The following is a 116,286-nucleotide window of genomic DNA, read 5'->3' as shown; positions in this document are numbered from 1 at the left end:
GCCTTGGGGAAATAGGCAAATCACAAAGGTCATTACCTAATATTTCCCATTAGTTTTACATTCTGCTCTGAATAGTCTCTCTAACCATGTAGGGTGTGAGTTGCAGAAGAAAGGATAGAGGAAAGATAATGTCATGGGAAAATAATTTCTCTACTCAATATTTACACTAAGCATTCAGCAATAGGATGTGGGGATATTCAGGGTGAAACAAATTGAGACTAGCATGCTCTGTCATAGGAGCCAGTGCTGCTTTAGATAATTTAATCTACTCATACATTTATACTACGAATTCAGCAATAGTCACATTCCATGAGGCTGACGCTGTCATCTGTTTCCTCTTTCAGGCCTTCCAGTTAAAATGCCAGTTGAGGTCATCTGTATCCCCCATCACTGTACTTGGGTTCAATATCTGGTTCCAGCTCTTGACTCTACATTTTCTTGATACTGGAAGGCAGTAGTGATGGCTCAAGTAACTGAGCTCTTTCCACTCACATGGCAGACCTAGATGTAGTTTCTGGCTCCAGCTTCAACCTGGTCCAGCCCTGGACACTGCAGGCATTTGAGGGAGTGAACCAGCAGGTAGGAGTGTTGTCTACGTATGAGCATACTTATGCACTGGTTTCCCACTGAAAAAATTTTAAATGGAGTTCCACTGATGATAAGCCCTGAGTGAATGCACAGGAAAAATAAATCCTATTTTGTCAACACTAAGAACACAAGACATTTAATAAAGATCAAGGAGGGGGAACACCTGCAAGCAGGGCAAAAAAAAATTTTTTTTTAATGAAAAAGCACAGAAAAAGATGCGCAGTTTCACCAGCCACGAGGGAAATGTGAATTAAAACAACAGTGAGATCCTACTGCACATTGAGTAGAATTAGTTACAAAGATGGACTGTTCCCAGCATTGACAATGTGTTTTTAAAACTTCATGGGGGCCTGGCATGGTAGCTCGCCTTGCACACACCAGGATCCCATATGGCCACCGGTTCTAATCCCAGTGGTCTCACTTCCCAGCCAGCTCCCTGCTTGCGTCCTGGGAAAGCGGTCAAAGATGGCCCAAAGTCTTGGGGCTCTGCACCCGTGTGGGAGACCTGGAAGAGGCTCCGGGCTCCTGGCTTTGGATTGGCTCAGCTCTGGTCATTGTGGCCACTTGGGAGTGAATCAACAGATGGGAAATCTTCCTCTCTGATTTTTCTCCCTCTGTATATCTGACTTTCCAATAAATAAATAAATCTTTTAAAAATTCATGAGAAAATGAAATAAATAAGTAATAAACTGGGGATAGGCATTTAGCTTAGCACTTAAAATGTCAGTGAAGATGCCCATGCCCCATACTGGTTCGAGTTCTGAGTCCAGGTCCTGATTACAGCTTCTTGCTAACATGAACACAGGAGGCAACAGATGGTAGCTCAAGGCCAGTTTCCCATAAAGATGTCAGTTTAGGTCCTGGTTGCTTCACTTCTGATCCAGCTCCCTGCTTGTATCCTGGAAAAGCAGCAGAAGGTGGCTCAAGTGTTTTTTGCCCCTGCATTCACAAGGGAGACCCGGAACAAGCCCCTGACTCCTGGCTCAGATTGGTTTAGCTCCAGCCATTGTGGTCATCTGGGGAGTGAAGCAGAAGATGGAAGATGTCTCTCTCCCTTGCTTGCTTATTCTGTCGCTATCTCTCCTTCTCTCTCTTTAATTCTGACTTCCAGGTAAAATAAATCTTTTTTTAAAATTATCTTGATGCAAACAAATATGAAATCCATGTATTTTTCATGAATTTCTGGACCCCCTCATATACTTAAAAGAAATGAAAATATATTCATATATAACATGTGTTGAATATTCACTGTAGCTTTATTTCTAAGTCAAAAATAAGAAACAAACCAAATATATAGCAAAAAGTTAACAGAAAAATAACTGTGTGGGCCCGGCGCGGTGGCGCAAGTGGTTAAAGGTCCTCGCCTTGCACGCCCGGGATCCCATATGGGCGCCGGTTCTAATCCCGGCAGCCCCGCTTCCCTTCCAGCTCCCTGCCTGTGGCCTGGGGAAGCAGTCGAGGACGGCCCAAAGCTTTGGGACCCTGCACCCGCGTGGGAGACCCAGAAGAGGCTCCTGGCTTCGGATCGGCATAGTATCGGCCCGTTGCGCTCACTTGGGGAGTGAATCATCGGACGGAAGATCTTCCTTTCTGTCTCTCCTCTTTGTATATCCGCCTTTCCAATGAAAAAATAATAAAAATAAATCTTTAAAAAAAAATAAAAAAAAAGAAAAATAACTGTGTATATTCATGTTAGTCAGCAATAAAAAGAAGTGTATGTGTGCTAACTATTTTTTATAAACTTACTCACCATTATGCTAAACACTTAATGTTTCATCAGCATTCATCTAAATTTATGGACATGCCACAACCAGAAAGAGGATGGGATGACGTCCAAATTACTTAATCTCTATTCAAGAGTGATTAGGAAAAGCTCATGCATGGATTTCATGGTTTGTTTGTTTGTTTGTCTTATAGTTTCTGTTTGTAGCTTTTTTTTTTTACTGCATCAGCAATTTTGTTGATGCTGTGAATGGATATGATTAAAAGAAAAACTGTAATGTCAAGTAAAAAATGTGAAAGGCCCCATAAGAGCTTGGCATTCCATCCCAAGACTGAGGTTTTGGCTCTATTGTTTGTAATTATCTGCATCAAAGTTTCCGCATGTTGCTCTCCTTAGCTGGGACCTTAGTTTCCACTCTTTGACCAGCAGCTCAGAGTAGAGGTGTACTCTGTCTCCTCAGTTCTTTAGGGTTGTCCCCTGAACTGTGAAGGCTGACCAGAATACCTTCCAGGTAGTAGTCAATTCCTGAAGCTACCCAAAAGCTTGCAAGCAGAGGTGGCTGTTATATCACCTTCAAAGTTTCCTTTGCTCAGTGATTTTGCATCTGGCTAACAGTTCTGATCTATAATAGTAACAACTTTTTAAACCTTCATTATGTGCTAGAAACTATTGGAAGGTGTTTACATGAACTTTTTAATGCAACCCTTGTGTGAACCCTATGTACTATTTTCAAATAGACATTTTGCTGTTAAGAAACAGAAGCTAGGGGCTAGTGTTGTGGCACAATAGCTTAAGCCATCACTCATGATGTCAGTATCTCATATTTGAGTGCTCAGCTTGAGCCCCAGCTTCTGCACTTCTAGTTCCCCTTCCTGCTAATGTGCCTGGGAAGGTGGTCCAAGTATTTGGCTCCCTGCCATCTGCCTGGGAGACTAGCCTTCCCATCTCATTAAGTAACTCCACTGTTTATCCAGTCACTCAGGACAGAACATAGAAGTCATCTTCACTTGTCTTTCCTCCTAAGGACACCCACATAATTTATCATGTCCAATTGCCAAGTTTACAATTAAAACATATCCCCAAATCTGACCCCTTTCCACCATTTGCCATCCTATCAGTCTGACCTAAACCACCTTTATTCCCTGAGTGATTTATTCAGCAGCTTCTACTGCTTCCCTCGGCAATCCATTCTTCACAAAGCAACTGAAGTGAATCCAAAAGTTTTAAATCTGATGAAGTCATTTCTTTGCCTAAAATCCAATGTGTGCCCCCTTGTATTCAGAACAAAACCCAGTTCTTTCCTTACTCCTCTAATATTTCCAACCCCTTCCGCACCAACCCCTAGTTTTTCAAGAACAGAGACACTGGCCACTTTCAGTTCCTTGGGCATGTGTTTAGTCATGCATTTTCTCTGCATAAATACATTGAACTGTGGTTATTCAAAGCTGTTACATTTTCATTATAGCATTTTCATTGTCTGAAACTGCCATTTATTGTTTACTATCTTTCTCACACTAGGATGAAAGCTTGAAAATAGTAGGATTCTTGTGTGCTTTCCATACCTAGCAGTAAACAAGTACTTACTATGCTGCAATAAATATGAACCTATTGAACAAACAAATGACTGGGTTGCTCTATTGTATCTGGAAGCAACAAGTCAATTCCCTATAATTCACTGTAACAAACTTCTGGAATTAATAGTCCACCAGCACTATTTCCCCTTTCTGCCACCCTACCCCATTTTGTTCGTGTAATGACTTCTCTCCCCAACTTGTTCTGTAACTGCTGCCTTGGAGTTCACTAGGGTGCTTTCATGACCAAATCCAACCACCTTTTCTGATATCTAGCCTCTGTGTTCTTGACACTATTTACCACTTCCCTTTTCTGTCAGATTCTCTCTTCTTCTTTGGCTGCTGAGACTCATCTTTTATAGACCATATCCATCTGCTCTCTTGCCCACTCCTCCAGCCTGATCTCCACCATAGGTCTTCCTCAAAGTTGTGTCCTTTTTGAAGCCCACGTTTTCTGTCAGCAAACACTTCTCCTAGAAATTCAGTTCAGGAGTCTGAACACATTTTTGTGTCCTCACACACTCTCCTTACATTCAAACTTATGTTCCAAACCCCCTTCCCATCCATTGGTTCACTTTCAGATGCCCAAAGAACCAATTCTGAAGCTGGGAGCTGGGAACTCCAGGCCTCCCGTGTGCTTGGCAGGACAGAAGTTCTTGAATCATTATCTATTGCCACCCATGACGTATATTAGCAGGAAGCTGTACTAGAAAATGGGGCCAGGACTCAAACCCATCAGCCTTCTGTACATACAAGCATCCTAAGTGTGGTCCAAACCATGTGCCAGACACATGCCTGACTGCACATTAACTTAATATCTTTTGTCTAACCCACTGCAAGCAAGCCAGTGTGTTTCCAATCATGCATGGTTTGTAGAAATTATTGATAAAGTATTATTTTATGTATTTCACACACTTTGATTTATACTAACCATTTTCAGGTAGCTACCTATGGCTACACAGTGGACACTAGGCACTGACTGAGAAAAGAGCACCATAGAATCTCCACTAGCAAGGAAATACTCAACTCAGAGCTGATCACATGACCACATCCAACTCCACAGGGCTGGGGAGTGTAATTCTGCCACATGCTCAAAATACAGAACTTGGAATATGTAGTAAACAGCTTTCAGGACCACCACATTTGCCTTCATGAATGATGTTTCCCTGTGCTAACAATAGCTATGGTTGCTGCTGTGTCTAGGAAGCAATCAGAAAACTTTGTTCCCTATCACAAGCACATTCAAATGAGTTCTTTAGAACTAGACCTTGCACCTGGAATGATGGCTCAGTATCTAAATCCTCGCCTTGCACATGCCGGGATCCTATATGGGATCCACTTCCTTTCTAGCTCCACTTCCTCTCTAGCTCCCTGTTTGTGATCTGGGAAAGCAGTAGAGGATGGTCCAAAGTCTTGGAAACCTGCATCCATGTGGGAGACCAAAAAAATTTCCTGGCTCCTGGCTTTGGATCAGCTCAGCTTTTGCCTGTTGTGGCCATTTGGAGAGTAAATCAGTGGATGGAAGATCTTGCTGTCTCTCTCTGTAAATTTGCCTTTCCAATAAAAATAAATAAATCTTTAGAATTAGACCTTATTCCACTCAAGCATGGACTCCTAAGTAGACTCCATTATATTTTTCAGCTTCTCTTGGGTAATAGAAAGTCCTCCAGTCACTTCAAGTCACAAAACCATCTCAGTTCATCACATCATGGGACTAGTGCCATGGCATTGTAGACCAAGCCTCTGCCTGTGGCACCAGCAGTACCATATGGGCTCCAGTTCAAGTCCCAGTGGCTCGATTCACCTCCCCTCTAATGACCTTGGAAGGCAGCAGAGGAGAACCCAAGTGCTTGGGTCCTCACGCTCAAGTGGGAGACCCAGAAAAAGCTCCTGGCTCCTGGCTCTGGACTGGCCCATTTCTGGTCTTTGCAGCCATTTAAGGAGTGAATCAGCAGATGGAAGAACTGTCTCTCTCTTTCTCTCTCTCTCTCTCCTTCTCTTTCTGTAACTTTGCATATCAAATAAAATTGAATAAACGTTTAAAAATATATGGCATCACCCAATTCTCTGAAGCTCATTTAGGTTGGAAATTTTGTCTTTAAGGAATCAAGACTGTGAGGTTTGAGAAACTGGCTATGGGCCTAGTGACTAAGGTTTTATTTCCCTTCCCTGTGCCTATATCATTGCTTCCTTCAGTGCTTCCATAAATGAACTAGTATGGGGACAGAGGGGTGGCAAAGGGCAGGGAAAGTTCCACCTACTTCATGCCAATCTAAACTAAATCTAAATTATCTAAACATTGGTTTGCTTTCTGTTTGTGGATGTTCAAAGACACCACTTGCCATTTCCAATCCAGGTATACTAAGACACTCTTTTCATGATGCCAATCACATGTTCTTCTTCTTTTTTTTTTTTTTAAGATTTATTTATGTTTATTGGAAAGGAGGATATACAGAGAGGAGAGACAGAGAGAAAGATCTTCCATCCCATGATTCACTCCCCAAGAGAGCCGCAACGGCCGGGGCTGCGCCAATCCGAAGCCGGGAACCAGGAACCTCTTCCGGGTCTCCCATGCAGGTGCAGGGTTCCAAAGCTTTGGGCCGTCCTCGACTGCTTTCCCAGGCCACAAGCAGGGAGCTGGATGGGGAAGTGGAGCTGCCGGGATTAGAACCAGCATCCATATGGGATCCTGGCGCGTTCAAGGTGAGGACTTTAGCTGCTAGGCCACGCCGCCGGGCCCCCAATCACATGTTCTTAAACTCACTACTCCATTTCCTCTTTTAGTTTGTGGGAGTCCATTGGTTATTACCTTTGTTGAGCTCATACACCTGCTAATCAGATAATTCTCTTTGCTAGGGTTTTTAATGATGCATTTATTTCATTTGAAATGCAGAGTGACAAAATAGAATTTTTTTCAGCCTCTTTTTCCTCAAATACCCGCACAGCCAAGACTGGGTCAGACTGAAGCCAGAAGTCAGAAATCTCCCACAGGAATGCCAGAGACCCAAGTACTTGGGCCATTTGGTGCTACTTTCCCAGGAGTTAGATTGGGAATGGAGTAGCCTGGACAATTAACTCTCCAGTATGGGATGTAAACATTACAACTGGCCACTTAACCCACTGCACCACGATGCCCACCCCTTTAGCAGGGGTTTTGAAACCTCTCCTGAGCCTTTTCTTTATTATGGCCAGCTCTGAGAATTACTCATGCAGGCATCGCCCTGATAGTGCAGGACATCTGATTGCAGGAGCATAGAGTGATCTCACTTCAGCCAATTCACCTGCCTCTGCGTCTAGGACCTCTACCAGCCATAGGCTATGGGTTAGGCTATGGGTTAGGCTATTTTCAGGTATAGGCTGCGTTCTTAGCTACACAGATGCTAGAGGACTAAAGGGAAGAGTCGTCTGGAAGCTCTCATGATGAGTTTGGGGGAAGAGAAGCACCTTCACACCACTCCAGTGGAGTGAAAGAGAAAGTTTCATTACACTACAATTGTCTTCTCCATAAAAACAGTCTCCCAAATTTCCTAGTTATTCAACCTTTGTAGATAGTGCAAAACCAGCTTTTGGCCACCTCCTTACAAGTCCCACATTGCTTGGATGAGGGAGTGCTTGTTATCTATTATGGTTTGGTTTTGATCGTTTTGAGAGATTCAACTATATTGGAACCAAAAACAATCTGATTTTTTTTTTTTGTTTTAGATAATTTGATTTTAACACCTGGTTAAACTGCAGCATGTTCAATTCCAATGCTAATTTTGATTTTTTATTGCACTATCTTGTTTAATTAATGGTCCAGGATAGGTGTATTTATTTATTGACACCAATACATATGTTATGGATGCATGCACAAGGCTCATACAGTTTAATTAGGAACTTAAGAGGCAGACTTGATATTTCACCTGTTTACTAAAAAGGATAAGATATTAAGATATCCTATTGGAGTAGGGGTAGAACAATCCAAAATCATTCAAAAATTATTTGACTTCAGCAAATTGGTTTTCTGTTAGAGGAAGTACAGGTACTAATCTTAAAAGAGGAAGCAAGTGGTGCTTTCATCTGAATGTGAGCTCACTGGCTAACTCACCATCTGTGTCATTCCTGCCTTGCTTGAGAAACTTATTCAGCTCGTGGACTTGCACACGTCAGAGAATCTGTTTCCTCTGAGCTGTCATTCAGGGAAACATCTCTAACTGTAAGCAATCTTTGGCTAAGTAAAAAAACTAACTGACTGTAAGTCTAAGATAACAGGAACTTTTTTCTACATTGCACTTTTTAAAAATAGTATTGTCATAATATTTATATGGCAATCTGGCAAGAGAGAGAGTAAGAAGAAATAGAATTATCTCCCATTTGTTGGTTTATTCCCCAAATGGCCACAACAGCCTGGTGTGGATAGAATGAAGGTAAGAGCTGGGGACTCCATCCAGCTCTCTAGGGCTTCATCGTCTGTCAGTTACTGGAAGACAGCTTCAGGGATGCCTGACCTCACATTTTTCTCTATCCCTTTTCTTCATTTGCATTTGTCTCTGAATTTTTTGCCTTGTCCTCAGAGCCAGCAAAGTTGCAAATGTCTCCTTGTTTGACTTTGTGTGTTTCAGTCTCCTCTTGAAATAAAATCCACGGTATCTGTGCATATGGAGTGCACATGTGAGGGCGTGTTTATCTCTTCACTCAATCTGGACACCAGGACGATGGCTACAAATGTTAATTGGTTGAGTGCTTTGTGTACTTTCTCTTTCAAAACCTGGGGGTTTTATAAAGCCTAGATTTCTAAAATTGGTAAAAGGGTAGTTCATACGCAAGTCTCAATATAAAATATATTTTATTAGAAAGCTATCAAAGGCATATAACATTTTGAATGGAAGAATGGTTGAAATACTACATAGGTATTATGATTGTGTGATTCTTTGATCAATTAGTGTATGAACAGAAACTTATATAGCATGCATTTTTAGATTCAATCAAAATTAAGTCAAACTCCAGGAACAGCTATCACTGGAGAGTATTTAGAGAATAGGAAAAAAATAAGAAAGTGAGTATACCTGAGCTTTCATGAGATTATTCTTAGGTATCCATTTATCCCTTATTAAATAAAAGGAGGAGGGTGTTTGCAAAGCATTTGCCTTACAGATTCAAGAAATACATAGATTTAAATAAAAATCGATGTTTTTACTCTTGGAAGTTGAATACATGTTATATCTAGTTACATTAAAGTACTCTGGTCAGTTATTTTCATTCATTAATTAGTATTAATTTTAAAAATGTCTGTGGAGAAACCACAAGGTACCAGGCATTATGTTAGCCACTGATCTGACAGTTTGTGCTCTGGCTAACAGGATCAACTATAACGTGGTCCTACTTAGAAAATGGGAATAGGGCCTGGTGCAGTAGCCTAGTGGTTTAAGTCCTTGCCTTGTATGCACCAGGATCCCTTATGAGCACTGGTTTGTATCCTGACTGCTCCACTTTCCCTCCAGCTCCCTGCTTGTGGCCTGTGAGGTCAGGAGAGGGCAGCCCAAAGTCTTGGGATCCTGTACCCACATGGGAGACCCGGAGGAAGCTCCTGGCTCCTGGCTTCACATCAGTTCTGTTCCAGGCATTGTGGCCACTTGGGGAGTGAACCAGTGGGCAGAAAATCCTTCTCTCTGTATATCTTATTTTCCAATAAAAATAAATGAATCTAAAAAAAAAAAAAAAGAAAGAAAAGAAAACAGGAATACAGTAGCAAGGATCCAATGGCCACTGAGAGGTGCTCTTTTAGTTATGGTAGTCCAGATAAGGTGACACTGGAAAAGACACATGAAAGAAGAGAGGAAACACGTTGGCATCTGGATGTGAGGGGAACATTCCAGACAGAGAAGAGCAAGTGCCAAGGCTCAGTCAGGAGAGCTCAGTTGAGCCTCAAGAACACCAGGGCAACAAAAGCATGTGTGGGAGTTGGGAAGACAAAAAGGAAGACAAAAAATTCTCCTTAAGGAATTTCAGTTGATTTTCTTATTTTTCTCTTTATGTCACTTCCTGGTTTTGCCTCTGGATGATGAAGTGATTCAAGGCCCAATCTTTAGATTACTTTTAATCTACTAAATCTTATGTTACAAACAGTCTTGATCTTTCTAATATAAACCAAACCGAATAATTGTGCTTCTGTGATGATCTCTGTTAAAGCTAGGCTTGTTACAAAGCTTAAAATCAAAGACAAAGTAGTTTTCAAAGAAATAACACACACAGGTGTTTATTACAAAGGAATCAGGAATACTCTGTCCCTTTTTTTTTTTTTTAGAAAAGGAAAATGCCATAGTTGCATTGCTGCTGACACAATATGGCCCTATTGCTAATAATTCCTAGACAGTTCTAAGCTTTGTTTAATAACTTAGGCGCACAATGACAGCAGGAATTGACGTAGTTCTGCAAAAACTTGGAGAAGTCTTTAAAATGTTTATTTATTTATTTTTTAACCCACAACATTTTATACTATTAAAAATCCCTGCCTTAGATAATCTGCAAGATTGGATTAAAGACTTGGTCATTTGATTGAAATTTAATTCCAAGTACTTTCAATATATCCCTGCAGGGGCATTCCTATGTAGTTACATAAATACTTTATATAATCAACTTAGTGAAATTGTGTCTTGAGAAAATTCGACTGGCAAATAGTAAGCTGACCCACTTTGCTGCAATGACGACAGTTTCCAAAAGCAGAAATCACAACCTGAGGCATAACTGTGAGGCTAAGTTCTAAATTGTTAAAGTTCTATGATTTCAAGTTTTAAGAAAAAGAGCAAAGACAATATCTATATTTTTTTTCTTTGCTATATTACTTCATATTGACAGTGGGAAAAAACTGCTACAGATGGGAGTTACTAAAGTGAAGATGTTGAATAGGCTCCTAAGAAAGAAACTGATTTTGGGAGAGCAGATTTTTATAAATGTTGGTTAAGTAGTTAGAATGATAAATCATTACGTAACAAATTATATCTGTATTTGGGATTACCTATGTATGTGACCAGTGTTTTCATTGCGAGTAGAAGTAATCTATCTTTAGCTTAAGGCATTCAAGGCTAAATTCTGCTGCGTACTGTAACAAGAAATACCAGACTCTAGGAGTTGATTCCTATGCAGTAACTCCATGCCAACATGGTGTGATTTGGCACAGAGAGAAATGAGCATGACCAGGAATACAGTAGCTCTAATTTAGACTCTACATACTTCTTCATATTGAATGTTGGGAGTTTTCCATTGTGTCTTCCATTGGTGGAAGCAGAGAGGCCAACAGTAATTAATGGCGGGGGACTGACTGGGTATGAATTCCCGTGGATTAGAACATATCTAGGTGAATACTTCAGCAATAACTATGGGAATGACTGGCATGATAGCTCCCTTCACCCCTTGACAGCATCCTAGCGAAACTGCATGTGTATCAGGTAAGTCAGCCATGATTTATTGCAATGGGGGAAAGTGGAGGAAGAACGACATTTTTTGCCCCAATCTTCACTCCTTCTATAGACGAGCTTTGTATTTAGAGACCATGGGGTTTAGAACATACTAACTCTACAAAGCAGCACTTCTTTCTGTATTTCAAATATGCTATCTGACTGCTTAGGTAGAAAGCTTAGCACCAGGGGAGGGAGTTGTCATTTTTTAATTTCTGGCATAATCCAGTTAGCATTTACTTTTGCAGAAAACCCTGAGCATATTGGAAAATAGTATCCAACGGTCCCTGTTTGTGGTGTAGATCTTGTTTTAGACGCATAAATCTTACCCACTCCCAGGTTAGGAGTTAAATAAAAAACAAACCAGCAAAAGATTTTCAACAATACTATAGACAAAACAGAACAGACTAGGATAATTGAGTAGAAATTTAAGTTAAAAATATAAAATCACAAACAAAATGAGAAAGATAAGAATAATCCATAAAATAAATAAATTTAGCTAAAAATTTAAAAGCAAAAAGACTAAAAGAGATGTTACTAAACAGTTAAATACATATCAAGGTTAAAAGCCAGGGCTCTAAACTCTAAAAAGAAGGCCAAAAAGAATAAAATATACACTGTAAAGTCAAGAATAGACAGAGTGATAAGTGAAAGCTCTAGATATCCCAATAGAAGGGTAAAATCAGGACAAAACTAAAACAAGCTAAATGATAAACAGGGAGAACAAAAATAGGTGAAAAGAGACAAGAAGATGCATATAAAATCGAAATATTACAACTTCGCTGAAATTTAACTCTAAAACCCGAATTATAGAATGAAGATATGGGAAAATAAGGTCGCAGGCAAGATTGACAAGCCACAGAGCTACTAAGAGACCTCTGTGCTGACATAACTCACAGGGCTAGCGTTTCCCCAGGGCAGAGGTGGCCTGAGCTGTGGGAGCAGTCCTCTCTCAAGGGCAGTGCCTGCTTCTTCAACGTCAGTAGCAGACCTGTGGGTCAACAGCAAGCAACAGCCTGCAGCTTCACTGCTAACTAGAATTGGCAATGACCCTGTGGCCCTATCTCCTTTCCTGCTGTTCCCTGCACAAAACTGTGTAACACAGAAAATGTCAGAGGGGCACCATTTCTTGAGTGCAAATGTTTTGCCATGCCTTCTGAAAACTTTGAGGCTAAGAAAGATATACTATATGCCGAGACTGGCAGGGAAGATAGCCCAGGCCCTCAGAAGCCAAGTCAAGGCAAAATGACAAAACTACCCTCCTGCCTGGAACTCTGAATAGTCAAAACAATCAAAGAGCAAGGATGAAGACTCATACTTTCCTGTTTCGGTCACCAATGAAGACAGTAGGTTACTGGGTTGACCAGTGACACATGGATGAGTGGAATAGAACTCAGGGCCCGGAAATGAACACTATGTCTACTGGCTTGATTTTCTTGAAATAATATTTTTGCTTATTTTCACTTTATCTGAAAGACAAAAGTATGCACATGTGATTAGAGAGAGAGAAAAAAAGAGAAACAAATTAGAGATAGGGATCTTCCAAGCTTGCAGCAGGCCAAAGTCAGGAGCCCAAATCTCAATCCAGGACTTCCTCATGGGTTATGGGCATCCAAGACTTCAGCCATCATCTGTTGCCTGCAGGGGTGCTATTAGCAGAAAACAACTGGAATGGTATAGCCTGGACTTGCACCCGATATACCTATAAAGGATACAGTGCCTTAATTGATGCACCAAATGCTGGCCAAGGTCAATTAATTTTCTCTAAGAGTACCAAAACCATTCAATGTGGGAAAGAATGGTTTTCTCATCAAGTGGTGCTGGAGAGTTAGATGTGGAAAAAAGAAAAATCTGTAATACCATATTCAAAGCTCAAATGTCCAGAGAAAGCAAATCAGAAGTAGTAGTCGACACAGCAGAAGAGTGGGGCATGTGAGGATGGGTGTGGCTACTGATTTCATAACAGTTCTATGAGGTAGATACTTTTGTAACCTTCAGAATCCTGACATCTGAGAATTTCCAAATAGCAGAAGTATCTGGAATGAGAACTGCCATTCCAACTCTAGTGTTTTTTCTGGGTTTCAACAGAAATGTGGCTCCCTCTGCTGGCAATTGACTGGAATTTAGTTCTCTAGCCGAATGTGGCCAGAGACCTTTCAGAGCTAGTTCTGGACTGGGGTCTGTCTCCCCCCACAGGATTTCTGGCCTTGCTCAAGTCTCTTTACTTCCAGCAGCCTCCATTTTGATATCTTTAAAATAATATTGCTAAAAACCACCCTTCAAGACTGGTGAGAAAATGGCTACATAAAATGTAGTTAATCAATGAGAGGAATTATTGTCTTTGTTTTCAGGAAGGCAGTCAGCCAGTTCATCAAGTTTTTCCAGGTTGTAAAACACCATTTCAACACTGTTGGTTTTCTGGATCTAAGAAGACATATATGTACTTTAACAACCTAAAGAGTTGTTGTTATGGTGAGAGTAATAATGCAGTATTTGTTGATAAAAATTCTCAAATACCAATTGTGTAACTTAAATCACAGATTCCAAAAAGTCTCCTTATGAAATCCAGAACTCATCCCTAAAATTTATGAGGTATCAGATAAAACAGAAGCTAATGGACATTATCTTAACCTGACTTTACATTTCATATTAATATATTTACATACATGTGTATGAAATGAGTTAAGTAGAAAAAAGGGGTAGAGGGCTCTATCTATGTATATATCTGTTTATCTATAGATAGAAAGATAGAGACTATATTACAATGGATAAATACCAGAAACATTCACATTAACACAAGTAACAAGGCAAAGATGTTCACTAGCTGTATTACTATTTAATGTTATATTAGAGGTCTTGGAGTGTATACTCATTCAAGGGAAAAAAATAGAGGCATAAGAATTGGTAAATAAGTAAAACTCTATTTGCAACTGATAGGACAATACATCTGAATGATCCAACACAATCGCTGGTGTCAGTAATATGGACAAAAGAATTCAGTATATTAGTAGGCTGCAAAATTTTTATACAGAAATCACATGTAGGTTTGGTTATGTTTGTGTATAAATGATAGCTACTAGGAAAATAAAAGAACAGACAATTTCTCTTGCAATAGCAACAAGAAAAGATTAAATACTTAAAAAACATTTAAGAAGAAATGAGTAAAAATCTGATGAGAAAATTTTAAATATTCCTGAAAGGCAAATGAAAATATTTCTTGGTATTGGACAGGGAAACCTGACATCATAATGATATGTCATATTTTCAAAGGTTTATTTATTTTTATTGGAAAGGCAGATTTACAAAGAGAAAAAAGAGAAATAGAAAGAAAGATCTCCCATCTGCTGGTTCATTTCTAAAACGGCCATAATGGCCAGAACTAAGCTGATCAGAAGCTTAGAGCCAGGAGCTTCTTCCAGGTCTTCCAGGCAGTTCAGGATCTCAGGGCTTTGGGCCTTCCTACACTGCTTTCCCAGGCCACAAGCAAGGAGCTGGACAGGAAACTGAGTAGCTGGGACACAAGGCAGCACCCATATGGGGTCATGGCACTTGCAGGGGAAGGATTAGCTAATTGAGCCATTACACTGGGTCCTAAATTACCTTTAATTTACCATTACCCGGGTAAAATTACAGGCATTTTTCCTGGGACTACCCTGTGGTTCCAAAGTCCACATGGAAAAAAAAAATATATATATATACACACACAGGTATAGGAAAATTAAGGGGGAAAAGGGATCAAGGAAGAGAGATAATATGTACCATGCAAATAAGTACTAAGTAGAACACTTTCATGAATAGATGGATAGAATGGATACACAATTTAAAGTTCAGGAAGAAAACCCAAGGGGGTACAATATATCTTAAAATAAGGTGACACTGCAAATCTCTGGGTAAAGACAGACTTACTAGCAAATGATCTCAAGTTACCTAAAAAGCTGTTGGAACAAGATAATTTTGCATCCTGGACACACATCACATTTCAGGAAAAAAGCTCCAGTGGAAAAAATGAGTCATTACATGTTCTAGAAGAAAACATACATCAATTTGCTGATAATCTTGCTGTAAGGAATGTCTTTTAAACTATACTAATCAGCCAGATGGAGCAGCAGAGATCAATAATGTTGACATTAATAGAAATTCCAGAAAAAGTCACGACAAACAGAATCCAAAGACAAACAACAAACTGAGAGAAGTATAATTACAATCTATATTACAGAGTTAGCTTTCCTAATTTATAAATAAATCAAAAACTGAGAAAAATGAGGATTCATATATGCAGAAAAATACAAATGTCCATAACCATATAAATTTTATTTATGACAAGAGAAATGTAAATTCAATTTACAAAGAGGACGTTCTTTTGACTTTACTGGGTATTTCAAAAAGTTAATAATCATTAGAAAAACACACTTGATTGTTAAACTGGCACACATTCAGAAGCTTGAAAATATACTTTTCTGTGTTTGGCTCAGGGAAATGTGAATCTGAGTATTAAATGACAACATCATTGAATGTTAAAGTTAAAAGTTAAACTTTTAAAATGTTAAAAGTTAAATTTCTTGGTTTTCAAATACTTTGGCTCAATGCAGTGTGTGTGTGTGTGTGTGTGTGTGTATGCTTTTAAAAATATAGTTTACCCTGGTGATTATTTTTTCCCCAGTGATTATTAAAGAATGATTTCCTCCTGGGGTACATTGGCAATCTCTGCAAATGTGTTTGCTGTTACAGCTTGAGAAATGGGATGCTCTGGGCACTTAATAGATGGAGGGTAAGATTGCTGCTGAAATTATTTAAGAGATGGGACATTTTCTCAAACAAAGAATTATCCAGCAGTAAATGTCATTAGTGCAAAGATGCAGAAAGTAAATATTGATAGAAGTAAAGCAAACGTGGTTAAACTTAACGGCTTGGTAACCTAGGTGATTATGCCATTATATTGTTCTTCGAACTTCTTGGTAAGTTTGAACATTTTCAAAATAAAACTTTTAGGATAAAAGCAAATTGTAAAAATGTATGTATATATCTGGAGTTGAGGAGAGAAAAAAGAAGTTGAACTGATACAACTAAAGACCACACATGGGAAAATAGTGGTAAATAATGGTAAAAACATCCCTTCTGCACACTACTCCTACATCCGGGAGAGAGAGAGCGGCTTCTATCTGTTGTTGGTCTGCTTTTCAAATGACTGCAGTGGCCAGGGCTGGACCAGGCTGAAGCAGGAAGCAGGGAATGCACCCAGATTGCCTCCTAGGGTAGAAGGAACCCAGTTACTGAGGCTGTCATTGTCTCCCAGGGTGGCAGGAGGTTGGAATCCAGGTACTCTCCCATGTGAGATATGGATGTCTTAACCATTATGCTAAATGCCTGCAATTCTCTCCCCTTTTATAACTAACAGATGAGAGGATTAAAGACAAATAACTGTATCCAATTTATTAGAATCAGCAAACAGCCACAGCATGAAGTTGAAATTTTCAAATGTTATCTTTGAAAGCTTCTATTATAAGTTCATCCGTTTCTTATGAGGCTTCCATTGGGTGTTGATCATACTGTATAATTTCACCATATTAAAACTAAATTAGAGTGAAAAAAAAAAAACTTAGGAAACCAGTACCTGGTTTCTTCTCAGCAGGGCTCAGAAGACCTATACTAAAAAATAAGCCTCAGAAAAGCTACTACAGTTTTGTTTGTTTGTTTGTTTTTTGGAGTGGATCTTTGGCTTAGTGGTTAAGACACCAGCCAAGATGCTCACTCTCCATTTTGGAATGCCTAGATTCATTAACTAGCTCCACTCCTGACGTTTACTTTCTGCTAATGCAGACTCTGGTGAGACAGTAGGTGTTGACTCAGACTTCCTGCCACTCACACGGGAGACCTAGGTGGAGTTCCCTGCTCTTTTCTTCAGTCTAGTCCTCATAGTGCAGGCATCTGGAGAGTGAGACAATGGATGGTGATGTGGATGCCTGGCAGACACTCCAGAAGAGGCATAAAGCAGAGGACACTATGTCCATGAAAGGCTGTACATAAGCCTGGAGTCATGCAAAGACCTGACTGGAGTCTGATACTTTGTTTTCCCTTGGAATGTTGCCTAATACCTTTCTTCTCACAGGAGAGCTGCTTATTTACTCTTTTTTTGGAACTGTTATGGGCTATTCTGACCTTGTGGAGACTTGACTAATCTGTGCTTTTGTAAAAGTACAAAGGTTCTCACTATCCTTGTTTCAGTGCATCATCTTGTGAGATGATAGCTGCCCAGCCATAATAATAAAAATTCAGTTCTGCATGACCTCTCATGTTCTCCGTTAATTCATCTCTAACAGGATGGTTTCTTCTCACCTTTCAAGAAAAATCAATTCAATTTTCTTTTCTGACAAGCTAAGGTTTAGGATAATACAGTCCAGTTGGTGTGGTTTGCAAAACTCCAGTTTCATCTTATTGTATTGTCCATCCTTCCCTGTGATTGGGCAAAGACTAGAAGGCACTAGAAAATGCAAAATAAATTTTATTTAAAATAATGGGCTTTGTTTAGAGTAGAATTGAGCATAAAAATGTATGTCTTGTTTTACCTTTAGTCTCATTCTTTGATGTTCTTTATAGTTCTTACTCTTTGATTTCCAGCATTATTTCATTTTTCTAAAGATTTTATTTATTTATTTAAAAGGCTAAGTTACGGGGGCGGAGAGAGAAGACAGAAGAGAGAATCTTCCAATCTCTTGTTCTCCTCCAATGGCTGCAAGTATTAGGGCTGGGTCAAATGTAGAAGTCAGGAACTCTATCTGGGTCCCCACATAGGTGGCAGGGGTCAGGATACTTGGGTCATCTTTTGCTGCTTTCCCAGGAATATTAGCAGGCAGCTCATTTTCAGCATTATTTTATTGTGTAGAACAATAGAGTGCACTGATATTTTTATTATATTGTCCGCTGTTGTTTGTTTTTTACTTTCCAGGAATTCTTTTCTCTGCAACTGTATACCAGTGCCAGTTCTGTGGTGAGAGTAGATATGGCTAAGAACAAAGGAGTCAGAATTCAGCTTTGCATGTCCTGTTGTTGATTTTGCTTTGTGGCTTTTCATTTAAGGGGACATACAGTAACTATGTAATGGAGATTATCACATCCAGATGTGAGGCTAGAATGCAGTATGCGTCTCTACTGCATATCAAAGATGGATTCCCAATGAAACTGTTTATTATATTTTGACAATAGGATGCTGGATTCTCTGCTTTTTCCATGTCCACAATGATGGACTTATGACTGTTTATGCAGAACTATATTATTTTAACAATATAGGAGAACTCAGTGGTGGGGGGCAGGACTTGGGGAGGGGACTAGGAAACTCCCAGAGCCTATGGAACTGTATCATAAAATAATAAGAAAAAATGGAAAAAATGGCATATGGTACCCCGTAAATACACACAATTTATTATTTGTCAGTTAAAAAAATGAAGAAAGTTTAAAAGTACTATGGACTTTAATGTTAATGCACGAATATTCTTTATTCATTTTAACAAATGTATTACAGTAATAGAAGATGTTTGTAACAGGAGTACCTAGGTATGAAATATTATGGAACCCTCAGGAAAGTTTCTTAATTTTTGTAAACTCATTCTTAAAAGTGTATTAAAAATACAAATCAACTTTTAAAAAGACTTAAAAGCATAGAAGAAAACAGAAATCCTGACAGGCTTTCAGTGCAAAGATAGTCATGAGAAAAGGGTTCTTCTTGATTCTAAACGATTCATTTCAAATAATTCAGGACAGAGCCCAACCTAGTGATTAGTCCTTGCCTTGCATGCGCCAGGATCCCATATGGGTGAGGTTTGCATCCTGGTTGCTCTACTTCCCATCCAGCTCCTGCTTGAAGCCTGGGAAAGCAGTGGAGGAAGGCCCAAAACCCTGGGACCCTGCACCCACGTAGCAGACCAGGAAGAAACTCCAGGTTTTGGACCAGGCTCAGCTCCAGCTGTTGTGGTCACCTGGCAAGTGAACCAACAGATGGAAGATCTTCCTCTCTGTCTCTCCTCCTCTCTGTATATCTGATTTTCCAACAAAAATAAATAAACCTTAAAAAAATCAGGACAGTGTCTATTAAATGAACCAAAAACCAAGAAGGAAAAGACTAGACTGACTACTATTCCCAATTAGAAGGTGACTGGAGTTTGCCAGGTTGTAGGAAAATAATGGGAACTCTTTGTGTTATTATCCCATATTTTTTTTAAAGATTTATTTATTTTTATTACAAAGTCAGATATACAGAGAGGAGGAGAGATAGAGAAGCAGATCTTCTGTCCAATGATTCACTCCCCAAGTATGTGCAACAGCCAATGCTATGCTGATCCGAAGCCAGGATCCAGGAACTTCTTTCGGGTCTCCCACATGGGTGCAGGGTCCCAAAGCTTTGGGCCGTCCTCGACTGCTTTCCCAGGCCACAAGCAGGGAGCCAGATGGGAAGTGGAGCTGCTGGGATTAGAACCGGTGCCCAAATGGGATCCTGGCATGTTCAAGGTGAGGACTTTAGCTGCTAGGCCACGCCGCCGGGTCCATCCAATCCCATATATATTTTTAATATGTTCAAAACTCTTCCATAATAAAATGTTTAAAAAGGGATTTAGAGAAGAGAAAAAGAGAGTTACATGAGGCATCTCTGCAGGTCCTGCCCTACCTTTCTCTAGCATTGAAAGCCCCAGATATGTTTGTGGATTTCAAGGCAGAACAGACTGCCATTCTACATTTTCCCTAGAACCTGGGTTCTAGAAGAAAGTCCCTTAACAGCCTGTGTCTACCACAGTGGGGTGGAATTGAGACATGCTGGATGATGTCTCAGTAGAGCAGGCCCCAGAAGAGTCTGGGTTTCCATACATGATCACCGCTCATTAGTTTGCATTTTCTGTTCCTCAAGGAAAGTGGAGTTGAGATTGGGGTGAGACACACTGTAAAAATCAGTCTTGTCCACCGATGGTACTCACCATATTCTTTCTTCACTCAGGTTCAGTGCATGACTAGGTCTTTTAAGCTGGGGTTACCAGGTAAGATCTGAATCTGTTAAATTTGAATTTCAGATAAAAGGAGTAATTTTTTTTTAGTATGTCTTGTGCAAAAGTTGGGACCTGTTCATAACAAAGTAAAGTTCCTGTGTGAAACTCCTGCATTTTACTTCTTATTCTGTCACCACTATGTGGAATTCCTCCTTCTTTTTCCCTTCTTCCCTCTTTTGCTGGCATCCAGGGGAAGCAATCACAGCTTGGCAGCACGTGTAAGCATGCCATCTTCTACTCCTGGTGTCTCTCTCCAGATAACTCTTTCCATTGGTGGGAGTGGCTTCTTCTCTTTCTGCACCATTTGCCACTGTGATTTGCAGTCTGTTCTCAGCACAGTTGGGGCTGTCGCCTGCCTGGGTCAGATCCCACCAGCAGTGAGGCTGAGGCAATCTCTGGCTTCTGTCTTGGGATTCCCTGCCTTCCTTCTCTGCTGCTTCCATGGCCTTTCCAAGACACATGAGAACTTTCCCAGATCTTTCAGTGACCCAATAAACTTGAAGGCCATCTTTTCTTCTTTACCTCTTCTGGAAATCTGATGTGGATATACCAGACATTAGCGTCAGTCTCATAATCTCTAAATCCTCTTAAATTCATTTATTCACCATGTGTTTCCCTAAGCATTTTTCAATTGCTCAGTTGCTTAGTCCACACATGCTTTTTTTGGAAGTGTTCCATTCTGCTATTAAATATACACACTGGTTTTTTTTTTTTTTATTGTTGCTTACATTGTATTATGTAGTACAGTTTTATAGGCGCTGGGGATTCCCCCCACCCCTCCCATACCCCTTCCCCCATGGTGGATTCCTCCACCTTGTTGCATAACCATAGTTCAAGTTCAGTTGAGATTCATTGCTTGCAAACACATGCCTAGCATAAAGTTCAGCGTCTTATTGTCCAGATAAGTCCAGTGGCCTCTTGGGGAGACGTTCTATGGTCTGAAGATAGGTCTAACAGAGTAAAGATCCGGTCAGTTAAAAGCCCCAACAAGGCCTCAGTATCAATATACAACATTATGGAATTAATTGACATAGTATTGGGTAAACAATATGTTAAAAATAATGCAAGTTCCCTTCTTCGAAACATCTGGGTTGAGACAGTATCAATGACAGGTTCAAAAAATAACAAACAACCAAACAAAAAATTACAGGTTAAATCAAGGCAAACATGTGGTATCTAATCTTTTGGGATTCGCTCATTTCCCTTAGCATTATAGTTTCCAGTTGTGCCCATTTAGCCACAAAGAACTGCATTTTGTTTTTTTTAATAGCTGAGTAGTATTCCTAGCAATAAGGGAAATCCAAATTAAAACATCGATGAGGTACCACCTAACACCAGTAAGATTGGCCCACATAAACAAGAACACCAACGACGCTTGCTGGCGAGGATGCGGGGAAAAGGGAACCCTACTCCACTGCTGGTGGAGCTGCAAATTGGTACAGCCTTTATGGAAATCAGTCTGGAGAACACTCAAACAACTCAAAATCTGCATACCATATGACCCAGCAATAGCACTCCTAGGAATATATCCAAAACACCTGTTTTACGACAAACCAACATGCATCCCTATGTTCATTGCAGCACAATCAGTAATTGCAAAAACATGGAAGCAACCAAAATGCCCATCAGCAGAAGATTGGATAAGAAAGCTTTGGTTCATCTACACACTGTTTTAAATTCTGTTATATTTTAAAATCCTGAAATTTCTATTGAGTTCTTCATTCTCTAATTTTCTGATAGAAGTCCTTATTTTTATTTGCATTATTGCTCCTTTCATTTTCCTGAAAACATGAATCATAACTATTTTTAAATCCCTATGATTCTGTTCCTATTATCTGTTCTTCTTCTAATGATTTCCAATTACTTAGTTCTATTTTTTAGCATGTCAAATAATATTTTACTGAATGGAGACATTGGATATGAGAACCTGGGAGGAGTCACCCCGTTCTCAGCAAGCAGGAAGCTTTGCATGCCTACATGAAAGCAGGGATTTAGTTGAATTGAGGCTGGAGCTCTTTACTTGGAACCTGTCAGGGGTTCCAACTTGGGAACATCAAGTTCTTTCTTTCTGCTGGGCCCCCAACTCTAATTGAAGAACAGGACTGCACAGAAATTCCTCTTCTTGTCTCTAACTTAGCTCCACAGTCTCCAGTTCTGCAGTTTCAGAGTTTGGCAAACATGTGGAGGAAACTAGCCACGTGTTAGATGATCTCTATAAAGTACTTAGCATAGAGCTGGCCAAGAAATGGACTGCTGAAGAAAGGAATCTTGGATCTATGGAGAAATGTCCTAAAAGGGGAGAGATTTAGTGATTACCACTCCAATTAGTTGTCCCATCTCCTATAGATCAGATATCATGTGCCTTTATGTGATGCAGTATTACTTCACATATGTAGCATAATTGCTAAATAGGTTGTAGTTTAATCAAGTCATGAAAAGAAAATCAGGAATACCAATTACACAATATTCTGTTGTATAAATTAACTCCAATCCTTAAACACTTGCCAATATCTTGAAAAACAAAACTAAAGGCAGAATGATTTTGGCTGAAAGACACTGGGGACATAAAAATCAGATGCAAATGTAAAGCTTGTTTGCAGCCTGAACTTTAAGCAAATCTGTAAGAGACACTTTGGGAGCCAAAGAATTACAATATGATTGTAAATTAGATATTATGGAATTAATATAACAAGGTTTAGATGTGATGACTTAGGTCTGATGCGTGCAGCAGGCTAGGCAAGCATTGGTGATGCAGCATTAGAGATGAAGGCATCCCATACTCTAGTGCCAGCTGGAATCCTGGCTGTTCTGCTTTTGACCCGAATTCCTGCTAATGTGACTAAGAAGGCAGTGGCCCATGTATTTGGGACCCCACTGCCTATGTGGGAGACACAGAGTTCCTGGCTCTTGGCTTTAGCCTGGCATGGACTTGGCTGTTGCAAGTTTTTGAGAAGTGAATTAAGAGGATGAAAAATCTGTTCCTGTCTTTATGTTGCTCTTTCACACTGACAGATAAATCAATTTTAAACAAAAAGTTTTGGCAAATTTCACACAGGAATGTGCACTTAATGTCATGAGATATACACACTGAAGTATTTAGGTATAAAGTGTCATCATGTTTGCAACTTATTTCCAAATGCCTCAACATGCATGCATGCATAAATATTGATATATCTTGGTTGGTGGTATATATAATTGTGGCATTTTTACTTTTCTACGAGTTTGAAGTTTTTCTTTTTCTTTTTTTTTTTTTTAAGATTTATTTAGTTTTATTGGAAAGGCAGATTTATAGAGAGAAGGAGAGACAGAGAGAAAGATCTTCCATCAGCTGGCTCACTCCCCAAGTGGCTGCAATGGCTGGAGTTGAGTTGATCCAAAGCCGATCTGAAGCCAGGAGTCGAGAGCTTCTTTGGGTCTCCGATGCCCCAAAGCTTTGGGGTGTTCTTCACTGTTTTCCCAGGTCACAAGCAGGGAGCTGAAAGAGACGTGGAGCAGCCAGGACACAAACTAGTGCCCATATGGGATCCCGCCAGATACAAGGCGAGGATTCAGCCACTGGGTTACCTGCCAAGCTCTGGTTTGAAGCTTTTTCAGAACAAAAACTTGGAGGAACATTCTTGGCTCTTCCCTATGAACAGTTTATTCCAAGTTTTAAAATACATTCAGTAAACATATTGAGTAACTACTATGTTTCACATAGTCTTACAGGTTTTGAAATGTGGTGATGAACTTAACTGGTCAGCTCATTTTCTTTGTTTTCTGAATCATAAAGTGGAGGTACAGTGAGAACAAGATGCCTGGCACAGGACAGGCACTCAGTGACTGTTGGCTATTATAATTAATCTGCTATGTTCACTTCATCCATGTTTTAATTTTTCAACTCTTAAATATAAACATGTGATCTTCCACCCTGTGTATTCTTCCCAATACTTGAAGTTCTCTAGTATTTTTGCTTAGTAATATTTCTTATTTTACATAGTGGGTGTACTCAGCATGTTATTTTTATCTAAGAGTAAGTGTACTTCCTACATCTATTCTGCCCGCCCACTCATATTCACACATGCTAATGGTCTGGTCTGATAAACACATGGATCATTTGAGGTCCACATCATGCAATTCAATACTAAGTTCTGAAGTTTTCCTTTCAGTGTAAGCTGTAGTCAGTTTATAACATATTGTAAAGTTGTTTGAATGTATTAGTACTAAAAATTCTAAAATTTATTCACATAACTTTTTGCACAAGTATTGCTTAAAATTAACTAGGGTTACCCAGTAAGTTAAAATAACCAATGATATTTTGGGGTTGTTTGTTTCGAAGAGTTTATTAAAAAGACATTATAATTTTAGTTTCCAATTTTCCTGTTACAGCTTTAGAGAAGACTAGAACTAAGATCAAGATCAATACCACATATGTTTTTAAGGACTGTACATTACATTTGAGCAAATTTTGTCCAATAACAATATAGTAAATTATTCTTATTATACATTCATGGTAGGGTTAAAATAAATAATTGCATAAATAATTTAACAGATGTTTATGAAACATCTACTACGTACTAAGTTTGGGAACACAAAAATCAATAAAAAACAGTCCCCACATTAAGAAGTTCATGGTTTAAAGAGGTAGAGAAACAAATAAGATAGACAATTTAATACAGGACGACGGCTTTGCAGGGGAATGCTCAAAGTACTACAGAAACCTTACCAGGGTCACTTAATCCAGATTATTAAGGATGGTTTCCAGGCCATAATGAAGAAGTTTTATAAAATATTTTGAAAGAAAGGAATTAGTGGTGGATAAGAACAGCACAGGGATATCAAACATGCTATGGAAAGGCAGGGAAGTGAGATACTTTTCATGTTCACACAACTACAAATAGTTTGGTGTGGCAGAGCTGAAAGTTTCAATGAGGGACAGCTATGAGAGGAAAGGCTAGAGATACAGGACGAACTGCATCATTAAATGCCTCACAGGCTTTGCTAGGGATAAGCTTTCTACCTAACTGCAATGAGGAGTTTAGGTCAGGGGTTGATGGTTGATAGTTATTGTAAAAATCCAAACTTCAAATAAAAATCAGAATTATGTAATGAAGTAGAGAAAAAGAGAAGAGTCTTACTACTTAGACATGTGAATAATAAAATCAGCAAGAATTGACTCTATAGAGAATGACAGGGAAAAGGAATAAACAGTGACTGTCTTGGGGTAGTGGCAAATCTAGAGTCTGTAGGAAGAACCGGCTCTGTGAGATGATGAGTCCTGATCCAAGAGTTTGTGATTTAGTTAGACAGACTGTGGCATATGTGTTTAGGAAGATCTGATCTTGAGACACAGATGGGATGTCATCAGCACCAGCAATGGTGACTGACACGGGAGGAGTAGCTGGGATCACCCAGGATGTCCAAAACATATAGAGGACCATGGCCTGAACCTTGAGGATCATCAACTTTAAAGATCAGAAGAGGAAAAGTGAGAAGGAACGGAGAAGACTGGTTACACTAGGAAAGGAAAAATCCAAGAGACTATAATCCCTAAGAGACTATAAACCTAAGAGGAACGTTTCAAGAAGTGAATGCTTATGTGCAATACGTTAGCAACTAAAATATAGCCAATGAATGTAGTAATTCTCTTGTTACTTGGATAACAAGTTTAAATCACATGAGTGAGGCAGAATTACAGTGGCTTAAGAAGTGAATGAGTGATGAGGCAAGGAACCCTTTCTATGTGGACATATAATTATCAGCTATAAGGATAAAAACTAAGATACTAATGTAAGTTATGGATAATAAACACTTGAAATATAGGAAAAGGAAATCACAAATGCTGGGCTTGTAATAAAAATGCCAAAACTGAATTTTAGTTTGGGTGAGCAGACCTGGAAACTCTGCAAGAAAGATCTTGACTACAAGTAGGCCTCTCCCTGCAACTATAAAATTCTTCTGTTGACTCCATATTTTCTTACTAGGTTCTGCTTTCTCTATGTGATGGAAAACAGTTTTATCACCAAAGAGGAGAAGGCTTCTCTCTTGTAGTTCATGGAGGAGGCTGGTTTAGGTCATATTCTCGGCCCTGAACCAAACACAGAAATCGGGGGATACTGTAAATAACCAGCCTGAGGAACACTGAGCAAGGCGGTTCCCCTTGGCTAGGGTGATCTCCATTAACACAAGAGATTGTACAAAGATAAGCCACATCCACTACAAATAGTAGCTACGAACACCGTAAGTACTTATACACTATTGTACAGATGCTATTCAGTAGAATGCTTTCTAGCTTTAATGTTCTTTATGCTTTGAAAATTTTTACAGTGCTTTCTTACCATCACTTATTTAAACAAATTATCAATATACCTTCTTTTCCAGGTACACCTTGTCAACATGCACAGAAGGAAGAATGCTATTGGACCTAAAAATTACACTCTGGTTAGCAGAAGGGACTAAGAACATGACGCAGAAAGAGATGGGCCAGCCATCTTTAACACCTGAATGGTAATCATAGAGAAGGCCAGGACAAGTTCAGTTGTAGAGGGCAGAACCAAGCAACCGTTACAGAAAGGTTATATTCAGTTCAATGAGGAGGAATTTCTAAAGAGCAGAGCAATCCTAGAATTATACAGGCCTCTTTGGTGTTGTGATGAAGATTCCATCACTGTAAATTCTGCATTTGAGCTGGCTGGATGGTTGGTGTTCCTACAGAGGAAACTACTGAATAGCCCTGGAGACTGGGCTGCCTGATTTTCAAGGCTTCTTCCAACTCTACACAGACAACAGTAGAAGATAATCACCCACTTGTCCCCAAAGGGAATCTGTACATAGTGGAGCATCTCCATGATATTTGTCTAATTGACAAATACTGAGTTCATCCCAATTTGTTTTTTTTTCCTATGGAGCAAATTATAAGAAGAAAACCCCAACTAATTAAAACACTTTAGACACTTTTTACTATGATGCTGACCAGAGATTTAGAGTGATAAAGCTACTGTAGTGAGACCTATATAATTTGATTTTAAAAGAAACAATTTTTTCTGCACACCTAAACTTTAAAAAAACAAGTATTTTGATGTTTCTTTAAAATATTATTTTTCTTTCCTTTCACTATGGAAGCTAAGGAGCTTGGTCCTTTTGTCTTGGTATCCAGGAGCAGTACACTAGATGGTGCTGTAAGGCTGTTGGGAGGTTTCGCCATCATCAAACAGGATGGCACTTCTGACGCCATTATTCTGAAAACTTTCCATATATTTTCAGCCCCATGAAAGCAATCCCCAGTTTGTAGGAAAGTAATAGGACAAGCTTTATGCCTAAAGATTTAATTTTAAACTAAATCACAGGTTTAACAAATTTTAGGACATGTTCACTATTTGACAATTTGATCTGAAGTCCACTGAAATGAAAATTTTAAAGTTATTGAAATAAATTTACTAGTCATGGAAATATGTTCATTTTATTTAGCTGGTTTGCCTAGGAGGCTGGTTATTTCTACCACTTAATGAATCTTAAAGTCAGTTTTCTTCAAGTGATTTCCCGAGCTTTCAAAATATCGTTAAGTTGAAAATACAAGTCAAATTCTATCATTGAGAGTCCTGTGACTGCATCCAGAAACAAATCCATCAGTATTTCTTGTAAAAATAACACTGCATGATTTCCACATTACAATAAAATCAGAAAATATTTTTACTTTAGTGCAAAAGAAAATAAAATTTTACTATTATACTATTTTCACTTTTAAATATTAAAAGGTGACAGAAAATAAGCAGATTTAGGCAAACCTCACACAACAAGCTCAGAGTCATTTTAAACTCTCCAAATTGGGAGATCTGTTTCTGATTTTTTTTCTGCTTATCTTTCCAGTTCTGCTTCTAGAATCTCCCCCCATGTATCTGCATCCATGGGGTACATGATTTTCTCTGGTAGGCTAACTGGAGAACATATGTTGCTGTATCTGCCACTTAGCCATTCATGTTTCACTTTACTCTTCTGGTAATTCCTTAGTAGTATTACCTGCAAGAGGTAAACCATCATTAAAAAAGAATGTAGTAGTGGTCAGTACTGAATTTGTTTGGAACTAGAGAAGCTGATGGAAAGAGCTGGGAAGACAACATTTACACTGATGTACACATATATTAATAAATGTACGTGAGTATGTACAGGTAAACAGATTGAGCCAGATTTACCGCAAGTTTTAGATAAGACAGAGTAAAACAAAGTAGCCACTTTTTCTTCAGTAGCAGAGGCGAAATCCTGAATTCAGGATTTAAAAGAATACAAAAAGATGGATGGGAGAATAGATGGAGAATATGGTTCACAGAAGAACAGTAGCTCAACTTTAACCCATTTCCAAGTCAACATACTCAGCATACTATTTTGCATACACAATTCTACTTCCTCCAAACAAGTGAGGACTGAAATCTGCTCCCACAGCGTGTTAAAAACACTACACACTGCAAGGATTAAACTTACCCTCCAGGAATAGCCACTTTCTAGGTCGTCATCTATTTCTCTTTGGCACACAGCTCTTACAGTCAAGCAGTGGGATTTCCATAAGGAATCATTCTTTCTTATCACATAATTCCAGCTCTTGCACGTCATGGAAGCCCTGCACAAACTCCGAATGTCTAGCTGACTGAAGATTTTAAGTGTGACTTCCAGAGGCAGCAGTTTGACAAAGTTATTTTTGACTCTCATTTCTTTCCTGTTCAGCATTCACAAAGTTAACGTCTATATCAGAAGCGCTGGAGTTATTGTTTTTAGAATTTTTCTTCATATCTTGATGCTTCAGTTTTCCTCATATGCAACCTAAAAGGTAAAGTTTAAATATACTCAATCTCTTTAGACCAGACTATAAATCTTGTTGAGTCAGAAGCTTTTTGGTTGTGATTTAAAGAACTCTGATGTTTTTGACTTGAGTAGAAGGGAGTCAACACTTCTCTCCTGTATGTTCTTGCAAAGATAAGAGATGACATTTATGAAACAGCTAATCTTACATTTGAATTGCACATGGGAGGCACTCATCACAAGGTTATTTTTTTAAATAAATGTTTCAAAATTTCTGTTTCGCTCCCAAAGATTGTTATTTAGTGGCCAGCACCATGGCACAATATGCCAAACTTCTGTCTTTTGAGCTAGTATTCCTTATATGCACTGGTTCCTGTGCTGGCTGCTCCACTTTTGATCCAGCTCCCTGCTAATGACCTGAGAGTAGTAGAGGATGGCCCAAAGCCATGTCTCTGCACCTCCATGGGAGATCAGTAGGGAGCTCCTGGCTCCTGGCTTCCATCCAGCTCAGCTCTAGCCTTTGGGTCTATTTGGTGAGTGAACCAGTGGATGCAAGATCTCTCTCTCTGTCTTCTTCTCTCTATAACTCTGTCTTTGAAGTAGAAATAAATCTTTGATAAAATTATCTAGAACAAGGAAATGATTCTTCCCCATGTTGGACCACAATCACTGAGTTTAGTGCTGATAATCGCTAATGTGAGAACATACTGAAGTATTTATTGCAAATACTTTAGAAAAATTCCTGAGTCCTTGTTGGTTGTGGAAACTGATATTGTGGTATACAGTTCTTCAGTTGCGATTTGTGACTTAGCCATAAATCAGTGGGACTTATATCTCATGTACAGGTAGTCACATTTGATACAAATACTATGTGAAATGGACAAAAGGATGGCATCTGGCTTATAATAATCCTAAGTTTCAAATATTCAATCCTGTTACAAGGTAGATATTTCAGAAATGACTCTTTTAAGTTATCCCACAGATATTAATTAAATAGATCTAAGAGTCCCTGAAGCCATCAAGCAACAGCAAGGAACAATCACAGATAATGTCTGTAATTCAGTCACTGAGAGCATGTGATAATTAAAGTCCCTGGGCTGTAGCACCTGTTGGTTTATGAGAGCTATAGGGCTAAGGCACAACTGACCAAGCTAGACACCAGTATGTGTGCTGGCTGGTGTAGGTGACAGACTGAAACTGATCCTGTGCTGGTCATCCCAACTAGACTGCTGAACACAGGGAATACGACAGCCAGCTCATCTACGCCAGCAAGGAATGCCAATTGCCACATCAGAGGATGGAAAGCAGAACCGGTTGCACCACTCTCCTGGCCAAGCTTTGCAGCATGTTCCTGGGTGTGTTCATGCACCAAGGTGGACTTTGTCAACCAGAAGACCTTGGAAAGATTTTCACAGTTCTGGAGCAATGAAACCAACAACATCTCAGGATTGTGGAAACCATTCAAGTAACACTCTCAGAACACTCTGCCCCACACTGGGGGCCACTATGATGTCATCAAAGGACTGTTTCCCATCCCTGGGTGTTGATGTAGTTTGACTCCCCCTCCTCTTCTGTAGACACAGGAGGGAAAAAAGACTGAAATTGTGTCCTACTCACCTTCCTCCACATCTGACCCTGCCCACCCTAATTGCAGGACCACTTGAGCATGCACAATATTAAAAGTAAACCTTAAAAAAAGAAAACCAATTTAGGTCCAGCACCTCTCCTGAGGTATTTCTGACAAGTTAGCCTGTGTGTACTTACATTCACTTCACTACATTTGGCACTTCCTTTTCTGATAGGAGGTGGTGACACAGGAAGAGGAGTTTGAAATACAGCTAAACACGCCTTTTAACTCAACTAGACGTGCTGTGTAATATCTGTCTCAGGGCTTGCCAAGATCATGGTGGTGCTCATTCATTAGGTTGTTTACAACCCAGATTATAGTCGTGGTGGTTAAAAGTGAGTGTCTCTTCCACCGAACACATCCTCTCCAGAGATTGGGGAAGAAAGCAAACTAGTTAAAAACACAGATTTTTTTTTTTTTTAAATAAAGCACTAAACAGGAGCAAGTTTTGGCCACCACACACTTTACTTCTTTCCATCATCAACACAAACCAAAACCAAACCTCCATATTCTAGTGTAGAATCTTGTTTTAGGGGATTGTTTCTGTGCATTTGAATGCTTGCCACTTCCCCAGGGCTCACTGGGGAATTTTCAGTCAGCGGGGGCTGTCTTCGGAAGGTCCCTGAAATCTTTTCTAACTTCACTCACCCATCGACCTTTGCTGAATGACCTCTGCAATTAGGTGAGCGCTAGCCCCCCTCTCTAAAGGAGCCAGGCAGCGCATTCGCAGAGGTGGGCAGCCTCTCAGTTCCCACTGGTTCTTGGGGGACGCCACCCCGTCTGGGTTCCTCAGCTCCGGGGTGACGACCCCACGTCCCATTGGAGCCATCCTTCTCTTGTGTCTGACACCTCTGCTACAGACCCCCAAAACCGGCGCTGGCAAGGAACGACAGTCCGAAGGCTCACCACGGTTCCAGGCCGCGGAAGATAAGCCTGCGCTGGCGCCCAGGCCGCGCCCCCGAACGCGCCGACACCAACGCCGTGAGGAACGGAAGACCCTCCTACCTACTGGTCCGCGGTGGTTGCTCCTCCCGCGGCTTATATCCTTCGGAATTCGAAACCATTCCCACCGTCCTCCAGATCCCGCCCCTCAAGGGCCGCCTGGCTGACTGGATTCGCACAGGCGCAGAGAGGCGCCCGCATTGCCTTTTGGGATTGTAGTTTCTCTAGGGTGTCTCATCTTAGAACAAAGTGGGGAGGAAGGCGCTAGGGACTACAATGCCCAGGATGCTCCGGGCCCCGTGGGTGGTGAAAAGGGAAGGGGCGTACAAACCCGGGCTTTTAAACTACACTATTGAAGGCGCGGTGGGGGAATTCCTGAGTGCGTCACGACACAGGTGGAGGGGCGGGACTCCGGAAGCCGGTCCGGGGCAGCTGCCCGGTGGACACCGATCCCCGGGGATCCCAGTCTTAGCTCCTCTTCACCTCCGTGTTTTGCCGAGGCCTGGACATTCCTCGCGCGTGGAGGCGGAAGCGGCTGCTGGGCCGTCCTCTGGCGAAGGGGCCTGGCCCTGCTCCGCCATGTCCGGGGGCTTCGAGCTGCAGCCGCGGGATGGCGGACCCCGGGTGGCTCTGGCGCCCGGGGAGACGGTGATCGGTCGCGGGCCGCTATTGGGAGTAAGTGTGGGAGGGGGCTCGGCGAACCAGAGAGCCGTGGGAAGGCCCTCATGGCTGCCGAGGCCCTGCTTCTGGTCCTGGCCGAATTCCCTACCACGTTGATCCTTCCTGTCTGCGCTTCAGACGTTTGGGACAACACTTTTATCTCAGTCACGTTTTATCACCCACAACCATTTGTTAATGTTTTTGAAAAGCACCTATTGTAATATCATGATTATCATCTTATCCAGGGATTGGCAAATTTGGGAGTGACCGTGGGTTGACAGAGGGCAATGCCGCCTCTGTTCCGATGGGCCATGAACTGCGAACAGTTCTTAAAGTTTGAGATGTAAAAATTCAAACAAAAGCCTATATTCGCCTTTCAGGAAGAGTAGTCGCGCCGTGGGTTGGGAATATTGCGGCTTGGGCTGCAAAGCGTGAAGTATTTTACAGTAGCATCTTGCTCTTTCCAGATGAAACAAGCCAAACAACCCTGATCTTTTCTCGGCTGATTTCTAGGCTCTGGTCTCTTTGGCAGAGCTTAGGGGACCTTTTTGGATAAGCTTTGTTTTCCAGTCATGTCAATAGCTAACCATTAAATAGTGTGTATAGGGTTTCAGTTATTAAAGAGATCATACACACCAGCTTCCTTCAAAATTCTCTGCTCTTGTTGTTCACATGGGAAAAGTGCTCCTCAGATCATTAAAGGTCTTCTATCAGTTTTTGGACCTCCCAGCAGTCCCAAGCCAGATATGCTTGGAGGGATGGGAGTTAGAAAATTTGCATGTTGTGTCCTGGAAGGCTGTAGGTGTCTTCCTAAGTATATGCGTACACATTCAGCATTTCTAACATTCAGCAGAGATGCACGTGGGCCCCTTCTCTCCAGGTGCCTTCCCTTGGTCTGGTCCAAGCATCTGTTTCAGCTGATTCCAGGGAATAACTATTCCTGTTCCTCATTACCTGGCAGTGCCCGGTGGGTCCATTGGGGCTTACCTAGGACCCTTTTGGGAGCAGGAAAAGGAGTAATAGTTTAAGGGTGCCTTTTAGAAGTTGGTCTTGACCTGGGGGAGCAGGTGTGAAAGTTGAAGTCCACATGCTGTTTTGCTCTTTGGTTTTGGGCCAGTGCTTATTTAAACGTGTATCATCCTGTTACTTTTCTCCATAGTTTATTAGCTGGTAAAAAAAAAAAATATGAAGGAACTTTCTGGCAGGTTTTTTCTTTTAAAATTTGTAAGTTAGAAAGCTTCATAGAATATAGGCATCATCCAGCAGCCTGATGTTGGGGAATTAATGATCCCTTCAAGTCCTGTGGGCCTGGTTAAAGGGTAATGGATTTTAGGCCTGTGCTGGCAACATGTGCTGATCCTTGCATTATTTGTAGCTTGTTCTTTGTGTTAAAGGCTTGCTAATGTGACATGCGCCTGGATGTTTTCTGATTTTAAAAGTAAAAATGTAAGTTGTTTTTCCTTTTGAAATCAGCATTCAATAATCAGATTCTATTGCGAAGTTTGGCTGATGTTAGAGGTAGTTATGAATGATATAAAAGAAAAATGTGAAGAACAAATCACCTTGTAGGTTTTTTTTTGTATTTAAAGTGTTTGGAGCTGACAGGTGTGTTTGATTCTCTTCTGCCCATGTTAAAATGCGTGGTGAGGGCTGCACTTTAAACAACAGCTTTATAATGTGATAGCATGAAGACTTGCTACTAAGTGGGGTAAACCTGAGAGGAAGTTAGTTGCAAATTTCTGTATGTTTGAAATGATTAATATTAATAAGGATAAAATGTTTTATTTGAGAGGCATAACTACAGAAAGACACAAACACATTCTCTCTCTTTTTTTCTAATTAGTCCCCAAATGCCTACAACAGCCACAGCTGGCCCTCATGGGTCATAGGGTACCAATTACTTGTGCCATCCCCAGCTGGATCCCAGGGTTTGCGTTGGCAAGAAGCTGGAAACAGGAAGTTGAGCTGAAATGAACACAGGCATAGAGGCATTTTAAACAGTAGGTTAAATGCCTTTTCCGGTAAGATGATTGACGTACTCTATAACTTCATTGTCCAAGTTTTCCTGGAACAAGCTTGATTGCCACACAACATAAAGTTTTACAATTTCATTGTGTAAAAACCTTGATAGTTAAAATGGTTAAAGTGGTTTGACTGGGGTTGGTGTTGTGGCACAGCAAGTAAAGCTGCTGCCTGCAATGCTGAAATTCCATACAGGTACTAGTTAATGTCTCACCTTTTCAACTTCTGATTCAGGTCCCTGCTAATGGTGTGGGAAAGTAGTGGAACATGGCCCAAGTGTTTAGGTTTCTGCCACCCATGTGGGAGACCCAGAAAATGCTCCCTGGATATTGGAGCCATTTAGGGAATGAACCAGCAGAGGAAGATCTCTCTCTCTCTCTCCTTTTCTGTCCGTAATGCTGACAAATAAATAAGTAAGTAAGTAAGTAAATAAATAAATCTTTTAAAGAAATCCAGTTTGATAATGCAAATGTCTTTGTCTTCATAGTGGCAGGAAAATAGCAGAGAAGCCTGTCATTTATAGGGCCTTCAAATTGAAACAGTAAAGAAACAGTGATATCAACTTCAACATTCAAGAAGCAATTTTCATAATGAATTGTTAACACTGTTCCTATTTGGATGAATAAGTTCCTAAGTTCAGAAAGTGGTGTGCCTGCATCCCATATCAGAGTGCCTAGAGTTTCTGTTTCATGGTTTTGTCCTGGCTCAACTCCTGCCTTTATCAGTATCGGGGGAGGAATTGAGCAGATGGAAGATCTCTCTTGTCCTGTGTCTGCCTTTCAGCTAAATAAAAAGGACATACTTGATTCATACATGGTATAGTTGGTTGAGAGAGTGTAGGGAAATAGATGAATGAGAAGTCCTTGCTCTCAAATTACGGTAGGCGTGAGAGACTATATATAAGCATGTAAATGAATAGGTTATAACCTGAAATGAGGACTGGATTAGGTAGCACTTCAAGTGAAGTGGGAGAAAGGAAGGAAACCCAGGACAGTCATAAATAACAACAACTGTACCTCAGGGGTAGCGAGACCACGAAAAGGGGCTCTGGATTATTTCCTGCTGTTTACCCCATTCTCATCTGGTAGCAGGGTCATATGTATGCCTGAATTTTTAGATCTTGATTTTTATAAGTTTATATTTACTTAACAGTTTGGTTATAATGCCATAAGCCCAGCAGAATGACATTTTGTGATACAGAAGATTATCAGAAGGAGCTCACAATTAGAGTGAGGGATCAGGGTAGGCTTCATGAACTTGGTATCACTGAGCTGGACTTCGAAGTGTTAGACACTAAGATTTGATAAGTGGAAAGTAGGGAGGGAAGATTAGGTTACATGAGTGATAATTTATAACTATGAGGTTTGAAATTGTATGGCATCTTGGTCAGCTGGGTAAGTGCTGGCTAGACCTGTGGGATAATCACATTATATAATTTAAGTTTACAAATATTGCTTTTAAAAATATTTTTAAAATAAGCTTGCTTCTATTGAGCATTTGTAGGTTTACAACAAAACCAAGTGGCAAGTACAGAGAATTCTCCAGTTTTTCCTTTTCCGAGATGTTCTATATTTGTAATAATACAATACATAGCCTTTTCAGGTTTCACTTAGATATTTACATGTGAGAGTCTACCATGTCTTTACATGGTTCCATAGCTTCTTTATTTGTTTTAAGATTTGTTTTGATTGGAAAGGCAGATTTACAGAGAGAAGATACAAAGAGAAAGATTTCCATGCACTGGTTCACTCCTCAAGTGTCTACGATGGCCCGGGTCTAACCAGTCTAAAGCAAGAGCCAGGAACTTCTTCTAGGTCTCCTATGTGGGTGCAGGGCACCAAGTTCTTGGGGAATCCTCTACTGCTTTCCCAGGCCACAAGCATGAAGCTGAATGGAAAGTGGAGCAGCCAGAACATCTGGAACCCATTTGGGATGCTGGCACTTATAGGTGGAGGATTAACCAGTTGACCCATCACATTGGTCCCAAGCTTATTTGTAAGACCGACAGAGATCTCCTATCTACTGGTTTAGTTGTCTAATGCCTATAACAGCCAAGTCTGGACCAGGCCAAAGTCAGGAGGCAAGAATTCAATCCATGTTTCCCATGTGGATAATAGAGACCCAGGAGCTATTGAACTATCATCTGCTGCCTGCCAAGAGTGTACTTTATCAGAAAGGGGTAATTACAGAGCCAGGCTTGGCCCCAGGTCCTCTAGCATGGGATGCAGGCATTCCTAGTAATATCTGAACCACTACACCAAACACTTACTGCGATACCTCATTTATTTTTACCTGAATAATATTTCCTTGTCTGGATGTCCCATATTTTGTTCAGTCTCCTACTCAAGGACATGTTGATTGTTACAAATTTTGAAATCATGGATGCTGCTGCTATAAATATCCATGTGCAGGTCTGTGTGTGTATGTAGCTGTGATTTTTTTAAGTCCTTTGAGTAAATAGTGAGGGGCACAACTGCTAGATCATGTGGATCATATGGAAGGTTTAATAAGGAACTGCCAAGCTATTCCTAACTAACCGTGCTAGGTGGCATTCCCAGCCACAGTGAATCAGAGTTCCTGTTGTTCCAAATTCTTGCCAGCATTTAGTGCTGTCACTGCTTTGGATTGTGACTATTCTGATAGGTATGCAATGAATTACTTTCATAAAATACATGGCAGTACTTCAGAAATTCATGTAAAGATGTAACTAAAAGGTCTTGTGCATTTTCTGTGAACTTTTCTTTTTATTTATTTTATTTTTATTTGAAATGCAGAGTGGAAGGAGAATGAGAGAGAGAAATCTTCCAACTGCTGGTTCACTTCCCAAATGGCTGCTGTGTCTGGAGCTGAGTCAATCCAAAGTCAGGAGCCTGGAATTTCTTCCAGGTCTCCCATTTGGGTGCAGGGGCCCAAGGACTTGAATCATTTTCTGTAACTTTCCCAGCCCATAAATAGAAAGTAGAATTAGAAGTGGAACAGCCAGGTTTAGAACCAGTGACCATATGGGATACTAGCACAACAAACGGAGGCCTAGCCTACTATGCCATATTGCAGGTCCCATCTATGAACTTTTCAGAGAACTGTGTGTGTGTATACATGTGTGTACAGGTATGTACAGCCCTGTTCACTGTCCAGCAGTGAGGGACTTTATGGCCAGAGCCAATCATCACACACAAGGACTACTGACTGATGGTGAATAGCCAAAGTTTATTAACAGCATCATATTCACCCAGCATATTCAAGGCAAGGATTTAGCCACTAGGCCATCCTGCTGAGTCCTATGTGCATTGATCTTGTATCCTGCTACTTTGCTAAACTCTCTCTGAGTTCCAATTGCCTCTTTCTTGAGTCCTTTGGTACTCCAGTGTAGAGAATCATGTCATCTGCAAACAGGGATATTTTAATGCTTCATTCCCAGTCTCAATTCCCTTAATTTCTTTTTCTTGCCTAAAATCCCAAGTAAGGACTTCCAATGTTACGTTGAATAGCAATGGTGAAAGTGGATATCCTTGGCTAGTTCCAGATCTTAATGGGAACACTTCCAGTTTTTCCCCATTCAGTATGATACTGGCATTGGGTTTTTCATATATTATATTGATTGAGTTGTAGAATGTTCCTTCCATGCCTGCCTTGTTTAGGCACTTTTTAGCATGAAGTGGTGTTGGATTTTATTGAATGCCTTCTCTGCTTCTATTGAGACGATCATATATTTTTTATCCTTCATTTTGTTGATGTGACATATCAGATTTATTGAACTGTGAATTTTAAACAATCCCTGTATACCAGGGATAAACTCTACCTTGTCCAGGGGAGATATCTGTTGGATTCTGTTGGCTAGTATTTTATTGAGAATTTGGCATCTATGTTCATCAGGGATATGGTCTATAGTTCTCTTTCTCTGTTGTGTCTCCATCTGGTTTTGGCATTAAGCTGATGTTGGCTTCATAGAAAATGTCTGGAAGGATTGCCTCTTATTTTATTATTTTGAGTAGTTTTGTGGAGGGTTGGAATAAGTTTTTTCTTGAAAAATTTGTTAGAATTCAGTAGTAAAAAGTAGTAAAGAAAACTCTAGGACTTTTCTTTATTGGGAACAATTTAATTACTGATTCAGTCTCAGTCCTTGTTATAGGTTTATTTAGGTTCCCCCCTCTCTGTTTGGGTTTTTAATTACCTCATGATTCAGTTTTGGTAAATTGTATGTATTGAGAATTCTATCCATTTCTTCTAGGTCTTCTGGTTTGTTGGCTTATGGTTGCCCTAGACTTTCTGATTTTAGAACCTCTGGTTTTGTAGCATACTATATATTTCCTATATTTGAAGTCTTTCTTAAAAGGTACATATTTTTTAGGTACACCTCTGGCTCCCACTTTGTGAATTTCACTGGTAAGAGTCCCCACTATAAGTATGTCCTGAATGAAAACCATTCTGTAAGATTTGGGATCTGTTAGGTCCTAAACTTCCATCCATCTCAGTTGTCCTTGTCATTTCTTCTTTCATGACAGTGGGCAGGTGTCTTACTCCCTGACTTATTTAATTATCCTAAACAAGGACAGTCATTTCACTATTTAGTTTTTATTGAATGATTTGTGTCATGTGTAGCTCAATGGTTTCAGAATTGTTGCTAAGGCATTTGTTTGCTTAGTTACTTTGTTTTTAAAGTGGTGGCTGTGTTTGAAATTTTATTTTTTTCTCTGTAGATAACAGATAAGAGAGTCTCCAGAAGACATGCCATTGTTGAAGTGGTAGGTGGTCAGCTTCGAATCAAGCCGGTAAGTATGTGTTAATGATTTATTTTAGCTTTCTGTTGTTTTCCTTTTCAGTTACTGATGAGGCATTTATTTTCTCATATAGCTTAAAAATAGAGAATTACTATCAGAATATGGCTTCTTATTTTTGAATGAAGCTGAAGTCAACTATCTTAACATTGAAAAAACAATTTTTACAATTGTATTTTTATTGCTTTAAATTTGGAAAGAGAGAGAATGAATTTCCATCTGCTGGTTTGCTCCCCAAATACTTGCATTGATTAGGGCAGGATTAGTGTTGGAGCCAAGAGGTAGGAACTCAATTCAAGTCTTCCACGTGGGTGACATGATCCCAGTTACCTGACTGTCACCCCCTACCCTGCCCTCCGTCCACTGTAGTAACTTGAAGTGCAGGAATCCTAACTGCTAGAATAAACACTAATTCCCTGAATTAACTTTTTAAAAGAATTATGTCTCAGTTTCAGTCTGCTTTGTCTTAAAAGAGTGTTAATACCTGCAGTCAGCACTCCCTGGGCACTATTTTTTTCACCACCAGTTGTTAATCTCTGGATCTTTCCTAACTCTCTTAGCCATCTTAGATAGGACTTTTTGGATTATAAGTTTCTCAACTATAGGAACTCTGACCAGTTTTTGCATCAGCAGGACTTAACCTGCCACAGAGTAGATGCTTCACTAAATATTTATTGAATTCATGAGCAAACACTGTGGTGAAAGTTTTATGTAGCATCTCTAGTGGGGAGAGCCATATGGATTTTTATGAATGTATGTTACTTTTCCAGTAGCTAGTTTCTGTCACTTTTTAATGAATCCTGATGTTCCAAAATGAAAAAAAAAGTTTGTTGTTGTAACTGGAACATGTTAAGGGGAAGAACATATGGATCTTTAAATTCCTGCCCTCCCTTTCTGATAGAACATATTATTGGTTTGCCTTTACTTTTTCCTCAATAGCAAACATGCATTTGGTTCCTTAAGTGAAAGACTCACTCCCCTGTTCTTGTCCATTGTTGTTACTCTATCTAAAATAACTAAGAAGAACTTCTTTGAAAAAGGATAGGTTTGTTTCAGCTTACGGTTTGAGGTTCCAGGATCATGAGGCCATGCACTGGCTGCTGGAGGAGGCTGGTCATGGTGAGCGTGGTGATAATGTTCACAAGGTGAGCCACAAAAGGGAAAGAAAACCGAACTTGAATTCAAGTACTCGAAACCTTTTGGGTGAATCACCCTTCCAGGGCATGCTCCTCCAAAGACTTGAAGTCTTCCCACAGGCCCGACCCTCAGATGCCATCATAAGATCTAGTTTCCACCTTTAAACAGGAAGGTATTAGAGTTTAAGTCGCTGCATGAGTTTTCAGAGACAGTTATCCATAACACTCCCCTATTGTTCATGCTCATGAGAGGAAGCGCTTGCAATGAATATTTACTATTTTGATATGTAGATCATTTGAATCGTTTTAGATAATTGTATTTCTAGTTGACTTTTGTTAATACGAAAGCATACAATATTAGCTCCTGCAGGTTGGTTAATAGACTCTTCTGGAATTGTATTATTAATATTCAAATCCTACTGATAGCTGAATGCAGATGTAGCAGAAAACACATCAATAAACTAAAAGTACTTTTAATCCTTTCTTAGAGACAAATTGTTGATTAGCATCTGTAACTCCTGTTGTTTTTGTAGCTTTATTTTTGTTCCAATTGATATATAAAATTTTTTGGTAACAGTAGTTATAAATAATGAAATAAGTATCATTAAGAACTCACTACATTTATTTGTGAGCAAGTTAATCAACTGAATTGTGTACAATTGAATAAAAATCTGATTTGCTTATACTATTTAGTTATAACAAAATTTATGAGGCATCAAATTTTTAGATATAAAAAATGGGTCCTTGCTTTGAATGCGCTGGGATCCCATGTGGGTGCTGGTTCTAATTCGGGCAGCCCTGCTTCCCATCCAGTTCCCTGCTTGTGGCCTGGGAAAGCAGTTGAGGACGGCCCAAAGCCTTGGGACTCTATACCCACTTGGGAGACCTGGAAGAGGCTTCTGGCTCCTGGCTTTGGATCGGCACAGCATCGGCCATTGTGGTCACTTGGGGAGTGAATCGTGGGATGGAAGATCTTCCTCTCTTTCCTCCTCCTCTCTCTCTCTCTCTCTCTCTCTCTCTCTCTCTGTCTCTTTCTCTCTCTTTCTCTTTCTCTGTATATATGTATATGTGTGTGTGTATAAAATAATAAATTGTTAAGAAATCATTTTGTTTACTAATGCCCAAATGTTTTAACCTGATTTATTTATTTTTTCCTCAGTGTTAGTTGAGGACATTTCTATTTTGACAACTAGTATGTTTTCCAAACTGGCTTAATAAAGGTGCTTACTTGGAGTTGTGTCTATATTTTGATAAAAAGTGTTTAGATATATTTTACATTTTTGTAGCCAATCAAATGAGTACTTACAATATAAGGTAAGTATACCTAAGTAACTTTATCTAGTATCTAATGGATTTAATGTCTATGTGGGATTTTAGCAATGTTCAGTTAAAGAAGGTGGCTCCTATTTTTCTTTTTAAAGATTCTATTTATTTGAAAAGCAGAGTGAGGAAAGAAGAATAGAAGTGGGGAGGGAGGAAAAGAGGAGAGGAAGGAAAAAGAAAAAGAGAGAATCTTCTATCCTCTGGTTCACTCCTTAAATTTTGCCGTGACTGGGGCCAGACTGGGCCAAGACAAAGCCAGGAGCCAGGAACTCTATCCTGGTCTCCTATAGGGTGTTGGACACTCAGGTACTTGGGGGGGAGCTAAAGCTGCTTTCCCAGGCACTTTTAGCAGAAAGCTGGATCAGAAGCAGAGGGTCTAGGGGCAGGCCATAGCATAAGCCCCTGTGAAGCTCCTCTTTGAAAACATTCTTCATTTACCTTTACTGGGTGTTTAATTAGATTATGCTCAGATTATGAAACAACTGTTGATGACATTTACAAATATTTAGCACCAAACTGCAGAAGATATACTTCAGAAACTAGAACAAATTTTCATGTAACATTGTAGATATAAAGTATTTTTTAAGGTGTTTTTATGCTTTTCTTAGTACTTAAAAAAGTCTTATTCTTTCCAAAAAAAAAAAAAAAAGGGAAAAACAGAGAGAGAAATCTCCTATCCACTTGTTTATTCCCTAACTAGCTGCAGTGCCTGGGGCTGAGAGGGGCAGAATCCGGGAGCCAGGAACTCCCTGTCTCCCATGTGGGTGCAGGGACCTAAGCACTTAGACCATTTTTTGCTGCTTTTCCAGGAGAATTAGCAGGGAGGTAGACTGGAAAGGGAACAACGAGTACTCTTATATGGGATGGTGGTGTCACAAGTGGTAGCTTCACTCACTATGCCACAACCACATAGACTATTAAGGCCATCTGAAGAAAATCTAATCTTCCAGACTCAGTAAGTTGTAGAATGGATTTAGAACCTAGGTTCTTTGAATCCTGTGCACTATTTTTTTTTTGTTATTGTGTATTATGTTTTCCATGTTAGGATTCTTTTCCACTAGGTATTTTCTTTGTTAAAAATGTTTTCTTAAAGTTTAACTGATCATTTATTTTAGCAAGAATTTTCAGTGTCTTCAGTTGAGTAAAATTTTAGAACTGAAAGCAATCTTAGATTCAGATTTATGCCTAGAAATTTGAATCAGAGCTAGAATTGCTTGTCACTAGACAATAACTTTTTATTAAGAAATAGTACTGGGACAATTTGGGAAAAGATAGCAAAAACAAAAACAAAATACATCATTAGCCTGTTCATACCCAACAGTCAAGTTCAGTCAAGTAGTTGTGAAAGTACAAACTACAAAACTTCTAAAAGATAATATAGGAAGAAACCCTGTATTTTATGACTTGAGAATAGGGATGGAATTTTAAACAAGATATCAAAAGCAGAAGCTATAGAAGAAAAACTATAAAAATCGAATTACAGTAAGAATGTTTGCTTACAAAATATACTAATAAAAAAGATTTTTAAAACTTCATTTTTTTTAATTTAAGATTTATTTATTTTTATTGTTAAGTCAGATATACAGAGAGGAGGAGAGACAGAGAGGAAGATCTTCTATCTGCTGATTCACTCTCTAAGTGGCCACAATGGTCAGAGCTGAGCTGATCCAAAGCTGGGAGGCAGGAGCCTCTTCAGGGTCTCTCACGTGGGTGCAGGGTCCCAAGACTTTGGGCCATCCTTGACTGCTTTTCCAGGCCACAAGCAGGCAGCTGGATGGGAAGTGGGGCCGCTGGGACACAAACTGGTGCTGAATTGGGATCCTGGCACCTGTAAGGCAAGGATTTTAGCTGCTAGGCTACCATGCCAGGCCCAGATTCATCCATTTTTATTGAAAAGGCAAATTTGCAGGGATGAGACACAGAGAAAGATCTGTGTGCTGGTTCACTCCCCAATGGCAGCAACGGCCAGAACTGAGCTGATCCAAAGCCAGGAGACAGAAACCCCTGCAAAGTCTCCCACATGGGTGCAAGGCCCCAAGGCTTTGGGCCATCCTTTATTGCTCTCCCAAGCCATAAGCAGGGAACTGGATGGGAAGTGGAGCAGGCGGGACATAAACCGGCACCGTATGTGATCCCGGCACGTGAAAGGTGAGGATCTAGCCTCTGAGCCATCCTACTCAGCCCAGGAAATTTTGAAAATTAAAAAATTAAAAAGTTTAAGTTAAAAATGTAGTTGTAAAATTAATGATATGCACAACATAAATGTGCATTCAATTAATAAAAAGAGAAATAATGTTAGAAAAATGGACTAAAGACTTGAGTTGCATTTCAGAGGTAGAAACCTGATTGATTGGTAACCATGAAAAGATGCTCAACCTTATTAAGCAGAGAAATGCACATGAAACTCCAGTGAGATAACATTACACATCCAACAGATTGTCAGAAATGTAAAAGCTAAGCAATTTCAAGTTACATTGAGGCTGTACAATGGGTGAGATAGTTATAAATTGTGGGTGGAAGCTTAGATGGCACAGCAACTTTGGAAAGCATTTTGAAGTTATTTTTTAAAGGTTAATATGTGTGAGGGTGGCAGTATGACGCCACAGGTTAAACTTCCACCTGCAGTGCTGGCAATTGGAGAGCTGGTTGAAATGTCAGCTGCAAAGCTCCTTTCTAATGCACCTGGAAGAGCAATAGATAATGGCTCAAGTTCTTTGGCTCCTGCTACTCCATGTGGGAGACCAATTAAAGTTCTAGGTTCCTGACTCTGGCCTGGCCTGGTCACTAGCAAATTGCAGCATTATGAGGAATGAAAAGTAGATAGAAGAGCTCTGTCTTTCCCTCTCCATCACTCTGCTTTCAGATAAATAAAATACATCTAAAAAAAAGGAAAGGAAAGGAAAAAGAAAATTAGAAGGATGAAGATATGTGTTTTCTTCAGGCTAGACTTCATCCTGCATCACGAGATGTATACAAGGACCTTCATGGGGGCTTGCAATGTGCAGCAGGTATAAACTGCTTTTTATAAAACCAGCATCCCATACTGAAGTTCCTGTTAATGGGCCTTGGAAAGTGGAAGATAGTGGCCCAAATACTTGCAGCCCTTTAATCATGAGGGAGACTAGGATGGAGATTTACACATTAGTGGCTCTCAATTAAAAAGAAATAAGTATTTTTAAAAATTTATTGATTAGAACACGAAGTTACACACACACACACACACACACACACACACACACACACACACACACACAACGTACACTGGTTCACTTCCCAGATCACCATGACAACTAGGAAACTATGGCCAGGCCAAAGCCAGGAGCTTCTTCTGAGTCTCCCATATGGGATGTGAGGACTATCTTCTGCTGGTTTCCCATGTATATTAGCAAGGAGCTAGATTGAAAAGAGGACATCCATGACACAAAGTGGCAGCAGTATGGAATGCTGGTGTTGCAGGTAATGGCTGATGTGTTATGTCACAATGCTGACCTCAAGTTCATTTTATTTTAATGTATGTTAAGTGTAATTTTTTTCTGTGGGACCAGCATTGTGGTGTAGTGGATAATGCCATTGCCTGAGATGCTAACAGCCTAGGTGGGCACTGTTTTGAGTTCTGATTTGGCTCCCTGCTAGGAAAGCAGTGGAAAATCACCCAAGTCTTGGTCCCCTGCAACCCTGTGAGAGACCCAGAGAGCCCAGCTCTGGCCGTTGTGGGTCATTTGGAAAGTGAATCATTGGATGGAAGATTTCTCTCTCTGTCCCTTCTCCTTTCTTTATAAACTCTGCCTTTCAAATAAGTAAATAAATATTAAAAAAATTTTTTTTGTTCCCTAATTAGTCATAAATCTTTCATTTACTTAAGCAACTTACATACATATAGCTGTAATAAAATGTTGCGAGAATTTTAGTTAAAAAATTCTAAAATTATGTGAATTAATGTAGCAAGTGTTTTATATTCATGATCCCTTTTTTGTGCTCTATACCTTGATGTATATTTACATGTTTATATTTACATATTTAAGTTTTGTTTTGCCTTTCTTTAACTTGTAAATCTAACCCTACCACCAAGTAAAAAAAATAGATTTCATTTTGACAATGATAGCTGAGTATAGGGCAATGGCTATTTGTATCTTGGATGAATTTTTCTCTTTTTATACTTTAAAAAATATTCTAGGACCCGGTGTGGTAGCCTAGTGGCTAAAATTCTCACCTTGCAGATGCCAGGTCCCATATGGGCACCAGTTCTAATCCCGGCAGGCCTGCTTCCCACCTAGCTCCCTGCTTGTGGCCTGGAAAAGCAGTCGAGGATGACCCAAAAGCCTTGGGACCCTGCACCTGCACGGGAGACTCCAAGGGGGCTCCAGGTTCCTGGCTTTGGATAGGCACAGCTACAGCCATTGTGATTACTTGGACAGTGAGTCAATTGATGGAAGATCTTCCTATCTGTCTCTCCTGTCTGTGCATCTGATTTTCTAATAAAATCTTAAAAGTATATATTCTAGCTTTCTAGTGGTTCTTGGAAATATTATGTAAAGAGATAATGTTGGTTCATAAGGAGATGATGTTCCTAACTTTTTAAAAAATGTGTCATTTAAATTTAATCTACAGTTTGAGATCAGCAGGGAGAAAATACTTTATAAAGACAAAATGATAATATTTTCTGTACATTACTGTATCACCAGTTGTAACTTCGGTCCTCAAGGTGGATTCATGACTGTCAGTAATTCATTTCATTATAATAAAATGTCATTCATTTGGATTTGGATGAACTATATATAAACCATTTTGGTAGTGAGCCTCAAAATAAGTCTTTAGGCAATTGTGCTTTTTTTTTTTTCACAAAATTCCTGAGTTGGGGTTGTTTTTCTGTCCCATGAAATTATAAGTGTACTTGTAAAATATCTGTAAACATTATAACAGCCTATTCTCAACTCATTTGAATGCTTTCCATATAAAAAGAAAATGGAAAAACTCCCCTCTTGGGGAGTATACATCAATCTGTCATATTTAGTGATAAGTCCAAGAGAAAGCTACAGAAAATTGTGTTTTAGTTCAATTTCATGAAGTATCCATTATAGTGGATCTTAAGTTGTAGAATAATCTACTTAACATTTGCATTTACACTCTCATTGATAGGTTAAAAGGCATATACCAACACCAAGTCTCTCCATTAAGTAACTTCTGTCTTCTATTCACTTTGATTTTGGGATTGACAATATTTTGTCTCCTCTGTCTGCTTTTAGAATTAAATGCAAAGGATAGTGTCTGGAATAGCAGATTAAGACCTACACCCTTGTCCTCAAGAAGTTAAATTAGTTATTCATTATGGAATTAAGGATAATTTTTTTTTTCTTCTTAGAATGGTGTATGTCTAATCCCAGCTTGATAATTACTCTGCTATACTGGAGAGTGCTGATGTCTTTAGAAAGTTTCATTTAAACTGAGGCAATAGAAGAAGGGCAGAAAAGGAAGTTACTCTATACTTGAAAAATCAGAGGTGTGCTTTAGTATAGTTTTGTTATACATTAGCAGTTACTTATTTTGAAAAGCCATAATGACAAAAGAATGCTTGACCCTCAAAAATACCCAACTTGAACCTTTTAAAAAAGATTATTTATTTGAAAGGCAGAATTGCCAAGAGAGAAGGAGAGACAGATGAGAGAGATCTTCCATTCATTGATACACTCCTCCAAATGCCAGTAAGAGAGGTCAGGAGCCAGGAGCTTCTTCTTGATCTCCTGTCTCAGTACAGGGGCCCAAGGATTTGGAACTTCCACATTCTTAGCAGGAAGCTGGGTAGGAAATCAGGCAGTTGAGACTCAAACAGGTAGGCACTACAGGCAGTAGTTTTAAACACCATGTCACAGTACTTGCTTCTGAATTTGCTCTCTCTCTCTTTTGAAGATCTGTTTATTTTTATTTGAATGGCAGAATCACAGAGAGAAGGAGAGACACACAGAGAGATCTTCCATCCACGGCTTCACTTCCCAAATGGCTGCAATGGCTAGAGCTGAGCCAATCCTAAGCCAAGAGCCAAGAGTTTCTTATAGGTCTCCCAAATAGATGCAATAGGGACCCAAGGACTTGTGCAATCCTTCTCTGCTTTCCCAGGCCATAAGCAGAGAGCTGGATCAGAAGTGAAGCAGTCAGGACGTGAACCAGTGTCCATATGGGATGCTGATACTGCAGGTGGAGGATCAGCTTATTATGCCCTGGCATGCCCCAAACTTGTTTGTGAAATGAAAGTTTTAAAGTGCAGTGTAACAGGTCTGCCTCCACCTGTTAGGAACTGTATTATCTCTGATAACAGGAAGATGGTCAATTGGTCAGTAGCAAACAATTCAGAATAGTGGATATTTTAAGGTTTTTTGACTTTAATATGGATGATGATGTATGTGATAGAAGTTTCATTCAAATAAGAAAATTCCAGGAAGCAAGAACTTAATCCACGTCCCTCACCTGAGTGGCAGTGAAGCATATGAACCATTACCCTACCTCCCAGAAACTCTGTTAACAAGAAGCTGGAGTTAGAATCCTGACACATATATTGAACCCAGAGCTTTGACAAAGGATTTGCATGTTCTATCTTCTAGGTCAAATAGTTCTCTTTGCTTTCTAATTTTTTAATTGTGTTAAGAAATTATTAGGATAAAATGAGTGATGGAAGCTAGCTAGTCTTTTTTTGGAAGATGTGTGCATTTTGGATATAAATGTTGGGGGTCTTTGTTTTCCACATTGAAAATTATCTTTCATGTTCCTCTTTCTAATGTTGTCCTCATTCTTAAGCAAGACAGAGGAAATCTTTTAACCAGTTGGTTGATAACTTTGTTCTTGACTCATGGGGAATTATAAGGAGGAATTTTCTTATTTTGTATTTAAATAATGATTGTGGTACATATGGGTGCCAGATTTATTAAAATTTTTAGTGTATATAGCTATAGATTGTTTTGATACCAAAGTTCTGAACTAGTCCTCATTTAGTTGTATTCTTGTCGTAATTTGCAATTATACCATCACTGTTTCTTTCTTCTTTTTAGATACACACAAACCCCTGTTTTTATCAGTCTTCTAAAAGAAGTGAGCTCTTACCTATGAAGAACAATCTGTGGCACTGGTTGAATCCTGGGGATACTTTTTCTCTTTTGGTTGACAAGTATGTTTTCCGTGTTTTTTCTACAAAGTCTGAAACAGAATTGGAATGTACTTTGAGGTAAGATTGCCTGATGAAATGAGAGTAATGATACGGGTAATCTAATTGCTCACTTATCACAAATGTTTCAGTAGAAATCATTGCTAGAACTAAATTGTATTGGACATATGGTAGCTCTGCAATTTGTGTGTTTGTGCAAATATGGGTTTCTAGAGGGCAGTTGACTTTAGAAATTTACTGTGTCTCAGTAGTGATTGCCGCTTCATAGTTAGTATCTTTTATGTTGTATCCTGAATGTATTTTCCTTCTTTTTAAAAAGATTTATTTTTATTGGAAAGTCAGATATACAGAGAGAATTACAGACAGAGAGGAAGAACTTCCATGTGCTGATTCACTCCTCAGGTGGCAACAATGGCCAGAGCTGAGCCGACCGAGCCTCTTCCAGTTCTCCCACGCAGGTGCAGGGTAACAAGGATGAATGGGAAGTGGGGCCACCGGGTTTAGAACTGGCGCCCATATGGGATTCTTGTGTGCATAAGGCAAGGACTTTTGCTGCTAAGCTAATGCGCCGGGCCCATGCATTTTCTTCTAATAGAAATGAAGATACTTCATTTAAAGTTGAGTGTGCTTTCTTCTTTGTAAGTTTTATAAAATTATTAACCCCTGACTTAGGCTAGATCTAACTCTTCTTTATTGTATGAAGTAACAGTAAATGTAGAATAGAGAAACTAAGGAACTAGGATAAACCTTATTTGTTATAAAGTTTAAATTCATACATTACTTTTTTGAAACAGGCATTGAAAGATTACATGGCATTGTGACAGCGTCTAACTGCTAGAATATGTTAAACTGGGCCTGTAACAGCAGATGGACAAAACAGTATCTGTAAACATCTTAAAGTATTTTGAAATTAAACAGTATATTTGTAAGAAAGCACATGGGTAAGTTAATCTGAAAAGAAATAGAAAAAAAAAAAATAGAGCACCTGGTGCAGTAGCCTATTGGCTAAAGTTCTCAGCCTGAATGCACTGGGATCCCATATGGGCACCGGTTCTAATCCCTGTGTCGTATTTCCCATCGAACTCCTTGCTTGTGGCTTGGGAAAGCAGTTGAGGACAGCCCAAAGCCTTGAGACCCTGCACCCATGGGGGAGGCCCAGAAGAGGCTTCTGGCTCCTGGCTTCGCATTGGTGCAGCTCCAGCCATTGCAGCTGCTTGGGGAGTGAATCATTGGATGAAAGATCTTTCTCTCTTTCCTCCTCTCTATATCTGACTCAATAAAAATATAATAAATCTTTAAAAAGAAAAACAAATAGAAAACAGAGAAAGAAAGCATCAGAAAGGCATAATTTGAGTTCTTCAAAAAGACAGTAAAACTGGCAAAATCTTACTAAGGTACTTAGGCAAAAAAAAAAAAAAAAAATAAATAAATAAAATAAAAACAAAAATCTGAATGTCCAAAATAGAAGGGAAGGCTATCATTACTAATACTATAGACCTTAAAGGAATGATAGAAAAGTATTACTGAACACTTTCTATCATGAATTTGACAGTTCAAGAATGGGAAGCCTTTTGTCTGCCAAGGGCCATTTGGATATTTATAATATTTGGGAGCCATACCAAGTTACCACCTTAAAATTAATGCACTACAGATTTATTGAATTTCAAATCTTGCCTGTGGTTGCCTTGGCAGGGCCAGATCAGATGATTTTATGGGCTTATCACAGCCCGCAGCCGCATGTTCCCCACCTCTGAGTAGGTACATTTTCTGAAGCAAAGATAGGAAGAGATAGATCAGTGCAGATAAGATGGTATGTAGGATGCCTTTGTGAGTGCCTGGATTTGAGTTCAGGTTCAAGTCTGGACTGCTTCCCATTCTAACTTCCTGTGAAAGCACACCCTGGGAGGCAGAGATGACAGCTTAAGAACCCGAGTCCCTCACACTCAGGTTAAACAGCTGGTTTGAGTTCTAGGCTCTTAGGATTGGACTGACCATGTCTCAGCCTTGTGGACATTTGGTGAGTGAACCAGCAGGTAGAAAGGCTGTCTGTCTCTGCATCTGCCTCTCAAATAATGAAATTTAGAGATGAATCAGAAATATGAGAAATCCTACATCTGTTTAAAACCTTGAGAGGTCGGGCCCAGCACAGTGGCCAAGCAGCTAAAGTCCTTACCTTGAACACGCTGAGATCCCAATTGGGTGCCGGTTCTAATCCCAGCAGCCCCACTCTCCATCCAGCTCCCTGGGCTGGGAAAGCAGTTGAGGATGGCCCAAAGCCTTGGGACCCTGTACCCACTGGGGAGATCTGGAAGAAGCTTCTGGCTCCTGGCTTCAAACTGGCACAGTACTGGCCATTGTGGCCAGTTGGGGAGTGAATCAGCAGAAGGAAGATCTTCCTCTCTGTCTCTCCTCCTCTCTGTATATCTGACTTGGCAATAAAAATAAATAAATCTTTAAAAAAAATTGGAGACGTGGGTATTTGTCCTGTAGTTATCACACCAGTTGAGATGCATTCATTCCCACGTTGGAATGCCTGGATTCAATCCCTGCCGTGGCTCCTGATTCCAGCTTCCTGACAATGCAGGTCTGGGAGGTGCTGAGGGCTCTGGTGATTGATGACTCACACTCGGTTCCTGGCTTTAGCTCCACGCAGAAGCACTGTAAGCATTTGTAGGGGTAAACCAAGGGATGGGGCACTTTCCCTTTCTCCCTCTGAAATATTTTAAAGCTTTAATATATAATTTATGAATTTTTCTCCAAGAAAGTGCACTAGTGAATTCTGTTAAACTGTCAAGGAATAAGCAATGTCAATATTATGTTTTCCTTAACAAAATAGAAAATGATATACTTCCCAACTCATTTTATTAGCTTCCACAATCACAATAACAAAATCTGCTGAGACTATATAAGAAAAAAATAATACACTGGAGATAAATATTTATCATAGCAAAACACTTACAAATCAAATCCAGCATTATGTAAAAAGCATCTTATATAATATTAGTGGGTAGGCCTTGTCCAGGGAATCTGATTGATTTATTGAATTATTGCATAAGAGCCGAACATAGCAAATAGCTATCTTGTTCAGCATCTTATGCACTAGGATAATCACCTATGCCATTATGTAGAAACTTAAAAAAAAAATTGACTTGAAAGCTCAAGGGAGGAGCCAGAGATTTTCTTCCATTCCCTGGTTCACTCCCCAAATAGCCACAACGGCTGGCTGTGCAAAGGCTGATGTAAATGAACCAGGAGCTTCATCCCATCTGGGTGGCCAGGACCCTCTTCTGCTTTCCAGGAGCATTATCCAGGCATCGGATTTGAAGCAGAGCAGCTGAGACTCAGACTAGAGCTTATCTGGGTTGCTGGATTCATAGGTGGCAGTGCCCACTGTGCCACAATGCTGGCCTCTTAAGACATTTTAGTCCTCGTGGCAGTCTGTAAGAGTTGTTAATGTCCTTGTGTTAGGGCCCGGCGCGATAGAGTAGCGGTTGAAGTCCTCACCTTGAATGCTCCGGGATCCCATATGGGCACCAGTTCTAATCCCGGCAGCTCCACTTCCCATCCAGCTTCCTACCTGTGGCCTGGGAAAGCAGTCGAGGACGGCCCAAGACTTTGGGACCCTGCACCTGCATGGGAGACCCAGAGGAGGCTCCTGGCTTTGGATTGGCTCAGCTCCAGCCATTGTGACCACTTGGGGAGTGAACCTTTGGACAGAAGATCTTCTCCCTGTCTCTCCTCTCTGTGTATCTGCCTTTCCAAAAATATATAAAAAATATCCTTGTGTTAGGGCCTGGTGCAATAGCCTAGTGGTTAAATCCTTACCTTGCAGCCACCAGGATCCCATTTGGATCCCAGTTCCTGTCCAGGCTGCTCCACTCCTCATCCAGCTCCCTGTTTGTAGCCTGAGAAAGCAGTAGAGGATAGCTCAAAGCCTTGGGACCCTGTGCTTGCATGGGAAACTTGGCAGATGCTCCTGGCTCCTGGCTTGAGATTGGCTCAACTCCGGCGGTTGTGGCCCCTGGGGGAGTGAACCAGCAAGAGGAAGGTTTTTCCCTCTGTAAATTTGTCTTCCCAATAAAAAAAAATCCTTGTGTTAAAGATGAAGAAATTTAAGATGCAGAAGGTTTTGAGGTTTGTCAAGGTCATATAGCAAATATGACAGAGGTAGGCTCCAAATCGAAATCAGTTTTTTCTACATCTGATGCTTTTACCAACTGACCCCTGATGGATGAGAGCATTTGCTAGAGTATGCATTTTAGTTATTAAAACACTTGAAAAATGGGTCCAGTGCAATGGCTCAGTGGCTAAAGTCCTTGCCTTGCATGTGCCAGGATCCTATATGGTCACCGGTTTGTGTCCCAGCTGCTCCACTTCCCATCCAGCTCCCTGCTTGTGGCCTGGGAAAGCAGTAGAAGATAGCCCAAAGCCTTGTGACCCTGCACCCACATGGGAGTCCTAGAAGAAGCTCCTGGTTCTTGGCCTTGGATTGGCTCACCTCCAGCTGTTGCTACCACTTGAGGAGTGAATCAGCAGATGGAAGATTTTTCTCTGTCTCCTCATCTCTGTAAACCTAAGTTGCTAATAAACATAAGTAAATCTTTTAAAAAAAATCTTGAAAATGGCTCACTAGATTTGGTATATTTCTGTAATGTGTTCAAGAAAATGAACTCAAGATAGCTGCAGGTTAAAATTGGATAAATCATACTATGTTGAGAAAGCACAAACATTAGAAATGTATAAAACCTGTACTGTTTCTGTGAGACTATAGGGGAATACATATGTGCAAAAATATAAAATGTGTGTTAATGTAATAGTCATTTGATTCAGGCTGGTGTTTAGGGAAGGAATACAAGGGAGGGAACAGGACTGAAGGAAGCTGGACACGAGATTTGCTTTTCAAAGAAATGCTGGCCAACCATGTTGCAGTTGTGAAATTTAAGTGATTCAAAAACAAATTTCTATCTTATAGAAACAGCCAAATGCTTGATGAAGATGATATACCACAGGAAACACCAGAATCTCCTGTGGTTAATTCACCTGATAAGACACCGGGTGCCTCACAGCTAGAAAGAAACACAGAAATGTCCAGGGCTCAGACCACTGCTACAGCAAGTGTGGTGAGAAATCTAAGATCTCCTCTATTCGTAACATGTTTTTCAAGTGATTTCCAGGAGAAATCACCTTAGGAAGTGACTTGTAGGTGCCTTTTTAGTCTTTTGCAGCTGATTGTGGAGACTTCGGTGATCGGCAGCTAAACCCTGCCCAGAGGAAAAGAATCCTCCCGGCTTGGATGTTAGCAGATCATTTAAGTGATGAAAACTCTTCAGTATCTGTTATCAGTGAAGGTAGGTTTGTGCCTGCCAAGGCTGACTTGCAGGGAAACATTAAGCAGAATTTCAAAGTTGTTTCAGAATGAATGCTCATTCGGTGGTGATTGTGTCTAGCTTATCCTAAAAATTTTTTTTGATATGTACGTGAAATCTAATTTAAAATCCAAGTTATTTTCTACTACTTGTCAAGAAGCATCAAGCTAATTACTTCCTTTCGTTTGACAAGTGCTACTGCCTGAAGTCCTAGCCTTAGCATACAAATACAGATTTTCAAATGAATCTATTGGTGTTAAGTCTAAGATAAAAAGCTGGCACAGTTGGAGTGTTTAAAATCAGTGTAATTAAAAACAAGTCCAGACATTTGATACTATAATGGCTGGACGATTCAACGATGTGATCTTGTATTGGCACGCACTGTTTTGGTCTATATCACAGTGATTTATACCTTTCTTCCTGGGTCTTTCTGTTGCTTCAAGGTTTTAAAAATTATCTTATTTAAGCAACATAATTTAAGGGAAGGGGAATTTGTGAGGTTTGCCAAGGAGGATCTGTAAATCCAGGTTGCTTCTTTCCTGTTCTGGATACCTGACCTCTTTTCCTTTGCTTTCCCCTATATGCTCCAGAGCTCTTGGTGTCTGCTCTCTGTGCACACCTGGCTTTGGTTTGGTACCATCCTTAAACATTCATAGGTCAGCATTCTCAGGTCTTCATTTTAGAGAGGTTCCTGTGTTTGAAGGAGGGGTTATCAGGAAGATAAGACTTATCAAATTGCAAACTTTAGTCAAATACAGATCAGTAGTTTACTGTCTTGTCACTTCTGCAATATGATGTTACTAATATTTTGTTTAAATTTATTTTTAGTTTAAACAATTATGCATAGTTATTGGTTATCATGTATTGTTTTGACCTATGTATATGTTGTAGGATTCAGTTATGCTGGTTAACATATCAATTTCTTTTCCAACTTACTTTTTGTGATGTGAATGTTAATATGTAATATTAGCAATGTATAATGTATACTAACAATTTTGAAATGTGCAATGTGTTATTACCTCTCACTAAAATTACTCATCTAGTCTCATGGAAACATTGTGCATTTTGATCAATGACTTCCTTTTCTCCAACCCTCCTCATCTGTTTTTGGTAGTCTGTCTGTGAAGTCAGCTGTTTTAGATTCCATTTATAAGTGAGATTGTATAGTGGCTTGTTTCACTTTCCATGTTCCTTGGTTCCATCCATGTTGTTGCAGATGGTCACATTGCTGTGTTGTAGATTTATTTTTAAATTTAAATTTTTGGTTTTCTGGTAGTTAGAAATATTATTGGCTTTTGTATATTGATGTTATATTTTGTGGCTGTTAAAATTATGTATAAGTTCTGATACCATTAAGTTTGATATTACAGGTTTTTCATAGATTCCTCTTTTATTTCTGATTTGCTTAGAGCTTTTTTCCTTGATGAATATTAAGTATTAAATGCTTTCCTACATCTAATAAGAGGATAGTATGGTTTTACTTCTCTATTTTGTTCATATGGTTGTTTGGCTTGTATCAGTTCATTTTGAGTGTTGAATCAACTTTGTGTTACTAGATAAACTCATTTGACTACGATGCTGCTGTAAATTGGTTTGTTTGATTTTTTGAGTTCTTTTCTTCTATATTCTGGGTGATATTGACTTGTATTTTTCTTATAAATTTTCCTGTTTGATTTTGATATTAGATTTATGATGGCTTGGCCATATAGGAAAAAAAAAAAAGAAAAAGAAAAAAATGTATTGGCAATTATTACTGAAGAGAGTCTATTTTCTGAAAGTTTGTATTAGGTCATGTTGCTATTAGAATATGCTATTTATTAGGTGGCTAAACATTTATTTCCCCCGCAGTTTTGTAGACTAGATGTTTGAGTTCAGAATGGCAGCACAGCAGCATTCCTGTGAGGAAAGCTTTCCTGGCTTGTAAATGGTTACCTTCTCCATATCTCATGTGACAGAGACCCTGAGCTCTGGTCCTGTGATCCCTTTAAAAAATAATTATTTGAAAGAATTAGAAAGGAGGGAATGGAGAGTTCTTAAATCTGCTCGCTCACTCCCCAGCTGGCTACAGTGACGAGGGCTGTGGCAGGCTGAAGTCAGGAACCATGAGCTTTTTCCAGATCTTTCACATGGGTAGCAGGAACCCAGGCATTTAGAATATCTTTTATTGCTTTCCCAGGCCATTATCAGGAAACTAGATTGGAATTGGAGCAGCTGAGACATGAACTGGCACCCGTGGGAAACTAGTATCACAGAGAGTGGCTTTAGCCACTAAGTCACAACGCTGGCCCTTGTCATCTACTTTTACAAGCATGAATATATTCATGTCCACTGTCATGACCTAACCATTCTTAAAGGTTCTGCCTCCTTACACCAGTCACACCAGGGCTCAGGGACGATTTCAACATTGACTATTGAGGGGACACATGGATTCCATAGCAGATTTTATGACAGATGAGTGTAAGAGTATTTCTTTTTCAGAAGTTTGGTAGAATTTCTCAGTAAAACTATCTGGACCTGAAATTTTCTTGCAAAGTTTCTTTTCCCTTGTTTTTAGACTTCAATTATTTGACCATTATGTGACTAGTTATGGTATAATTTATATTTATTTTTCTTAGAATTTAACTCCTCGACTGCTATTAGACAAATGTCAGGCATTTTTGCTGTTTTTATTTTTTGTCCCATGTTTTTCTTGTTTACTCCCTGTCCCTTTTCTTTCTGGATTTCAAATTACAGATATGTTGCTTGAATCTGTCCCAGTAAGCTGCTGGGTATTTCAATTTTTCTTTAATTTTTATTTTGTTTTTCATGTTGTATAGTTTTTACTAATATATCTTCAAGTATTCTGATTGTTTTTCCTGCTATGTCTAATTTGTTATTAAGCCGATTTGGCACATTTTTTCATGTTAGCTATATTTTTGGTCCTAGAATTTCTGTTTGATTCTGTTACAATAGTTTTTGACCTTCTGATAAGATTTCCCATTTGTTCGGTTATATGTTTATTTTCCTATAAATTCTTGGTCATATTTATAATATATCCAATGAATCTATGTATGTGGTATAATTTTTGAATCCTCTCCTGGTTAGTTCCTGTTGTCTGCTTGTTTTTTTCATATGGATCACGTTTTCCTGTGTATCACTTATCTAGTGATTTTCTATTAGATAGCAGGTGTTCTGAATGATTTATTCTAGAGGTTTTTGAAGAAATATATTTGTTCTGATGGGTCACTGACTTTGACGTAGATCAGTTCTAATCTCAGTTGCCTCTGGTGTGGGCAGAAGCTGTGGTCTCTGGTCAGCTCTTTCCATTTCTAGTTTGTGCTTCATTTTCCTGTGGTTTCCCTCCATTCACGTTGTAATTTAGTAGTCATTTGAAGGACATTTTGTATTTTTTAAGGTGTTGGTTATTGCTCCTTCTGGGATCCCTTTGTTCTGGGATTTTATCTTTAAGTTTCTGTCTGTTCTAACTTGTTCAAACTTTATCATCTGACCTTTTAAGCCAGTAATGTTGCACCTAACTCCTTGGAATGGGCGGGTAGAGGGGGACATCGCTCAGGAAAAAAGGCAAAAGTTCACAAACCCAGGAGATTGTAGTTAACTTTCAAGATTAGATTTCTCTAGCTGTCATTGTGCTCTCTCCAGTGCCTTCAGTTGGGTTTTTAAAAAAATATTTTTTCTTCACTTTGTAATGGCTTCATTTGGGATTCATAGCTATTTAGCCATTTTATCCTGTAAAATGTTTTCTGTAAAACTGCTTTCTGTAAATTGACAGAACAAATGGGTGCTTATCCTAATCGGAAGCTAGTACTCTTCATGCTTCATATGCAGAAATCATCTAGCTTTTTAAATTAAATACATTATATGCAGAATATAAATCTGTGCTAGTTTGGATCATAGTGAGATCAGAATATTCATACAGGATAAGCCAGGTAAGCATGTGGATGGCTGGGCTCAGGCATTTGGAACATCAGCTGCTGCTTCTCAGGGTTCATCAGCAGGAACAGCCAGTATACTAATGTGGGATACAGTCATCCAAAGTAGCAGCTTAACTGATGTACCACAATGCTCTCAACTACTGTGTCTTACATATATATTATTTCATGTACATGATACCTATGATAAAGTTTAATTTATAATTTAGGTAGTTTAAAGGAATAACAACAATAGTAATAGCATAATTGTAAGTTTACTGTAATGAAAGTTATGCAAATGTGATCTCCCTCCAAGTATCTTTTATACTTTAATCTTTTGATTTAAAGGAAGCACTTCAGGACATCTTCTTGGCATTTATGAAATGCCAAATACTGTGATGCTTACTACAGTTAATATGGCTCATAATTGACTAAAAGACTAATGGTTAGATAGTGGTCTTAGGTGGGAACACTGCACAAAGGGATAACTTAGATCTTGGGCAAGGTAGAACATTCTGTAATACTCCCAGAATGGTATGAAATTTAAAGCTTTGTGAATATTTTATTTCTGGAATTTTCCACAGTTAATTTTGGGTGATCAAACCACAGGTGACTGAAACCACAGAAAACAAAACTATGGATAAAGGAGAATTGTTCTACATTATTTTTATTTTTATTTATTTATTTATTTTTAAAAAGATTTATTTATTTATTGGAAAGTCAGATATACAGAAAGGAGGAGAGACAGAGAGGAAGATCTTCCATCAGATGATTCACTCCCCAAGTGAGCTCAACGGCCGATGCTATGCCAATCCGAAGCCAGGATCCAGGACCTTCTTCCGGGTCGCCCACATGGGTGCAGGGTCCCAAAGCTTTGGGCCATCCTCCACTGCTTTCCCAGCCCACAGGCAGGGAGCCAGATGGAAAGTGGAGCTGCCGGGATTAGAACCGGCGCCAATATGGGATCCCGGGGCATGCAAGACGGGGACTTTAGCCGCTAGGCCACACCGCCAGGCCCTCTACATTATTTTTATATTGCTTTCTTTGATACTCTGGTTTGATTGGATAGTATTCCAATGCCATTGCTTTCCTGAATTTAAAGAAGGAATGTTATTTCAGACCACTGGAATATATTTTAAAATAGGGCTAAGCAAAGGACTGGCATCAGCATCCAGTAGATTAAGCTGCCGTTTGCAATGCTAGCATCCCATGCAAAGAGCCAATTTGGGTTCACTGCTCTGCTTCCAATCCAGCTCCCTGCTGATATGTCTGGGAAGGCAGCAGATGTTGACCCAAGTACTTGAACCCTTGCCATCTATATGGGAGATCAAGTTGGAATTCCTGCTGCTTGCCTTTGTCTGGTCCAGGGCTGGCTGTTGTGGACATTTTGGGAACAAACCAATATATTGAAGATTTATTGCTCTCCCTCTCTCTGCCTTTCAAATAAGTAAATCTTAGAATAAGGCTAAGAAGATTTCAACCCATGGACTATGTTGGGCCCACTGCTTATTTTTGTAAATAAAGTTTTATTAGGTTACAACCATGGTCATCTGTGCACTTATTGCCAATATCTACTTTCATTTTAGAGGTATTGTGTGGTCTCAGAGCTTAAGCCATTTTCTCTCTGCTTTTTATAGACATAACTAGCCCCTAATGTAAAAGATTAGAATAGTGACCAAAGATTGCTTATACATACCTGTGTACAGGCTCTTCATGGTATATTTGGACAAATTACATTTATGCTCAAAATTCACTTAGAGGTATTTATCTAGTGCCAGATTTATGCCGGGCGTACTTGCAGGCACGACAGTGAATAATGCATATACAGCCTCTACCTTCTGAGAGCTAGCCTTCTAATACATAGGAGGACAATTAATCATGACTTGTTTCTTTTTAAGTATTTTGTTTTTCTTATTATATGATTGATGAATTTGTTAATAAAACATGATATTAGTTTATGTCTCAAACTGTGTTGAATTTGGCTATTGTGTATTGCACAATATCCATGATCATTGAAGCATTTTTCTCCATCCACAAAATCTATGGAGACATTTTCTCTTTTGTATTATCTTGGGTTTATATTTGCCTTTAAATTAAAGTTAATTCCTCACTGTAAATGTTAGGGCCTCAGTATTCAGAAAGTTCATTTGATAACTATAGATACAAGGATTTTCTATTGGAGAAATTCAGTGCTAAGATCTAACACACATCTGACATTATCAAATAGTCTGCTAGATAGTTTATACATATATCTTCAGTTACTTCTTCTGTGAACTCTGAGTTACTGTAATTCACATTTTCTGTATGATGAAAATACTGCTTAGAGAGATGAATTGCAATGATTAAGGAATAGATTCTGCATTGGTGTCTCAGCCTCGCAGGCTCCAGGCCTGAAACTATTGGCCATTGCGTTGCTTAATTTTTTTGAGGTTTGCAAATAAGTGGTTCTAAGATGGAATTATTGTAAGTTGAACTTTAATTATACTTGCTTGTTTATTATTTTTTTTTCTTTTTTGGGGTAAAGTGTTGACATTTGAAGATGCAGAAGCTAACTTTTGTATTTTTCTTTGTGTATGTGTATGTGTGTCTGTGTTTAAGGTAACAGTGTGATTCAGGAAAATGGAAAAGATAGAATTTGTGAAAATAAAACCCAGGTAAACATAACACAGCAAGGAAGAAAAAGGTCGACTTCATCAGGAAATTCAGAAACAATATTAGCAGAGCAAGACACAGGAAAAAAGTGCAAAACTGCTGATCAAGAAGAGGCTGTCATTTCATCCAAGGTAATTTAAAAATATTCATTTTTTAGTTCTCTTCTTTGTCAGGTGGACTAGATGGGAATTAATTATATGCTGTATACAGCAAGAAGAAACAAATTGCTTTTTATTATTGAGTTTATGACAACAAAAATTAGTCCAATTTTTGGTTTACTAAGACTCATCTTTAATATGGTATTTTCATTGTAGAATATAAAGCTATTGCACTTCAAATTCTTCAGACAAGAAAAAAGGACAGGGACTACTTACCTCTGGTCAAAACTTGGCCCCTCCATTCTGAAAAACCTGGCTGCCTTTATTCTTTTGGTTATTCAGAAACTGCTTATAACTACATCTTTCCTGCTAAGTATGAGGAAAAGAAATAATGATGGGATAGTTCTTGATATTCTGTTGCAGGGTCAATTCTGGGAAAATTAACTGTATTTATAGATCTTATCTCTGCCCTTTTGGATTTTGCTAACTCACTAGAACAATTTGACTAAATTATGCATTGTTAGTGAATGCTCTAAGAAAATGAGACCTACTTATTGCATGCTTTTGCAAAAAGAGAGACTGCAGTGATTCCAGGACAGAAAGTTCAAACATTCCTCCTTTCTGATGAGAACTAGCTTGGGAAGACAGTTGTCTTGATCTTTGTAGACCAGTGACTGATTCTCTCCATCCCTATCTTTTTGTTGCAAGTTGAAGCAAAGGAATAGGATTGGTTTTAGAACAGTATGGACGGGAATGAAGGAAATGTCAGTAGCCATCCTAGAGGCCGTTCATTTTTATAAACTGCTCTCACTCCTGTTTCCTTTCCCAGGGAGAGGACCCAGCCTATCACTGGAGCATCACTCCCAGCTGGAGTGGTGGGATATAATCAATACAGACTTAATTGTCACTTTAGGATTTGTGTTGAATAAATGAAAGCCAAGTGTCTTCTGGTTCATGTGTATTGGCCGTAAAACTCTAAACTAAACTTCTCCTTTTATATAAACTTTGAGCTCTTATGAGTCTGTTGTGTGGATTCTGACCATATCAACTGACTTGGCCTTTTTTCTTCCAAGAGGAGAAATTATTGTGTTCAGAACATTTGTTTCAGTGTGTTTATTCCAGCACATGACATTTTAAATCACCAGAAAGACTTTAAGAAATATGTTCTTAATAGGAAGATTGTAGCGGGGAGCAGTAAATATATCCAAGATCTTCAACATATTTATGAGGTTTTGATGGCATCAAGGGAATGCCAAAGCTTACATCTCAGGAATGTCTCAGCTCTCCTTGGCCCATTGCTTTTCCTTTTCTTAAATGTTCTGGAGATGTTTCTCCAGGAGAGAGATAAGGCTCAAGTTTTCATATACAGGACTTTCTGGTAAAGCCGGGCCAGAGAGAATGACTGAGACAGAAGACTGAAGTAAGATCTTCTAAACTCACCCTTTGACCTGGTCCAATTTCAGTTTTAATACTGGTGAATAGCTAATCCTGAAGGGATAGCCACCCGTGCAGAGCAGATGGAAGGAAAACATGAGACAAAGACTGGAAACTGGGCCCAATTTTCTAGTGTCATGGTAGGAGCTTGCCAGTGACACAGGACTTAGTAGCTCCCCACCCCCAGACTTGCAGGAGAGAGTTAGATTAATTTACTTAGCAATAATCAATTGTATTTCTTAGGGAAGAGCAAGGACAGTTGAGAGAAGAGACAGAAGTCACCTACTGCTTACTAGTCCTGTTCCTGAGATTCTGCTTCATTTGCTCTGTGAGGCCTAGGCATCAGTTGGGATCTCAGATAAACTGCAGTTTTGTTTTTTTTTTTAGATTTATTTTATTTTTTTCATTGGAAAGGCAGATATACAGAGAGGAGAGACAGAGAGGAAGATCTTCCATCTGATGATTCACTCCCCAAGTGAGCCGCAACGGCCGATGCTATGCCAATCCGAAGCCAGGAGCCTCTTCAGGGTCTCCCACGCGGGTGCAGGGTCCCAAAGCTTTGAGCTGTCCTCAACTGCTTTCCCGGGCCACAAGCAGGGAGCTGGATGGGAAACGGAGCTGCAAGGGTTAGAACTGGCACCCATATGGGATCCCGGGCATGCAAGGCGAGGACCTTAACCGCTGCACTACCGCGCCGGGCCCAAACTGCAGTTTTAATATGCCGTCAAAGTGGAGGACTAGTGATGTGCCATCAATTAACACCTCAGAGTAAAATGAGTCCCAAGGTTATGTTCCATGGAAGCTTGAACCTCAGACTCTGTATGTCTTTTCATTTTGGTTATAATGGATTTTCCCACCATAGATATTTGACTATGATTAAGCATTTCATGACTCCTGTAGCTTCCTTTTTTTATATTTTTAAAATTTTGTTTATTTTTATTTGAAAGGCAGATTTACAGAGGGAAGGAGAGACAGAGCAAAAGATCTCCCATTTGTGGGTTCATTCTCCAAATGGTAGCAATAGCTGGACCTGAGCCCATCCAAAGCCAGGAGTCTCTTTTAGGTCTCCTGCATGGGTTAAGGTCTCAAGGCTCTGGGCCATCCCTTCCTGTTTTCACAGGCCATATGCAGGACTCAATGGGAAGTGGAACGGTTGTCATATCAACTAGCATCCGTATAGGATCCTGGTGCATGCAAGCATAAGATTATAGTCAGTTGAGACATTGCGCCAGCCCCCTAACTTCTCTTTATGAAGACAATTGTAAAACATTTTTTATTAATTCTTGTATGCCTTTGGTAATTTCTTCCAGTTTTTCAATAGTCTATTTTGCAGTAATAATGAGAGTGTTTTAATTTATAAAATTTAATGAAAACAGCTGTTATTTATATTAGTCTACTTTCTGTTGTGTATGAAAATGCCTGAAGCTAAGTAGGGACTTTGAAAGAAAAGATTTACTTAACTCACAGTTTTAGAGGTCTAAAACTATAGTGCAATCTGCTGGCTTTATGGAGGGCCTCATATCACAGCATGGCAGATGGCATAATGGTGAGAAGACATGCAAAAAGGAGAAATCACAGAGCAATGCAGCAATCCAAAGATCTGGAAAAGGCCACTTGCTACCTTTATAACAACCTATTCTTGCGGGATCCCATAAAAGGGCACTTATGCTTTCTGAGTGGAGCACTCCCAATGACCTAATCACCTTTCACTAGGTCCCACCTGTTAATGATCCTACCACTTCCCAACATGGCCACAGTTGGATCAAGCTTCTAGCACATAAAGCAGTGCGGGCACAAACTCAAGCCCTATCAAAATTTCAGTACTGTGGTTTGAATGTTTTTGTTCCTTCCAAAAACCCGTGTTGTAATTTGAACTGCAATGCAACAGGTGTTGGAAGGTGGAGCCTCATGGAGGTGTGTGGATGTGAAAGCTCCACCCTCCTGAAAGGATAGATGCTGATACAAAAACGTTTTAACAGGAGTGCTTTCTTTCATTGTTCTGCCACGTGAGAAGACACACCAGTAATTTGATCTCGGATTTCCCACACCCCAAAACTATGAAGGAATAATTTTCTGTTCCTTATAAATTAAAACAGCACAACTTGAACTAAGGCAGTGGTATTTCTTCTATATTATCGATTAGAAAACTGTTATAAATGACTGAATTAGTCTAACTGAAACACCTTAAGCAAAATGCAATTAGGAATATATCAGATGTCTATTGCCGTGAGGCAAACAACAACAGTGATTTTATTATGTAAGTGCGTGAGTTGGCTGGACTCAGTAGAGCCTGCTGTTCTATGCCATGGTTTTGCTGTCAAATTGCATTCAGCTGGGTCTTGACAGAGGCTGGGGCTTCAGAGATGTCTTTACTTACACGAATCGTGCTGTGAAGGAGTTGGTGGGATGACTAGGGGCTTTTACTTAAAATTAAGTGACACAAACTGAGTATTTTTATTGGACAGCTGGATTACAAGAGGGTCAAAGTAGAAACTGCCAGATCTGTTAAGGCCTAGGGCTAGAACTGTAGTTTTGTTTTGGCTGCCCTTCTTATGGGATCCTGCCAGAATAGGTTGTTATAAAGGTAGCAACTGGCCTTTTCCAGATCTTTGGATTGCTGCATGGCTCTGTGATTTCTCCTTTTTGCATGTCTTCACCGTTATGCCATCTGCCACGCTGTGATACGAGGCCCTCCCCAAAGTCAGAGAAACTTACCAGGCTTAGGTAGTTGGAATACCAGGTATAAGAGCAAAAAAATAAACAAAGGGACACAATCCTTGATGCTGCAAATTACTGTTTATAGATTGCTTGATGCGAACTGTGCCCACATCATGAGTTGGTTGTGTAGCTAGCATTGTGGAACAGCTTGTTAGTGTGAGGAACCTGAGATATTTTTTGCTGTGGAGATAATCCTGGGAACTCTCTGGAGGAGACCAACACATAAAACTGCGAATTGAAGATTATGGTTTTATGTGAAGAAATACAAAATTCTGAGTGAAGGCAGTGACTTTTGAGGATGATAAGATGATGCTAGATTAAAAGAAGTAAACTCCAGGACTTGTTGCTCAGGTCTGAGAAGAGTTAGGGGAAGAAACTGAAACCCAAATTTCTCGTTAAAATGAATGGGCAAATTCTCTTGACAGAAACTTATACTAGAGAATACAGAGGCAGGATTTGGTGCTTGGAGTTTTGGTGCACAGAATATTGAGGAGGAAACGTCTGACTAGTAGCTGAATATATGAGTTTGAAGTTCAGGAAGAAGTGGGAGCCCAGAGAAGTCATTGGCATGTGAGTGCTAATGGAACTAATGCAGGACTTCCAGTGCAGCACAGGCGTTCTTGCCAAGGGCATCTGGGAAGCAACCACAGATCAACGCTTGTATTAGGGTGAAGTTCTTTATCCTGTCTTTTGTTAGTACATTAAAAGTTGAAATGATTGTAGGGGAGGAAAGGCCTTGCTGTACAAGCTAATGGCCTATTTTAATAGCCTGCTAGTACACATTAGCCCCCTCCAAGCACACCTGAGGTCTCTGTTGTGCATGTTACACGGGAGGGCATCTGGTCCCTCTATGAATCTTCAGCCCTCCACACTTAGTCTTTTACAGTGTCATATAATCTAAGAAATAAGAAATGTGGGATGTTTAGGGAAAATAGGGCTCTTTGTATTTCTCCTGCTTCTTCCAATTACAGAGTACCTCCTTTCTTGTCCTATTCTCCCACTTTTAATTATATTTTGCATTTGTTTCCAGATAGGGACTTGTTGTAGTTCATGAACTTTGTAATTGGCAGAGTACAGATTTGTGTCTCAGCATACTTAGAAATAACTACACTTAATAGGTTTTGGGGTTATTTATAAAGAATTAAAACCGTGCGTGTTGGAGTTTTGAGTTCCAGAGGTCTGTTGTATCTCAATATTTCAAGGAGTTCAATAAAGAACATTATGAATTTAGCTTTTTGCCTCTTAAAATGTATTTCAGAACCATTATTCATAGTGTTGATATTTGATAAGGATTCTCTTCTATTTTAGAATGAATTAACATGTTAAATATATTCCATGTGAACATGTTAACATTTGTAAAGGAAATATTTGTTTATATTTCATAGAAGTAGAGGGAATTGAAATATGCCATAGATTTAATTTATTATATTTTTGTTGCTTTCAGTTTTCACTTTATATAGCAAAATAATGCATGCTTATTTTGCAAGAATATTCACAAGCATGTCCAGGAAAGAATAAGACAAATTTATCTCATTGTTTAATCCTACTGTCTGATTAACATTTTGGTTCATATCTTTCTAAACATTTTGATTTTAATTTATACAAGTATATGCACATACAGATACAAAACGAGTTTTTTTTTTTTTTTGCAACACTGGCATCATGGGTGTCTATTTCATCGTTGTTTAGTTCAAATCATCTGTAGATCTTACTATTTCAATGTCTATGTAATGTTTCAGAGTAAGAATCAATTGTAATTTTTTTAACCACTAGTTATATTTCTTTCTTTCTTTAGTTCTTCCTTTAGAAAGAGGGATGTGGTATGTGGACGTGTGCCAGCCAGGGGTCAACTCTGAGATAACCAAGTGACTACTTTCCTCATAGATTTCTGTTACTCCTCAGAACAATGACCAGGCCTACCTTTCTTTTGCAAATCATTAGTCAGCTTGGATATAACTTTAAAGTTAAGTATATGTTTCTTTAAAAAGAAGAAATAAAGATATTAAGCCATGTAATTAGTTCTAAGCAAGCCACTCTAATGGTATCTGATTGAGAAATTTGAGCTATTAGACATGAAGTAATATGAAAACTAGCCTGTTCCAGATGGCAGCAAGCATGTGTGAGTCCTTTGCTGTGAGGGTGGACATTTGTGTGTAACTGCCCTGTTGTCATCACATAGCAGATGATGGCCAGGAGGAAGGGAGTTACCTGAGCAGTGCTTCCATTCCACAGAAGGTGTAAGTCATCGAAAGTTCATTTCTAACCAGTCTAGGCTTACTCTTCGTGATGGTTATAATGGACTAAACAGGCCATGCAGTGATAAAGCAAATATTTAATTGGTTCAAAACACCTTTAAGTTGGTTAAAGTAAAGCTTTTGTTTAGGATCATTTCAAAGAGTAGTTTTTCGTGTGTGTGACTTAATAATGTCATAACTTCATGCAGGTATTTCTGTGAGCATAGAACAATTTCATCATTCAGCCAGGAAAATCACTACTTAGAAGGTAGAAACAAAGTATCAAAGCAACTTATGGAAAGTATAAGAATAGTGCTTATGAAGAGCATGATGCAAAGTAAAACAGTGACATATAAGAAATGTCTTGGGAAGATTATCCTAAAATTAAATGTTTTCTCACATTTTACTTGTACCTCTGTAACTATATTTCAGTGAACTTTTGTCATGATTTTGAAAGTTTATTGCAAATGTAAATTTATTTTCTGATTGCAAATTGTTTGAAAGTTATTAAGCTAGAGATGTAGAACATACTAGCATTTTTAGTAACTTTAAAATCTGAATCTTAAAGTCTTTCATATTATGTTTATGTTGTTGTTTGGTGCTTTTATGCTTAAGTGTTTTTATTTCTTTTGGAAGGCAGCTATGCTCACCAATGTGCCACCAACCCCACCTTTTATTTCTTTTGAAAATGTCTCATTTATTTCTGATCTTTATGATTTGCCTTATAGGAAAAACTGCAGTCACTTGCTGCAATCAGTTTAAGCAGGACAGAGATGTATAACAAGAAGACTGCTACACAGAGAGATGAAATCCTAACAGAGGAGTTTGGTGAGGTCTCCGAACAGAAATTTGTCACTAAAGAAACACCAAGTAGAGAAGATCAGGCAACAGGTGGTTCTGAGAGCTGCCTTAGTACCCAGGACAATGAGTCTGAAGGACCCCATCCTGAATCTAGCTCTGATCCCCTCAGTCCTGAACTTTTACGTGCAAACACACCCGATTCAGTTCCACAAGGTTCTAAGGAAAACGGAATCAAGAGGACATCCTGCATGTATGGGGCAAACTGCTACAGGTAAAATAATTACGGATGACAAACAGTTTCATTATTTGAGCAGTATGTATTAAAAGCCTGATAAGACCCATTGGCCTTGAAGTTAGAGGCTTTATCAAGTTTTTACTGGTTTGCATTTTCTCAGTATACATTCTAGCCAATCATGTCAGAAGCTTTTAAAATACTGTGGAGTGTTTTATATGTAGACATGCTGACTAATGCAAGGCTCTGAGTAGCGGGGAATCTGGACTTGAAAGTCACTCAGACTTAAGTACCTGCTCATTAGATATCAGAGATCGTTGCATACACAGTGGTATACAACATAACCACTAAAGTAGTTTTAAAATGTGTTTAGGCATCTTATTCTACTTGCATATTTTTCTTTATATTTTTTCAATCACCATAGTCCCTCTAAAATAGCAATGTATGTATTTCTTGTGTTCCTTAGTTTCTCACATACGTCACTTCAATACATTGTACTGTTTTCTTTAATTGTTAAAATTTACTTATTTCATTATTTTATGGTATAGTTCCATAGGCTTTGGGGTTTCCCTTCTCCCCTCTCCCCCACTAATTTCCCCTCTATTATTACAATAATATAATCCTTCATAAGCAGTCAAATGTCCATCGTTATCCTATTTAAGTGTACCCTGACATTGGAGGTATGGACAGTGGCATAGAGTTCCGCATTGTCAAGATCTGTTTGGCAGTTTCATTGGAAGTCCATCTTTGATTTGGAAGTAGCGATGAATACTACAGTGTATCTTCACATCTTGATAAGATGGTCTCTGTTACACAGTTATTATACATCTCTTTAAATGAAAATCCATTAGACAAAATCAACAACAGGGAGAAAGGAAATTAACAGCAACATGAAGTTAAGTAACATACTACTGAATGACCAATCTAATTTCATATGTTGTGAATTCCTATTATATTATATTATATATAACACATACTGTAGTTTAATCATTAAATTATTATTTAAATTTAATTATTTAAATAATTAAATTAATTATTATTATAGTTTGATTAGGGATTTTTTTTTTACTTTGTTTATTCAAAAGGCAGAGTCAGAGAAAGAAAGAGTGAGAGAGGGAGATGTTCCGTCTGTGGGCCCATTCCTGTGGGCTCAATGGCTGGACCTGGGCTGGTCTGAAGACAGGTTCAGGTGCCAGGAACTTCTTCCAGGTCTCCTACATGGGTGCAGGGGCCCATGCACTTGGGCCATTCTCTGCTTTTTAGTCAAGCACATTATCAGGGAGCTGGATCGGAAATAGAGCAGTTGGGACTTGAACTAGCACCTATATAGGATGTCAGCATCTGCAGGTGGTACTTTATCCATTATACCATAGCATCATTCTTACCACTTAATTTAGACTATAGTTCATCTATAATGTTGTAGACTACAAGTATATAAATCTTCTATTGCTTTTGATTTTCAAAAGATTCTGTTTAGTATTTGTATCAATTCACTAAACCTGCCATAACAAACTGTCACAGACTGGGTTGGATGGCTTCTACAAAGGAAGCTTCTTTTTCATAGAGTTCTTGTGGCTGAAGTCTTGATCAGAGGTGGGGAATGTCCAGTCCCCAGGCCACATTAAGACCTGTAAAATCATTTGGTCTGGCTTTGCCAACGCAGCTGCAGATGGGATTAAAAATTTAGTACATCCATAGTAGTCTTTTAAGTTGATAATGTTGTATGGCCCATGAATGATGTTATAAGTATCCAAATGCCCCCTAACAGAAAAGATTCCCCACTCCTGTTTTAGATCAAGGCATCAGCAAGTTTAATTTTCCCTGCTTGCCTTACAGGTGACTACTCTCAATTTGTTCTTACTTGGTCTTTTTTGTGTGCTCACACTTCTCTGATATCCCTTCTTCCTGTGAAAATGACATATTATCAACCTTATTAATATAAGGTTATATAATTAAAAGCTCTATGTCCAAATCCACTCATCTTGCAGGTTTGTGCTCAAACTTAAGGTGGGGCACAATTCAGTTCATAATGGAGGTTAAAAGTCATAGAGATCATTTCAAAAGAGAAAATAATTTAATAAAATTCAACAATCAGAATGGGCACTACAGCACAATGAATTAGGCTGACACTTACATTGCTGGCATTCCATGTGAGAGTGCTAGTTCAAGTTCTGGCTACTCTGTTTCTGATCCAATTCTCTGTTAGTGTGCCCTGGAATGTAGTGGATGAAGACCCAAGTACTTGAGCCCCTACCACCCGCATTGTAGAACTGGGTGGAGTTTATGAATTTTGATTTCTGCCTTTCAAATAAATGCATCTTTAAAAAAGCTCAACACATTCCTGAAATAAAATTCTTTACCATAAAGGAATATAGAAGACTTCTTCAGGTTTTAATGTCTACAAAAACTGACAGGCTTCATTGTTTCTTTAAATATTTGTTTATCTTTTAGAAAGAAAGAGAAGTGTTCCATCTGTTCATCATTGCGACAGCTGGGACTAAGCCAGGAACTAGGAACTCCACCCAGGGCTCTCATGTGGGTGCAGTGGTCTAAGGACCAGGGTCATCTTACATTCCTTTCTCAGGTGCATTAGCTTGGAGCTAGATTGGAAGTGGAGCAAACACAACATAATTGGTGCCCATATGGAATGCTGGCTTCACAGGTGACTGTTTAAACCTCTCATGCTACAATGCTGGCCACCTGACATCATTCATAAGGGTAAGAGATTGAAGTTTTTCTATGACATTGGAAACTAAACAGTTTATCCTTTTAAACGTTCTTCTAAACATTGCTGCTCCCATTCAACAGTATATTAGAAATCGTTGTTAATACAAAAGACAAAATGAAATAGCTAATATGAATTGAAAAGAAAGAAATAAAGCTAAAATTATTTATGTACAACAGTCTGAGTAATTGAAAATTCAAACTATTTTTAAAATGAACTCTTTGCATTTTATAGTAAGTATATTCATAATGAACATCCATGCTCATCCAGGAGTTTAAACTTTGAAGTCATAAATTAATGGAACTTAGAGATTGAAAGCTTAATTTAACTATGATTCCAGTTATGGAATGTTTAAGAAATGAGGAACCCTTGTGCACCATTTGTGGGAATGCAAAATGCAGCCACTATTGAGAACAGTATGAAAGTTCCAAAAAAATTTAAAAATAGAATCATCATATTATGCCTCATCTCTGCCTCCAAAATAATTGAAGTCAGGATTTCAAAAAACATTAGCTGAACCTCAGTCTTCATGCAGAAAATATTTACAGTGGCCAAGAGGTGATAAAAGTCCAGATGTCTATCAGGGAAGGAATGGGTAAACAAAATGTAGTGCATCCACAGAAGGAAATTCTGACATATGCTCCATTGTGGATGAATGTTGAATACATTATGTTCAATGAAATAAACCAAGCACAAAAGGACACATGCTTAACTGTATGATTCCATTTGTATGAAGTTTTTAGGATATTCAAATCCATAGAAATCCATAGAAACAGAAATTATGATGGGGGAAGGGCAGACAGGAATGAGGTATTAATGGGTATAGAGTTATATGGTTAGAAAGGTTAAGATAGCACATTTTATGTTATATGGTTTATTTTGTTTGGCATACATTTCATAGTTTGACACAATGCCCCGATTCTGGCTTTTGCATTCACCAATAGGAATTCCAACCCAGCTGGGGCATCCCCTTAGCTCCCCAGCCAGGCCTATTCCTAGCCACAGATCTTGCATGTACCAACAGACTGTGGGGCTGGAGGGACAATAGCGAGCTGCACATGTAGTAAGTCAGGGTTGAGCTCATTTTTGGCTTGACGCATTACACTGGTCCCACAGAGAAAGAGTACTGAGTTGACATCCTACAGGTTCCTCCCAAGATAGATCTGTGTGGCCTCCAGACCTAACAACCAGAAGGCCTAGACCTCCACTGGTGCCACATTGGGCACTATTTTGTGTACTAAGCAAAAGGCTGTGTGTGTATGTGGTAGGAGGAGGGCGTGGGCTGGACAAACAACAGTGAACTCTACATGCACTAAGCTGGGAAAGAACCTACATCCAGCTCAATGCATTACACTGGTCCCACAGGAAAAACAGTACTGACTTGGCATCCTACAGGTTTCATTTGAAGTAGGTCTGGATGGCATCCAGACCTCATGGTCAGCAGACCCAGACCTCCACCAGTGCCACATCAGGTGCCATAGCACTGAGAAAAGTGCTATGGGGCTGAAGGAACAGCAGCAAGCTGCACAGGTGCTGAGCTGGGAGAGAACTTACTTCTGGCTCAGTGCATTACACTGGTCTCACAATGAAAATAGTACCAACTTGGGAAACTAGGGGTTCCACCCGAAATGAGTCTGGGTGGCCTTCAGACCTAATGACTAATAGGTTCCAGAAAGACTGTACAGTGACATTCACTACTGGTCATTCACTAGCATGTTATTTAACTTCATGTTGTAGATTTTCTATTTTTCTTCCTATTATTGATTTTGTTTCATGGCTTCTCATTTAAAGGGATGTATAGTAACTGTGTAAGAGACTATCTCATCAAGATGTGAAGATACAATGCAGTATTCATCTCTATTTCCAAGTCAAAGATGGACTCTGAATGAAACAGTTATACATAGCTTGATAATAGGATGCTGGACTCTCTGCCATTGTCCATACTACCATGTCAGGATACACTTAATAGCAAAATGATGGACTTATGGCTGTTGGGAAATCAGCAGGAGAGGGGAAGAGTTTGTACTTAGTAGGAATCATCAATTTTAAAGATGCATTTATTTATTTGAAGGAGTTTCAAAGAGACAGAAAGATGGAGATCTTTCATCTGCTCTTTGACTCTGTAGGAAGCCACAATGTCCAGGGTAGAGCCAGAGGGTAGGGACTCAAACCCTTGGGCCACCCTCTGCTGCTTTTCCAGGCAAATTAACGGAGAGCTGGATTGGAAGTAGAGCAGATGGAGCTTGAACCAACATCCATATGTGATGCCGGCATTGTAGGAGGTGACTTTACGGGCTGTGCCACAGCACCAGCACATTCAACTTTATTTTTGGAAATTTATTTATATTTATTATTTGTTTAAAGAACTCATCTATTTTACTTGAAAGTCAGACTTACAGAGAGCTAGGGGAGAGGTAGAAAGAGGTCTTCAATCTGCTGATCCATTCCCCAAATGCCTGCAAGCCAAAGCTGGGAGCCAGGAGCTTCTTCCAGGTCTCCCTCATGTGTATAAGGGTCCAAGCGCTTGGATTACCTTCTGCTGCTCTCTCAGGCCATCTGTAGGGAACAGGATCAGATGTGGGGCAGCTGGGACTTGAACTGGCGCCCAGTTGCCATGCCAGCACTGCAGGTGGGTGATTAGCTTGCTATGCCTCTGCACTGACCTCTAAGGTTTATTTATTTATTTTTTTAACAGTGTTGCACATTGGTTCATTTTGTGGATAATCCTATGTGTATTGCTTGGTTGCTGTTGTATCCACTGTGAATCTAGACTGTTTCACTGATTATTTTTTCTGATGCAGTATTTATCTCTCTTGTAGGAAGAATCCTGTCCATTTTCAACACTTCAGCCACCCTGGTGACAGTGATTATGAAGATGTTCCAGTCCCAGGTCAAGAGGAGACGGATGACCGGCCTGAATGTCCCTATGGAGCATCCTGTTACAGGTGTGTAAGCTGGAATGTGTAGCTGTACTTCTCCAGTTTCTCTTAATTTATGCCTTAATTTATCTCTTAATTTAGCTTTGGGCCATTTCTCTCTCACATTTTTAACTTATAGCTTTGAACCATCTGTAACTAGCAGGCTTTCATTTTGGTAATAGGTAGGATTATATATTTTTTTAGATAATGCTCAGTTAATGAAGTTATTAATCTTACAAGTGTCTGAAATTGTTTTTCATTCCTAAATTGCTAGAATGCAAGTAAGATCATTTCAAAATTGTTGCACTTGAAATGAACCACACTGGCAAAGAAAGAGTGATTCTAACTTTGGAGAGCTCTAATGCTAGACAGCCATATTGCTTAGATAATTGTGAATTCAGATTCCTGAACGTGCTGGCCTCTTTAATGACTCTGCTGTTTCGGTGATGATGGCTTGCAATAATAAAGGCAAAATAAGTTTCTGAGAGTATAAAGAAAACTCAAAAGACTTACAACTTAACACTTGAGAAGTTATGTATTCTGTTAGAGCAGGGCATTCTGGAAATAATAAAAGGATATCATGATTAACTTTGCAGTAAGCTTGAATATTTTGAAGAAATTAACAAATATTTGGAAAATTACAGCTTTTAATATTAGAACAAGGAAGAATTGAACATGTAAGTAAATGGCTTCCACAAAGATTATAGACTTATTTGACTTTCATGATAAATTCTAACAAACACTTAAAGAAAAAGAATCCAAGTTTAATATAAACAATTCCAAAGAAATTGGAATAGGATGTATCACCCAACTTGTCTTAATGAGGCTAACATAAACTTGAAATTATAACCCAGCAAGAATAATATGGGAATGAGAAGTTAAAGAATACGCTTCAATTTTTAACTTCATTATAAATTTCCTGAAGTAAAAAGATTAAGTAGCTAAAAAGGAAAATATGATATAATCAAATATGGTTTATCTAAGGAATGCATGTTTTATTTAATATTACCAAATGATGTACTCTGCCAAGTCATCAGAATAAGTAGGACAAGCATATAATCTTCTTGTTAGAGGATTTGGAGAAAAAGGCAAACCTGGTGAAAAGCAGCATCCCATATTGGAGCGTTAGCTCGAGTCCTCGCTCCTCCTCTTCCAGTCTAGCTTCCTGTGGCCGCATCCCGGCAGCAGCAGCTGCCCACATGGTAGAGGGACATAGTGCCAGGATGCTGAGACCAGCCTGCCCCAGCACAGGCAGACATCTGGGCGGTAAACCAGATTGAAGAATCTATTTCTCTGTCCCTCCCTATTGCTCTGCCTTTTGAGTAGATAAAAATAAGTCAGTTAACATTTAAAAAGTAAAAAAAACCCAACATTCATTTATGATAAATATACAAGATAGGAATTGATGGGAGTTTCTTTACTATAAAAGCTATAAAAATACTTATAATAAATGATCATACTTAGAAGTAAAATATCTGAAATTTCCTATCTCAAATCTGAAATGAAACAAAATGTCCATTGCTGTGACTCCTATTATGATTGTATTCGAGGTTTAAAATAGTGTAGCATGACAAGGGAAATGAATGATAAGGATTAGGAAAGAATAAAGCTTTCAGTGTCCACAGATAGTATTATTTTTGTATGTAGGAAATACAAGCTAGCCTACTGATAAATTATAAATATTAATAGTGCTTAACAGTATTGCAGGATTTAAAAATCAATACATAAAACCAACCCATTTCTATGTTCTAATGCCAATCTGTTAGAAAATCAATTTTCCAGAGTTTATAATCTCAAAAAGTATTACATTCTTCAAAATACTTGTAATCAGTTATGCATGGAGAAATTATAAAACAAAAATAATTTCCACAAAGAGCTTAATAATTATGAAGATTTAAATGTTTTTGAAATTTTCAAGATTGTGAAAAAAAAAAAGAAAAAGAAATTTTCAAGATTGTTAAAATGTGGGGGCAGGCATTTGGCTCAGTGGTTAAGACACCCACTGGGGCCCTGATGTAGTAGCCTAGTGGCTTGTATGTGCTGGGATCCCATATGGGCACCACTTTTAATCCTGGCAGCTCCGCCTCCCATCCAGCTCCCTGCTTGTGGCCTGGGAAAGCAGTCAAGGATGGCCCAAAGCTTTGGGACCCTGCAACCATGTGGGAGACCCAGAAGAGGCTTCTGGTTCCTGGCTTCAGATCAGCGCAACTTTAGCTGTTGCAGCCACTTGGGGAATGAATCAACAGATGAAAGATCTTCCTCTATGTCTCTTTTCCTCTCTGTATATCTGACTTTCCAATAAAAATTAAATAAATCTTTAAAAAATGACACCTGCTGGGGCACCTCAATTGGCAACTTCACAGGTAGCAGGTTTATTTGCTGTGCCACAACAGCGACTCCATTTGCTCTTAGATTATTTAACTAACAGGTCCTCTTGGCTTGTTTTCCTTGTAAATATGTGTTGAAGAAAGCTCGTCATTTTTTCTGAGGAGTATTCCAGTCTGTATTTTGCTGATGCCATTACCACGGCATAGTTTCTTATACACTCCAATTTGCAGGTAATGCTAGAGGTATGATTAGGTACCAGTTCTAAAAATTGTTTTAGTTGTCCGGTCGTATGCTGTGACCCTCTTGGACTACTTTGGTATTTACAAGTGTTCAGGGATAGCTCTAATATCAGCATTATGATTTATAATTTAAATTCATGTGTCTATATAATGTAAACTTTAGAATTTACCCCTGAAAATTTATTGAATTTTTTGGACTCAACACAATGGCCGATTTCTGTTGAACCTAGCATGTTCACTTAAATACTTATTCTGCAATTGCTGAAAACAGGTTCTGTGTCCTTGGGCCTGGCAGCTATAGTAATGTCAGATTTCTTTCATGGCTTTACTGATTTTTTTTTTTGAAGTTGTTTTTTTTAGATAGCAAAAGAAGGAAGCTAAAATCCTGACTATGATCAGAGGCTTATCTATTTCCTCCCTTAATTCTATCAGTTTTTCTTAATGCACTATCTGGAATCCTCAGTAGGAAAGCCTTAAAAATGGGAAACTCGGAAATGTTTCCCTTTTTCTGTGCGTGAACTCTCAGCCTACTTTTGGTAGCTGGCTCTTGCTTTCAAATTATTGTTTAAATTTTTTTTTTCCAGTAAATAATTGTTAGTTTTGGGCATCTTGTTTCTGATATTGGTCTTTGATTGCTGAATCTCCAATTTTGTATGACATGGTTATATCAACTTTCATTAGTTATTTTATCCTTTTACTTTCAATATATATACCTCTATTTAAAGTGTTTCTCTTATAGTGTATAGCTGGTTTATTGGTTTTTGTTTTTAGTCCAATCTGATAGTCTGTCAGCTACACCAAGTGTGTAGTTCAACTACATTTAATACAATCACTGATTTCTTTGAGCTTCATTTTGCCTTTTTAATATCTCATTTGTTGCATATATTCCAAGTTCCATTATTTTTTCTTTAGCTTATTTTGGATTAAATATTTTCATTGCATTTTTTCCCCTCCTTGGTTGCCTTTTAGTTTATATATTCTTTTATTTTTGCCTTGTGGACATCAATGATTTATTAGTCTACCTAACTGTTTGGTACTTTACCATTTCTCAGTTTAAAACCGTTGCATCTTGTATTTCCTCTTACACTTTTAAAACAACTGTTGTTATCATGTGTTTTTTCTCTACACATTAATTCCTAAGACACATTATTATTTAAAAATATTAAATATCCACTTTTTTGTTTACTCATATATTTATTCTTTTGTGTGTACTTTATTTCTTCCTGGGGTTTTATTCTTTTATCTGACGTATTATTTTTTTAGTCTTAAAGATTTTGGGGGTACTTGCTGCAATGAAATCTGCCAGAAAAGAATTTTTTTAGTTTCTATGTATCTGAAAAAAAATGTGAAAGCATTGTTATTTGTTTTTTTTTTTAAAGATTCTTTTTCATGCTTAGAGAGTTCGGCTTAGCAAGCTTGTTTCTCCTTGTCATGTTGAAGCTGTAATTCCGTTTGCTCTTATAAAATAGTTTCAGTTGTCTGTCTTTGAAATTGATCTTTCCTTTGACTATTTTCAAGGGATTCATCTGTGTCATCAGTTACTGAACTAACATGCTCAGACTTTTTTTTTTTAATTCACCTTACTTGAGGTTCACTGATTTTTATTTTCTGTGGGTTGATGCATTTCATTAGTTTTGGGACTCTATAGCAATGATCAGAAATTGCTTTTGCTCTCTTTTCCTTATTAGTGACTTAATTATATCTTTTTGTTGTATCCCACGTCTCTTCTACATTGTTTTGTTCTTTGCATTTGTCTTTTTTTCTTTTGTCTGTACTTCAAATTTGATATTTGTTATTGACTTGCCTTGGAATTTAATAATCACATCATCTTCTTGTTTGTGTAGTCTGCTACTTAAAGCTCTGAATTTCAGATACTGTATTTTCCAGTTTTGTAATATCTTTTTTTGTATATTCCAATTTAAGTGAAATTATGCATGTTTTCATTCTTTTTCTCTTGTGGTAAATGCCCCTATGCTATAAATGCACGCTCCCTCCCTTGATAGCTCTCTCTCTCTCTGCTCCTGGTTCTCCCTGCAGCTTCTTCCCCTTTGGAAATAAAAGACCTGCTGTGTGACTTGCTGAGTCTGATGTTTGGCTTTGCAGTGTTATTTCCTAAAAAAAAAAAAAAAATCTCATTCTATGCACAGATTGGTACAGAAAATAGCTAGGTTGGAGATTTTATGAAATTCAGTCTACCTATAGCCTGTAGTTGTTCTAGTACTTTCTTTCTTTTTTTTTTTAAGACTGTTCTTTGAAAGGTAGATTTCTATATAGCTCTGGAAGTTCCATTTGGAGATTCTGAGTTTATCCCAGTGCTTTGTTCAACACATCTTAAATTCTGACAAATTTCTTCAGGGAGATTAATTTATATTTTGTTACAGATCTTGATAGTGTGACTTTGCTTCTGTGAGTGGGAGGTTTCACCTTGCATGTTTTGAGGTTACATACATAACCTTAAGCTTATCATACCTCCTTGCCAGATATTTCTTAGAAAAAAAAATAAATCTTTGTGTTTGGGACTCTTTCTATTTCCAAAATTAAAAAAAAAAATGCTGCAAAAGCATGAAAAACTCTACTAGTTCCTCCGCTTGATTCAAATTCAATGCTTTATCCACACCAAGAAGTGGCAAATACCTTTGGGGAGGAAAGCATCTAATGATTATCAGCCCATGTAGGAATAGCTTTTTAACTTTTGGAAATTCTAGATCATCTAAAGGTTTTCTTGTTTCCACAGATAAGTCATAAGGGTGATTTTTGTAATCTATCATTTTTTGCTAGTTGTAAAGCAAAAATTGAAGTATTGGTCTACTAAGATGTATACAGCCTTCCCTGAAGCAAAAGTCAAATATGTTGTTCTTGAGAAAAAGAAACAAAACATTAAATCTTGCTCATAAAAATGTCAGAAATTGCTGCCTCTGTGTCATCAACTGCCTTAGAAAAGGTCAGATAGTAAGTAGTCAAGAGATGCCAATAAAAACTTTCATATGACAGTGCCAGACCCAGTACTGGGAAACTCACACAAGAATCAGGTTTGGGATCATCTCAGATGAAGTTTCTCTGGAGATGCCTCCAACTGAACTGCTGATCTCAGAACCCCAACCATGAAGAGAGTATGTCAATCAGTGGATTCTGAATAGGTTTCATCGCGATTGGAATGGCGAGATTGGCAGCAATTCAGAACTGTTGAACTATCAAAACTGCATGAGCAGGACCCTCGGAGTGTGCCTCACATTGGGGACCTGGGATGGGTTAGAGGCTAGGGAAAACTTTGTTTCTCCCCTGACCCCAATTACAGGGAAAAAAACGATGATATTAGTGTGGAAACAATGGTATTACCCACTTTCCTGTAGCCCTTGACCCTTTGTACCCTAATCAACTAAGTAAGATTATTAAAAATAATAATAAAAAAAGAAAAAACCTTTAATATGTAAATATACCTATATATATATAGACTTGGTTTATGATGTATTTTGATTCAATCTACTGAGAATTTTTCAACCCGATTCTTGTTCCAGGTAGAAGCTTAAGATTTTTTTTGTACCATTACTAGTTTTAACTACAATTCAGAGAGACTTTTGGAAAATGTTGCACATTGTCACCTACTCTGCCTAGGGAGAGATTTAATGACATGGCTAACTCCTTAGGGTTAGCGAGACCCACGTCTCTTCCCTTCCTCTAAGCCAATTTCTCCTGAACATGGCCTGACTCCACCACTTAGCAATAAGTTTCTAAAGTAAAATGGTGATTGTGTTTTTAACCTAATGATGAAGTAATTTTTTTGGCATTAAAAACACAGCAAAAAACTTTTTAAACTTTAAGATAAGATAATTTGAAGAAATCATGGAATTTGTAGGAAGAGAAGATAGTAGAAACTTTGGTTGCAGAGTTGTAATGTAACTTTATGTATACCCTATATTGTCTCCTTATTGGTTAGCTGTTATCTAGTAGATTTATTGTGTATCATTGTGAAAATAAGCTATTATTATGATGAGCTTATTCTATATCAGTCTTGTATATAAGAATATATTATTCTTTTTCACAAGATATGTTTTAGTGCTATCAGATAGTTCTAGATTATCTCAGATTCATGCACTGTTAAATTATCATTGTCCTATACTGCTTGCAGCCACCTGCATTAAGTAGTATTGAATTACCAAGTATTACCATGTAAAGTCAAAATTGTGTCCTTGCAGAGAAAATAGAAAAACACAAAACTGTATGTATGGGTATATTTTATTTTTAGCCATTCTATCCTATGATTTAAGCAGGGAAATATATCAAATGCATAATGCAGTAAAAAATAAAGATTTCCATGCTTATCCAGTAAAGAAGGTTGGTGTTTATAAAAGTGAATGTCCATAATTATTAAATTCTACTCTTTCCTACACTATAAGCGTTCTTAAAGTTTCCTTGTATGCACTTTTTCACCTAGCAAAATTAAATTCAGCTAGTAAAAATGTTCATTTGAAAGAACTAGTTAGTGCTGTCATTTTAAGTATCTTGCCCACTAAGCTAATTAATTCATTTTTGCTCTACACTGCTGTTTTCCAGAAGACTCACTCAGCTTAATGGATTTGATTAGGTCAAGGCACTTGTCTGAGTTAGAACATTAGATCCTTAATGTCCAACATAACCCAGTGATTGTGCTGTCCCTGCTTCTGACTCACTCACTTCCTCTGATGAGTAATAAGATTTTGTGCAGTGTATTGCTCCTGTTCTTACTCTAAATAGAGCATTAAACTCAGAAAAGCACACACATATAGAGAAATGCATAGAATCTTTTTCAGCTAACTTAATGTAACAATGTCAAGTCAAACTTGTGCAAAACTTTTAGCAGTTGTATATCTTGCCAATGGAAATGTTGTAACCTTGATATTTTTTTGAAAGCTAGTGCCCTATTTTTTTATTTTAAATTTTGTCTGTGTCTTTTAAGAGGAATGACTTAGTTACAAAAGTTATAAACAGGATATTTTGCTGCAAGCATAATTCATTTTTTTTCAAAATATTTATCTGACTGTAAGTCAATTCATTATTTTTGTTACTGATTCAGATTTATCACCATGCTATAAAACTTTTGCTACTATTCTTTTTGAAAGGTGTTCACGTTATTGCAGGATTTTCTTTACTTATTTGGATTTATATTTCAAACTAAATGGTGATGATTTTTAGAAGCTACTTAAAAGAAAAATATGCATGCATATATTTAGAATTCAAATTATATTATCTGAGGTGAAGAAATGTGGTCTTCCTAAAGTGACTCTAGATACCAGGTAATTGAGATTTCTATAATCAGTCCTGTGAAACTACCAGTCACTTCGTTTCTAGTTAAGAATAATCAAACTTGGTAACTCCTTAATTAGTTTAATAGATTTTTCAAAAAAGGAACTAAACTGTCATAATTTGATTTCTTACAAAAAAAGTTCTTTAATTTTGTGTAAGGTTATAATCTTGAAAGATTATCTTAGATTTAGTAGTAGCTATTTACTGTAGTTTTATATAATAGTTAATCCTAATTTGTTAGACTTCATCAATATTAAATTTACTTATTTAGCCTTGACAGAATGCACTATGATTCTTCAGTTTTTACGTATATCTAAATATCTATGTATTTTTATAATAACTATTTTTCTGTTATAGTTGGTGTTGATTTTACATAAATAACAATGTTCAAAGTTCTTCTGGTATTCATAATGATTTGTAAGGGAGTGTTTGCATTATTTTGTGCTAATTTATCCTTTCACTATTTAATGAAGAAAACATTTGTTAATTCTCTTTCTCCTAAATTTTAAGACATGGCTGTTTAATAAATTAGGTATTGTGTTTTTTGTTTCAGGTTTTAAAGTATGTCACATTTCAAAAATACAAGATAAATTATTTATTTTGAATGTGTTATGACAATTTATTTTTTGAGTAAATGTTCTGACTCAAATATGTACTAGGCAGTGTATCTAGGAGCTAATGTAAAACATGTGTTTAGGTTCATTTAACATCATAATATTAAGTTACCAAATCTTGGAAAGTAAATAAAAATTAATATTATATTCTTACTATCATTGTTTAATCTGCAAGTGGTTGTTCATGATGGAGAGATAATGAGTTTTTAAATCAGCAGACTTCAGTTCTAGTTGTGGTCATTGCCAATTTTGTAGCATAACTTTGTGCAACTCATTTTCTTTTCCCAAGTTTCATTTCCTCATAAAAATGCAGAAAATACATTGCATTGGTTATAGTCTGGGAACTCCATACAGTTTTACATCACTCCTCCCTCTTTATTCTTACTTCCTGGAAGGAACTAATTCAGTTTAATGACTCTTGGTTTAAGTGTTTAAACACTTCTATATGGTACTATAATTGGTGGCTCAAACTTATCACATCAGAAATAACTCATTTTTTATCCTAATTATTTAAAAATGTTTTCCCCAATTGCTTACTCAACATTCAGGCTCACAACAAATAGGCATTCCTAACTCTTTTCTTTCTTCTTTCCTTTCTTCCTATCATTCATTCAGTCCTTCAACAGGTCCTGACAATTGTGCCTCTAAAGTATGTTAGGGGGCATGTTTGGCATGGCAGTTAAGATGTCCATTTCCTGTAATAAAATACCTCATTTTCAATACCCACTTCATGATACCAGCTTCTTGTTAACGGGGACCCTAGTAGACTGGTGATGCTTGAGATAAGTAAGTTTCAGCCACTTCTGTGGGAGTGCTGGGTTGAATTCCCTGTTGCATCTCGGCCCTGGTGTTATTTGAGGAATGAGTCAACTGAAGGGAATGTTCTCTCATGTTGTCTTTCTCTCCAAAACAAACAGGCACTACCTATATCACCACCGTGCCTTGCCTGGAATACAGCAGCAGCTTCCTGACATCTTGCTTGCCCTCCCACAGTTCATTCTCAGATGGCAGCAGAAGCAATAATTCCTTAAGATAAATTATGTCATTATTTTTTTACTTGAAACTTTTTTAGCTTCTCGTTAAAGTATTTTACATAACTAATAAAGAAGGAATAGAGAAAATGTTAAAAATATAATGCGAGAAATGTGATTAGCAGAAATACAGCACAGGGATTCTATTATTATTGAAGGAAAAATTCAGCCACTTAATATTAATTGGCAATTACTTTTACTGGCATATAGAATTTCCTGCCAATATCGGATATCTTGAAGTAAAATTGATTTTATGTCTGAAAATAGTTGACATCTATAAAATACTTAATAGCCTACAATTGCTTATGGAGGTCTTTTTTTTTTATCAAAATCTTGAGACTCCATATATGGTGCCCAATGTTATCCTTGTTTTGTGACAAGAAGAGGAAAATGATTCAAAGGACATGCTCTGTAGTTTAGTTTTAATTCAGGCTAACCTGTTCTGATCCCAAGTCTAAGCCCCTTCCTTATTGTTATGCTAGTAATCTAAAATTTAAAAGCCAGATGAAAACTGGTCCAAGACAGAACAGCTTGGTCTTTCTCTTAAGCAGAGGGACTCTCAGTGTTCTTACTAGACCTGAGTGATTAATTGACTAGAACTAAGTGTCTTACAAAGCTGCACAGTCTGCATCTCAGGAACCTCATTGCAATGGAGTCTGATGAATGATTGCCATGCCTTCATCGTTTCCTGGGGAAGCCATACAAATTGCTAATGGCAGGAAATTCTAGCGTACTTCAGTGTTAGGAATATGTAGGAAAAATTGTTGAGTTCTTTGTTTATCAGTTTAAATGCAATGCATTTTCAGGTTATTTAGAATCTTTTCACCTAAGCATTTTCTGGGATGTATTCAACAGAAAACTGACTCTCAAAGGGTTGATTTCTGGGGAAAACACCAGAATATATGGATTAGAGTTTACTAAATAGAGACAAGAAAGTTCATTGTTAAGTCCCGAGATTATTAGAAGCCATGTTTTATGCTGAGCAGTGAAAAATTTGAATTCCTCACATGTATTGCAAATGATTTTTAAGTTCTATTCAGCAGTGACCAGGAAGTAAGTAAAGATAACAAAAGCAAGATTTTTCCCCATTAGGTAGAAAATATAGCAGCTGGAATGTTATATATCAAAAACTCAAGGTTTCATTCAAAACCTGTTAGAATTAATAAAGACTTTGAGAAGTTTTAGGAGGAAATATCAATATGTAAAAATTAGTAGCATTTGTACACAGTAATAGTAAAATATACAAAAAAGAAATCAAACAATGTCATATCCGATAGCTACAAAAAGTACAATAAGATATTTAGGAATAAATTTAACAAAGGAGTCAAAAGACCTTTATACTGAGAACTATAACACGTGGATGAAAGAAACTAAGAAAGGCACAAATAAATTAGAAAGATTTCATATTTATCAATTGGATGGACATTAACAGGTCTGTACCACCCAAAGTGAGCTACCAAGTTAATGCTATCAAAATGCCAGTATTTTCCTCAGAAATAAACCCTGAAATTCATATTAAACTCTCGTGGGGACTAGGGTCCTCAGCTGTATTTATTCCAAGGTTCTTGTATCGTCATATAAGATGAATTCTTGACAGAGCCTATATAGAAAACGTATGAAAAAAATAGGAAGAGTTTATTTAAAGTGATAATAAACACTCAAAAGTAAATACAGGCATGATCATGAGGTGAATCATGAACCTGAAATCAGTTCAGGTTCCCCCTTTTTCTGTTAGGTGGTTCTCTAACTGAATATACAAATGGAGTGGCGTTTGGGTGGGGTTCGGTGTGCATGTTGGTCTCTGGGAAGGTTTCATGGTGTCTATACATGGAGCTCAGTAAACATGTTCATCCCACATGTTCACTCAGGTACCTCATGGGACAGTGGGCATGCCAAATTGGAAGGAGTAGAGGTTTTTTGGTTTGGTTTGGTTTTTATTTTTCAGCAACACAGAGACTCTTGTACAATCCAGCAGGCCCACTACTGACTGTATAGCCAAAAAAAATCAATAAATTGAAGAGATATCTTCACTTCCATGTTTGTTATGGAATTCCTATTCACAATGGCTAAGGAATGGATTCAGCCTAAGTGTCTATCATGAGGATGTGTCATCAGTTGACAAATGTAAAGAAAATATAAGTTATAATATATAATGGAATATTATTGAGCTTTTAAAACAGAAATTCTGTGGTTTATGACAATGTGTATAAACCTGGAAAATGTTACATTAAGTAAAATAAGCCAGACAAAGACTAAATACTGTTTCGTATCACTTCCATGTGGAATGGTTACTCAGAACTAGAGGCTAGTTGAGTTGTGGAAATATTTTTCCAAAGGATCATTTGTGCTATAAATACTCCTATATACAATTTTGATTTGTCAACTAAAAGTAAGCTAAAATTGCTTAATTTTATAAACTCAGAGCTCATTAAAATTATTTGAAGGAAAAAGTTGATTATATTCCAGTAGACAGGTATATCTATGAAAGATATAGTTGGATACTACATTGTAAAAGACACTGTTAAAAGTACTTTGCTATTAAAAAATGTCAAAAAAATTCCTACATTTTATATCAGCTCATGTGGCAAATGAGAGAGGTGATACATGCACTCACATGTGCAATTATGTGTGTGTTGAAAATGTGGGTGATAATACAGAAATTATGTGGCAAGTATCAAAGGATATGGCTTTTTCCTAATGATTATTATTTTCCTGAAGCACATATAACTTGACCTTAAGCAGTGTAGTCAGAAAAATATTCTTGGAAAATATTATATAATCAGGTGCCTGTCAATGAAAAAGAATCAAAACCTGTTCCCCTAGAGTTCAAATGAAAGATGGGACTGCAAGTAATGATTAGGTTGAAATTATGGAAGATTTGGAAGGGAGGATAACTTAAGGATTTAGCATTCAAAATATTCAAATATTTAATTGTGGAAAGTAAATGTATCTAAATTTTTTGAGTCTTTTGCATATATTATCTTGTCTGTTCAGGTTCACTTTCTTACTGAAGTTCAGTTGAAAATACCCAAAATAGGAAGCTTGATCCTGTCACAGAGGATATTTTTCTTCCTCTTTTTCAATGAAACAGTTAACACAATTTTCAATGAATTGAATTCTTCTGGATTTTTATTGTAAATTTTAATCAGTTTTTGACAGATTCAGTGGTTTTGTAGATACAATACTAAGAATATAAATTTTTGTTATGATTAGAAATTTGATGTCTAAATGTGAAAAAAAACACATACTTTGCTATGTTTCTTCTAGTGTGCATCCCAATCTTATACTGTCCTTCTTATGAATACAGCAAGTTGTCTAGGAAAGGATGGAACCTATTAGAGTCTGAAAGGAAGAGCATTTTTTTTTTAAGTCAGGCAGATGAAAGTCTGCATAGAGAGCTAGAAGCTTTTTCCCTTGTGTGAATATAAATTTTCATAATACATTTCCTGTTATTCCTCTTTCAAATATGGAAATTAAAACCATTTTGTTACTCATTCATTCACTTTCTCTGAAATGACTTGCTTTTCCCTAGTAGTGTGTGAGATTAGAGTGTGGAGATGGAGTGTGAGCAACTGTGGGTGCATTTGAAAGGTGAGAGAAAAAAGAGAAGTCCCCTTCTGAAATTACCCTACATTCCATTTCTGATACTCTTTCTTCACTTTGCCTTTTGAGAAAGTTCCTTTCCCTTTAAATCTTTGTGGCCTGATGAGTGATGCAGGCGGTCTTTTAAGCCAGGGTTTATGTGGTGCATAGATTGTGCTTGAGTATCTACTAATGCCCTGAGTTCCACTTCTCTGCTTGTTTTTAAAGCTTGACATTTAGTTGCCTGAGAGTTTCTGAAACTGCTTTTGAAGGAGGCTCCAGCAGCAAATGATTGAAACCATTTTTAACTTTTCAATAATCTTATTCTGTTAAAGGCAGAGCAGGGAAAAAGAGGACTATGTGGTACTGAAGCAGGCATATATTAAAAAAAAAACCTTTAAAATGCAAATGATTGTAGAAAGAGTAAGGTATCAATAGAAGAACCTGGATGAAACTATATGGAACTTCAATGTGCTGTTTTTGTTCACTATTTAGTGACTTGAATATTTTTCAAAATAAGAAATTATTAAAATAATATCTCAGATGACTAATGTTTTTCCCTAGATTAATGATGAAGGAAACTTTTGGTATTCATGTCTCCTCCTTTCTGTTGCTCCCTCCCTGAGCAGTCCTTGCAGTTTCAAGACAGAATGAAACGAATTGATGGCCTGTGTCAGCATGTGCAGTAAGGAAAGATCATCCCACAAATCATCACCCAGGTTTCTTCACTTGCAGCTGCCTTCATCACAGCTAGGCTGTTCAGTTTGTTTGTTCTTTTTTTCCTTTTGTATTTCTTTCACATTGAAAGGTCAAATTTGTGTTAATTAGTACAAATACATCATCGTCTATAACAATCATTTTCCCCCACTTCTTATAAATGTGGAGTTATGACCACCAATTAATTATGCATTTGCATTCTTATACAAAAAGTTACCTCCCCCCTCCCTCAAAAGAATTATTAGCAATGAGGAGAGTCACTGATACTGGACACAGGGCCTGATAATAAGTGTCCTGTGACAGCTTTTTGAAGTGAGAGTGAGTGAATCAAGGTCTCACATTGATTGTTGCACTTGATCTTAGCCAAGAGGCCAAGAAGCAATGCTCACATTGATTGCTTACCACCCAGCAAAGCTCTTAGTCTAAGGCCCTGCCATCTGTTGTCTCAGAAATCCACACAGAAGGGTAGGTTCTGTTATTAGCTCCTGTGTACTGATCAGCAAGCTGGCACTTAGCGTGTAAGGAGGTGCTGCTCTAGGATTCTAGCTGGGGGATTCCCTGATTCTAGCCTCTACTCTCCTATGAGTTTAGTCACCATCCTCTTACTTTCAATATTAGCATTTCTACCTATAGGAGTTTCACTTTTTTGAGGATCAGCCTGTATGAAAGAGTATTCTGTTGTATTTTATTCATTTTAAGTTAATCTTATATGGAGAGAGAGGACCCCCTTTGTGTATTTAATTAAAATAAAATTTGAAATTCAGTTAATCAGCTTTATTGCTCATGTAGCCACATGCAATTGGTAGCTACTCTGTTGGACACTGACAGAAATTTCCCTCATCACAGAAAGTTCTATTGGATGATGTTATAAAGAGTCTAGGGTTTTCAATTGAAATTTTTAAGATAAACACTAGTCAAATCTGCTTTTCCAGTAAAAATAAATATATCTTTTTAAAAAGCATTTAAAAAAACACCATGCTTAAAAATATATTCCATAATTCCCACAGTTTTTAAGCAGCAATACTTAATTTTTCTAATTTTTTTTTAAGATTTATTTTTATTATTTTTTTATTGGAAAGGCGGATATACAGAGAGGAGAGACAGAGAGGAAGATCTTCCGTCCAATGATTCACTCCCCAAGTGAGCGCAACGGCCGATGCTATGCCGGTCTGAAGCCAGGAGCCTCTTCCGGGTCTCCCATGCGGGTGCAGGTTCCCAAAGCCTTGGGCCGTCCTCGACTGCTTTCCCAGGCCACAGGCAGGGAGCTGGAAGGGAAGCGGGGCTGCCGGGATTAGAACCGGTGCCCATATGGGATCCCGGGCGTGCAAGGCGAGGACCTTTAACCACTTGCGCCACCGCGCCGGGCCCAATTTTTCTAATTTTTACAAAAATAATTTTCTGCTAAAGAGTATTGTAGTTTAGGGTTTCATCCCTTATCACCCCTTCCTCTGTCCCTATTCTCCCCTCCTGTCATTTCCCCTCATCACAGTATAGCCCCTTAATAACAGTTACAAGTTTAACTTCCTGCTATTTAAACATCATGGCATGATAGGTATAGGCAAAGACACCTTAATCCACTGTTGGTGGGAATGTAAACTAATACAACCACTGTGGAAGTCAGCATGGAGAAGACTCAGACACTGAGAACTCATTTACCACATGACCCAGCTATCCCACTCCTGGGGATATCCAAAGGAAATGAAATTGCATTTGAAAGGGTGACCTGAAACCCTATATTTACAGCAGCACAATTCACAGTAGCAAAGACATGGAATCAACCCAGATGCCTGTAAACAAAGGAATGGATAAATAAATTATGGTACATCTACTCGATGGAATACTTCTCAGCTATAAAGAAGAATGAAATCCCAACAGTTACGACAAAATGGCCCCAACTGGAAGCGGTATGCCTAGTGATGATAGCCAGTCCCAGAAAGACAAACATCATGTTCTCTCTGATATGACAGTCTTATGCAAAGCACAAAATATATAAATATAGGTAAATAAATATATACATACATTCTCATAGATGAACTGTATAACAAAGACTAGCATGCTGGGAAGTAAAATCATTCTAGATTTTATCAACTAATCTAAAGTTATATATTTATAATTGCCTCCTATTAATAAGTTAGGATTAAGATAAAACTAATATTTAGAGCAAATGAAATATTAGATATTAGTGGAAACAAGACAAATATTTATTAAGCAACTAGCTTTGTATGAGTAGAAATTATTTTACTTTGTTCACTAATATAAAAGTAGTGCCTAATGCACAGCATAGATAAATATAACATTTGAAGTATAATTTTATTATGAAATCGTTTAAACACAATGTGTTTTAAAATTATGAAAATAAAGCTAGTTAGATCCATTTTCACACTGGATCCGTTAAGGAATTTATAAATGGAACATTTAACACCTGATTACTGCAGAAAGTTTTTTAATCCAGTCTCTTAGTGTATCTGGACCTCTGTTAATATGGTGCTAACCCAAGTTAGAAAGCACAGTTGTTGGGGGAAAATGTCACTTTGTTAGGCCCATGTTGCTCACCTGACGATTGGAGGCAGGTCGGCCTCTCAGATCATCCTTGGTGTTACATTCTGTAATTCATAGACTAGATTTCAGGTAGAGTTTCACTTTGAGACTATTGCCTTTTCTACTTATCAAAATGGATCTGGAATATGAAAGTGAATGAGAGCAATTAGAAACATTTCAGAAAATGTTTGTAACCAGCAGCCCAGCTGGCCATTCGAGTTACGGACCCCGATGCCAGGCTGCACAGTGAAGAAAATGGATAGCTAGCTTGAGTGCACATTTTATTTGTGTTTAGATAAAACCTTGAAAACTGCAAAAAAAAGTTTGTAACCTAGGATATATGTGTTTGTGTGTTAAATTTCCTTATTTGTCCAGCTGAAAGGCAAATTAAAGAACCAGAGTATTCACTCTGAGGAAGTGAACATCTAAGGCTTGATTAGTATTTGTTTCCTAAACAACAGCATAGGGAATGCTTCCTGTTTCCACCAAAGTTCTTATTTTTCAATGAAGGAAATGTTTATCTGGCTGTTGATTATCATTTGATGCAGCAGTTAAAACGCTGCTCAGGATCCTGCATCCCTTATTATGCACCTGGGTTTGAATTTGGGCTCCACTTCTGATGTTCCAGCTTCCTGCTGATGTACACCAAGGGAGGCAGCAGGCCATAAGCAAAGTACGTGTGTCACAGCTTCTCACATGGAAGCCAGGACTGAGTTCTGGGATCCTGGCTAGGATGATGGAAGAGTTTCCTCCTTCTCTGCCTCCCACTCTCCCTCTTGCTCCTTCTTGCTTTTCAGACACATTAAGAATAAACAAAAATAAATGAATAAAAGACAGTGTTTTACTAATGTCAGTCTTGCCTCAACCCCAACTCTGTCTCTCCAGGGCAAACACACATAAGGCATGTGCATCTTGTTAGTTTAGTTCCAATGTCTGTTTTGAGTGAAAATGTAGTAAAATGTTCAGCAAACGCTTATGAGTGAATGGATAAATAAAATCTTCATCTTGTATAAGCAATTTCCTTGGACACAAGTATATTAGGAAGTTGTACACCTCAGCTGCTATCTGCTGTGCATCTGCCCCAGTGCTCCGTCATTTGTGTCCTAAGAGAGGGGCAATCAAGCGACTCTTGAACAACAACTGATGCTTTGGATTTTTGCTGCTGAAACTATTTTGTATCATTTAGAGAATGTCTTGTGTATATGAGGGACCAAAACATTTAATGTTTAATAAAATAATAAGATGATGAGCACATATAATAAGAAACAGTCCCTCAATCCCAGATAACCTGTAATTTCTGTCTGTTTTTGGAGTGTTATATGAATTTCCCAACTTTCCAGCAAAATTGACTTTCCCATTGTCTCATAACAGATAATCACTGTTCATTAAGTACTTTTTTCTTTGGGTTCAAGAAGAGCCTTAAAATTGCTTTTCTGGGCACTGTATCTATGTATATACAAGCACACATTGGATATTTGTGTCATATATATATAGTTTCAAATTATATTTACATATATGTGAAGGCATTTTAAATGATATGTTTCAGAAAAGAAATGTGCTTGTCTATCTGAAGTGTAAGTTCTTGAAATAAGAGTTCTGTGTTGTTCACCACTCTTTGTGTCTAGAAATGCACCTGACATAAAGTAGTTCCTCGGTAATTCAAAAACAAGTGCTTTCCAGTAAGCCAATTGGGGCCGACTTTCATTTGGAGGTTTCTTAGTATTTGAGTCTAATTTAAATAATTCTGCTACTTTTTATTAATTGGATAAGTAAATCTCACTTTGACTTTCTTTTCTTTTTCCAGGAAGAATCCCCAGCACAAGATAGAATATAGACATAATACATTCCCAGGTAAGTTTACAGGAAGCTTGAGATATTTGAGTAATCTAGGTGCAGTTTCCAGATACAATGAAAGATGTTTAAATATATTTCAATAAATTTGTTGAATTGCTTATCTTAATTATTTTCTTATATTAAAGGGGAAAAGGTTGTGTTATATATATATTTTATATATCAAGGATTTTTCCCCAATCATTGACTAACAACATGACTTTGTGCTGTAAGGATTATCTGTGTTGATTCATTGCCTGACTTGTCTGGGAGGCAGAGAGAAAGCTCCCACATGCTAGGAACAGCTGGGGCTAGTGTATCTTGATTCACTTTCCCATTCGTTTATCCCTATGTTTTATGGCATCCATGTGAATCAGGTTTCAGTGATATGAGAACTAATAATCAATATCAACACTAGATCTGACTATCTCCTTTGGAAAGATGTTCTAAAATCTTAATAAGGAAGCAACATTTTCTACTAGAGATTATTAGGATGCATTAGATGTGGAGGTTGCAAATTAAGTGGGTCTTTAAGGTGGTTGGATTTCAGTCATCCTTGTTCTTAACTGTGGTGAGTGGGTATAAGGCATCCCGAAGTAATAGTTTGGCCAAGGAAACTGAGAAAGACTTCTTGTGCTCAGAGTTACCAAGATGAGTCAGTTTAAATGACTGAAGAGTCTTTAATGTTTCTGTGGATGATGCTAGAAGAATGTGTTGATGCCAGATATGGGAGTCCTCAAAGACCTGGCCTTGGCAGTGTTTTACCCAGACTCAGCTAGTGATGATAAGTTATCTGAATCAGAGGTAAGTAGACTTTCTGGAGATTAATTGTATAAGGGGCCAGAACTAGACTGGTCACCGTGAATGTGGAGTGGTAGAATTAGATACAAGAGATTTTGAAGGAAGAATCAAGAAGCTTTGGCAGACTAACACACTGTAGTGTAGGAACTGGGATGAGGCAAAGGGAATAGCAGTGACTCAGGTTTATAGTCAGACTGTCTCAGGAGTGCGCATCAGATGAACACACTCTCTTGTGTCTCTCTCAAATAAACATAAAAAATTTAAATCATATATTTATTTATTTGAAAGACATAAATACAGAGAGAAAGAAAGAGAAGGATCTTCCATCAGCTGGTTTACTCCCTCCAAATGACCACACCAGCCAGGGATAGGCCAGGCTGAAGCCGGGAGCTTCTTCTGGGCTCCTAAGTGGATACAGCATCCCAAGCATTTGGACCATCTTCCACTGCTTTCCCAGGCTGTGAGTAGGGAGCTGGATTGGAAGTAGAGCAGCTGAGACTCAAACCAATGTCCACAGAATGCTGGCATCCTAGATTCTATCTTAACCCATTATGCTACAATGCAAGTCCCCAGATTTTTCAACTTTATAAAAATTACATTCAACTCTTACTATTTAATATCTGGTTTGTACCATTCCTGAAACACTTCAGTCTATAAAGTTCTTCTATACCTGTAACAATTTGTATAGTTCATCCTGGATTTTTTTTATAGATTTGTTTGCTGTCATTTGTAAATTTTCTTATATATCAAATTAAATTTAGAGTTCATCAGCCTTCCACATTTTTTTTCAAACAATGCTTAGTTTTGGCACAAGATATTGAATGTGAGATTTACTGGAGAAGAAAAGGAAACTGAAGAATTCTTTGTGTCGAGCTGTCAATCTGTTAGGAAGCATTAGCTATCTTAGGCTCTAATATTCTGAAAGTTACTTGGAAAAATAGCCAACTTGAAAATATTTTTCCTCATGTAAAATCAGCATTTATTTTAAGAGGAATCTGACATGACATTCTGTTTAGTAGCACTGCCAACTTAGTTCTTGCAGGGAAAATTGCTTATAAAATTTTAAATTGTAATGGAAATATGGAGTATAAACTTCAAAATTAACCTGTTATTAAAAATTCCCCTGCAGAAATAAAAAGGCAATGATTGCTCTGTGGTTAGTAACATGTTTTACATATGTTGAAAGCTATATTACCTTTTATAAAAGATATTTTCATTGTTCTGATAGTTAAGCATTAATCGTCAGCTTTAAAAAATAAGTGACACTTTATTTCCCTTTTTCTGCTTTCATGTGGACAAGCTGTCTGTCTGTGTTTACATTTCACATTGCTTCAGTGACCTGTAGAAGAAGATTCATATGTTGGCCTTAATAGAATTTTGGATTTAGAAAAGATCTTTGAGGTCACTTACTCACTATGAATAGATTTAAGAAAATAATTCCATTAGGTTAATTGTTATAGGGTTATGGGCTTACTAATACATATTTGAACTTCTGTCCCCTTTGTTCAGCATTCATTTTTTTTAACCATGTTATTTTTTTAGATATAAGCAACCAAATAATAGCAGCAACTTTCGCAAGAAACTCTATGAAATACAGTAAAGGCAGGAAAAAAATTTTCTCCCAGTTCACCTTGTTGTGAAAGAAATAGCTTAGTTTTTATTTTTCCAGAAACTCAGCAATTATATTGTAATTATTATAATGTAATAATAATAATGTAATTCAGGAAAATGCAATAGGTTCTCAATTTTTAAAAATCACATTGTGCTATTTAATTCTTTGTGTATCTGTAAGAAGTGACAACTACAAGATATAAAACCATAAAAAGTTATATTTTGCTATTGATTTAAAATATTAAATGGCCACTGTTCTATCTCATATTATTATTTTTGTGCTTCAATAAAATTTTTAATAATGTTCATTTTCTCTGTATAATACCAAGATCGTGGGTAAGGATTCTTCCATTATGTGACTCCTTATGACTGACTTGCTTAACTCTCCTAACTAAAAAGCTTCCTTGTATGAAAAGGTTTCTTTGGAATGGTTGACAATGTAAATATAAACAACTGTATGATATCATTGTGATGATAGCTGCTAAGAAGAAAAATAAATCTGTATTAAAAGATGGAATAGCAAGTGCATATATGTGTACAGCTGGGAGGTATCATTTCAGATTGGGGATAAAAGAAGCACCATCAGATAATCTGACATTGGAGCAAAGACCTCAAAGAGGGAGTATCCAGATGATTATCTGTGGCAGAGCTTGACAGGCAGCAGAAACAGTGAGTTGAATAGTCTAGAGATGGTTATGCTTGGACTGTTTTAGAAGCAGCAAAGAGCAATTGGAATTGGAGCAAAGAAAGTAAGCAGAGAGTGGCATGAGTTAAGATCAGAAAGTTAGCAGTGGGCTTATTGTGAAGCCAAGACCAACAAGTAAGGACTTATTATTTTATTTATATTGAGTCAGAAAGCTATTGTAAATGTCTCTGACCTCTTTGTGGAGAATAGACAAGAATCCATGCAGGATGAAGATAACAGCATTTGAACCAGGCAGGGTGTCCAAGCAGATGTGGTGAGAAGTGATGGAAACACTGAAAGGTAGGCTAAATAGAATCTCTTGGCATACTGATGCTGGACTTTGACTAGGCTATATTCAGGAATGACTCCCAAGGCTTCTTGCAAAAACAGCTAGACAGTTGGATGGTTAGAGAAGTCATATGTTACAACTGATAAGAAAATGACCAAATTTGGCTGAAGTGACTTGAGTTATAGTTTTGGAGATGTTTTGCCAGTAGCAGTCAGAATAAATGAGTCTGGAATTCAGGGTGATGATTCAGGGCTTAGGATAAACATTTGGGAAATTAGCTTACAGGACTTTAAGGAATCATCTGTCTAAGGTGTAATCTCACACCTAAAGTTTTGAGTTAGATCCAGCAAAGCAGACTGAGAGGCAGTGGTAAATGAGGTTTGGAGAGTGCCTCACGCTTGATCGAGTTTTATGTCAGTCTTTCATACAACCCTCCCAAGATCTTTTGTAAATGTAAAGGAAAATAGGCTACTGAGACATCATTGCCATATGCCATGCAGTCACGCACACTCACATCTTCAAAAACAAGTCATGTATATGAGCTGCTTCCCGTGAGGAAAATGGATACAAATAGAGATATTGATATTCTTACTACCTCCTACTTTACCCAATAGCAAGAAATACACATAAAATGTATTGAATTATAGAGGAGTTAAAGGACAGGCATATTACTTCCTTTTTTTATTATACCCATTTTCCTCTATCAAATTCCTTGGCTTATATCTAAGTTATATCTATTTATTACATGTGAACATTTTAGGAAAATGTAACCCAAAGCATATACCAAAGTACTCTTAGCTGTTCATCTGGGATTGACTTCTGCCACTCAGAAAATGTCCCTTAGTTGTTTCTTTTTTTTAAAGTTCTAACTATTAATTTTATTTGAAAATCAGGTTTACAGAGAGAAGAAGAGGCAGAGATCTTACATCTGCTGGTTCACTCCCCAAGTAGCCACAGTGGCCAAAGTTGATCTGATCCAAAACCAGGAACCAGATTATTCTGGATCTCCCATGTGGGTGCAAGGACCCAAAGACTTGAGCTGTCTTTTACTGCTTTCCCAGGTCATAAGCAGGGAGCTAGATCGGAAGTGGAGCAGCCAGGACATGGACTAAAGCTACAGGTGGAAGCTTAGCATACTGTGCCAAGGTACCAAGTCCTAGTTAATTCTTAAATGCCTCCACATAATCCTAGACTTTCCCACTGATTTATTGTAGATTATCTTATTATACATGTGAATGGAATAAGGGAAGAAATTAATTTAATGACAAAAATCATCCTTAATAATATTGTTTGGAAATGTAGATATCCTAATGGCAGTTACCATAGCATTACTAATATTTATTGAAACATGAACTATATAGATATCTGAAATCTATAAAAACTAAACTTCCCAAAGTACCTGAAGTGCTGGGGCCATCATCATGCAGGGATAAAACCATCTCCTTCCCTCTGGGCATCTCATTTGGGCATGAGTTCTAGACTCAGCTTCTTTGCTTCTGCCTGAACTCCCTGCTAATGTGCAGCTCTCTGCTAATGCACCTGGGAAAGTGGCAGAGGACAGCCAAAATTCCTCCCATGAGGGCCCCTACCTCCCATGAGGGAGACTGGATCAGTTCCAGGCTCCTGACTGCCCTGGCCTCGTGCTGGCCATTGTGGCCATTTGGGGCATGAACCAGAGGATGAAAGAGCTTACTCTCTTTCTTACTCTATTTCTCTCCTCTCTCTCTCTCTGTAAATCTACCTTTCAACTTAATTATAAAATTTTGAAAAAGCAAACACAAAATAAATAGGAAGTATCTAAACTCCAGTAGTCTCATTGATCATAACCCTGGGGTGTTAATCACATTTTCCTAGGTTTGCTGTCCAATGTCCATTGCCTCTTAATGAAAAATAAACCTGTTTGTCTTTCATGGAGCAGCTGCAAGTTGGCTGTGGCCTGTCCCTTGTGTGTTTTCCTGCTGGAATGCAGGCTGAAGGATCACCCTCTGTCTGGGATATCCTTTCCTTGTGACAGAGGGAAGCATGGCATGGGATGTGGACCTTCTAAGCTTAACCAGTGTGCCAAATATCTGCCCCAATTGCAGCATTATTAAGGACCCAGTGTTTTGAATTGCATAGGCCATTGTAGTTTCAGCAGCCTTGTTATAAGAGAAGTTAGAATAATAAGTAGCAAATGACCACTTTAATTCCTTTGATAAATAGCAAATTGCTGTTTTAGTGTATTTTTTAAATATGGCAGTAGTAAAATACGTATTTATAAAATTAACTTCTCTTCTTGCGGAAATACAGTTGACAGTTGTACATCTCTAATGGCCGGTTGAGTGATGATGGATACACGTGTCTCGATCTTGTGTTTCTCAGTGAGAAATGCTGTAGATGAAGATAACGAGCAACCTGATGACTGTGACCTGAGTGACAGCTTTCAAGAAGATGAAGAAGAATGTGATCCAACAGATGAAGATCCCGACTGGGAGCCAGGAAAGGAAGATGAGGAGAAGGAAGATGTGCAAGAGCTTTTGAGAGAAGCAAAAAAGTTCTTAAAAAGAAAAAAGTAACTCTTCAATAATAGATCATTCAAATTCACCTGTTCTTTGTGAGAAAAAAATTACAGCTTGAGGGGATTCTTCAGTGATCATTATTTCTTTTGGTAGCTATGGCTTTTACTATTGACTCTTTGCAGAGGGGACATAATGTTAGCCTTCAGTGTAATAGACTTTGTTGCCTTTCTGTCGTGTTTAAAGCAACTGGAAATAGGAAGAACACAGAAGTTAAAGAACAGTAGTTTGCTATTTTTCTCATACTTTGTGTGTTGATAATAAAAAATGAAAATCATGGGTAGCATAAAGCTTTGATCTTTTTTCCAAAGGTCCTGTCTTCATAGAGTACTGTGTAAGTACAGTCAGATAAATTATGTCATGGGTGGGAAAGTATGCCTGTTCCATTGTTATTAAAGTAACTTTTCTAGCAGGATCATGCTTTTAAGAAAATCACTGCTGTCACAATATTGCTATTTTTTTAATATCCTAGATAAGAGGTTTAAAATCTTATTTGTGACTTTTATCGTTTGAGAGTTGGGGAAACTAGCACCTATCAGATTTTGAAAGAAGATCCAACTAGGCAATAGCAAGAAAATATTCATGAATGCATTGTTATTTTGTGGCCCATATTTGTAATTTAATCTCTGTCTGACAGTTTATAAACTGAAGTCTCAGGGCCGATGCAGTGGCATAGCAAGCTAATCTTCCACCTGTGGTGCAAGCATCCCATATGGGCATTGGTTCGTGTCTCAGCTGCTCCACTTCCAATCCAGCTCTCTTCTAATGGTTGTGAAAGCAGAGGAGAATGGCCCAAGTGCTTGGTATCCTAAACACATGTGGGAGACCTGGAAGAGCTCCTGACTCCTGGCTTCCAGCTTCCAAGCAGCTCTGTTCTGGCTGTAGCAGCCATTTGGGGAGTGAACCAGTGGATAGAAGATCTTTCTGTCTCTCAGTAAATCTAACTTGCAAGTAAAATAAATAAATCTTTAAGAAAAATATGTAACTGTAAACTGAAGTTCCATTTAATTTAATTCCATTTAATTTAATTAACTTAATTCTCAAAGTAAGTAGAAAGTACTTTTATCATAATTTTCTCAAACTACCTGTAAAACAACAGATAAAAATAAATTATTGATATAACATGTATATATTAAAATTTTGAGTACTTATCAAGAAGCCCCTTATTCTCGTTTTATTAAATATATCTTTTAAATTCCTGTTTCAATCTGCTGATAGACCTATAATACTCTTCATTTTAGATAACCTAGAAATTTTAAAATGCAGTTTTGGGGTAGATGTTTGGGACCAGGATCCCATATGGGTGCCAGTTCATGTCCCAGCTGCCGCACTTCCCATCCAGTTCCCTGCTTGTGGCCTGGGAAGGCAATAGAGGACAGCTTTGGGACCCTGGACCTGCATGGGAGACCTGGAAAAAGCTTCTGGTTCCTAGCTTCAGATCAGCTGAGCCCCGGCAGTTACAACTATTTTGGAAATGAACCAGTCAGCAGAAGATCTTTCTGTCTATCTCCTTTTCTCTGTATATTTTTCTTTCCAATTAAAAAAAAAATGCCTTTTTTTTTTTTTTTAAGATATAAACCCCCCACTAGGACAGGGATTTTTTTTCCCCATTTTTTTTCACTGCTAAATCCCTAGGCATAGGAACAGTGCCTGGGAGATAACTGAGACTTGGTACACAGGCGTTGAGTGGATAAATGATTGCTTGGATGTTACTGATCATGATGTGAAGAGTAGCCAGCACAGATGCAAGGTTACAACATTTTCAGGAATGAGTGGTAGAAAGGAAATAATGGTATTGAAGCCATTCCAGAGAAATTGAAAGATTAACGTAAGTGATAGGAGTGTGTTTTGTGCTGTGTTTTTATAAGAGCGCAGTAGTTTTAGTGGTGAGAAGCAGGAATCTATGATAAGGGAGTTTCATAATCTTGTGAAAGTTTGAATCATAAGATGATATTTGTACTGCTATTTATTTATTTGTTTGTTTGTTTGTTTAATTTGAAAGTCAGAGTCACAAGGGAGGGGCCTGGTAACTTCCATCTGCTGGTTCACTCACCAGATGGTTGCAATGACCGGAATTGGGCTGATCTGAAGCCAGGAACGTCTTCATGGTTTCCCATGTGGGTACAGTGGCTTAAGATCTTGATCCATCCGCTGTTGCTTTCCCAGACTGTAAGCAGGGAACTGCACCGGAAATGGAGCAGCCTTGGGACTTAAACCAGCATTCATATGGGGTGCTGGTGCCATTGTGGAGGATTAACATGCTTGTGGCCTGGGAAAGCAGTGGAGAATGGCCCAAAACCTTGGGATCCTATACCCACATGGGACACCTGGAAGAAGATCCTGGCTCCTGACTTTGGATTGGCTTAGCTCTGGCTGATGTGGCTATTTGGGGAGTGAACCAGCTGATGGAATATCTTTGTCTGTTTTCTCTCAAAATCTGCCTTTCCAACAAAAATAAACGTGTGCTTTTTTTTTTTTAAAGTAGATAGCAACAAGCTTTTCCACATTTTACTCTCTGGTATCTGTCCTGGATGAGGTGCTATTGAAAGAGAGCTTCTAGAATAGGAATCATGTGAACCCACTTTCACTTATCTTTTTTAAAATTTATTTATTTTTATTTGATTGGGAAATTTACTAAGAGGAAGAGAGTCAGAGAAAGATTTTTTCATCTGCTGTTTCACTCCCCAAATAGCTGTAATAACCAGAGCTGAACCAATCTGAAGCCAGGAGCCAGAGCTTCTTCTTGTTCTCCCATTGGATACTGGGGCCCAAGATCTTGAACTATGCTCTGCTGCTTTCCCAGACCATAATCAGAAAGCTAAACTTGAAATGCTGCAGGCAGGACATAAACCAGTGCCCGTATGGAATGCTGGTGCTTACAAGTAGAGGATTAGCCTGTTGATCCACTGCATCAGCCCCCTCACCTGTCTCTAATGAGCAATTCAATACAACTCAACAGTGAAAATCAAGCAGATTCTGGGACACCCCAAATGGCAATTAATTATTGTAAAGTTTGGGATTACTATATGATAGTTATTTTTCATGAGGATAAGTGATAGAAAACCCATAAATACAAATAACCAATATTTCTCAAACCACAAAATTATTAGTAATTCTACCAGCATTATAGTATGTATCTGAAATTTTAAACTTCATTAGGTGTGAATTTAACAGCTTATAATGGTATCAACCACACTGACTCAGTTGATGTGCCATGGATAACAACTCTAGAGTCCACAAAGAGATCTTCCCATGGGGTAAGAACATTAAGAAATGAGCAGCCAAAGGGCATGGAAAATAAATCTAACCAATTTGATATTTTAATCTGTCTTTCTGGGTTGGTTAAAACCATATTTCTGAAAAAATATCAATTTTAAGTTGTAAACTATTCCTAAATAAACAGCAAACTATTCTATTACTTAGTAGGATGTACTTGGAAGAACATAACATTTAGTTTTAACTAAATTTATATGTATACATATGTATATATAGAAAAACATGAAAAATGAATGAAGTAAGCATTTCACTCAAAAACGCAGACAAAACCATTAAATAAACCCAAGGGAAGTAGAACACAATAAAGTTGAGTAAAACTAAAAAGCAGTAGACTAGATCAATAAAACAAAAATATAGTCTTTGAAATGATCAATAAAATAGACAATGCTTAGCAAAACAAAAAAGCAAATGTTAGAATTGAAAGTATAACTATAAAGATGTTTTTAAAATGTTATAGGAGTATGTATAAAATCATGACAGTAAGTTTGTATATCCAGATGAATATATGGTTTTACCTTCAAATGTTTTAAAATCAAATAGATCAGTATCCACAGAGGAAATGAAAAACACTCACAGCCCAGTCCCAGCGTAGTATAGAGCCATTGTAGTAAAGTGAACTCCATCAAAGCCTTATTCAACAGGTAATTCCCAGATTTAATATAATTAAATGTTCATATGTTTTAAAGCAATTTGCAGGTGCAAACACAATATTCATCAAAATACCAATAGCAGTCTTCACAGAACCAGAAAAAAACTATTCTATGATTCATATTTTGCTCCAAACCTTAAAGGATGTGATGCACTTCTATATGTGGATATGAATATCAGATTTCTAGATTAAAAATGCAATTTTGTGACAGAAATTCTCCCTAAACTGGTCTATAAATTAAGTGAAACCTCATTTCATATGGATTACATATAGAGTTTGAGACGCTGCTTCTAAAGTTCTTAAAGAAAAATGCTGTAGACAAATTAATGATTTTTGAAGAGGAACAATGAAGGCAGAGCCTTACACAGTCAGAATGTCTATTTCAAAACACTAGAGTAGGCTTTGAAAGGAAAGAGTGGCATTGGTGCAGGGAATTACATATAAATACAAAAGAAGCAAGGCTCTGGACACAGATCCAGGTATACAAACGGTACTCAGAAAGTTGAGGGGAAAAATAGAATCAAGAGGTTGACACCATAGCATGGTAGGTTAAACCTCTGCCTGCAGAATTAGCATCCCACATAAATAGCAGTTCAAATCCTGGCTGCTTCATTTCAGGCCCCAAATGGCTGGCTCCTAGCTTCAGATTGGTTAGGCTCTCGCCAACTAGAGGAGTGAACCAGTGGATGGAAATCTTTCTCTCTGTATCTCCTTCTTTCTGTATATCTGTATTTCCAATGAAAATAAAATAAATTTGTCTTCAAAAAATTATCATTCCTTCTCCTAAGACATCCTACTGTAATAGAGATATTGATCCTATCAGAATAACTATGTAGAGTTAATGAGGTTCTCTGGATCTTTCCTTGATACATCAGTGGTGTCAATAATAGCCTCCTTCCTTTCATTTTAAAGAAACTTGGATGCCAGGCAAGAAGTTTTGGTGCAGTGGTTAGGTTACCATTATGATTCATGCATCCTATTCCAGAGTGCCTTATTCAAGTCTTGACTCTGCTGCTTCTGATCCAGCTTCCTGCTAATGCACATCTTAGAAGGCAGCTAATGGTTCAAGTGCTTGGGTCCCTGCCATGCACATGGGACACCTGGATTGAGTTCTGGGCATCTGGCTGGTGAATCGGTGGATGAAAGATCCATCTCTGTTTCTCTGAATTTCAAATAAAATAAAAATCAAGAAACAATTTTACGAAAATTTTTGGAGCCACCTTGGTGGAAACTCTTGTGGAGGGTTCCCTGCTCAATCCTCCACCTTTCAGAACAGTGGCTGACAGGAAAGGGCCTCCAGGTGGATAGATGACTTCATCTCTCTGGCCTCGTTAACTGAGCAAGGGTGATGCCTGAACCCAGCCAGGTCAATCAGGTGTCATCCCAGGTGATTCGGACAAGGATGGGATGAGGAACCAGAGCAAGGCTCCCTTCTCTGCTGCACCCTGTAAGTAGATCTTCAAGCTCTACTGTGGGCTTCAGAGCTGGCAACCTTTCCTTGCATCAGCTACCCCAAGACTGTTTAAATTTTTCCTTTGCTCATCAGAATGGATGCATATATCCAAAGGAAAACTGATCCCTTCTAATTATTATACTGAAGTGGAAATGATGATTAAGCTACACAAAGGCACTTCAGAAGTTTCCTGTATTTTCCACAAACTTTTTGAAGACTGCTTGTGCAATCAACACTGCAACTGTCATTGCCTTAAGAAAACTGCAGTCGTTAATTGCTATGATCTTTCTCCCTTCTTTCTTCAGAAATCAGTAATTAAGGAGGCAGACTAAAGTAGAAATGCTGAAAAGTTATGTTTGTCTTTTTAAACGTCTGACAGAGTGCTGGAATACGAACTTGCAGCACTTTGCTAAGTAATGAGTTTGAAAGTTTATCCAGTTATACAGGTGCTAAGTTTTACCTCCTGAGCTCAAATATGTGTAGAGATTTCTCAACAGTAAGAAACTCTCCAAATAACAGTAATGCCCAAGGCTGGGCCCAGCCAAAGGCAGGAGCCTAGGAGCCTGGGACTCCATCTGGGTCTTGTTCATGGATGGCAGGGGTCCAGGAAATTGGGCCATCTTCTACTGGGTTAGATATGGAACAGCCAGATTTAAACCAGTGCTCTTGTGGGATGATAACATTGCAGGCAACGGTTTAATCTGCTGTGTCACAAACCCAAGCACTCCAATATGGGATGTATGCATCTAAAGTAGCATCTCAAATGCTGGAACAAACACCTGGCTTAGTGGTGGATTCTTTTAGACCCAGGGCCGAGGAAAGTCTCTTTAAAGAGTGACATTTAAGTCTACACTTGAGCGAGGAAAAGATAGTGGTGATTAGGGGAAGAGTATCCCAAGCAGAGGGAACTAGCATAAAGGTCATGCTCAGGAAGGAGCTTGAGGAGTTCCAGAAGCATCAGGAAAGCTGGAGAGTTAAGGTGGAAGGGAGGAGACAGTGATCAGCCCAGATGCATGGGACTTTGCATGGAAGAACACTCAGTGGGTTTGGGAATTTTGTAGATGACAGGCTATGGGCTACAGAGGTCAAGCGTTTAGGTCTGGGAAGGAGGGAGAAGCTGAGTCACATCTGTATCCTTTCTGCATTTATAAGTGTAGGACTTTAGGCGAGTCATAAACAGTCTGGCTTCGTGAATTCAAGTGATAACTGAGCATGCAGGGCTGATGTGTGAGACAGATGCTCAGTTCTCATTGCAGCCTGCAACTTGGGTTGGCCACTGGGCAGCCGAGGCTCATGTCATCCTGAAGGAGGGAAGGGCAAGCACCATGAGGGGGCATTCGGAGCTCTTTGAGGAGCCTTCTTTCTAGGTAGGAGAGCCCTGGCTGAGCAAAGAAAGGGTGGTCACACTAGCGGTGACACCCAGAGTCTCATTTTCTTGAAGGTGGGAGCTGTGTTCTCTTCCTTTCACACAGGACTCAGCGAAGTGCTGAATAAGGAGCTATTTCTCCATAAATATTTGTCCCAGTGAATTGAATTTAGATTTCATGACTTTGAGAAAGTAAATACTCTAGAAGAAAAGGCAAGTTACACTGTCGCCAAGAAAACTGAAGTCCTTTCGGTTGAAAGATAAATCTGTAAACAAGAAACATTACACACATTTCTACCATAACCATGATTATCTTCCAAACTGTTGAAAGTTTGGAAAAACGTCAGTTGGGAATAATGAAAATCTTTAGTGCCCATTAATGAAATTTGGATTATTATACAAGCTGTTATATGTATAAGGGTACTTCAAAATTTCATGAATAATGAAGTTAAAGGCTATGTTTATTGTGCTGCATAATTTTTTAAATGAATTGCATAAAGAAGTCATCAAAAAGTTCATGACAATGTATGTTACAAAAAAAAAAAACCTATGCATGGACTCCAAATATTTTTGCACCAAAATAAATTTGTCTTTTGATTTTATTTTCTGTGAACTTTTCCAATTATCCTCAAATAACAGATTTTTTTCTTTTAAAAATAATTATTTATATATTTGAAAATCACAGTTACAGAGAGCAAGAGAGGCAGAGAAAGAGAAATCTCCCTTCTGCTGGTTCATACCTCAGATGGCCACCATGGCCAGGATTGAGCCAGGCCAAAGCCAAAGCCAGGAACTTTATCTGGGTCTCCCATACAGGTGCAGGCATCCAAATATCTGGGCCATTTTCTGCTTCTGTCCCCAGAGTTATTACCAGAAGAGGAGCAGCTGGAACACAAATCAGTGTCTATGAAGGACAACAGCATTGGCTAAGCTTCTTATGTCACAATGCTGGCTCTGCAGTATTCTATGCTATGCTATGCTATGCTATGCTATGCTATGCTATTCTATTCTATTCTATTCTATTCTATTCTATTCTATTCTTTTCTTTCTTTTTTCTTTCTTTTTCTTTTCCTTTCTCTTTTTTTAAAAAATTTATTTTGAAAGCAAAGTTTCAGGAAGGGAGTGAAAGAGACAGGCATGTTCCATTTGCTGGTTCACACTCCATGTAGCCACAACTAGAACTCCATTCAGGACTCCCACTTTGGCGATAGGTGTCCAAGCACTTGGGGTGGGTTCCTCAGCTTTCCCTGGCCTATTATCATTGAGGTGGATCAGAAATGGAGCACTAAGAACTTGCAACAGCATTTATATAGGATGCTGGCATCGCAGCGGTGGCTTAAGCCAGTATGACACAATGTCAGCCCCAGAAAGATAATAGAATTAAAAATAACACATCTTTGATGTTAGGTATGTAATTGAATATTTGTTTCCACTTTTAAAATTATACATTTTATTTATTTGAAAGGCAGGATAATAAGAGAGAAAGAGGAGAGAAAGAAATCTTCCATCCACTAGTTTCTTTTCTTCCTCACGATCATCATTCAAAATAAACAGAAAAAGTGATTAATCATACCCCTAAAGTGTTGCTCATTTTTAAACTTATTTAAGACAGAGAGAAATATAAGAAGGTCCCTGATCTCCAGTTCATCCCCCAAAGGCCTGCAATGACTGTATGTGGGTCAAGCTCAATTCAGGAGCAGGGAAATCAGGCTAAGTCTTGTATAAGGGTAGCATCTGAGCCCACAACTGCTGCCTCCTTGGATCTGCATGAGGAAGTTGGAATAGGAAGCAGAGCCAAGATTCAAAGCCAGGCACTCCAGGATGGAATGTGACTTTGCTAACCCAAATGCTCACACCTAATCATGTGCTTTAAATAGGTAATTAAAGGTGAGTCATTGTAACACAGTGGGTTGGATCACTGCATAGGACACCCACAGGCCATGTTAAAGTGTCTATGCAAGTCCAGGCTTCTCTGCTTCTAATCCAGCTCTCTGCTAATGTGCAACCTGGGAGGCATACAATGTCTCAGATACTTCAGTCTCTGCCTCCCACGTAGGGGACCCAGATGGGGTTCTAGGATCCTGGCTTTGGCCTGGCCCGCTGCCAGTGTTGCAACCGTTTGGAAAGCGAACCAGCAGATGAAAGAGCTCTCTCTCTCCCTTTAATTCTGCCTTTAAAATAAATAAATTATTAAAATATATTTTAAAAGTAAGTAATTCCTCAAGTTAATAACAACAGTCAATGTTCTGAAATTTTTCTGTATAATTCATTACCTCTTGGTCAGACACGTCAGAAAGTATGTCAGTTTCATCATGATGGCTATATCATCCAGATATATCATCATCAACGAGTCAAGATGTATTGGATGCAAGCAATAAAGAATAAACAAACAAATGAATAAAATTAATCTGCTGGAAAAAGCTTTAGAACACATTAAGAAACACAAAGACTGTATAATAATATGGTCAATGCTAGACTCTTTCCACAGCTATGGCCCTGTGTGTAAAACACCAACAAAAAGTACTGAAGAACATTTAGAGGCAGCTAGCCTGGATCTTACTCAAGATGCGTAAACGTTGAAAATATTCACATTGAATTATATGCTTGAAACTTTATTTCAGAAACATCTTGGGAAAAAAAGACAAGAAAAAATATGTAATATCACCCATAATCACTGTTATCTTTAAACCATCACCAATAACTGCCTTTAAAATAGTCTATCCTCCTTTTGAAATTTGTAGATTATATTGGAAAGTTAAGTGAATTCACCAAAATTACAAAAACAAACAAACAAAAAAAAAACCCCAAGCAGTTCTAGGGGAAGATGGCAAGTAATTTGACCTCTCCCACCCACTCTGCATAAATAGCTCAAGTTCATCCCGACTTACCCACCTTGATGCTTCCCACATATCCCTTCTACCTTTTGAAGTTGTCCATAGCTAATGGTTCATGGGTAGAATCAGTTCTCCTGTGTGGACCAGGCTCTCTCACTTCTAAACTGAAATGGTGCGGAGTGCTGCGGGCTCCAGTTTTTATCTCATGCTTTTGTCTTGCTTCGGGACATTACTAAAGGACATGTACAATTAATGACAGGTTAATACAGTGATCAGCCTTCATCTGGGTGAACCAAGGTCTTGCTATTTAAAGGAACAATCTACAGTAAGGAACCAACTTGGCTTTGTTCTTTCCATGATAAACCAAGTATTTCTGAACAAGAAGCTCCTGATTAGAGAAGCAGGGACCCATCATACTAATAGCAGTTGATTTCCTGCCTTGAAATGTCTTCCTGCCTCTGTCACTGCCAGTGACTGACAGCTGGCTTTATAATCAAATTCAAGCGCTGCTTGCTTTTCTTGACCTTTACTGAGAAATGAATTTTCAAGCTCTGGACATGAATAGAGTGTTTTAATTTGTAGAGAATAATGTGTTTGCATCATTCCAGGCAGCACATGGATCTGATTACCTGTGTTATTTCCACAGCCTACTTCAAAGCAGACTTCTAGAGGATGGCTGACTGTTGAAGCTAACCCATAATCAATATCCAGTTTTGCTTAGTGCACAATGCCTTCCGAAAGAGCAGCTATTTGTTGCTGCTGATAGAATTATTAGGGGCTCTACTAGACAAAGCTCTCAAGGTCTCAATTCCCCTCCCCCCTTTGTTTCAAACACCTTTTTCTTCATATTCTGTAAAAATCTTTGTCCATTCTGGTTTACTTGAACAAATAGCTTTCCCAAGCCATGGTTTGTATTTTTTTTTTTTTTTTGCCTTAATATTTGGTTATTGCTTCCTTACATACATGCTCTCTACCGCCACCTCAGGGAAAGATAAGGTGGTGCATCAGCAAAAACCTCCCAAAGTCAGCTTTAGATTTTCATCTGTAAAATGAAGCTAACACATCCCACCAAAAAATGTTGAAAGGATAGGGGATAAGATGCATGTGAAGTACCCAGAAAGATATTGGCACAAAATATGGTAGGCTCTATGTCCCCATATCTGCTGCCGTTATATCTTACCTACACAAAGTACCTCCTTAGGACCAATTTGTTGCATCCTATGTTGGCTTTGTAGATCACACACACACACACACACACACACACACACACACACACCCCTACACCTGAAATACCAGGACATTTTTTTCCCTCAAATCATTCAAAGAGAGCCAGCTGCTCATGAGGAAATTTCTGTTCAACCTCAGGGCTGGTTTGATTATTCCAGAATATGCTAAAGTCCTCCCAAGTCAGTGAAAGGTGCCATATCCAAGAATTCAGTTGGCTATAGGAGGCAATCTCATCTACACAAACCATTCCAAACTCCAGGCCGATTCCTGAGCCTTTATGGGTATGTGAGTCCATACTAATAGGCAGGGAAAACCCTGAGCTTTTGTGGAGAGAATTTTATGAAAAGATGACCAAGGAAGGAACTGGGAGCAATACTCAAATCTTACTCCTATATTTGGGGTCTGGAGAAAGTTTTATGGTACTGAGAAAGAAAAGTCAAGGTGTGGACCCATTGACAGGACAATTTGGTTAACAAGGGGCAAGACTGATATGAGGAAGAGATCAGTCAGTCTTTGGCTGTTGTAGTCTCAGACATCTGTTTCCTAAAGTTGTCCGGCTCTTCTGCTTCCACTAATTTCCTGAGTTTTTGGTTCCATGGGAGCTGCACAACCTTAGTTCCTGGGGTCCTCTGCAGGTCATAGTCCTCCTTTTTGTGCATGTGTGGCTCAGCTACTTGAGAATGACTTGGGCCAGCTTGGTTGGTGGAGACTGTAAACACGTTAAGACATGATGATTTTAGAGCCAGGAGCCTGTTTTGGGGTGAATTCAGGCTATCCAGATGCATTTTAGGTAGTCACAGTGACCATCAACTACCACTCTGGGACACTTCTGAACACTAAAGTTATATTTACTTATTTTTTTCATCAGCATTTCTTAGTACCTTATTTTATTCCATCATTATAAAAGTAACAACATGAACCTGGGTTCTGTAAGTGCAACTGCTGATTTCTCATATTTTAAGTGTATTACCTTGTATAAGTGTATTACATAAGTAGAACTACAGGAACTTGATCTGTAAATTGTTAATCCTTGACTTCGAGAAGCTTGGCTATAGTTCCAGAGTTGGTGGAAGGGGGGAATCGTTCCAATATTAACAATTAAAGTATTCTAAGCACATTCATTTACCAACTAAAATTTGTTTATTAGCAGACATGCAAAATGTTTTTTTCCTAAATTTTTTTTTCAAATTGAAAGTTTCTTTAAATAAATAAATATATGGGACAGCATTGTGGCATAGTAAAGCTGCTACCTATGACATCTGCATGGTCACTGGTTCATGTCCTGGCCACTTCACTTCTGATCCAGCACCTGGTCAGTGGTCTGGACAAATCAGCAGAAGATGGTCCACGTGTTTGGGCCCCTGCTACCTATTTGGGAGACTCAGAAAAAGCTCCTGGCTCTGGCTTTTGCGTGGCGATTGTACCTACTAGGGAGTGAACCAGAAGATGGAAGATTTCTCCCTTTCTTCCTTTCTCTCTCCCTCTCCCTCTCTCTCTCTCTCTGTAAGTCACAATTTCAAACAGACCTTAAAAAAAAACACTAAATAAAGAAGCCGGTGTTGTGGCACAGTGGATGAAGCCATGACTTGTGATGGGATGCCAGTTTGGGTCCTGCCAGCTCTGCTTTGGATACAGCTCTCTGCTAACAAGCCTGGGAAGGCAGCAGATGACCTGAATGTTTGGGCCCCTGACACCAACATGGGAGATGTGGATGGAAGTCGTGCCTCCTGGTTTCAGCCTGGCTCATATCTGGCTGCTATGGCTGTGGGAGTAAATCAATGGATGAAGACCTCTCTTCCTGTCGTTCTGCCTTTCAAATACATGGTTAAATCCTTAAAAACAGAAAAGTAAAGAAAATATATCATCTTTGCATGAATTTATAATAGGGGACTTATACAAATTCAGCAAAGCGATAGAAAATCAACATTCAAAGATAATTAGTATGAGTCTGGTGCTGAAGCCTAGTGGCTAAAGTCCTTGACTTGCACGTACTGGGATTCCATATGGGTGCCGGTTCATGTCCCTGCTGCTCCACTTCCCATTTAGCTACCTGCTTGTGGCTTGAGAAAGTAGTTGAAGACAGCACAAAGGCTTGGGACCCTGCATCTGCATGGGAGACCCTGAAGAGTCTCCTGGATTCTGGCTTCAGATCGGCTTAGCTCCAGCCATTGTGGCCACCTGGGGAGTGAATTAATGGATGGAAGATCTTCCTCTCTGTCTCTTCCGCTCTCTGTAAATCTGCCGTTCCAGAATGGGATTCACTCTTAAGAAAAAGAAAAGAAAAAAAAAGTATTTCATTGTGAAATGAATGGAAGTAGAAATTAAGAAAACATTTCCATTTATAATAGCATTAAAAAGAATAAAACAAAAATAAACCTAAAGACTTGCACTCTAAGATCTATAATCATTGTTGAAAGAACTTGAAGAGAACCATAATTGGAAAGATATCCAGTATTCACAGAATATAAGGCTTAACATTTTTTAAATGTTCACAATATTCCCCAAAATTTATAGATTTAATGCAATCTATCAAAATCTGGTTTTCAGAAATAGAAAAATCCCTTCTAAAATTTGTACAGAATCCCAAAGTATCCCAAATAGTCAAAATAATCTTGAAATGGAATGAAAAATTGAAAGTCTCACAATACTGATTTCAAAAACCAATCTAAAGCTGCAATTATCAAAACAGTATGATACTAGCATAATAAGCAACATATAGACCAATGGAATAGGACTAATATCCCGAGAAATAAACTGCCACATATGCAGTGAAATAGGTTTTGCAATGCTAACAAGACATTTCAATGGGGCAGGTATTTTTTTTTTTCAAAAAATGGTGCAAGAAAATTGAATAGCCACATATCAAAAAAGTTGGATACTTAATTTATCATATTCAAAAATTAAGTTAAAATGTATCAAAGTCCTTAACATAAGACCTAAAACTGTAAACTCTCTAAATGAGCATGCAGGGAAAAATTTGTGACATTAGATTTACAGGGAGTTTTGGATAACAGCAATGAACAAGCAACAAAGTAAAAATAAATAAGACTAATCCAAAATTTATTTTTTTTATCCAAAATTTAAATCTTGAGTAATCAATAGAATAAAAAGACAGCTTACAGAATGATAGAAAGTATTTGCTTATGATATATCTGGGTGTTGGCAGTATATGAATAACTCCTTCAACTCAACAGCTATAAAAATGAATATTCAGAAGTGTAGAAAAAAACATGAGGAGAGATTTCTCAAAAGTTGTACAGTAAACATTAAGCTTATGAAAAGTTGCTGTTCATCGCTAGTTCTCAGAGCAATGCAAGTTAGTTCAATGGTACCACTCTTGCGTGTATGTCCAAAAGAACTGAAGGCAAGACTTTGACAAAACATTTGCTCATTCATATTCATAACTGCATTGTTAACAATAATCAAAAATCTGAAGCAACCTAAATAAACACTAATGGATAGTTACATAAGCAATGTGGTATATTCATTGGATGGAGTGTAATTTAGCCTTAAAACAACATGAATGAACCCTGGGGATTTTGTGCTATTGCAACTAAGCCATTCAGGAAAGGACAAATACTGCATGATTCTACCCACGTGTGAGGAAGTCAGAGTGGTCAAATTCGTACAGACAGAAAGGATTGTAGATTCAGGGCCCATGGATAGTGAAGAAACAGGGTGTCAGTCAATGGTTGTGGAATTTCAACTTGGCAAGATGAGGGAGAGTTTGGGAGAGTATTTACATGATATCGTGAGTATACTTAAGATGACTGAATTCTATGTTTATCTATTTCTAAACTATAATTTAAAAAATATTTTTCACAAGTAGAAATATTCCAAAGCATTTTTAGAGCTAAATCTTTAATTTTGCACTTTTTCTACCTTTTGTACAGATAAATTTTTAACATATCTGTTCAGAAGCTATGTTTCCAATAACTATAATTTTCTAAAAGGTCCACATTTAAGTTACTTTGATGCTGCAAGTACTTTATTTGAAGATTTTCAAAAGCTTGTGCTTATGCTGCAACCAAAACTCAGAGAAGTTATTAAATTTTTTCATACAATTGCAACACACATTAATTTACCAAGTAACTTTACAAAGACAGAAATATTTCTAAATTATGACTGATAACACACAGAGTACAAATCCGCCTGCTGCTCAGCTAAAGGATTTTCTGTATTTAATGCTACCAATAATTTAAAAATGTGACTGTTATGTTATTTTGTGAGTATGTAATATTTATAAATGTTGACAACCACAGTTTTTAACTGGTTTTTAGAATATTGAAATTTTTGGGTATAAATGTGGCTTTATGTGCAAAACAAGTAGTTCTAGATATATTTCTATCTGTATGCTTCTTAATAAGAATGTTGTTTTCACCATATTACTGTGTTTCAGTTCACTTCTACACCACATCAAATAATTTCATCTTCAGTGTTAAACTTATCACTTGAATTTATGATAACATTTACAGTAATGCCAAATCACTTCATTTGCCAGAATGAATATCCATAAAATTTACTATGATTCTAAATCATGGGGGAAGATGTCATCAAACCTTTACTGGAATTAGTTCAACTTTCAGTTAGGATTATTTATTAACATGCATATAAAATGTTTATATACATTTTTCTTTCACAGTAGAGCTAAGACATTAGTAGACGTTGCTTTATTTGTTTGCACACACCAAAAGACATTGAATGAGAGTAGAGTTTAACTCAGAATAGTCCTTTAATTAAATAAGAAGTCATGTTAAGGAATAATAACTAAACGGAGCTTTTTTGGTTGGATATGTTAAATTTGGCAATTTTCTTTCTTTAATTTTTTGGTTTTTTTTTTTGAAAGGCAGAGTTAGAGAGAAGCAGCAACAGTAAGGTCTTCCATCCACTGGTTCACCCTACAAAATGACCACAAAGGTTGGAGCTGAGCCAATCCAAAGCAAGAGGCCAAGAGCTTCTTCCTGATCTGCCATGTGGATACAGGGGCCCAAGGTCTTGAGTCATCTTCCGCTGCTTTCCCAGGCCATAAGCAGGGAGCTGGATCAGAAGTGGAATAGCTGGGACATAAAATGGCACCCATATGGAATGCCAGTGCTGCAGGCTGAGGCTCAGCCTACTATGCCTTGGTGTGGTCCCTGGCATAGTTTTCTTAGAAACTTTCTCATCCTGTAGTAGATGCTGATGCTTTTCTAGCAGATTTGCATATTGTTTTTAGTGTATTCAGTAATGCCATCTTGACTCCAATAAGGACAATTACCATCAGCCTCCTTCAGTTGCTTGGAGTATTTGCCAGCCACAGAATGGACCATGGCCCAGCAGCCAGATTTACCTGGTAACTGGCATAGACACTAACACTGAAGATGTTTAGCATCACAGGAAGACCTGGAGGAGTTAGATAACCTTCAGGTTTCGTTTTGTCTGTCTCTTACATTGCAACTATTTACATTGCCTCTGGACAGGTATCTGATCTTGCAAACAGTGATTTTAAAATATTCTTGCAGGGCCAGCATTGTGAAGTAGCAGATCAAACCACAGCCTGCAATGCTGGCATCCCATTTTGGTGCCAATGTCCCAAATGTTCCATTTCTGATCCAGATCCCTGCTAAGGGCATGAAAAAAGCAGATGAATATGGCCCAGATTCTTGGGCCCCCCTGAACTCAACATGGAAGGTCCAGATTAGTCTCCTGGCTCCTGGGTTTGATCATCTGGGGAGTGAACCAGCAGATGGTCTCTTTCTATCTCTTTATCTCTTCCTCTTTCTTCTCCCTCTGTCCCCACTCTCCCTGTAACTCTTTCACATACATAAAAATAAATCTGTAAAACAAAGTTCTTGAAATCCAGTTCAATTACAGTGGATTTCTGTTTTCATTCTTGTACTTCTCTAGGTGATTTCAGATAGTTATAGTATGCATCTACTTACTTCCTTAAGTACTTGTGACAGAAGCAAAGTGCCAGTTGCCTTCCAGAAATGGCAATGGAAAGAACAATAAGTGACAGCATAGGAATGTGGACCTAGACTTGTCTGATGCTAAGACTCGGGCTCTGTTGGAGGCTCCTCATGCTTCCTCATGTTTCTAAGCACTGGCGAGAACACAGAAGATGGATGATAATGAGAGCTGTTGTCCGTTAAGGGCTGCCAGGTCCTGCAGTAAGCATTTTAGGTTTAAAGCACTTCATAGTTTCAGAGCTGTTGTTTGAGACTACAAAGTTTGAAGAATTTTTATGCAGCAATCAATAATTAATATACCTATAAACATTCATTCTTTCCACGCAACCTCCAAACCTTTTTCAGCTTCCATTGCTGTCTAAGAAATTTATATACACTGCCAGACAAGTTATCAGGCCCTTATTGCTTGATGCTGGACAGTCAGTTCACCAGAGATGAGAGTCGGTACAAGGAAAGGGTTCACTTCAGGAAGTCGATAGCCTTGGGGAAAGAGTGCACTCTGGATCTGAAATGTGCTCTTTCTTATCCGGCAAGCCAGCAAAAAAGATGTTTAAAGGGAAGGGGTGGTAATTGCAGTGGATGTTAGAAAAAAATAAAACAATGAGTACAATCCATGCATAATTAGACACTTCTTTAAGCTTTGTTCTCTTGATTGTTTGGGAAACCCAGGGCCTCAGCCAGGGGGAGGTTTCTTGATGATAGAGCTTACTGTCAATTGGTTACAGGTTTCTCTTCTAGCTGGATCTAAGTGCTGCCATTCTACATACTCTCTTGTCAACAGGCTCCAGTAATCCTTATGCAGATATTACTGTTCATACAGAAGTCACAGATAATTCACAATTGATTTTTGCTAGAGAAAATATGAAAAAGGAGGAAGGGAAGATGACTTTGTTATAATTGCATTCAGAAGAAGAGATAATTACTGGCAAGGTGGAAGATTGCCCAAGTGTTTGGGACTCTGAAAAACTCAAAGATCAACTAAAGCACATCACCATTCTGGGCCAGGTACAAAAGGTTCTGAAGTGTGGAGTGTGATAACAAAATTATCCCAGTGCCAGATCCCCAAAGTCACAAACAGGCTGCTTCCCCAGGAGATCTAGTTTCACTAAGGTTTTGGCAAGAAGTGTCTCCTACTGACCAATACCACCTAAGTGAAAGTGACCCTCCCCGAGTATGTCGTAGCATGCCTATTGCAGCTACATGATAGGGGATTCCAAGATGGCTGCCTTTGTCAACAATTAAAATTTTACTTCCTGAATTTTCACAGGTAGTTGAAGAGCACAAGTCTGACTACACAATGTAGAATGTAAGTCAAATGTTTGCCTTTGTCATGTCAAGGCTGCTGTGCTTTAAGGAAGATTTTTTTTTTCTTTTTTCCCTACTTCTGATACTCACAGCTGATTTTATCTGGATTTTTTTTTTTTTTTTTTTTTGGTTAGGAAAATTTGATAGTTCTTTCACTGTAATAGAAGGAGATCCTGCTACACCTGCTACACTTCTTTTAAAAGAAAAGAAAATCTGTCTGTTGCTTAGGGCAACTGAGGAAGCCACATTTAAGGCTAGCTTTAAAAGAGCTCAAGTAATCCTGCATATGGCTAA

At 38.4% G+C, this 116,286-nt stretch overlaps 2 protein-coding genes and 1 long non-coding RNA gene across 5 annotated transcripts; 2 read left to right on the top strand and 1 right to left on the bottom strand.

The window, feature by feature from the left end:
• Nucleotides 1–23,980: 23,980 nt before the first annotated feature.
• On the top strand, nucleotides 23,981–26,924 carry LOC121164910. Its single transcript, XR_005885177.1, has 2 exons — nucleotides 23,981–26,563; nucleotides 26,705–26,924. It is a non-coding gene; the product is annotated as an uncharacterized LOC121164910 (long non-coding RNA).
• A 708-nt stretch (nucleotides 26,925–27,632) lies between these two features.
• On the bottom strand, nucleotides 27,633–31,671 carry FBXO48 (F-box protein 48). Its single transcript, XM_040993298.1, is given in 4 exon segments — nucleotides 27,633–28,339; nucleotides 28,799–29,011; nucleotides 29,013–29,134; nucleotides 31,650–31,671. Coding segments are annotated over 3 exon segments (465 nt in total). The 5' UTR covers nucleotides 29,103–29,134; nucleotides 31,650–31,671; the 3' UTR covers nucleotides 27,633–28,177.
• APLF (aprataxin and PNKP like factor) lies at nucleotides 31,335–98,211 on the top strand. Of its 3 annotated transcripts, none has more exons than XM_040993293.1 (10): nucleotides 31,335–31,422; nucleotides 39,062–39,133; nucleotides 48,636–48,808; nucleotides 53,721–53,868; nucleotides 53,964–54,096; nucleotides 60,621–60,805; nucleotides 67,887–68,230; nucleotides 73,736–73,861; nucleotides 91,968–92,014; nucleotides 97,741–98,211. In XM_040993293.1, exons 3-10 carry the CDS (start codon nucleotides 48,690–48,692, stop codon nucleotides 97,932–97,934), a joined length of 1,296 nt encoding a protein of 431 aa, XP_040849227.1. In that variant the 5' UTR covers nucleotides 31,335–31,422; nucleotides 39,062–39,133; nucleotides 48,636–48,689; the 3' UTR covers nucleotides 97,935–98,211. The 3 variants fall into 3 exon arrangements, with proteins under 3 accessions (XP_040849227.1, XP_040849226.1, XP_040849225.1); XM_040993292.1 differs by lacking the exon at nucleotides 31,335–31,422 and adding an exon at nucleotides 32,077–32,357 and having other exon boundaries at nucleotides 53,964–54,100; nucleotides 60,628–60,805; XM_040993291.1 differs by lacking the exon at nucleotides 31,335–31,422 and adding an exon at nucleotides 32,080–32,357.
• The last annotated feature ends 18,075 nt before the right edge of the window (nucleotides 98,212–116,286 follow it).

The sequence above is a fragment of the Ochotona curzoniae genome, unplaced genomic scaffold, assembly GCF_017591425.1.
Source record: "Ochotona curzoniae isolate NIBS_2020 unplaced genomic scaffold, NIBS_Ocur_1.0 contig_883, whole genome shotgun sequence".
NCBI lineage: Eukaryota > Metazoa > Chordata > Mammalia > Lagomorpha > Ochotonidae > Ochotona > Ochotona curzoniae.
This window is presented reverse-complemented; position numbering and strand designations above follow the sequence as displayed.

What these genes read in the sequence shown, in the direction of transcription:
- APLF (XM_040993291.1), top strand. Translation starts at nt 32,262, where the DNA reads ATGTCCGGGGGCTTCGAGCTGCAGCCGCGGGATGGCGGACCCCGGGTG. An exon ending in GTCGCGGGCCGCTATTGGGA is followed by an intron (nt 32,358 to 39,061) that starts GTAAGTGTGGGA and finishes TTTTCTCTGTAG; the next exon opens with ATAACAGATAAGAGAGTCTC. An exon ending in AGGCTGTCATTTCATCCAAG is followed by an intron (nt 60,806 to 67,886) that starts GTAATTTAAAAA and finishes TTTGCCTTATAG; the next exon opens with GAAAAACTGCAGTCACTTGC.